The 104,325-nt window shown below is 36.4% G+C and overlaps 4 protein-coding genes and 1 non-coding gene across 19 annotated transcripts; 2 read left to right on the forward strand and 3 right to left on the reverse strand.

Annotated features, from left to right (window-relative positions):
• Positions 1-21,508: 21,508 nt before the first annotated feature.
• On the forward strand, positions 21,509-21,581 carry TRNAF-GAA (transfer RNA phenylalanine (anticodon GAA)). The gene has a single exon. It is a non-coding gene; the product is annotated as a tRNA-Phe (tRNA).
• A 777-nt stretch (positions 21,582-22,358) lies between these two features.
• Positions 22,359-29,899, reverse strand: LOC147482405 (serine/threonine protein phosphatase 2A 57 kDa regulatory subunit B' beta isoform-like). 2 transcript variants are annotated; one of them, XM_086576635.1, is made up of 3 exons: positions 28,262-29,545; positions 25,956-25,996; positions 22,359-22,889 (listed from the first exon to the last, which is right to left on the reverse strand). In XM_086576635.1, the coding sequence occupies exons 1-3, from the start codon at positions 29,405-29,407 to the stop codon at positions 22,844-22,846; spliced, it is 1,233 nt and encodes a 410-aa protein (XP_086432761.1). In that variant the 5' UTR covers positions 29,408-29,545; the 3' UTR covers positions 22,359-22,843. The 2 variants fall into 2 exon arrangements, with proteins under 2 accessions (XP_086432761.1, XP_086432760.1); XM_086576634.1 differs by lacking the exon at positions 25,956-25,996 and having other exon boundaries at positions 28,262-29,899.
• Positions 29,900-44,758: 14,859 nt separating this feature from the next.
• LOC147482406 (uncharacterized) lies at positions 44,759-66,053 on the reverse strand. The gene is made up of 8 exons (XM_086579308.1): positions 65,324-66,053; positions 64,759-64,921; positions 63,891-64,710; positions 63,696-63,779; positions 63,309-63,629; positions 62,786-63,200; positions 48,732-49,111; positions 44,759-45,043 (listed from the first exon to the last, which is right to left on the reverse strand). Exons 1-8 carry the CDS (start codon positions 66,051-66,053, stop codon positions 44,759-44,761), a joined length of 3,198 nt encoding a protein of 1,065 aa, XP_086435434.1.
• Positions 66,054-85,423: 19,370 nt separating this feature from the next.
• Positions 85,424-97,528, reverse strand: KTF1 (kow domain-containing transcription factor 1). 14 transcript variants are annotated; one of them, XM_086575584.1, is made up of 22 exons: positions 97,259-97,528; positions 95,251-95,510; positions 95,009-95,164; positions 94,749-94,907; positions 94,573-94,656; positions 92,849-92,916; positions 92,431-92,769; positions 92,293-92,341; positions 92,055-92,213; positions 91,765-91,911; positions 91,575-91,677; positions 91,316-91,474; positions 91,151-91,228; positions 90,455-90,518; positions 89,714-89,750; positions 89,542-89,599; positions 89,307-89,396; positions 89,022-89,129; positions 88,777-88,869; positions 88,480-88,572; positions 88,258-88,353; positions 85,424-88,088 (listed from the first exon to the last, which is right to left on the reverse strand). In XM_086575584.1, exons 1-22 carry the CDS (start codon positions 97,446-97,448, stop codon positions 85,672-85,674), a joined length of 5,007 nt encoding a protein of 1,668 aa, XP_086431710.1. In that variant the 5' UTR covers positions 97,449-97,528; the 3' UTR covers positions 85,424-85,671. The 14 variants fall into 14 exon arrangements, with proteins under 14 accessions (XP_086431710.1, XP_086431706.1, XP_086431711.1 ...); XM_086575580.1 differs by having other exon boundaries at positions 88,480-88,578; XM_086575585.1 differs by having other exon boundaries at positions 88,258-88,347; positions 88,777-88,875.
• A 3,749-nt stretch (positions 97,529-101,277) lies between these two features.
• On the forward strand, positions 101,278-103,475 carry LOC147482408 (uncharacterized). The gene is made up of 4 exons (XM_086579309.1): positions 101,278-101,319; positions 101,547-102,231; positions 102,320-102,829; positions 102,976-103,475. Exons 1-4 carry the CDS (start codon positions 101,278-101,280, stop codon positions 103,473-103,475), a joined length of 1,737 nt encoding a protein of 578 aa, XP_086435435.1.
• The last annotated feature ends 850 nt before the right edge of the window (positions 103,476-104,325 follow it).

A 104,325-nucleotide genomic window follows, 5' to 3' on the forward strand; every position in this document is an offset into this window, starting at 1 on the left:
AAGAGGGAGGACTTGGAATCTTGAACTTACAGCTATGGAACCAAGCATCATACTGTGGCCTAGTGTACAAGATTGTTTCAAGAGAAAATAGCTTGTGGGTAAAGTGGGTTTGGAATCATTGATAAGTGCCTAAAATTGTATATTTTATATATAATTTTATAGGCACTTTATAATATCATTTATGCTTAATGGCATATTTTTAACATAAACCATACATTTGCTTTATTCCATGGCATTATGCACATTTTTTTGGTCATAAAGGTTTATTTGCATATATGTGCATGTCTTTAGAAAAGTCTCATGCAAAATATGTTTTATTAATTTGGTTTAATATTTTTTTAGGAAATAAAGATGTTGGTCAAAGCCCAATCAAAGCCCGAGCCCATGAGCCAAAAAGGACCAGTTAAAGAATCAATAAGTGAAAGCTCATGGAATAAATTCTTCTATTAAGAATGAAAGGAAATGTTAGAGAATTGATAATTATGTAAGGAAATCAAGAAAGGATAATCACAACTACCACTATATATCCTTACCATTTTCACCCCATTAAATATCCCCATTTCCATTAATCATTTATTCTGTTGATTTTATCATATCAAATCATTCCTTAATACCTTATATTTTTGCCACCATATATATTCCCCCATACCCTCCATATTCTTGCCAATCACTCCATTCCTAATTCAAAACCATATCATTCCATTTTATCCTTTATTTGATTACCAATTTATATTTCATTCTCTCATCATGCCTTGAGAATATCTCTTCTATATTCCATTTCCAAAATTTCTTTATTTTATATTCTCTTCCCATATCACAAAGATTGTTTCCATTTCATGTGAAGATATTATGCACCAAGATATTCTTTGTAGAAGCTATAAATAGAGAGGAGAATTGGCATTGAAGACATCCAAACTTGAGAGAAAAATACAGCAAGCTAGTTCTTTAGTTAGTTCATTTTTGTTTTAAGGGAGAGAGTTTTGAGCGTGTATTAGTTTCTCTTGTTCTAGATCAACAATCAATACAATAATTCAAGTTTCAAGTGAAATAGTGGTATCTACTTCTTATCTTTTTATGTGTTCTAAACTCATAATGGGGTAAAATCTCTACCCTAATAGTGGAAGATGAATCCCCTATCATGAAGATGTAGGCTTATTTTCTTGTATTTCCAATTTTTATTCTTCAGTATAATCTTTAACGTATCCAATGATTTTCTTCATCTGAATTAATAATATTGATATGAAATGTGTACGAGTTCTATCATCATAATAATTGGGGTATTTCTCATTATTAGTTTCTTTCACCATTATTATTTTTATTGAAGCTTGTTCAATAACGTTTTAGTTGCCTATCCTTGATGACTTATACTATTTTAATTTGTTTGAGTTGATTTGTCATACTTAGATAGCTTCCTATAATGCTTGAAGAATTTGAGGATTTATTCTTTTAAAAAAAATGTGACTAGAGTCCATAAAATGCATTTATTGAAAATCATCCATTAAACTTGCAATTAGCGTTGGAGTTTATTTGATGAAATTTATAAAATAGAAAGAAGAATAAATGTTTGGAAATATATGAAATAGTCTATTCTTTAAAAATAGGGGTGAAGTCATTCACCATTAGGATTTCTCATTAATTGAATTCTTGAAAACCAGAAAAATTTAGTTTAATTAGTTGATAAAATAAAAGCAAATTTTCATTCTTAGATTAAATTAGGTTGATAAAATCAAAATCCAAAAATTATTTTAAATCTCACGTACCTAGTTAGTTATTGGTTTATTAATTCTCTTCACTCTAATTTCTCCATTTCAAGGTGTGGTTCGACTCTAACTTGCCACTATTCTTTTTAATTGTTGCAGGTTTGAAAATTATATTTATTGATTTGTAGGTTCTGAACGACAAGAATTTGTGTAAATCAAATGGCGCCGCTGCCGTCATGAAGTGTGGAGAAAAAGAGGTGAAAACGTTGATTTTCCAGGTGCAAATTAGGTAAAAAAAAAAAATAGGGAAGGAAAGCATAAGGATTTAAGCAAAGGAGGTACAATTTTTAAGCCCTCCTCGAATCCCCTGTCAGAGGAGTTCTCTGTGTGTTCAAATGCATATTGTGTGTTGGGTGTTTTAAATTTCGCAAGTCAATTTAAATTTCCAATTTGACTAAAGGCAGACCCAGCCTACAAGTGATCACCTAATTCTAACTTGTTTGAGTTTTGGACCTGGACTTCAAATTTGACCAAGATTGGAGCCAAATAATTAGATCGGTGTTCATAGGACCCCAACTAAAGGGTGGAGTGCTAGGAAAAGCCCACTGTTGACTGTATACATTTTTCAAGTTCTTGGAACACATGGTTTTACTTCAGTGACTACTGGTGCAACCGCCAGAGAATTTCAGTGGAATGCGGAAAGTTTAGTGAACTTAGAATACGCATAGCCCCACTGGAGTTGCCATTGACTACCTTGTGGATGTGAGCAGTTATTCATAGTGGTAAACCCCAGGCGACACCCCTGCTCTTGGTAGGAACACAAACTCCCTTGACAGAGATTCAAGTGTAGACCATTTAAGTCAAACTTTAGGATTTATTGCATTTTTCTTGACATTTGTATTGTGCATCTAAAAATTAAAAAAATAAATAAATAAATAAATTGTTTGCTAGGTGAATATTTAGGAAGTGTGTGTGCATCTAGGTTAGAATTTGCATTCGTTTATGCCCCGTTGGAAACGAGTTAACAAATGACTAACTCAATCTTGGACTCCATACGGTAAGTCTGAGCGAAATCCACCTTTTTCTCCCACAATCATAAGTTTCACTCCACCAGTTAGCCCAAGACTATTCACCATGGCTGCAAATAATCAACCAACTGAAAAGCAACTAAGGGACTACTTTGCCCCTATTGCTTCAAACCCACCCTCAAGCATCAATTACCCACCCGTGGAGGCGGCTCAATTTGAGATTAGACCACCCATCATTAATATGCTTGCTCAGTGCCAGTTTCATGGCTTGGATAATGAAGATCCATATGCCCATATAATCAACTTTCTCAACATTTGTGGTACTTTTAAAAATCAAAATTTGGATGAGAACAATGTGAAGTTGAAACTTTTTCCATTCTCCCTTTCGGACAAAGCCCTTTTGTGACTTAATTCTTCCCCAGACAAGCCCATTAGCACCTGGGATGAACTGTTGAAAAAGTTCATGGGACAATTTTATCCCATTTCGAAAACTAATGCGATGAGAGCAGCGAGCTGAGAACAAGCATTACTATGAGTGTTGGGACCGCTTTTACACTCTCCTTTTGAAGTGTCCCCACCATGGTTATGAAAAGTGGCAATTAGTCCAATTTTTCACTAAAGGATTTTTGCAAGATCAACACCAAATGATCCAATCCATGCACAAAGGCAAGCTCACTTACTTGACTAGATTAGAGGCATTCACATTCCTCCAAGACTTAGCTGAGGATTCACAACAGTGGGGTATTAGTACTAGTACCACCCTAATCTACGAGAGATAGTCTAGTGAACCTAGGAAAGGAGGTATGTACGAAGTGAAGAGAGATCCCGACGAACTCAAAACTGTGTTGGATAGTCTGAACAATTTGACTAAGCAGTTTGCTACTTTTGCCTTAACATCCAAATAAGGCCCAAAGTCAACAAGTGCCATCTGCTTCTAGTTCCATGATGAGTGTGCACAATAAACCAAACACTTTTCCGTGCACAATTGGTTTAGGTCCAGACCACACTGCCCATTCATGTCCTATCTTTGTTCAACAACCTGAGTCCACCATGGAACAAGTGTGTGCCTTTAATGATTTTAGGAGAACACCTCCAGGCGCTTTTAGTCCAACATACAACCAGGATTGGAGAAACCACCCTAACTTCTCTTGGAGACAGAATTTACCTCAAAACCAACAATTAGGTCCACCAAAAACCAGCAGATGAACCCAGCCCAGTACAACCCATCTTCTAGTTCCCAGTATGTTCCATCCCAACAACCACAAAGACAACTATGGGAAGAAGCTTTCCATAAGCTTGAACAACAAGTGAGCCAACAGTCTAACCATATTAGTCAACTCATTAACCTTGTAGCCGCTAGAGAGAAAGGAATGTTCCCAAGTCAACCACTAGCTAACCCAAAGGGGAACACCAAGGAAAATGCCTTTGAAGTTTCAAGTTCCCAAGACAATACTTTTCCTAGGGAGATGAAAGTAGTCACCACACTAAGATCAGGTAGACAAATTGACAATCAGGTTAAGATGCCAAGTGAGTCTACTACTCTAGCCCCACCTAGTCAAGAAACTGAGTCAACTGTAACCTTGAGTTCCAAGACTCCACAACAAAAGCCAGATGACTCCCAGACTAATCCAGATTCCCAGATTAGAACTCTCTTGCCAAAAGCCCCTTTCCCAGAGCATCTCACTCAAAATAAGAAGGATAAACAGTTTTCAGAGATTATGGAGGTTTTCAAAAATGTGAGCATTAATATTCCCTTTCTCAGCGCAATTCAGCAGATCCCATCCTACACAAAATTTGTGAAAAACTTGTGCACTATTAAGAGGAATACCCATGTCCCTAAGCAAGCCTTTCTTGCTACTCAAGCCACATCCTTAATACACCAGAAAACCATAGTTAAGCTTAAGGATCCTGGGAGCCCTACAGTCTCTTTCCACATTTGAGACAAGTTCAAGGGCAATGCTCTATTAGATCTTGGTGCTAGTGTCAACCTGTTATCTTATTCTGTTTATCAGGAGTTGGGCCTACAAGATTTAAAGACCACAAAAGTCACCTTACAACTAGCAGACCGATCTGTTAAAATTCAGCGTGGTATAGTTGAGGACATCTTAGTCAAAGTAGTTGACTTCTACTACCCTTTAGACTTCATAGTTTTGGACACTCATGAGTCAGTAGATAATAGAATTCCAATCATTTTAGGCCGACCATTTCTAGCCACAGCCAATGCCTTGTTAAACTGTAGAAATGGTGAGATGAAGATGTCCTTTGGGAATATGTCTGCAAATGTGAATGTTTTCCACCTTATGAAGAAACACAGTGATTATGAGGATATTGGTGAAGTTTTTCACCTCAATAGTTTGATCCCTACTCCATAAGTGGAAAACCCATTAGAAGACTGTTTAATTAATCCATTTTGCTTGTGACTTTGACATAGATAGATCCATTAGTACTGTGAATGAGTTAATAGACTCGGCACCTATCCTAGATACCGAGAACTGGAAAGCTAAGGTAGAACCACTCCACCCTCCTATTCCAAAAACAATTTCCAGTATTGATTCCAAGGTTGAGCCTAGTAGTGAGCCCAAGGTTGATTCTACTCCTTCACCAGCAAGCCTAGAACTTAAACCTTTGCCAGCTGAATTCAAATATGTTTTCTTAGGACCCAATGAGACATACCCTGTTATTGTTGCCTATGATCTATCAGATGAACAAGAGATCTTGTTAGTTGAAGTTTTGAAAAAGCATAAGTCTGCCATTGGTTGGTCCCTTAATGATATCAAAGGTATTAATCCTTTATTGGTTCAACATAAAATTCACTTGGAAGATAATGCTAAAACTTCTAAAGAACCCCAGAGGAGATTGAACCCACACATGAAAGAAGTGGTATGAGCTGAAGTTTTGAAGCTCCTAGATGCAGGTATCATCTACCCCATCTCAGATAGTCAGTGGGTTAGCCCTGTACAAGTTGTACCCAAGAAATCCGGGGTAACTATTGTCCCAAATGATGAAAATGAGTTAGTTCCGACCAGAGTTCAGACCAGATGGAGAATGTGCATAGATTTTAGGAAGCTTAATGCACAAAGAAGAAAAGATCATTTCCCTCTCCCGTTTATTGATCAGATGTTGGATAGATTAGCAGGCCATGCTTTCTATTGTTTCTTAAATTGTTTCTCTAGTTACTTTCATATTGTTATAGCCCCAGAAGACCAAGAAAAGACTATCTTTACCTGTCCTTTTGGTACGTTTGCTTATCGACGCATGCCTTTTGGGCTTTGTAATGCACATGCGACTTTTCAAAGGTATATGATTAGTATCTTTTCTGACATGGTAGAGAGGTTTTTAGAAGTTTTCATAGATGACTTCTCTGTCTTTGGTTCTTCTTTTGATAATTGCTTGAACCATCTGAGTCTTGTCTTAGAAAGATGTGAGGAGAAAAACTTAGTCCTCAATTGGGAGAAATGCCACTTCATGGTGAAGAAAGGCATTGTCTTAGGTCATGTTGTTTCTAGTGAGGGTATCCAAGTTGACAAGTCTAAAATTGATGTGATTTCTACTCTACCCATTCCTAAGTCTGTTAAAGATGTTAGATCTTTTTTAGGGCATGCGGGTTTTTATTGTCGGTTCATAAAGGACTTTAGTCAAATCGTTAGGCCTCTGAGTAACTTACTTGCTAAGGATGCTCCTTTTGATTTCACTGAGGCATGTATTAAAGCTTTTGACTATCTGAAAAATGCTTTGACCGCTGCACCCATTATTTGACCACCTAACTGGTCACTCCCTTTTGAGTTGATGTGTGACGCTTCTGATTACACAATTGGTGTAGTCTTAGGTCAAAAGGTTGATAAACTCCCTCACGTCATCTATTATGCTAGTAGAACTCTCAATGATACCCAACTTAACTACTCAACCACCGAGAAAGAGTTGTTGGCAATAGATTTTGCTTTTGATAAGTTTTGACACTATTTGATTGGTTCCAAAGTGATTGTTTACTCTGATCATGCAGCTTTAAGGCATCTTCTTTCTAAGAAGGATGCCAAACCACGATTGATCCAATGGATCTTGTTGCTGCAGGAGTTTGATCTTGAGATTCATGATAAAAAAGAAACTGAAAATGTAGTTGTCGATCATCTGTCTAGGCTAGTGACTGAGGCCATTGAAAACTGGCCTATTTCTAAAAGTTTTCCTGATGAGCACTTGATGGCAGTTGCTCAGATCCCATGGTATGCTGACATAGTGAACTTCCTTGTCACCACTCAATTACCCAATCATTGGAATAAGCACGATAGATCTAAGTTTTTGGCCACTGCCAAATATTTTGTTTGGGATGACCCCTACCTCTTTAAGTGTTGTCCAGACCAGATAGTACATAGATGCATTCCTGAGTGGGAACATAGAGCTATTCTCTCATTTTGTCATGACCATGCATGTGGTGGCCATTTTGGCTCCAAAAAGACCGCTGCAAAAGTATTGCAATGCGGATTTTATTGGCTTATATTGTTTCGTGATGCCCATACTTACTGTCAAGCTTGTAGTAAATGTCAACACCTAGGGCGTATGTCTCATAGAAACATGATGCCTCTTACCCCTATTCTGATTGTGGAAGTTTTTTATGTGTAGGGTATTGACTTTATGGGACTTTTTCCTAACTCCCATGACTTTGAGTACATTTTAGTAGCAGTTGACTATGTCTCAAAGTGGATTGAGGCCATTGTACGTAGGACAAATGATCATAGAGTTGTTGTTAATTTTCTAAGGGAACACATTTTTGCTAGATTTGGTACTCCCCGCACTATCATTAGTGATGAGGGAAAATACTTTTGCAATAAGGCTTTTGAAAGTTTAATGAAGAAATATGGGGTTACTCACAAGGCTGTCTTACCTTACCACCCCCAAACTAATGGCCAAGCCGAGGTCTCCAATAGGGAAATTAAGCAAATTCTTGAAAAGACGGTTCAACCAGATAAGAAAGATTGGAGTTTAAGACTCCCTGATTCACTTTGGGCCTACAAAACTGCTTTCAAAACACTTATTGGTATGTCACCTTATCGTCTAGTCTTTGCTAAGACTTGTCATTTGCCTGTAGAGTTAGAGTATAAAGCCGATTGGGCCGTAAAAAGCCTTAATTTTGACCTTGTTAAGGCTGGTGACCATAGAAAGTTGCAATTGAATGAGCTTGAGGAGCTTAGGAATGATGCATATGACCTCTCTAAAAAGTACAAAGCTAATATGAAGAGGGTGCACGATAACTAAATCATGAAGAAGGAATTTTTCGTTGGTCAAAAAGTTTTACTGTATAATTCCCGTTTTCATTTGTTCCCTGGGAAATTAAAAATTCGTTGGTCTGGTCCTTTTATAGTCACACATGTCACTCCTTATGGAGCAATCACAGTTGAGAATCCAAAAGATGGTAGTACTTTTAAAGTCAATGGTCAACGTTTGAAGCCATTTTTGGAGTTACGTTCCCCAGAAGTAAAGGAAGTACTTCTAGAAGATCCTGTCTATTAGGATTGATCATCTCTTTGATCACTGCTGCGTCGGGCTAACGACGTAAATCTTAGCACTTTTTGGGAGGCAACCCAAAGTATTGTACATATTCCAAACTCTAGGTTTGGGGGTGCACTTGTATATATAGTCGTTGTAGTATAGTTGCATTTCCTTGTGCTTTCATTCTTATTTTATTGGCAGGAAATGTGATTAGTAAATAAGCATCAAACAAGGTAAAATGTTTTAATTTCTCTCTTTCCAAGTTTACATTCATTTTATCCTTAACATCATTATTGTCATTTTGGTGGCTTAGTTTTCAACATTGGGGACAATGTTTCATTTAGGTTTGGGGGTGTTGAAATTTAAAATTTTCTCTTTGATGTTTATGATTTTTGTTAAAAAAAAAAATGGTGTTCTAGATTTCAACTATGGGATTCTTATGATAATAAAAGTTTGATACCCTTTCGATGACGAAATAGGTCTAGAAGTCTCAATTTGGCTACATACTTTGACTTGAGTCTTAGAAATCTGAGTTAATTATAGTGTAATAGACCTTGCATTAGTTTTTGAGTATCTTTGCATGAATCTTGCATTGCATTTTATGAGTAATGAACTTCTGGAATCCAAGAGTCAGATGAATTAACTAGACAAAACCTGTGAGTCTGAGCCAAAAGCCTGCATTATGTATGAATTTTCTCGAGTGATGACACCATGGATGAAGCTTTTCCGAGTAGAGAGATGCACACTTCTTCTTTCTAGATCACCACACGGACACCTAGCTAGAATTTAGGCATTCTTTGACCATTTGAGCCTAGTATATCCCACCTATATATATCATTTCCTTATAAGCCCTTTTGAAGCCTTGCTTTTTAAGCCTTTTTCTTGTGAACCAAACTCCTTAACCCATATCTTTTAACCATAATATAGCCTACCTAAGTTGTTACTTGAGAGTTAGGATGACTATGAAGAAAATAAAGAAAGTGTACTCAAAGTCAGTTGCTTCCTTAATAAAAAAAATTCAGAGTTTTAAGACCTTGCCACAAGTCAATTAAAAATCAAAATGGCAAGAAGATGTTCCCACCTTCAAAAACAAAACTTGGGCCTCCTTGAAAGTTACAATTTGAATTGAAAAAACACTAAAGTTTGAAATTTCTCTAAGTAGTTGCGAAGACCCTATTCTCTCAAGTAATAGCTTTTTGAAATATCCATTCCTTTTCTTGTGAACCCCTACCTAAACCCTATTACAACCCATTTAAGACCTCTAGCTTCCTAGGCTAAGTGCGGTGTGAAAGTAAGAAGATGATGTGATGATCGACCTCAGCTTCTTTGGTTAGTCATTGAGAGTGTAAGGATTGAGTGTGCCCTCGCACACTAGAGAGACCTTGATTTGGAGTGTAATAATATGAGTGATACGTGTCTATGACACAACCGGTGAGAACCCAAGTTATTGATTCTTTCTAAAGGATACCAGAAGTAAAGTTACTTGTACATAGCATTGCATCTTTTCATAGTGAATGGTTGGAACTCATGAGGATGTGTAGAAATAAATCGTTGACAGCAGAGATCATCAAAGTGTTCCTTTGTGCATCATTGAGCTATACATGGCAGGAAAGGAACAATCGAAGGTTTAAACACACCTCTTAGCCTTGGGAAAATGTGAATAACATATTGGTCAATGAAGTAACAATATATTTACAGGGACAACTCATCGAAGTACATGCAGAGATTCAAGATAGAGTCTTGGTGGACAGACTTGGTTTGGCAGTCAAATACAAGACGAAGCAAAGAATTCAGTGCATTTGGTCGAAACCAGAAAGAGGAGTTTTTAAATTGAACACTGATGGAGCAGTTTCAGAGATAAGATGGGGAACTGGAGGAGTGGTTAGAGATGCATATGGAGAAGTGATTTTTGGCTTCTCAGGATCCGGAGGTTTGAAATCAGTCCTTTTCCAGGAACTGATGGCGATCTTACAAGGATTAGAAGGCTGCCATGATGCACAGATTGACAAGGTCAAAGTAGCTTCAGACTCTCTGAGTGCTATATAGATTTTACAAAGAAAAGAGAGAGCACCTTGTTACTATAGGAACGTGGCAAATTCTATCCTTCTCCTAACTACTAGTTTCACTAGTGTAGACTTCTCTCATGTTTTTCAGGAAACAAATAGGGTAGTAGACCATCTAGCAGGCTTGGAATCTTGTAATTGATGTTTTTATTTTGTACCTCCTTTGAGTTCAGTGCTCTCATGTTATGTTGAGGAGGACAAAATAGGAAAAGTTTATTTTCATTCTTAATACAGGTTAGGGTCAGCTAAAACCCAAAAACTTTATTCAAAAAAAAAAGTTTAGCCTTATTCTTTGAAATGAAACTATAGAGACGCTAATTTATCAACTCTAGGATGTACTTGCATGATGTTGGGCAAGCAACAAACGATACCTAATTGGATTACCAATCCAATAACCCATTGACATAGATGTCAAACTCCATCCTCGAGATTTTTTCCTAATGGTAATCACCTATTTTTCTTTTTCCTAATATTGTTGGAGTATGTGAGAAAAAATTTGTAAGGCAATAAAAAAAGACAAAAAATTAAAAAAATTAAAAAAAAAATAATAATATATATATATATATACTAACCAACCTAGCTTCTAATTTTTTATGTACTATTAGTAAACACATTACTACATTAAGTATTACCTTTTGTTATCATTGCTTTTGCCACTGGGTTGTTATCCAACCGGATATGGGTGTGTCCAGATTGGCCTAATAATCTCATATTAAACTAAACTAGATTTTGAACCCGGGCATACGCCCGGGATCTATTAAATATTTTGTGTGCTGAAAAGGCTTTACAAAATGTCTCACACAAATTTTTAAATCAGAATATATTTTTATTGAAAATAAACCGAAATACGTTAATGAGCAGCGATTATAGTGCATAAGTACTTGGGAACTAAGGGATCAAATTGAGATAGCCTCTTCACTTTGTGGTTTAGGATATTAATCCATAATTTTCAAATAAAATTATCTTAAACTCGGTCTAGCTTGTATAATAGTTTTTTTAGATTTATGGTGATTTAGCGACAAATTTTCAAAATCAGAATATATTTTTATTGAAAATAAACCGAAATACGTTAATGAGCAGCGATTATGGTGCATAAGTACTTGGAAACTAAGGGATCAAATTGAGATAGTCTCTTCACTTTATGGTTTAGGATATTAATCCGTAATTTTCAAATAGAATTATCTTAAACTCGATCTAGCTTGTATGATAGTTTTCTTAGATTTATGGTGATTTAGCGGTAAATTTTCGAATCAGAATATATTTTTATTGAAAATAAACCGAAATACGTTAATGAGCAGCGATTATGGTGCATAAGTACTTTGAAACTAAGGGATCAAATTGAGATAGCCTCTTCACTTTGTGGTTTAGGATATTAATCCGTAATTTTCAAATTGAATTATCTTAAACTCGATCTAGCTTGTATAATAGTTTTATTAGATTTATGGTGATTTAACGGTAAATCATCACCGCTCGGCTTACGTACTAGATTGTTTCCATATCCTCAAAGAATACAGTACTCCCACTTGATAAGATGTATTACATGAACGTGTCCTACGAACGGGTGTCGTTATATTAAATTATTCTAAAAAATATTAACAACTATGCATAGCTATGAGATATGAAAATTATATTAATTACTCATTTAAATTTCTTGCACCACTCTCTATAAAAAGGAATCATCAAACCTTGATAAAACTCATCAACTTCTTTTTATTGTTAGGTTTAACAATAGAAGTTTGATTAAGTTTTGTGAGAATGCCAAATGTGGCGAAGATATATAATATTGAAGCTACTTGAATGGCAAGACATTCCCAATCACAATAAAAGAATTATGATAAACACTACTTAAAATGCAAAACTATATTTGTCGAGACATTTATTCTCCCTACATATAATACAAATATGTTTTAGGGTTATTAGTTTAATGCATTTGCATCAAGTTTCTGATTTTCCATTAATTATTCTTTAAGGTTAGTTTAATGTAATACGTTGCATCCAGTTTCCACTTTCTCATTAATTATTCTTTGAAGTTAGTTCAATGCAGTTGCATTAAATTTTCGATTTTCCGTTAATTATTATTTGAGGTTAGTTCAGTGCAATTGCATCCACTTTATGATTTCCCGTTAGTTATTCATTAAGGTTAATTCAGTACAGTTGCATCCAGTTTTCGATGTTTCGTTAATTAGTATTTGAGATTAGTTCATTGCATTTGCATCAAGGTTCCAATCTCCCGTTAATTAATCTTTGAGGTTAGTTCAATACATATGCACCCAGTTTTTGATTTACTGTTAATTGTTTTTCTAAGTTAGTTCGATAGTTTACAATTTCTATATGGTTTGCATAGATGTAGAGTCTATTTTTATAAACTCACTTTCGTTTTGGGTTCCTAATTACTCGTAATTACTCATGTGAGAAGGCTAAAAAAACGGACATATATGCTTTGAGGTCAGTGCGATGCAGTTACATCCGACTTCCGATTTCCAGTTAACTATTTTTTGAAGTTATTTCAATGCATTTGCATCCAATTTTTTATTTCCCGTTAGTTAATCTCTGATTTTAGTTTAATGCAATTGCATCCAGTTTTTGATTTTCCATTAATTATTCTTTGAGGTTAGTTCAATACAGTTGCATCCAATTTCCGATTTTATGCTAATTGTTATTTGAGTTAGTTCAATGCATTTGCATCAAGTTTTCGATTTCTCATTAACTATTTTTTGAGGTTAGTTCAATGCAGTTACATCAAATTTATAATTTCCTGTTAATTATTCATTTATGCTAGTTTAGTGTAGTTTCATCCATTTTTCAATGTTTCGTTAATTAGTCTTTGATATTAGTTCATTGCATTTGGATCCAGTTTCCGATTTCCCATTAATAACTCTTTAATGCTAGTTCAATACATCTGCATCTAGTTTCTGATTATTTATGTTTTGAGGTTAATTCGATGCAATTATATCCGGTTTCTGATTTCCCATTAATTATTCTTTGAGATTATTTCAATGCATTTGCATTTAGTTTCCGATTTCCCACCAATTATTCTATGAGGTTAGTTCAATGCAGTTGCATTCGGTTTTTGATTTTATGTTAATTATTTTTTGAGATTAGTTTAATGCATTTGCATCCAGTTTCCGATTGCCCATTAATTATTATATGAGGTTGTTTGATGTATTTGCATATCGTTTCCGATTTCCGGTTAAATATTTTTCAAGGATTTGCATCCAATTTCTAATTTTCCGTTAGTTATCATATGACGTTAATTTAATGCAATTGCATCTAGTTTCCGATTTCCAATTAATTACTTTTTGAGTTTAGTTTGTTGCATTTAAATAAAGTTCCCAATTTTCTGTTAATTACTCTTTGAGCTCAGTTATGTATTTGAATCCAGTTTTCGATTTTCTTTTAATTATCCAATGTGGTGTGTAATACCAACTTCTACTGATCCATCTGTAATGTCCATGCAAACATGACATAAAAAGTAAATTATGCTTGATGTACTATGTGGGATTATCGAAGATTATCCAGCTCCCAATTTCCCATTAATTATTCTTTAAATTATGCATGACTCACTATGTGGAATCTTCAAAGATTATTTACAAACGGGTGTTGTTATATTAATTATTCTGAAAAATATTTGCAAATATATAGAACTATTATATATTAATATTATATTGATCACTCAACCAAATTTCTTATAACGTGAAAGCCTCACTCTCCATTAAAATAAAGAACTCATCTTTGATCAAACTCTTCAACTTCATTTTGGTGTTTAATAAAAGAAGTTTGATTAAAGTTTTGTGAGATTGCCTAATAAGATGAAATTCATATATATTGAAGCTACTTGAATAGCAAGGAGTTCCTAATCATACAGAAAGAGATAAGATAAACATCATTTTAAATGCAAAACTATACTTATCGAGACATTCCCATAACATATAACCCAACTATGTTTTGAGATTAGTTCAATGCTTTTGCATCCAGTTTCTGATTTTCCGTTATTTATATTTTGCGGTTAGTTCAATGCAGTTGCATCCAATTTCCAATTCCCATTATTTATTTTTTTGAGATCAGTTCAATGTAGTTGCACCCAATTTCTGATTTCTCATTAATTATTTTTTTCGGTTAGTTCAATACATTTGCATCCAATTTTCAATTTTCTATTAATTGTTCTTTGAGGTCAGTTCAATGCATTTGCATCCAATTTCTGATTTCCTATTAATTATTCTGTAAGATTAGTTTAATGCATTTGCATCCAGTTTCTGATTTCTCATTTATTATTTGAGGTTTATTATTCTGTAAGATTAGTTTAATGCATTTGCATCCAGTTCCTGTTAATTATTTCTTGAGGTTAGTTCAATGCATTTGCATCCAGTTTATTTTTTTAGATTAGTTCAGTGCAGTTGCATCCGGTTTCCTATTTCCTATTAATTATTTTTTAAGATTAGTTCCACACATTTGCATCATGTTTCCAATTTATAATTAATTTTTCTTTGAGGTTAGTTTAATCCAGTTGCATCCAATTTCTGATTTCCCGTTAATTTAATCTTTGAGGGTTAACTCAATGCATTTGCATCTAGTTTCTAATTTTTCGACAATTATTTATTTATATTAGTTTGATGTATTTGCATCTAAGTTTTGATTTTCCGTTAATTATTCTTTGAGGTTAGTTTAATACAGTTATATCCATATTCCAATTTTCTATTAATTACTTTTTAATATTAGTTTAATGCTTGCATTTGCATCCAGTTTCCGATTTCCTGTTAAATATTATTTGAAGTTAGTTCGATGCATTTGCATCCAATTTTCGGTTCCCCATTAATTGTTTTTTGACGTTAGTTTCATTCAGTATTATATTTTTTTTTAAATATTTGTCATTATTGCTTTGCAGTTATTTTTTTTTTCATTTTCTATTATATATTTTGTGATGTTATTTTTTATATAATTGTTTTTAACTATGTTTTGAGGCTGTGTTAAGGATATATTCGAAATAAGTCGGTGTTTTATTATAGACACTAAAATTGTATGATTTGTAATAGGGAATTAGTTTCTACAAATCACCTATTTTTTAGCAATTTTTTTTATTTGATCAAATATATAATAATTGGAACACTGAAAGTGTTTGATTCGTAATAGGAAATTACCTTTTACAAATCACCTATTTTTTTGCAATTTTTTTTATTTGATCAAATATATAAGAATTAGAAATACACTCAAACTCTCCAAAGAGGTTCCATATACGTGGGATTATAGGCTATTAGAAAAGACTGTCTTTCATATTAGAGTGTCACATAGGAGAGAGAAAATCCTCTATTATAAGTGTTTGTTTTAGTATATAGACAAAGTTTTAGACCCGACCATATGGCCGAAATCATTTCTAAAATTCATATCCCCTAAATTTTTGTGAGGAATTCAATGACGGATAATTATTAGCATAAGTTTTTGGAATTGATTTAGCAATGTTTTCTTATTGGAGTCGTATAGACCCGGCAATATAGCCGGAATCATTTCTAAAATTCACATCTTCTAAATTTTTGTGAAGAATTCAATGACTGATAATTATTAGCATAAGTTTTTTGAGTTGATTTAGCAATGTTTTCTTATTAGAGTCGTAAAAAAATTTCTTGTCAGATGTTGATTGACTTATTAGAGTTGTGTTGTATTAGGAAACTTCTTAAAATTAAGAGTTCATGTTGTATTATGAAAATTCTTATGATTAATTAAGAGCGTCGACGTGGCATACCTATCTATATCTATATCTTAATATTAAAGCTCCCACAAGGGGTATTTTTCGAGCTCTATTAAAATTCCACGTCATCTCCTATTAAAATCGGAATTTCTCTCCTATTAAAACAGAAATTTCTCTCCTATTTGAAAAACGGGAATATTTTTTTACAACGGGAATTCCTCTCCTATTATAACGGGAATTCATCTCTTATTAAAACAAATTATAGCACTTCTGATTAAAGCGGGAATCATTCTCCTATTAAAATGGGAATTCCTCCCCTATTGAAAAGGAAAAATCTAGCATATCTAATTAAAACGAGAATTATTCTCCTATTAAAACATGATCTCTCTCCCAATTGAAAAAAAATGGGTTTTTAAAACTTAATTAAAACAATTTGTTAGAAAATTAAAAAAGATTAGCGACTAAAATGGTAGTTCCAATTTTCTAAAAAAAATCTAAATATTTTCAAAAGAGTCGGTGCGTATGCACGGGCCTACAGACTAGTCTTAATATTAAAGCTCTCACATGAAGTATTTTCGAGCTCTATTAAAATTCCACATCATCATCTTCTATTAAAACGGGAATTCCTCTCCTATTGATTTTTTTTAGGCACTTCTAATTAAAACATAAATCATTCTCCTATTAAAATGGAAATTCTTCATCTATTAGAAGAAAAAAAATTCTAGCACTTCTGATTAAAACATGAATCATTCTTTTATTAAAACGATACCTCTCCCCCAGTTAAAAAACAGGTTTTTAAAACTTAATTAAAATAATTTGTTGAGAAATTAAAACGAGTTAGCGACGAAAATATGTATCACGATTTGTTAGAAACTATATATATACTAGCTTGTATGCCCGTGCATACGCACCGGATCTTTTGAAAATATTTATATTTTAAAAAAAAAAATGGGACTACCATTATACTGTTTTAGTCGCTAACCTGTTTTAATTTTCTAACAAATTGCTTTAAATTAAGTTTTAAAAACCCGTTTTTTCAATTGGGAGAGAAATTTTGTTTTAATAAGAGAATGATTCCCGTTTTAATTAGATACGCTAGATTTCCGCTTAATTTTCAATAGGGGAGGAATTCTCATTTTAATAGGATAAGGATTCATGTTTTAATTAAAAGTGTTAGAAATAATAGAAAATAAATTCCCGTTTTTCAAATAAGAGAGAAATTCTCGTTTTAATAGGAGATGACGTGAAATTTTAATTAAGCTCGAAAATACCCCTCGTAGGAGCTTTATATATATATATATACAATTGTTGAGCATGTTTTTAAAAGAGCCGGTGCGTATGCGCGGGTCTACTTTCTAGTGTCTCAAGAAAGCACCACCTTAGGAAACTTCTTATGATTAATTAAGAGTGTACACGTGGCATACCTATGTCTCAAGAAAGTGCCACCTAAAAAAGAGATTGTCCACATAATAGAGAGAGGTGATAGTAGATTTAAGGTCTAAGTCCTTAGAGCATCTCTAGGTGGTGGTAGCATACTCTTCAAATTTGAAGAATGCGACCACAGAATCTGGTAGCAAATTTCGACCAACTCTAGGTGGTCGCAAATTCGTGGTCGCAAAATTCATTGTAGACCTACCCTGCATTACATTATAGTCTTGCGCCAATAATATCATCTGTCGCTACGACAAGACTAATGTCGCGTGCTATGTTTTATATAATGTCGCCCGACAGTCGGACTTTTGTCATTTTATAAATTTTTTTTCAACTCAGTCACTCTAGTTAATAGGAAAAAAATGAGTTCCAACGACGAATCCGTCTATAATAACCAAACACGATGGAGTGGTGGCGGTGAGGAAGAAGAAAACAGTGCATATGTTTGGGATAGTATTTCTGGTATCAAGGCTGCATACATTACACCGTTGACTACTGATTCAGGATTGTAGTTTTTGATAGATTATTTGTCACTTGATTCCGATGATGGTCAAGCACATGTTGATGAGTATGTAAGAGCTTTCTGTATGTATTTGATGGGTGTCTTCTTTTTTCCTTCTGGCCATTCCACGATTAACTTGGGATATCTAGCTAACTTTGAGCACTTGCATGAGTTGGGTATTGATTTTGGTGGAGCCATATAATCGTCATTTGTTATGTTGTTTAGATAGGGCTTCTCGACAGACTGGTGTTGTCAGTAGTCCCCAGATGGGAGGGTTTGTCATTCTCTTAGAGGTATGGTTTTATGAGTATTTCCGTGCTGCAAATCCTATCCTCACAGAGTATACCGATGAGAGGCCTAGGCTCAGGGCTTGGCACGGACCTTGTCGAGCTCGTCTGACCAGTGAGATCAGTCATAACATAACTTCTGTCCGAACCCAAATCGAGCTTAGCACACAGGCTTCTATTGTTTGGAGGCCTTGGAGGACATCTGTGCACATCATCAAATGATATGAGATATGCATTGTTCATTTCTCATAGGAGGATGGTATTCACTTGTGGGAGTGATATGGAGTGGTATTTAGGGGATAGATGTTACAGACAGCTCACACCATGCTTTGGTATCCCTCCTGATCCGCCTACCCATGTATCAGAGGCTAAAGACATGACCTTAGAGCAAGTCACCGAGAGTAACATGCATTGGACTTGGCTACAGGCTTCTGACCTAGTTACATTGCAGACTTATGAGCAGTACTACCGTTACTGGTTTAGGGTGTCTATTGGTCATTTGCTCCCAGCTGTAGGTCGTACAGGCAACATTCATACGGTTAGCAATTTGGGTGTCAGACGTGAATTCCAGATTGGCCAGCCGTCACAGCCGACGTTTCAGCCTGGACCTGTGCACACATTTGTTCCAGCGCCAGATCCCCCTCAGTCAGAGTGGCCTTGGGTTTTCAGTTTGAGCGATCCGAGTGGCCAGACAATTTACCAGCCCATTTCTTCTATTGATGCCACTCGCGTCGTACAGTTAGAGCCTAACCTTGGACATCTATCTCTAGTAATTATTTTTATTGGTTTTGTTTTATTATTTTGGTTTATTATGAAAATGTCATAAATTATTAATGAATAATTATTTCAGGATGACCTACGCATGAGATATGAGACAAACATTCGTGTAAATGATGGCTTGCGCTCCTCGGTATTCGCCTACAATGTTGAGAGAGAGAGACTTCTTTCCCAGGCTCATGTGGATTATGACGATTTGCAACGCCAGATTGATGAGTTCTGAGGCTCGATTGATCGCACACAAGGTGAGTTCATCACAAAGATGGACAGACGGAGAGTTCAAAGACAATGACAGTCGAGGAGGAGTTCACGGCAGAGAAGGCGTATGTAGGATAGTCGAGGAGGTTGTTGTATGACGATTATTATTATGTTGTGTAATTTAGAATTGTTCATTTGATCATTTTGATATATTGTGTGATTATTATTATGTTGTGTGATATGTTGTGTGGTTATTATTATGTTGTGTGATTTAGAATTTACTTCATTTGATTTAGCAAATGAATTACAATTTTATTAATAGAAACGACAACTAATACATGATTGCAAAACATAAAATAAAAATAAATAAATAAAAAATAACTATTACATATCACCCTTTTATTACATACTACTAGAGTTACTCTAATTATCTAATAAATAAATAAAAGATAACTAATACATGATTACAACAATCAATGTCGGTCACCCCTAATGCTCTATAGATGCTCGACAAGGTCGCTTTTAAGTCTATCATGCATAGTCTTTGATTGAACTCGTAGAGTCCCTTCAATGTAGTGTTCCCGAGTAGGTGGGATCTGTGGTTGCCCTTCTGGATCAAGAATGTACCTCCTCATTTCATAATTTTTATTCTTAGCTCCGATTACCATATTGTGCAATATGATACATGCTCTCATAACGGTACCCATTGTCTCCACATACCATAATTTGCAAGCTTTTGCCAAAATACCAAATTTAGCTTGCAAAACCCCAAAAGCTCTTTCAATATCTTTTCTTGCAGCTTCTTGCATCGTTGCGAACCACTTCGTCTTTAGAGCATTAGGGTTTGAAATTGTTTGTATAAATGCCGCGATAGTCGGGATAGATACCATCGACTAAATAATAACCCATATTATAGCTATCTGCTGATTTACATCAAAAGAAACGGTAGAGAAGTACCATTGATCACGTGCTCAAATACCGGTGAGTTGTCCAACACGTTGATGTCATTGTGTGACCACGCATCCCAAAGAAAGAATGTCATATCCACAGGTCTTCGGTTGCAAATGCACCTTCCGAGAATAACGATGGTTTTCCAGAACGACCACTGTAAGCACCTTGCCATCCAGTTGGACAATTATGTCATTCCCAATGCATACAATCAATGCTTCCCAACATACCCGGCCATCCACGTGTGGCAGAATGTGCAAGCAAGTGTTCTGTATCTGCAATATTTGGCCTTCGCAAGTAGACTTAACCGTACAATTTGATAATTGCATCACAGAAATGCCTCAAAGCCTGGTTTCCACTTTGCTCGGAAATGTATAATTGATCGTCAAGTTGATCAGACACCGTGCCATAACCAAGAATACGCAAAGCTGCAGCCACCTTGACCAGAGGATCTATACCAGGTTTACCAGCATTGTTAACTTTATGCTGAAAAAACTTAAAATGAGTCTGAATATCGTTGAAGATGTGAAGAAATAAAGATTTTTTCATACGAAAGCGCCGTTTGAAATCCTCTTTCGGAAAGACAGGACGATCGACGAAGTAGTTGTTCTTCAAGATTTCCAAAGTCAGAGCATATTTTCTATGTTTAATTTTTCGACCCTTCTTTGAACCACCATGTGGTGCCTTCGGAGCATGTACTTGTGCTTGTGCAAGTACAGCCAAAGTGTGTTTCATAAGGGGCATGGCGTTAACAAATTCTTCATCAAGACTATCTACCGAGTCTTCCGCTGGATGAGATGAAGAAGAAGACAACGATGAAGATGAAGACTGAAGCGGAAATATCTCATATACTTCATGATCCATTTTTTCGCAATGTGTGTGTTGTTTGTTAAGGATTGATGTGAAATGGTTGAGTTGTTTGATACAAATGTTTGAGTTGAGTGTGTGTAAAATGAAGAAGGAGATGAGTGTAGATATAGAAGGTAGAAATCCGGCCATTTTTTGTCCCTTTTTTGCCCGTTGGAGCACGCGACAGTAGGAGTGGCGCGCGCCAGTAGTAGTGGCGTGCGACAGTGGTAATGGCGCGGCTTTGTTGTGGTCAAAGTAAAAAAAGTGGCGCGATATTAGTACTGGCGCGCGACATTACTATTGTCACTCCGCATCCGCATCCAAATTGCCAAATTTGCGAACAAGAATGCGAACAAGTAGGTGATGCGACCACGAATGCGACCACCTAGAGTTGGAATTCCGGAAAATTTCGACGCATTTCTTCAAATTTGAAGAATGCGACCACGAATGCGTCCACCTAGAGATGCTCTTATCTTATAGATTTGTATTCAATTGGGCTTTTGGGGCCATTGACTACCCTATCAAAGCGTACAATAGCGCAAGTTGGGGCTATGTAATGCAATTGCGGGGATAGCTCAGTTGGGAGAGCGTCAGACTGAAGATCTGAAGGTCGCGTGTTCGATCCACGCTCACCGCATGTTTAATTTTCGTTAGTTTTGTGTTTTTTTAATCTGTCGAGAGGGAAGAGATGCTCCAAGTGGGCTCGAACTGTTTTTGCTATTTGGGCCGCAGATGGATATCTAAGCTTGACATATCGTGTAGTGATAACATTTTATCATTCGTCTAAAGATGCAAACATGCCCAATATGTTAGAATTAATCTCATGGCGCTCAGCCGCTCCCCTTCTTATCCTCTTCTAGAACTTTTCACTGGCTTCAGCTTTCAAGATTTCAAGTGTGCAAAGTTATTCGGGATTGAATTCATAAGCATATCTTAATATCTTAGTGTGGTTAACTTGACATGATGGATGACTTGGTCGATTTTGGCATCAAGATCTAGGATCATTTCATACTCTCAAACTCCCATATGTACTAGGGTTATGCCTCTTTTCATTTGTAGTTCTCTTCTTGCATGTGATTTCAATACTTTACATAATGTGAGGTTGCTTCCTGCACTATGAATTTACTTTAAATTTTTTGTTGCTGGGTCATGTTTTCAATCCCATTGTACGATATGGTTCGTTAAGAATGCTTGAGAACTTCAAAATCTACAAAGAGCCATGTATTCTCGTGCTTCTGACATTGAACAAATGTTTTAGATGGCTGGCGTGGTTCGAGCCTAAAACCTCTAGTATCATCAGCAAAAGGTTTTACCGGCTGTATTAAATAATCAGTAGGGCAAAAAGCTCCTTAATTCATACGATTCTCCTTGTAGTAAATAAAAAATGAAAACACAAACTTGAAAAAACAAAACAAACAAACAACAACACTCTTAAATCTTCAGCAAAATATCCACAACTTTTTGATACATTTCTAAATTACATTATCATCTATCTTCCATGATTTTTGACAGTACTGTTGAACTGAACAATAAATAACAGTAACCAAAATGAATATGTAAAATAACAGAATACATCCGTCTCCCAGGGAGGGTAATTTGCACAACCCCAAAATAATCAGTTGACCATGACCATATCCTCTATCACAGCCTTTGACGCTACGACCTCTTCTAATCTTTTCCACGTCAACTCCCTCTGTTGTTCTAAGCCTTTGGCTCTGGTCTCTTTCTCTAAATACTGTCTCTGGCACTCTTCAAACAATTCATTGTCCATTTCCAAGAACATCTTGCGCACATTGGAGGTCAACCCATGAACAGCCTGATTCCAGTGGCTCTGTATGTTCTTCTCAAGTGCTTCATAGATTATTGGGAAAATCACAGTTCGATTCTGGGCCATTAATGTCACAATGTGATCGTTATTCCACAAGAAAAGGGCACGTTCCGCGACCTGCGATTCAAACTACTCTGTCAAAGACTGCACACTTAATTTGGGTAAAACCTATTGTCCTTTTACGTATAACTAAGTAAAGAATAAAGACAGTTATCCACAATCCACCTAAATAAAAATAACTTTGCTAAAACTCTGCTAGATCAATACTATATAGCCATTAATTACAAGGGGTTCTTAAGACAATCAAAATATCGAGATAACTTTTCCTAATCCGTCTCAATAATATTCTGCATAAAATGACCTGAAGAAACTTTCTTTAAGCCGTTGTTGATAATTGATAAAAGAGAAAGGGGCAGGTCCAGCAAAAGAAAAAACACATTGGTTGAGAAAGGCTCCACAGCAGTTGGAGGATTTTAATGAGAAACTAATCAGCATTTCCTCAAAAAAGAATGTAATTACTGATGCCGATAAAGTTATCATAAATTACATGAGTGGTAAATTCGTAGTAGTAGAATATTGACAGTGCTGATGATTATTATATAATTAAAGTATTAAACAAATTTCTCCCCAAACTTATATCAGTACACGCAGTATGGGGTGGGGGGAAGATTCTACTAGTCACAATTAAGACTCAAAATAAAAAGTAACTTCGACTAATAAAATATCGAAAACTAAGCAAAAAAAAGATCACTCTATACCTGCATTTTCTCCAGATAGTTGTGCTTCAGACAATGTTATATATTATGCTTTAAGAACGCTAGGATGTTGAATTCTTCATAAAAATCTCAGTTTAAAGTCAACATCATGAGGGCAACTCTTACAAAATTTGTGTACTTCAATAGTGGCAGAAAAGTTTAGATCAAGTGGCAACATCCCTGAGGATGAATTTGACAGACCCCTTAAATCTGTTTTCCCATGACAAAGGGACTCGAACATGAGACCTTGACCCCAACCTCCAAAAGCTGGACCAGTAGTCCACTAGACGCCTTCACTTACACTTTTCCCTAGTGGACTTTTGCTAAATTTGCTATTAATACACAGTAAAATGGCTGACTATTTATATTAGTCTTCCAACGGAAGAGAAGAAGATCTGACCTCTGGCATAAGTAAGACAATCCCAAAATCACGTCCTAGACCCTAGTCAACAAACTTCTAACCAAATTTGCATCACTTTTAAGGTAAATTTGGTAGTACACAAAGTTTTATTCCCCACTGGAAATATTACTGCAGGAACCACCTTTTGAGGAGATATAAAAGACCCATTCTTTTTTTTAATAAGAACCTTCTCAGCTTGTCCACTAAAGAGAGCACAAAATTTTATTTTGTGTTATAATCTCATCAGAAGTCTCCTGCGCCATCCCAGTATGTTGACATTCCCAAAAACTTAGCATTTTGAAGTAGTGTAATTGGGAAAACTTTCCCAAGAAATCCCCTGATTCCTGAAATATTCAGGTGGGGAAGCTTTGGTGTCAATAAAAAACAGCCTTGGTTTTATACCAAGTACAGCCCAAGTATAAAAATCATTACAAAACAGCTTTCTCCCTCAACAACACATGATTGCGAATACCTTCCTAGTTTCCATATTGTATAAGAGATGAAGATCTCAAATCCTGTTATGTCACAACAAAAATTCCAGGAGAAGAATTTTTAAATACACACTTAACCATAGTTAAAACTTAAAACCAGGGAGGAAATACTAAACTACTAAACATTAACAACTAGAATGTAATCCTAGCACATAGTTGATCCAATACTCATTTGACTTTTATACTGAAAGAGTACATCACAAATTAGGTAAAAGATAATGTTTGAAAAGTGACAACATAAGCCATCCAGTTTCAGAAAAACTCTAGGACATAAAGTGTTATCAATTATCAAATGATTTACATCCCAATCCTGAACATCAGAATTCAAAATATCAGATCCTCCTTACAGTAAAAGAATCATTCAAACCGATTTGAGACGAGAATAGAAGTTTCGAAGTATTAGGAAATCTGTTTACAAGAGCATATGCAAAGACATTCTCTTGGTACGTGAACTTATATTGCACTATTGGTATTTAAACTTAAACTTTCTCCGCGAAAAGAAAAACACTGCCTAATTTATGAATGGACGGGATTGAGGACATATCTAAAAGACTCGTAATTTCACTCATGTGGAGAGCCACACGATTTTCCAAATCGAATGATTAAAAGCCAACAATGTGGCAAGACAAAAAAACATGTCTTCGTTGCTTTCTCCTCTGGCTAAAAGCCAATAACAACAACACAGTGGTTTGGAACTCACACCTTCGCCCTCTTGCCTTCTTTCTCTCATTTTCCTTTCTTCTTCCCCCTCCTAAAGTCCAAATTCCAAAGTTCACTAGAATCAGATATATCAACACCCAATTTCACAAAATCCAGATGAGTGGAGTGGAAGTCCATTCAATTGAATTAGTGTAAATTTCTCATGTAATTAATTTGTGCTCCTCCATTGGGTTATATAGGTTCTCTTTAGCGTTTTGGGCATAATTCGTCCACAATCATGGCTGAAGATGATGATCTAATATATGTCATTTAGAGTCGTCAGGAGTGATTACAATGTGAAAACATTTCTCAAGTTTCTCTCTTGTGCTCTCACAAACAAATATTTTGGTTCCCTGCTCTCATGGTGCCCATGCTAAATTGCTAATTACAACCCAAATAAACATTCGATTCCACTTAAGCAACGTCCCGCTCAAGAGTTCCATGAACTTGAGCATTGCTAAAAACAGTTAACCTTTCACGAACCCCGGCATTGCTGAAAGCTTGACTTAATGTTGACAATAAACATATGGTGAAAGGAAAAGTTGAATTGAGGTAGGTACGCCGGTGTAAGGAAATGACAGAGAGAGAGAGAGGTGCATTTATTGTTGTTAGATTGGCCCTTTGCCGAATGACATGTTTTTGTCTTGCCGTCTTGCCACATTACTGGCTTTTAATTGTTAAATTTGGAGAATGATGTGGTTCTCCACTAGTAAATTATGAGTCTTTCATATATGTCCCCAGATCCCGTCCTATTATTAAAATAAATGAAAAGGGGGGCACAAGATAAGAAAGATCATGAACACACTTGTTTCTATTTTCTGGTAATCATCACGCATACCTGAGTACACACACCCTTCCCACCAACCCGAGCCACACAACCTAGAAAACATAAAATGAAGTAGAAAAATTCTCACAGAGAAAAACAATAAGAGAACCAACAAGTAAAATCCTGTTCATTGTTGAATGCTAAAACTCACTACAACAAGAACAAGCAAAAGGGTAGATGGGGCGATTTACTGAATCAATACGTCAAGAGTAAATACATCAACTCATTATGAAAGAAAAATTAAAGGTAAAATAGGGTTAACAGAAACCGAATCTATTTCAGGTGTTCACCTCAATTTTTTAAAGATACTAAATACTTATAAGGGGCCCCTACTTATAATCAATGTTCTAAAAAATGCTAGGAGGTAGTCGGGTAGTGGGTGAGCGCCTAGACGGACTAGGCAGTTTTTTTTCTAATAAATATATTATAATATGTAGTCGTGCACACACTATACTACAAGAAGTGAAGAAATCAAACGTTTACCATAATTCAAAAAATAAACACAAACAAAAATATTTATTACAAAAAGGCGTAACAGTTGAAGAAGAAGGCATGTTATCTGCTCGAGTTAAATAGGGAGACCAAATAGCGACTTGATATAAAAACACATTCTCTTTCCTATAGTGGCATATAATTTACATTGGGATCTAGTCTTTCAAACTCATTCAAATCTTAAGCCTTCACGGGCCTTCTATTTTCGACATTTAATTATTTTTTGAAAAAAAAATTGAGCCGATTAGTTTGCCCAGCCCAACTATCGGCCAGCCTAGACTGCCTAGGGACCGATTAGTCTTCCTAGCCCGCCTAGACCACTTTTTGAACCGACTTAGGCCTAGCGCCTAGAGACTGCCTAGGCGACACCTAGACCAATTTTTAGAACACTGCTTATAATTAAAGGGATGGAACGTATAAACAACAGCTTTTGTACAAAGGTTATACAAACGGTCCTCTTGTGAACTTAAAAGATGACTCAACTGCTGACTATTGGTGGATGTGGTCTCCTGCCCATTGAGGTCGTCCTCACAAAAAGTCAACTGATATTGATATTTTTAATTTTGTCAAAAGTAAACCAAAATTGAACACTCTGACCGTCAGATAATTTTAAAAGTTGACAGCAATTTTGAACAAGGTTAGAAATGTTTGATTGAGCTGATTATGGTAATGATGATATCCACGGTGGAGAGATCATCTATGCCAAACATCATCTCGTGATTCATCGTGTAAGTGCCCTTAGTATATAGATCCCATCCCAAAATTAAAGCACTAAGAGAATAAAAGATGTGTGTAGCAACTCCCAATGTAACTCCAACCCCCTATCACCATTCCAACCCTCATTTAAGGAGCAATTCCAAGGATGAGAGTCGAAGACAATCATCTCAGAGTAAAGGATCCAAAGGAGAGGAAAATATTTTAGAAAGTTGCTAGAAAATCCACCGACACCCCCACTCCTTTTTAATGATGCAATGGATACAAAGGGGAGGAGGAGGAATCAATTGCACAGAAGTATAAAAACCTTCTTGGTAGCTAAAGAATGAGGACAATATACATAAGATAAATACAAGTCTGAATTTCATTTGAGGATTCCTCGTATGTCTAAGGGAAGAGCCCATGGAAATAAAAGTCAAAAATAGGCTAAAGTTCATCAAAGGGGTCCTTCCAACAAGGTGGAGCTAACTATTTTTCTGAAAATAATATCTGACTGAGTATCAAATAAAATGTTAAAAAGTGGTGTACCTCCACAAATTAATAGAAATAAGTCAAATAACTAACCTATTATAGCATATTGTCATATAGTACCCCGAGAATTCCTTTCCCAGAAAAAAATACTCATTTGTGAATATGTACAGAGTGGCAGCCACAGCCAAGGGGGTGTCTCAGATTCTCACTTAGACGAAAGTAATTGGGAGTAAACTCAGAGCCTAATTCCTATTGCATCATATATTAGGCCGGGATTTCAGTTGAGAATTTATTGGGTTGTTATTTTTGCATGCAACTAGTGCAACTAAACAGTTTAGAATATGAACCATATTGATTGCGGAGAAAGCAGAGAAGATGGAGTTAGATGTATCAATGCTTCAAACGAGGAAAGGTGAATGAATATATATATTCCGTAACCAAGAGAATGAAGCCTCCACAGCATGTCATACACTAAAAAAGTTAGTACCTTAAAAACGATTATTCATTCATGTCAAATGTTGATAATTTAATGAAAAGCCTAATGTATTCACAACAAGGATGATAATGCATGATTCATGTAGTAGGAAGTAAGAAATTAAAAAGTGCAAAGAAACTTATGAGAATATAAATTGATTCCCAACCTGGAAATGAGAGCTTGTGAGGCATCGACCTATCTGTCTGAAAAGGGGAACCATACATCTTTGGAATTCTGCAGATTGTGTTGACTCCAGCACTTCCTCTAACTCCCCAAGAAAGAGAACTTCCTTCTGACAGTTGGTAACTGGCCAGTACTTCAATAACCCCCTTATAACAGTATCTGCGAGCTTGTAATCTTTTTCGACAAACTGAGTAATGCAGTACGACAGCTGCTGATGGTAGAATGCTACAGACTTAGGCTTATGAAGTGGAATAAGAGCGCGAACAAGAAACAACTTATGTTCCTCTTTCATTGGCAGGGCAAATCCGTTGATTATGCTTCCAAGAATCTCCAACAACTCACCTATTCCACTATGCCTCTCAGTCTCAAATATGAAACGGTAGAAGATATTATTGATACCTCTTCTTATAAATGGGCGGTGCACCATGAACTTCCCATATATACGATGAAGGACAGTCTTCAAATACTCCCGTTCACGAGGATCCTCAGAATCAAACAGATCAAGTAGCTTCATAACGAAAGAATGATCAATATATCGCTTTGCAATCTTTGTGTCAGTGTCTGTCGAAACAATGTATCTCAATAGCAATTCATAGACAATTTGCAAATGCGGCCAGGAGGGTTCAAGATACGAATCGTCTTCCTCAGGATCACCACTTTCCATCCCAGTATTCTCGTGTGAAGCCGGAGGCAGACACCGAAAGATATTAACTGAAACCATTCGTATTAGTTCTTCTTGAACAACCTCTGTAATTTTCCCCGAACCAGATTGTATAAAATCCACAATCTCAAGCAACATCTGACGCTTAATCTCCTTCTCTCTAGCTGATTTGACCGTATCCGTAAAATCAAACAGTATACTACATATCCTTAGCTTACGAAGAAACAAGTTCTGTCGATCCGAAATAGCCACATCTCTAAACAAAGGAAGTGTCTCAACAACAACAACACTCGATACTGAAGCCCGATCAACCCCATTCGCCGTAACCACCCCACCTCCTCCACTCTGTTGCTGAGTATCATGATTTACACTAACATTCGAAGAAGAAGTCGAATTGGATACACCATCACTACTAGTATCCGATTTCGAAAACTTCTTTTGCCCACGCTTTATAATCTTATTAAACATCTCCCCCCACCACTTGAAAACCCTAGAAACTTAACTAAGATCCAATTAACTATAAAAGTAGCACTAATCTATTAGAATAAACTTTGGCTTCTGTTTAATTTCAGTATAAATGTAAAGTTACAGTAAAAGTGGGAAAAAAGATACCTTTTTTGAGTGTTGTTAAGAAATCTGGTTATTGGGAGACCAAATTAGTAATAGCATGAGTAAAAATGAGTGAGACTTTGGGTTGGAGAGTGAAAGAGAGAGAGAAAAGAGGAGGATCCAGTGGGAGTTGAGAAATAAAGTAAGTAAAAGATAACTACAAAGGGAAACTCGAACTTGGTCCAACTGTTTCTGTTTTAACACTTGTGTAATAAGTAAATAAAATTGGTCGTGTTAAAAGGATAACCTATTTTGAGATCAACAGTTGAAAAAGCTCCATTGAAATAGAAGAGACACCAAAACCAAAAACAAAAACTACACCATTATGGAAGCACTATTTAGAATTGACATGTTACTTATCTTAATATTATTATTAATATTGGTCAGATTGGCGAGTCATTAGGCTATCCAACTCGTACCATTTGTCTCACTCGTTAGTATTTGGAACTTCTGTGGAAGAGTGTTCGCTGAAATTCTTCTTGAAAAAATTTGCTTTCCTCGTCCACTTATGATTGCGGCTGTACTTCTCTTAACTTGTGCTGCCCATTTGCTCATCGCCTTCCCCAAACCTGCCTCGCTCTATGTTGCTTCAATCATAGTTGCCTTTTGTTTGGGAGCACAACTGACGTTGCTCTACACTGTTTTCGGCCTCAAATACTTTGCCACATTGTTCAACTGCGGGCAAATGGCGAGTTCCCTTGGGTCCTATGTGTTCAATGTGATAGTGTCTGGGAGGCAATGAAGCAACTCGCTCAGAAAGGTATCAGCAGGGATTCAGTGAAGGAATTGACTTGCATTGGACCTCAATGTTATAGATTGCCTTTTATTATACTCGCAGCAGCAGAGCATTCTTGGAGCCTTGTTTACTCTTATATTGGCGATGAGGACTCAAGAATTTTACAAAGGGGATTGATTGTATGAACAATGATATTTGGTTATGAACAATAATTGTTCATACTTCAACATGAACTATGAATAATCACAGGTCGTATGAAACTTCAACATAAGTTGTGCATAATCATTGTTCATGCCTCAACATGAGCTATGAACAATCACTGTTCATATATTAACATTGTTCATACCTCAAACATGAGCTATAAACAATCAATGTTCGTATAATTATTCATACATATTCGGGGTATGAACAATCATTGTTCATATCTCAACATGAGCTATAAACAATCATTGTTCATATGCACAATCACTGTTCATATCTTAACATAATGTAAGATTAGTAATAACACCTATTGGATTATGAACAATCATTGTCCATACATATTTAGGGTTGTTCATACATCAACATAGCGTATGAGGTATATTCACGTATTTGGGTATGAACAATCACCAAATTTCTCTGCTTTGTAAACTTAACACAGAGGCGTGAAACTGGTATTTAAAAAAATAAATAAAAATTTCTATGTTTTATATCTATAATAACACGGTGGGGTAAATCTGGTATTTTAAAAAAAATAAAAAGCCTGGGCCAACTTATTTTGTCCTTGAGAGTTACTAAAATTGAAATCATGGGTTCGTAGGTTATTTAATGTTGGAATTTGTCTTTGTGAATTACTAAAAAAACGGTGCCATCTAGAGTTGTTTTTTCCCGATATTGGTTCTCTTGACTCTTTTCTTGCTATTTTTTTAGGGTTATTTAGTGTGAAAATTTGGTCATTAATGACAATCAACTAACGGTAGGAAGGACCAAACGCTAATAAACGGTAGGTAGGAAAAAAGATATATTTTTTTAGTGTTGTTAAGAAATTTGGTTATTGGGAGACCAAATTAGTGAAACGAGTAATTAGTAGTTGGAGAGATCATGTTTAGAAATGGATTTGTGGATTGGGTAAGATTGATTTGTGGAGATTTGGTAATGATTGGAGTAAAAAAGAGAAGACTGGAGAGTGAAAGAGAGAGAAGACTAGAAGTTTTGAATTTTGTGTTATTGGTTGTTTACCACTTTGTTCGTTTTCAAGAATATGGCTTAAAGAATAGTCACAAATCAAATATAGAAATTCAAAAATTATTTTAGACAAAAATAAGCAAATTACAGAATATGGCTAAAAGAATAGTCACAAATCAAAATAAGCAAATTACAAAAATTTAGGGTGATCTTGGAAACACCCATAAAAACACTCCCATACCCCAACTTTAAAATAAATAAATAAAATTATTTTAGACACATTTATATTCCTACATTATCTTTTTTTTTATTAGGCATACCCATGACAAAACAATTCATTTATTAGAATATATTAAGGACCCAATACTAAGTTTTTCACTTGTAACTATATGTTCTTTTTCTTCTATAAAAAAAAATGATCTTGATTTCTTCTCCAATAACTTCTTCTTTAACAATATTTTTCTCACTAATAAACATGCAAGCATCCATGCCACCTTTGATTTGAATCAATCATACCAAAGTAATGGGGATGAATACCAACCTAATGAGGATGGAAAAAAAATCAAAATCAAATTTTGACGAATGGGGAAAGAAGAAGATTGTCAGAAAAAAAAAATGCATGCGTTTTTTTTTTTATTGAAAATACTCCAAATTAATTTGGGGGAGATTATTGGATTGAGGTAGCTGTTGGGGTATGACAAAAACTTTAGTTAGTTATTGGGTATGGGAGTGTTTTTATGGGTGTGTCTAAGATCACCTAATTTTTAATTGAAATGAAACAGGCATTAGCAAAATACAGAACATGTTAACTCAAACAGGGCATAAGCAAAAATGCAAAATACAGAACATGTCCACTCACACATGGTATAAGCAAAATACAATCAGTGATGGTACTCCTGGTCTTTGAGAAGTTGAGGAAAAGTATCAAAAAATTTCCCACAACATCTGTAACTCCCAACATGCATGTAGGCCTCAACAATCTTTTCATTCATAATTTCCACCAAATATGGCCCTAAAAACACCCTAATGACATCCTCAGAAATCTCTGTTGTTCCAAAGATATGAACTGCCAGGACGCGGGCCTTTGATAAGTGTAGTTCTTTCTTGTCATCCCAGCGCATATTCATCCAATCATTCCACATGCCTTAACGCTGCTCATATGTGGTTATTGTTTCTGGTTCTCCCATCATATAGTATATAAGAAAGAGGATATATATTGATAATCCACTACAACATAAAGGGTTTTTAGCAGTGCACCCAGCCTTTTGCAATGCCATAAAATTGTTGCTACATGTCACCTATTGCAACACCTTTTGGGGCTGCTAAAAGTATGTCGTGCTATCAGGTTTAAAATACATGGATTTATCTGTTGCAACGCCTCTCACGTGGCAAATGGTTGTAATTATATTTTTGAAAAAAAGAAAAATAAATTATTTTAGAAGGGCTTTATCATTTACAATGTTGTTGTCGCGGCTAAAATTAAATTGATCATTTGTAGCACCGCTTTCGTTGCAACAAGTTTTTATATGAATGGCAATTTTTTTTAGTATAGTTTTGTTGCAACCATAGTGGTGTTGATAATGGATTCCTATGGGTGGGCCAATTTTTTATTCTTGGCGTTCGAACACAAAACTAAAAATAAAAAATTGTACTCTAACCTAAATGAGTAAATGACTACCGAGTTACCAAAAAAAACAAAGAAATGACTCTCTCTCTCTCTCTCTCTCTCTCTCTCTCTCTCTCTCTCTCTCTCTCTCTCTCTCTCTCTCTCTCTCTCTCTCTCTCTCTCTCTCTCTCTCTCTCTCAATGACCCATTTTTTATTTTGGATTGGAAAAGTTAGTTTTGCTTTTGGGTTAATCCTCCACGGCCGGCCAAGCTTCGATTTTTCTGGTTGGTTATCTTTGGGCTAATCATCTTATCTAATTTTAGAGGTTGGTTTGAAGCTGAAATTACTACTAGATGAAAAACTTTGAAGCTTTAATTTTTCAAGTTGGGTATTCTTTTCTTTAGTATTCTTATACATCTTTACTTTCAGGTTACTTTAATTTGTTTAAATTGTTTAGTTTAGTTTTTTTAATCATCCTTTGATTTCTTTCTTAATTGCATTGACCATATGCAACAAGGCCTTAAACCATTAGGAATTCTCTAGTGGACGAGCTTAAGCCTCATGAGAGTTTTCCAAAGAAGGTACTCACAAACTTTTTCTATCTAGTACAAAGGGTCTTGTCTCCTTATTTATTCTCAGAAATTTATACATCTCATTAGCGGGGAATAATTAAGGACAAATTCCTTTGAACTTAGGATAACATATATACAGTAATTTAATCATCTAAAGATAAATGCACAAACATGAGCAGTGAAATACAAAAGTAGAGTCGTTTCCAAAACTTTTGGAAAGCGTCCTTAAGGTGGGTTCTCACAAGGATGTGTTAAAACACAAACTCTCTGATAGATTCACTCAAGTTTTGTTCTCTCAAATGCAACGGACATTTATATTCCTCACATACACGAATGACATCCAAAGGAAACCGGGGTCGATTGATCACAATTACCACTTACTATCATCACACCAACATATTCCTAATCGAGCTAGAGGTCTTTTATTATGAATTACGGGGCTAGGGTGATGGTTTAGAAAGAAAAATGTAAGGGAAAAACAAAATCTGATAAGTTGAGAAATTGGGTCTTCGTGATACTTGTAACTAGAGAAACCCCATTTTGTTCTTTATTTCCGAATTGTGATTCATTCTTTAGCCTTTTAGCTTTGTGACTCCATATGATTGTGATTTTTGGGAGTTCTAACTTTGTTTTTGTTTCTTTTTACTTTTGTTTTTGATATCTATTCATTTTGATTTTGAACTTTTAGGAGATTCGATATTTTAGTCCTTTGATTTTTTTGGGAGTTTTGGTTTTTTATGGGTCTTTATTTTCTTTTCTTTCTTTTTGAAGCAACTAACTTATCTATTTTTGTACAAGGTCTTCTTTTCTCTTTTCCTAATACTCATCCAATTCTTAACTCGTTAGCTGGGTAAGCTTTTTATTGTGTGTTGTAACGGGTGAGGGATTGATGACGAAGAATAAAAATACTTTTAGAAATTTTTGAAGGCTCAAAAAGGGGTAACTAGAGGAAAAAATATATTTTTGGGGTTTTAACGTTTATTTGACTATATCGATCTAAAAATGGCCTAAATTCTCTCATAGGACATGGCATGGTGATCAAGCAAGTGGACGTGTGGTCTTTCTATCCGGACATCCTTTGTGTCATCACTCAATAATCATTTAGATGAGGTTTTTGGCTAGATTCTCACAGGATATGGAATTTAATTGTTCTAACCTTGGTCTTGGAAACTCACTGCTATATACAATCAAATGTTTATGCATGTCATTCATGAAAAGATATAGAAACTATTGTACATATATTAGTCTAAGTTCGAAGAACAAATCCTTACTCTATTGCTATAATGAGACTTCTAGACTATTTATTCAACATAGAAAAATGAAACAAAACTTTTAGTACTAAACATAAAAATATTTTGGTCTTTTCGGAAAAAAAAATTGAGAAAGAAATAAATATACTAATATAAAAAATGTCTGGTTTTTGCAAAATGTTATTATACCACCCCCAAATAGAAATATGTTTTGTCCTCAAAGTATTAAGAGATAAGGAAAGATATTACCATAGAAACATAAGCAAAAATGGTAGTACACCTGTACTCTGTTCTTCGTAATGAAAATATATCACCCCCAAACAAGTTTGGAGCATGGATTGTTGATATAGAACGAGAAATACATAGATTATTATAACTAGTAAGTTACATAATTATTCTACTATGAAATTTTTGGTTTTTTGTATTTATTTTTTAAATCATGTATAATGCAGAAAATTGAAAATTTTGGCATGATGTATATGTATTATCTTTTATTCATATACCAAATTCCGCATAAGAAAATCTAACATGCATACATGATTATTATTACACTAAAAAGTGTGAAATGTAAAGTATATAAACAACTATCTATACAGACATATATGAAATATGAGTGTGTTTTATAGTAATTGTTTTTCTCAATCAAAATGTATCTCTAACCATATAGAAGTTTTGACAAGAGAATAAAATCATACATTTATCCAGTATCATTTTAGTTACTCTGAGACGTAAGATTTTCATTTTTTATATCCTCAAGTTTTTGAATAACTATTTAGAGATATTATAAAGATAACTAGTACAAAATATGTGATTTCTAAAGCTAAGTTTGAAAACAAACCATAACAGGTGATCTTAGGAAACTTTCATTTCGGCTCTTTATTAAACCCAATCTAGTCAGACTGTGGCTTCAGTTATGTGTGTTGGGGGATTTACTGCGCTAGACGTCAAATGTCTCGTATGAATAGCACAGTGATATGAGCGACCCTTCGTAACACATAACTGATCCTCAAACCGCTCTTAGAAGAATGGAGATTGCGTACTTCTTAGGGTTGGTCTATGTGGAATCCATTGCCTGTGTTTTTGTTTTGTAGAAAATCACATCCCTATTGTTGTATAGAGAATCTTCTATTATGAGAACGGGGAAAAACTATTGTGAAAAAGAAATGTAAAATAAAGAAAAAGAAAATTGTATACTCGCTCTATAGGATCACACTTACTCAAACGACGAGTAAAAAGTGTTTTACAAAGAATATGCGAGATATACGTGGACAAAAGTTCCGGCACTTACGACCACACTCCAAGAGGAGATCCCGATTATCTTAAGGATGCACTCCCAAGGAATGCATCGAGAAAACATAATATGGATCTTTTATAGTCAGATATTCAAGACTATATGTGGGTTCATTTTAAGTCAGATTTCCCAAGACTATGCACAAGATGGATGATGATATGTTGTTAACTATATACTAATAGTCTAAACAATTAGGGATCAATATAGAAAAACATATGAAAGCGTATACCCCCAAACAGAATAAAATGATGTAGTTGGAGTGTAAGATACAAAATGATAAGAGAAAACTTATATAATCCATCATGGAATGTATGTAATAACCCGTCATGTTTGAATTGTCCAAGAAAGTATGAGTGTGGTAGAAGTTGTCCTTCATGAAGCTCAGATAATGGGGAATAGGACATACTAGGTTTCTCAACTAATGAAATGATGAACTATTGTGTTTCTATATTGGGAAAAGTCTCTTTACTGGGAGGATTGAAAAAATTATAAAGTATTTCGGAGGCAATTGGTTCAAGTGCAAAATTCAAGTTTCTTTGAAATAAAGGAGAGACGGATAAGTTGGTGATGTTAGATGGGTGAATGGCAAGAGGTGTTAACTTGGGAGAATGGTGGTTGGGTGGTGGCTTATCACATACTCTCAGGAACTCAGAAGACTCTTCATTTAGCTTGGGCGTATCCACAGAATAGTGGTTCATTTCATAAATTATATTGTAAGGATGTCACAAATCTATTCCATTGTTATGTCTTGAAAGGCCAAAGTAAATTGAGATTCTCGTTCCCCATAGATTTTATATCTTCTTTTTCGGGCACTTGATTTTATTTTTCCTCTCTTCCTATATCTTCATAAATTTTCTCAATGTCATTGTCCAAGTGTGTCGAGTCCAACACATGTGCTAGAATTTCTTCTGCCGGAGTTTTCTCATGCATATAGTCATCATCATAAGATCTGGAATTTGCACTATAGTCAGGTGGAGGGTGATGGTGTTTTAATTGGTCATTAATATCAAGATGGGCTATAGCAATTGGTTTTGTTATAGTAACACCTTGTTCATCTTGTTTGATGGCCTGGGTTCTGGACTGGTGAGAAGAATATTAGTCTCAGATGTGGCCTCTTTTAAACTAGATTGGAGGAAACACAAGGTAGTTGCTAATTGCTGAGTTAGTATTGTTTGTTTTGTCATTTCCTAATAAAGTTGGTCTGTGATAGATGGTGGAGTGGGATATGAATTTGATATGGATAGTGATAAAAATGGTAGTGGACTTTGGTTGAAACTGTATTTTAACTGACCATATGGATACATGAATGGTTGTTAACTATTTGTGGTAGAATTTCATAAATTGTTTGCATGATTAGAAAACTCTTGAGTGTATTGGGTACTCGGGAAGTTTGATAGTTGAGGTTCGTAATCGTAAGGATTTCCCGTAGTAGACTCGAATTCAGTATATGATGAACAATGAGATAACCAGTGATAAGGACTAATGCAAAAAGAACAAGGTTTGGGGATTGCATTGTAATTCCATGACGGTTGCGATACATATTAATAAGTCATGGATGCTCAAACATTGATGATGCACAAACAACAGAAATTCATTTTTTGGAGTTTTGAAAATGTTTGTTTGGTCTATATATTATTATGCCCTGTTCAAACGAACAGTTGGACGCGGAACTAGGTGGGATCTACTACACGGCTCAGAAGAGTAAAATTATCACTTCACCAAGTGGTGTGCTACCAAGAAACTCACTCACGGTGAATATGGGGGAGGGGAGTGAGGAAGGTAGTTGGTCCACCGGAATCAGGTAATTAATTACTATAAATCATCGTGGCTATATTTTTGTCATTTTCTAGAGAAGCGAGACTACTTTAGGCTCTAGTTGATTAATTGATTTTAATTTGTTTGTTCGTCTGGGCCTCAAGTAACAAGCAACGTCCGGTTATCTACATTGGGTAATGACCTCCCAATGGTTGTTACTTGGCTCGGGTTTAGCCTTATACGTGAATTGAAAATACAGTGCAAAAATTTAACTCAAACAATCATGTAAGCATGCTCAAAACATTCAAGGTATCCTCTTACTTCGAGGATGTTTAGAGCTTACCTCTCAAGTCGTGCTTACACGATGCTTGAGGTGGAGGCGACGTTAGTTGGCGCGTGATCTGAGAATCAAGCCCAACCGTTTGAGTGTTACCTATTTTAGGTTACAAAAAACCTACGTAAACAAATGCCTACAGTCCATGTTTTTAATAATTATACAACTTTGTCTTCAAGGGCCCAAAACATCAAAGTAAGAATAATACTAATATACTAATTAACTAAAGAAATTTGTGATTAGAGTATTGATTACCAAGTTGATTCAAAGTGCGAGAGTGTATGATACACGACTCGCCTCCCACACTCGAACCTCCCAAGACAATGAAAACTCTAATTCTTGGTAAGTTGCACAACTTCAACTAAGTGATCAACTCATCCTAATATAACATAACTAATATTAACTATTTTTTTTTTATATTTTCATTTTGTATATATATCAAAACAAGGTTTACTAGATACATAATTAGCTCCCAAATGTATGTTTTATTACCTTTATATTACTGCATTACAGTCCTTCTTACACAATTCATAGTTTTTATTGCCTTTTTCAGGTTACAGAGCATTTTATACCACTTATCATAAAAGCTGCATTTTAGCGCCAAAAGGAGTTTTATTAACTCTTATTATGAAGACTCAAAGCTACTATGAAAAAGTACTGAAAAAGTCAAAGTCAAAAATCAAAGGACTCAAAACCAGATAACTGAAAGTCACGCCCTTAACTTAGAAGACTAGAGATAGATGGTCTTGCTGCAAAAGAAGACTTGCTCAAAAACTTATCTTGCTCAAAAACTTATCCTGCTCAAGAAGATATGAAAAAGCAAAAGCAAAAGCATAAAGTAACATAGTGAGGTGTCTTGATTATAGAGAGAGAGGGCAAATCAGTTTTTGGCAAAAGGTGTAGTACAAATGCCAAAAAGTATGAGGAGAGAAGGCACCTAGACTTATTCTAGTGTCATGTAAGAGTAGATTAGCATTTATTTTTCAAGACATTTACATTCAAGTCTTGTTCTTTACTTTTTGTTCTTCAATTCAATCTTTTCATTTCAAGTTTGTGATTAAGGTTATAATTAAAAATAGTGTGATGCATAGTGGAATTATGATATCGGGAACAGTAAATAATTATGGTGGAAAAACAGTAGATAAAACTCATCAAAATCATGTGATAAAGAGGAGAGTAGTCGTGTTCGCCAAACTCTAATTCGTACACTACTTGGATGCGAATCTATATTGCAATTATGTTTCACTAATAAGAGTCAAAACAGTAGATATGATGTGAAAATAGTAAATTTAGAGAATAAATAAAGGTATTAGAAGGGGTTTAATCAGCCATGCGATTCGATTAACTATTAGTTAGTATCAAATCGCTTGTATTGATCCCTAGTGAAGACCAAGTCCTCTCGGATTGAGGTTTCATTAGCATAAGAGAATAGCTCCACCACAGATCTCTTTGGTGGTGGCTCTATACTCTAGTTCTCCATTATAAGCTCTATCTCTAGTTACTCATAATAAAGAACTTGAAGTTCTTATTTGCAAAACAATAAATATTAATCATTAATCATTCTCACATGGCTTCATAAACCTCCTCTAATGGAGGTTTAGCCTAGTGTCATAGGAATCATGCTAATTAAATAATAATAATAAGACATAATGTAAAGAACAATTATTGAAATTAAACTAAAGCTTTTATTTGATGGGAAATAATGGTGGCTACAATTACTAAAACTAATTATAAACTAAAGAAAACATAAACATAAATTAAACTAAGGGTTTGCTAAAAGAGGTAAGGAAGGAAATGTAGTGTTTAGCCTTAACCCTCTTTATATAGGAGAGGGTTAGGGTTACATTTTCGTGCATGGGCCAAAAAGGGGGATTTTGGGCCTCTAAAGTGAGCCCAAAGTCCATCAGGTTAAGTCTAAAAGGGTCACAGCTACTAAAAATTACTTCCGTACCCTTTTCATTAACTTTTATAGCTCTTATTGGGACAATACTAGGTCCATTAGAAAGCTGATTCCGAGACAGTCGTTTTGATATAAAGTAGACCCAATTCCGAGGCCCAAGTCCAAAGATACGGCCTGTTGAAGTTCTATTGGCTTTTCTGTCCTTTTTCTACTCAGAATGACTTTGACTTCCCAGCTTTGACTAGGCTTGGAAATAGCTTTTCTCTATGATTCTTGGGCTTTAAATGTAGAACTTCCTTGACAATCATCTTGACTCGTTTTTCATGCAAAAGTGGTGTTTTTAGTTACCTAATCAACTTTAAATCCTGAAATGCACAAAAACACATAAATAGTGTTAACTCTTATTTATTATAAACATAATTGGCCTAAATAGGGTACTATTAAGGGGTTTAAACTACACTTGTGAGTGCTTATCACATCACCCCCAAACAGCATTTTGCTTGTCCTCAAGCAAAGATGAGAAATAAAAATAGATAAATGACTAAAAGTGTGGTTTAACTAATCTCGTTTCGCGAAGTGTGATTGCATTAACCATATGCAATAAGGCCTTAAACCACTAGGAATTCCCTAGTGGACGAGTTATAGTCTCGTGAGAGTTTTCCAAAGAAGGTACTCACAAACTTCATTTATACTATAACGACTAAGAGATAAAAATAAAATTTCCTAATTAATCTCATATATCTATGCATCTCTATAACAATATAATATGAACAATGCTTTTGAAACCTAAGTTAATACACGCATAATAATCAAATAATCTAAAAATATGCATGCATGCTATGAACTATGTTATGAAATGCAATGGCAGGTCCGTTTCTGAAACTTTTGGAATAGTGTCCTTAAGTAGGTCCTCACAATTTGTCAAGATAAAAATACTCTGATTTTTCCACTCAAGTTAGCTCACTCCAGTGTGCAGTGGGCACGCTTCCTCACAATCTCAATAACGTCCAAATGAGTCGAGGTCGATCAATCACATCTACCACTTACTATCACACTAAATTAATCCTAATTGAGCTAGAGGTCTTTATTAGGTGATACGGGGCAGAGGTGATGGTTTAAGAAGAAATGAAATGGATATTCAAATAAACAAGTTTGAGATAATAAGGTCTTCAATTACATGTAACTAGAGAAAATCGTGTTCTTACTTTGCTTCTACACTTACTTAGTTTCCATCCTTAGCCTTCTTATTTTGGCCTTTTTTACTCTTTTTATTCTATTTTTGGAGTTTCTGTTTTTTTTCTATTTTTATTTTTATTTTTATTTTCTTTGGATGGAAACTTCTTTTCTTTTTCTTTTCTGAAGCAACTAACTAATTTTGGTTTTCCACAGGTCTTTCTCTTTATTCTCTGTACTCATCCTATTCTCAGACTCATTCAAAGATGGGTAAGCTTTATTTTTATTTTTATTGGTTTAAAAGATGGGTAAAATATTTGTGGTTGAGAAAAGACTAATTGAAAGGCTCAGAGGGGCGACTAGCTTAGGATATGGGTATGAATTATAGGTATGAATTACTTATAGGTATGAATTTTTAGCTATATCGATCCAAAGATGGCTTAAATTCTCGCTTAGGATATGGTATGGTAATCAAGCAAGTGGATGTGTGATTTCTCTACTCATATTATATGTCTCCTTTGTGTCATCACTCATATACTCACTCATATGAGGCTTTTAGGCTAGAAACTCACAGGATATGTAAAATTTAGTTTAACCTAGATCCCAGAAAAATAATGCCAAATATACTCATACATGCTCATGCAAGATATTAATAAAAAGATGCAATGACTATTACTTACATATTAACCTAAGCTTCTAAAAACTACGCTTAATTCTATTGCTACTTGAGATTTCTAGACTAATATCATCATAGAAAATTAAATAATACTATTATCATAAGTGCATAGTATAAACTATTTTTATGCTTTTTCTATTTTTATACGACAAATAATACGTAATATACAACATAATATATGTTTAAACATTTACAGCGTGTTTCTATACCACCCCTAAATAGAATCATACTTTGTCCCCAAAATATGGAATGAAAATAAATGATAGAAAGTACCATAGAAACGTGCTTGTAAATGGTAACACCTGAAAAAGAATGTTAAACGATACAAATATAAAGAATTAAAATGCAGACGCAACTCCTATATGACTATATGAGCTCCATCCATTATGGATATAAAAGGAAATAAAATTCACTCTAACAGGAAATTATAAATATTACCATATATCGTTGTTTCTAATCATGCATTTTCCTCCGTTTGCTCCTCACTTGTGAAATGAGGCTCCTTTAAGTCTTGCATATCTATGACTACTTTCCAAGCCTTCATTCTACCCTAGCCAACCTATTTAGTGCAATTTGGTCGGACGAGGTGTATGGGGCTACTAGGTGAGGTTGTAGGCGCCAGCCAGGCCAAACCATAGCACGTAAAGATCTGACTATAGCATTGTTCATGCTCATTGTATCAACCTTAACCTAATCAGTGAAACGTGTACATAATTCAGGGAAAAAGAATCGCATTATGCGACAAACCATAACAGGAATAAGAAGGTACTCATGCCGCATTGTATGGGCTCGTGCTAAACTAGACATTATGGTCTTGGGAATATCAAAGTGCATACATCCCTTAACTAAAGCAAGGAAGACGTTACATGTAGCGTTATTCACAGTTGAAAAACGCCATTCCCCTAATATATTGAGTATAATGAAAAACATAGTAGAGCCTATGTTAAGGGACAAGCTTTTAAGGGCTACGTTATGTTGGCCTTGGTCTTCTAAATGGAAAACGCCCGCCCCATAAGTCTCGTGGAAGTAGGCATAGTTATAATAGAAGGCATTATCCGACATGTAATCCCATATGTCTTGGCCAAGAGGTATAGAAAGTCCTAGCGCCAATGCTAACAAAAATTTGCTTAAATCCATTATTTCATTGTTTATGGTGACAAAGAACACTTGTTCTCTATCTTGGTTATTATAAAATTTACAATTATCATAGAAATAAGCAGTAAGTTGATGTGAATAAGTATCACATGGATATACCAACAGAGGGTGCCAACCTAATTGGTTAATCATGTCGTCGAAATAAAAGCCATTAGTGTCACCATCAAGCAAATCATAAAAAGATTGTCTGGTATAATTTTTGGAGTAGACATAACAACCGAGTAATGAATTGAAATACTGGAAGTTAGAAAAGTGGAACCTGGAAATTCGAGCATGGAAGCTTGTGGTGAAGGCGCACGCGCGCTCGGAATAACCCTTGGATTGGCGCGGTGCTCGATCAATAATGTTGATACCAATTTAATACGAGCGCGGTGCGCGCTAAGTTTGGTCTTGTATGAGGCGCGTGCGCGCTTTGAGATGCAACGTTGTGTTTAGGGTTTTCAATTATGAAACTACATGCTTAGAGATTGATTTTATAGTGTTTGGTTGCTAAGTCTAAGGCCGGATTATTGTTGCTAAAATAAAAGATGTGAAAAAAACATATTTTTAGAATAGTTTCCTACACAAGAATTCTATTTTAGTTTTTGGAATTTCTATATATGATTAGCCTCTGAAATTTTCTGAAATTTTGATATTTCACGAAATTTAAGATTCCTAATTACATTATGGATCCCAATTATATGAAACAAAGCCCATGGGTTGCATATAATGGGTTTCTCTACTATATTAGCTTCTGAAATTCCACAAAACTTTGAAAGTCTTTGAAATATCAGGTACCTAATTACATTGTGGTCCCAATTAATTAAACAAAGCCTAAGGGTTGTTTATATTTTTGGCCCAAAACTTATATAAATGTGATTTAAGGCATGCAATTTCATACGTTCACATATATTAAAATATACCACCCCCAAACAATTTGAGAGGGGGGGTTCATGATATCGATCAATTAAATTACCTAAAACATGTTGAATATCAACAAAAAAACTATATGGTATATATATATATATATATATATCTCTGTGTGTGTGTGTGTGTGTGTGTGTGTGTGTGATTAATCATGTATTAAATTTATCAATGCGTGCATAGATAAATAATCACATAAACAAATAAATACTAACTACTTAACAAAAAATGAAATTGACCAATAATTAAACTAAATTACTGAAACAAATACGGAATTTAAATAATTATTACAAAACAAAAATAAATTCTAATCAAATTCATCACAACAATTCAAAAATAAAGAAGATATTCATGGGAAGAAGATGGTCCAGAACTATCAACAGGACGACGATGACGACGCTCACGTTGAGAGTTAGAAGAAGAATGTGAACCTCCTGACTAGGGCAAATGTCTCAAGACTCGGCCTGAAAAGCTGCCTACGCCTCTTCCATATTCTCTATAATGTTAAACATGTCAGCATGGTTGTCGGCTATGGTTCGAATGTTATGCTCTAAGCTGCGTTGATCACATTGAATGGAACCCTGACACTTCTGTATAGTCTCATAGAGCGTAGAAAGGGTTCACTGATGATCGTAAATCGTACGCATCCCGCTATGGAGTAGTGAAAAACATGCAAAATCAGAAGAAGCACGGTTCATTGTGTTCTCAGCAAAACAAAACAAACTGGATATTCATCTTCATCCTCATCCTGATCTATCCCATCAACTCCCTCTTCAGGCAATGTCCAACTCATTTGGACACACTCAGTATACGCCTTTGCGTTTGAGTGAAACTTAAGATGAGTCCTAGGTGACTCATGCACGCAACCCCAAGATAACATAATCTTAGTAATTAAAACAGGGAGGGGTGCAGTAGTAAGGCCTACAGCCATAAGCTCATCACACAGAAAATCAATGAGGCAAAAAGCATACCTCCTGTTCTACAAAACCCAAAGAACGTGCAAGAAAGACAAGCTAATGTCACTCGGCTTCGAAATGCTACAGACATTCTTTCCTAGCCACTGCATCACAGCCAGCTGGTTAATCCTCAGCGACTGCTGCCTGGCACAGTGAGAACGATCATTGTATCGACCTTCAAGCAGCGTCTCTAGCATCAACTAATGCACTCCAGTAAACTGGGATCTCTGTAAGGTCAGGGTGACCTGTTTTGTTGGTATCCCAGTGATGGTAGCATGCAAATCATGAGTCACATCCTAGTGAACTCCGTCCAAATCCACAAACATTCTCCCTGAAGGAAGTATCCACTTATTCCTATAAAACTTCAACACCAAATCCTCATGGTAGTACTCCTCAGTAGAGTACCACATTCTATCCTACCCTCTAGCACGCATCTCCGTACCATAGAATGGCTGGAATATCTCCGCGTTAAATGTGAATTCCGGTAAGATTTTTACTAGTCGGGCCATTTTATGGATGAAATTTGAATATGGGTAAGGGTTTAAATAGGGGATGATTAGGGGAAGGTGCTGTAAAAATTTGGAGAAAGTCTGTTTCGATGGAGGCGCGGGGTGCGCATGGATTCAGTTTTGAGTAGGCGTGATGCATGCTGGGATCAATTTAGATTTGTTTGAATTTTGTTTGAGAAGATGAAGTGAATGGGACGGTGTTAGATCTTAAATGGGATGGTCAGTGGGGTGTAAATATTGTGGGTTGGGTGGAAAAATGAATTTTGGCCCAAGCCCAAATCTTTTCTAAAATACCGATCATATCCTACTGCCTCGTAAACTTAAAACTAAGATACCTGATTCATTAGCGGTCCGATTTTTGTGAATGAGCTATGAAAATTATCAGCATGAAGAATGCTATCTAATGATCTAGGAAAAACTCAAATCTAACCGTGGGTGACATATGAAATGGTGGAAGAACGCCTCGAAATGCATAAATGACATAAGTTATGAGGGCGAAGGAAATCTAGGAGACTAGATTGTGTCACACGAATCTATATGACTTAAAGCAGCACAAACAAGGATAGGAAGTTGAGAGAAAAAGGTGGGGTAATTACCCACCCCCAAACAAAATTTTAGAATAGAATGAAAAAAATTTGTTGTGGTGAAAAAGAAGGTCTTTTAAAGTCAGATACCCTAGACTTTCTAATCTATCTAATATTTATGTGTTTTATATTTCTAATTTTTATGAAAATGATTTTTGAAAAATACAAGAATAAAGCAAGTAAAAATGTAAATCACTCCATAGAGAAAGACTACTCAAAAGAAACGAGAAAAGTGCAAGAAAGGAATGCGTGAATTACATGAATGTGGACTAAGGATCCGTCACTTACAACCACACACTCCGAAAAAAGGATCCGATTGCCTTAATGGAGCACTTCCAAAATATAGACTATGGATAGGAAGCACACCAAACATAGAGGGTCAGTCCTCATAAATAGGGTCTTGTAGAAGGGTTTCTTCTACAGCAGGTGAACGTAATTCGTAGAAATATTTTAAGCGTTGGCCATTTACTTGAAAGGTACTGTTGTCTTTGGGATTTACCAAAGTAATTACCCCTTAAGGAGTGACATCAGTAACTAGAAAAGGTCCGGACCAACGTGTTTTTAATTTTCCAGGAAAAATATACAAATGTGAGTTATATAGCAAAACTTTTTGACCAAGGTCAAATTTTTTATGCAAAATATGTTTATCATGAATACGTTTCATGTTAGCTTTATAATCCTTCGCTAAATCATAAGAATCGATACAGATTTCTTCAAGCTCATTTAATTGTAATTTGTGCTTGACACTAGTGGCGTTAATAATGAAATTTAAACTTTTAATAGCCCACAGGACACGATATTCCAACTCAACAAGCAAGTGATAAGGTTTACCAAAAACTAAGCTGTGGGGGGACATACCAATAGATGTTTTAAAAACCGTTCGATATGCCCATAAACCATCTGTTAGGCGTCTAGACCAGTCTTTCCTATTAGGATTAACTGTCGTTTCTAAAATCTTGTTATTTTCTCTATTAGACACCTCTACTTGACCACTAGTTTGAGGATGATATGGAGTCGCCACCTTATGGGTAACTCCATATTTCTTGACTAAAGCTTCAATAACTCTATTACAAAAATGTTTTCTTCCATCGCTAATGATGGCCTTAGGTACGCCAAAACGTGAGAAGATATACTCCTTCATAAACAATACTATAGTTTTATGATCATTATTACAACAAGCCATGGCTGTCAATCTATTTAAAAACATAGTCTACAGCTGCAAGAATATAAATGAAACCATGCAAAATAGAAAACGGGCCCATAAAATCTATACCCCAGACATCAAAAATCTCCACTATAAGAATGTGATTTAGGGGCATCATATTACGTTGAGTAATACGCCCAAGTTATTGACATATAATACACACTTTACAGTGTGCATGGGCATCTTGAAACAGGGTCGGCCAATAAAAACAGCATTGAAGAACTTTGGAGGCAGTTTTCTTTCCACTAAAATGACCCCCGCATGATTGTTCATGGCAGAATGATAAGACTTCATTATGCTCCCACTGGGGAATACAACGTCGTATTATCTGATCCGCACAATAGTTAAAAAGGTAGGGTTCATCCCAGTAGTAAAACTTAACTTTTGCTAAAAATCTCTTGCGTTTATTCCTAGTCCATATGTTAGGAATGATCTCAAACACTAAAAAATTAACAATGTCTGCATACCAAGGTGCAGAAAAAATTGAATAAAGATGCTCATCCGGAAAAAAGTCAGATATCGATTCAGAATCACTGTCATCCTTATTAGCTAACCTAGATAAGTTATCTATAACTACATTTTCAGCTCCTTTTTTATCCTTAATTTCTAAGTTAAATTCAGTTAGGAGAAGAATCCAACGGATCAGTTTCTGCTTAGCATCCTTCTTCGCAAGAAGGTACCTAAACGCGGCATGGTCTGTATAGACGATGGTCGTGGAACCAACTAAGTAGAGACGGAACTTATCTAAGGCATAGACAATGGCGAAAAATTCCTTTTCAGTAGTAGTGCAATTACGTTGAGCATCATTTAAGGTTTTACTAGCATAAAAGATAACAGTAGACTTATTATCTAATTTATGTTCTAGCACAACACCAACAGCATAATCACTAGCATCACACATAAGTTCAAAAGGTTTTGACCGGTTAGTGGTGAGCCAGGTGGTTGTATGATAGGTGTAGAGGTTAAGGCAGCTTTCAAAGTTTCAAAAGCCTATTTGCAGTCATGATTAAAATAAAAAAATAACATCTTTTAAAAGCAATTGTGTTAAAGGCTTAGCTATTTTTGAAAAATCTTTTATGAAACGTCTGTAGAAACCTGCATGACCTAGAAAGGCCATAATCTTATGGACAGTCTGTGGTATAGGCAGAGATGTTATCTTATCTATTTTTGCTTCATCTACTTCTATTCCATTTTTAGAAATAATATGACCTAAAAGTATATGGCTTGTTGTGCGTTCAAGCATTTGGTCGACAAAGGGTAAAGGAAAGTGATTCTTACATGTCATAGCGTTAAGCTTTCTATAATCGATGCAAATCCACCAGGTTATAGGAATTCGGGTGGAAACTAACTCTCCATCGGCATTACGAATGAATGTAACACCTGATTTCTTAGGGACTACATGAACTGGGCTCACCCATTCACTATCTGAAATGGGGTATAAAATTCTAGCATCGAGTAATCTCAAAACTTTCGCTCTAACTACCTTTTTCATGGTAGGGTTCAAATGACGTTGTGGCTCACGAGAGGTTTTCGCATTATCCTCCAAATGTATGCGATGTTTGCATACGCAAGGGTCAATACCCTTAATATCGTCTAAAAACCAACCAATCGCAGAACGATGTTCACGAATAACCCTAATCAAATCTACCTCTTCAGTAGCAGATAACTGAGATGATATAATAATTGGATGAGTGCCATCCATATCAAGATGAATGTACTTTAACTCAGCGGGAAAAGGTTTAAGCTCAGGAGTGGGAGGAGTGGGAATGAGGAAATCAGGAGGGTTTTCCTCCTCTAAAATGTAGATTTGTTCATAAATGAGTTCTTCAAACTCAGGAGTTATATCGTGGATAGGAGTAGATTCTAAGAGGGCATGTACTTCTTGGATGTAAGAATCCTCAGTACTGCCAAAAGAAAGAAATTGGTGCATCTGATTATCTGGAAAAGTTTTGTTAAAATAATCTTGAGCGAGGTAATTAATGAGGGAATTGTTAAAATAATCTGGTGTCTGTTGCATCATTTTAAAAACATTTACCTCAACAGCAAGATTTCCAAAGTAAATAGACATCGAACCATCCCGGCAATTAATGAGGACATTGGCAGTTGTCAAAAAAGGACGCCCTAAGATGATAGGAACAGAGTCATGGGAAACTTCTGTGTCTAGAATGACAAAATCGGCTGGATAATAAAAGTCTTGTACTTTAACAAGAATATTTTCAACTATGCGCTTAAGATACTTAATCGAACGATCGGCTAACTGCAAAGTCATTTTAGTCAGTTTTAGATTGTGTATACTTAATTATTTATAAAGGTAATACGGGAGTAAGTTAACACTCACCCCTAGATCTAGAAGAGCAGTTGTGGTGAAAGTATCGCCTAAGGTACATTGTACAGTGGAACGACCAGGGTCCTGTACTTAACGATTCCATTGTGCTCAGATAAAGAGGGAAACTATTCTGTTAAGAATGTTTCTTTAGGTATGTTTGTTTTCCTCTTTGTGGTGCACAAATCTTTAAGAAACTTAGCGTGTGTTGGAAGACGTTTTATAGCTTCGAGGAAAGGTATGTTTATAGTTAAATTTTTGAAAATTTTCCTAATCTCGTCAAAATTATCATCCTTCTTTAGCATAGCTAGTCTCTGGGGAAATGGTGGTTTTTCTTTATATTTAGCATAAGGGTCAATATAAGTATCGCCCTTTTCTTTAACTTTTGTTAGTTTTCCCTTAGGTTAAGGTTTAACTGGTACTTCTACTGTGGTAGGATCTTCAATTTCAACTATGGTATCTAGTAAGTTTTCTTTATCTTGTTGTAGGGAATCCTCAGGCATTATTACTTTGTTGTCAACCACTTTCCTTGAACGGAGAGTAGTTACAGCCCTTAGTTCTCCTTGTATTATATTTTTATTACTAAAACTACCATTTAATTCAAAGGCTGTGTTTGTTGATTTTGGATTAGGTACAAGTTGACCTGGAAACACGCCTTTTTGTTGTGGTTTTTTTAGGCTAATTGTTGGATGGCTAGTAATATATGTTGTTGAGCTTGCATGTATGCATGGAATCTATCATTTTGGGAAGGTTGAGTTGTCACGGGTTGTGTAACAAGAACTATCTCACGTTAATTATTAACGGGTGGATTTTGATAGTTGTTATTTACCGAGACTAAACTTCTATTATTATTATTATTATAATTACCTTGCCATTGTCCTTACCTTGGTTGATATTGATTGTAGTTATTGGTGGGCCTAACGTTTTGATTATTAAAACCTGGAGGTGCTGCTTGTTGGTGATTATTACACCAACTAAAATTAGGATTTTGTCTCCAAGGTGCGTTAAGTATATATTTAAAAGCACAGACATCTTCTGGCTATGATTGTGGTTATTCATAAGCAAGAGGACAATAATGATTGGAATGCTTAAGACTATGACAGAAATTACAGCGAAGAGAGTTTATATTCATGACGGGAGTTGGTTTCTCTTCTTGTTTTTTAACAGAAAGGGCTTCTACCTTATGAGTGAGGGATTCAATTAACGTTTTAAGTTTAGGATCTTGTTTAATCTCAAACATACTGGTTGCCTTAGCTGTAGAAGAAGTAATGGAGCGGTAGTAATCGTTACCTCCCCAGTTGTTACTTTTCTTGGATTTATTATCTAGAAAGTTATAAGCATATGTGGCTCCTTTACCTAAGAAATTACCTCCATTCATGATATCTAAAGTCTCTTTATGATGTTGGGATAGGCCTTTAAAGAAGGCACGAACTAGTGTATCTTTACCAAGATTATGATGTGGACATTCTACTAGAAGATCAGTGAAACGATTCCAAGCCTAAGAAAAGGATTCTTAAGGATTTTGGCAAAAGAAATGAATATTTTGTAGCATCTCATCAGTCTCCTATGGCGGGTAAAATTGTTCCATAAATAATTATACTAGTTTTTCCCATGTGTCAACAGAGTTCATCTTTTGTGTTGTTAGCCAAGCAGACGTTTTGTCAGCTAGGGTGAAAGAGAACACCCTAAGCTCTATTTGTTCAGGTCTTACGTTAGGATGATGAAATATAGTAAGAACTTGTTGTATCCTACGTAAGTGTTGAAAAGGCTTCTCATGGTCTAATCCATGGAAAACAGATATCAGATTAAATATATTGTGGGGTATTCTAAAATCTCCTATAGTATCTGCAAGAATTATGCACGACTCAGGTTCATCGTTTAAAGCCTTATAGAAATTAGAGAGGGGTCTCTCTGCTATTTCTTCATCCATTGCTACAAATGTAGTGTTGTTGGGTGTAGGTGATGTGTGTGTGGTGATTGGTGAATTTCTAGATAGGCGATTATTTTTGCGTTTACGATAAACAAATATAGCAGGTTTATGCATACCAGATCTTAATCTTATGCAAGTTTTAAGTCTAATAGGCAAATCCTAACGAGCATGCAAAAATAGCCTGATTATTAGTAGAATTATAATCCTCTGACAGTAAGTCGAGGATGTATAGAGGTGTTATCTGGAGCGTTCTTGCTACCCGTATAAATAGCTTCTTCCACAGCCTTGAAGTACATCTACGTTACTTGAACAATTATACGAGTACTGGTCCTGGTACACAATGTGGATTGTGAAGTCCTGTAAAAAGTTTAACCTTATTAGTTTTAAAAATTTTAAGAATTAGGAAAAAGCTTTTTACTATGGATTTCGTGTTGGGCCTGGATATCAGGCCTGAGAAAATGGGCTTTTGGTAGTGGGTGGGCTTTCTCATTAATTAATTTTTTTGTATTTTTAATCAAACCAAGGGCCAGGTCACTTAGGAATTTGAGGGAGGTTGTTCGTGCGTACATGTTCCTTAATTAGATAACCCCGAATTCTTTCAGTTTGCTAGACACCGTTTAGAATGAAGAAAAATCATTTTTAAAATTTAGTAATTTTTAGCATACGAGTATTGTACTGTACTCTTGAGATAAGATTGCAATTAATATTAAAAAAATTATTTAAACTAATTAACCTAGAGGACGTCGCGGCCGCTTAGAATCTAGTTATATTATATTATGAGTCGCGCTTTGATATGTGGAAGGCGGGTCGCGCTCAGTGAAGGCAAATTTAGGGCGCGCGAGCTCGTGACTCTCTTACAGTAGCAGAAAAATTCAAAAAAAGTATGAACATTGTTTTAGTGGTGTTTTGTGAATAGTTGTTTCGACCCCCACCTACGTGGCAAACGTCTATTAGTAGGGGTCTCTATTTTATTCGTTTAATCGACAGGGCTAAAAACAAATTTGCAATACCATGGATCAATGTATATGCCCATTAACTCATGTGTCTAAGGCTAAACTTTAGCCACATGGCTTGCCACTAATGTATATTAATTTATGTCCAGATTCGTTTCTTATCAAAGAGATAATTATCAGTTGAGAGTTATATTCAATTACAATTAGTTAAGCTACAAGAATACTTGAGCTACAAAGAGTCTCTACTCTACCTATATAAATACCAAACTATTTTGTATACAGAACTACATTCTTGATACTTGATCTCATCGATAATTTGGGTACGTAGGCAACCGCAAGGTACAGTCTCATCATTCTCCCAATCACCATCACTTTTCTAACTACTTTTCTACGTTCTTCATTTTTTTCATCACCACTTAGTATTTTAATCATATTTGGTCGAAACATTAGTGAAAATAGTATTTTTTAATCTAAACATGCGTAATGTAAACGAACTAGATGGCAAGCGGCACCATTGATAATGATTTATTAAAAATGGTGTGATGCATAGTAGAATTATGATGTCCTGAACAATAAATTATGGTGGAAAAACAGTAGATAAAACTCATCAAAATCATGTGATAAAGAGGAGAGTAGTCATATTCACCAAACTCTAATTCGTACACTACTTGGATGTGAATCTAGATTGCAATTATGCTTCACTAATAATAAGAGTCAAAACAGTAGATATGATGTGAAAACATTAAATTTAGAGAATAAATAAAAGTATTATAAGGGGTTTAATCCGCCATGCGATTCGATTAACTATTAGCTAGTATCGAATCGCTTGTATTGATCCTTAGTGAAGACCAAGTCCTCTCGGGTCGAGGTTTTACTAGCATAAGAGAATAGCTCCACCACAAATCTCTTTGGTGATGGCTTTATACTCTAGTTCTCCATTATGAACTCTATCTCTAGTTACTCATAATGAAGAACTTGAAATTCTTATTTGCAAAACAATAAATATTAATGATTACTCATCCTCACATGGCTTCATAAACTTCCTCTAATAGAGGTTTAGCCTAGTGTCATAGGAATCATGCTAATTAAACAATAATAATAAGACATAATGTAAAGAATAATTATTGAAATTAAACTAAAGCATTTATTTGATGGGAAATAATGGTGGCTACAATTGCTAAACCTAATTATAAACTAAAGAAAACATAAACCTAAATTAAACTTAAGGTTTGCTAAAAGAGGTAAGGAAGGATATGTAGTGTTTAGCCTTAACCCTCTTTATATAGGAGAGAGTTAGGGTTACATTTTCGTACATGGGCCAAAAAGGGGGACTTTGAGCCTCTAAAGTGAGCCCAAAGTCCATTAGGTTAAGTCTAAAATGGCCACAGCTACTGGAAATTACTTACGTGCTCTTTCTTATTGTTTTATTTCTTTTCAATCAATTTTTTATTTACTTGTTCTTACTTCAATCAAACTTGTTATTTACTTGTTCTTATTTCAATCTTTCTTTCATCTTGTTGTTCTTATTTCAAGTTTGTTTCAATGTTTTCAAGTTATTTTAATACCAACAATCAAAGCTTTCAAGTTTTCATTAGCTTAGAACTATTATAATCCATACAAAAGTCTACCTTTCTTCTTCACATTTCCCTCACTCAAACTCTAAACAATTTAGGATGAACCTCACTTCTAAAAACAAACTCTTTTGCATGGTGAGGTATTTATGTTCATGACAGGATGAGGAGTTTGGTCTTTTTGTTTGGTTGTGAGAGCATCTATCTTTCTTGTGAGGGTTTCGATTAAAGTTTTGATTTCTAGATCAGATTTCACCTCAAAAAAGTCACTAGCCTTACATGTACTGGGTTGGGCTATTGAAGTTGTGTATGGGTAAGTATTTCAAAGATTATTTGATTGAGGTTCACCATAAATTGTTTAGAACTTGGATTGAATGGGAGTTGTGAAAGAGAAAAGGTAGTACTCTTAGCTTTAGGACTTGTTTTTGTTGACTAACTTGTATTGAAAGAAAACTCAAAGGAAACAAATTGATTAATTAAATAAAACTTGAAATGAACTTGTTTGATTGAATGATTGAAACATAAACTTGAAAGAAATAACTTTGATTGAATAATTGAAACATAAACTTGAAATAAAAGGATTGAATTGAAGAACAAAAACTAAAACAACTTGAATGTAAATGACTTGAAAAATAAATCATACACTACTCCTACATAACACTAGAATAAGTCTAGGTGTATTCTCTCCTCCTACTTTTTGGCTCTTATACCCCTACTTTTACAAAAGTCTGATTTGCCCTCTCCCTCTACAATCAAGACAACTCACCATGATTGTTTTATGCTTTTCCTTTTGTTTTTCCTTTTGTTTTTGCATATATTATTAATTAAGCTAGGTTTTGAGCAAATCTTCTTTTGTATCAAGGCCATCCATTTCTAGTCTTCTGAGTTAAGGACGTGGCTTTCAGTTCTCTGGTTTTGAGTCTTTGGCCTTTGACTTTGACTTTTTTAGCACTGTTTCATAGCAACTTCGAGTCTTCATAGAAAGCGTAAATAAGGCTCCTTTTGGTGCTAAGATGCAGCTTTTATGATAAGTAGTCTGAAATGCTCTGTAACCTGAAAAAGACAATAAAAGCTATGAGTTTTCTATTCATTATGTGTAAGAAAGGTTGTAATGCAGTAATGTAAGGGTAATAAAATGCACATTTGGGAGCTGATCAGCTGTTCTGGAATTGTTTATATCGCCTCAATGGGTACTTTTTTCAGCTTGGTTTTCAAGAAAGGTTAAAGCTTCGGTTGCACCTCTATCCAAAAAATTACCATTACTCATGATGTCGAAGGTTACTTTGTGTTCTTTGAGAAGACCTTTGAAGAAACATTGAACAAGAGTCGATTTTTCTAGTTTATCGTGAGGACATGAATGGAATAGGTCCAGGGAATCTATCTCATGCTTCGGAAAATGTCTCACTCAGACTCTATTTGAAGAACTGTATCTTACTTCTTATCTCTTCTGTTTTCTTCAGTGGAAATTGCATCTTCATGAAGGAGAACACAACCTTTTCCCATGTATCAAAGGAATCGAGCTTCTGAGAAAGAAGTCATGCGCGACTCTTACCAGCTAGAGTATAAGAAAACACTCGTAACTTCACTTGATCATCGGTGATTCCCGGATGGTGGAAAGTATTACATACTTTATGTATCTGGCGTAGATGTTCGTACGGTAACTCGTGTTCAAACCCGTGAAAGATGGGTAGAAAATTGAACATGTTTGGTGGAATGCAAAAATTGCTCGTGAGCAATGTGAGTCGTATACAAGATGGAGGTTCATCTTGCAACGGTATGTAGAAGTTAGAGAAAGGCTATTCAGCTTGCACTACCTTGTCTGCCATCTTATGAGATGGAGGACTAGAAATAGGAGATTGTCTAGGACGACATGCTCTCCTACGTGAGTAAGTTTTATTCTAGCTAAACCTACTTGTAGTGCCTGAACGCAATATCATGCACTTTTAGCAAGATAGCAAAACTATCTTAACATGCGCAAACTATGCAGTGTATGCTCAATCAATCGAAATTCATTTTTGCAAGTTTGGAGTTTTGAAAATCTTTGCTGGGTCTATAACTGTTATTCCCTGTTCAAAGGAACAATTGGGTGCGAGACTAGGATGGATCTATTACACGGCTCAGAAGAGTAAGAAATCACTTCACCAAGTGGTGTGCTATCAAGAATCTCACTCATGATAAATTTGGGGGAGGGGAGTGAGGAAGGTAGTTGGTCCACTGGAATCTGGTAAATGATTACTCTAAATCCTTATGGCCATATTTTTGTCCTTTTCTAGAGGAGCGTGACTACTTTAGGCTCTAGTTGATTGATTTTAATTTAATTATTTGGTCTAGTGCTTCAAGAATCAAGCAACGTCCATTATCTACATCGGCGAATGACTTCCCAATGGTTGTTATGTGGCTCGAATTCAGCCTTATGCGGGAATTAAAATTGCAGTGCGAAAATTAAAATTCAAACAATCATGTAAACATGCTTGAACACACAAGGCCAGGTATCCTCTTACATGGGCTTCGAGGAGGTTTAGAAATTGCCTCTTACTCCGTGCTTACACGTTGCTTGAGGAGAAGGCGACGTTGGTTGGTGCGTGATCTAAGAATCAGGCCCAACCATTTAAGCATTCCTTCTTTTAGGTTACAAAAAAAACCTACTTAAAAAGCCCACAATCCGAGTTTTTAATAATTAAACAAATTTGCCTTCAAGGGCTTGATAAGAAGCCAAAACTGTAGCATTAACCCCTTAATAGTATGACATTTAAGCCAATTACGTTTACAATAAATAAGAGTTAGTATTGTTTACGTGTTTTTGTGTATTTCAGGTCTTGGAATCAATTATGTGAAGAAATACGTCACTTTTGCAAGAGAAAAGAGTCAAATTGCTTGCTAGAGAAGTTATATGGTTAAAGCCCAAGTTTCAAAGATAAAAAACCTTTTAAAGCTTAGTCAAAGCTGGAAAGTCAAAGTCAACTCAGGCAGAAAAAGAACATAAAAGTTAAACGAACTTCAGCAAGTCGTATATTTAGACTCATACCTCAGAATTGGGCCTGTTATATGTCAAAACGACAGGCTCGGAAAGAGATTTCTAATGGTCTAGGCCTTGGCCCAATCATAGTAGCAAAAGTGGACAAAAAGGGTATTGCAGTAAATTCCAGTATATAAACCTTTTTTGGACTTAACTAATTAGGTTTTGGGCTTGATATAGTGGCCCAAAACACAGCTCCAAAGCCCATGCACAAAATTGTAAACCTAATCCTCTCTTATATAAAGAGAATGAATGATAAACTCTTCTTACCTTCTCTCCTACCTCTTCCCGATAGTTTAGAATAATTTAGGGTTTATGTTCTTAGCCTAAAATTCCATTAAAACACTTCAAGTTCTTAATTTAATACAAGTATTCTTTTCATTATGTCTTCTTCTTATTATTTATTCCATGATAGTCTAATGAAACATAGCTAAATCTCTATTAGAGGGGGTTTGAATGAAGCTTTGATGAGGACTTGATTTGTTAGTATAGAATTGTTGGTTAAAACTACAAGTTTAGGTTTTTTCTTGCCTTAGAAATAAGAAAAGTTTAATCTAAACTAGAGAATTGTAAGTTTTGTCATGAGAATGGAAAACAAACTTTCTCTCATGCTAATTATTATACGACTAGAGATACCATAAGTAATTAGGGATCATTAAAGGTATAATATTTATGTTTGAACCTTATGTTTGAACGTAAAGATTAGGGTTTTGCAACAAACTCTATGCTAGCATGTTAAGAAATCATTAAAGTATATTTCAATCTCTCTCTAACTTTCTCTATATCTCTTTATTCATCATAACATATTATATTATTTAGTTAAGTTAGAATAAATTTGAATCCGTAGTATAATCATAGTATAATTCTTCTCTCAACGTATTACTCTCTCACCTTGTTTCTTTATGATTTAAATAATTCAGTTTCATTGAGTCTTGATAGTTTAAGAGTATATTCGAACCTTTACTAGATCTCTATTACTTGATAGTAGAGACAGAGACAGAGAGACAGAGTAAAGTATTGATTTAATCACGTGTTTGTTATATTAGGTATTAGTGTTCACACTTTGATATTGTGTCTATAAAATTCATGGTTATCAAATGGCGTCCCTACCGGGGATCGAACCCGAGTCACCCGCGTGACAGGTGGCAATACTCACCAAAATATAAAAGTAAACTAACACTAATACTAAGACTAATAGATTAACTATAGTTAATCATAATTAGAGTGTTGATTATCAAGTTGATTCAAAGTGTGCGAGCATATGATTCACGACTCACCTCGCACACTTGAACTTCCCAAGGCAATGAAAACTCTAATCATTGTTAAGTTGCACAACTTCAACCAAGTGCTCAACTCATGTTAATCTACATAACTAACATAAACTCATTTTTTTTATATTTTTTGTTTTTCTTCTTCTTCTTTTTTCTTATCTTTATCTATCACAACAAAGTTCACTAATTTATACTACTCTATTACAAAATCCAGATCTTAGTTACAACCACACAACAAAATTGATCGATCTGTGAAAAAACGGTAACTGAGTGCCCCCGAGGTGCTCAGGCGGTCTTGGCGACGGACAAAGACGATCGCCCCACCGAAATTAAATTGAATTGAGTCGGCTTCCGGCAAGAGCTTCAAATTCCTCTCCAGCAGTTAAACCTCTAACCTGGATTTGAAATAAAACATATCAGTATTGAAAAATAACGAAGTAAATTAACGAAAAATTTAAAGAACAAGAAATGAAAGGGATAGAATGGTGCTTCCCTCCTTAGAGCTCAACCAGGAATCCATGTTCTTTCAATCCATGACGGCGGTGTCATTTGAAGTTGTTGTTTTTGTGGTAAGTTCAAAGAGATTGATGAGGTTCACCATAGATTGTTTGGAAAATGGATTGGTGGGAGTTGTGAAGGAGAAAAGGTAGTATTCTTAGCTTTAGGACTTGTTTTTAATGACTCAAACTTTGTATTGAATGAATAACTTGAAAAGACACATTTTGATTGATGGAAGAAAAACTTGAGTGAAGATTGAAACATAAACTTTAAATAAACAACTTTTATTGAATGATTGAAACATAAACATAAAAAGAAAAAGATTGAATTGAAGAACAAAAAGTAAAATCAAAACTTGATTGTAAATGACTTGAAAAATAAATCCTACTCTACTCCTATATGACACTAGAATAAATTTAGGTGCATTCTCTCATCCTACTTTTAGGTTCTTATACCCCTACTTTTACAAAAGTCTGATTTGCCTTCTCCATCTATAATCAAGACACCTCACCATGTTGTTTTATGTTTTTTCCTTTTTATTTTTTCTTTTCTTTCTTTTCTTTTATACCCCTACTTTTATTTTCTTTCTTTTCTTTTCAAAGCAACTAACTGATATGTTTTTGTACAAGGTCTTCTCTTCTCTTTTTCTAATATCAATCCAATTGAAAGAAAAGAAATAAAGAAAAAAAAACGTGTCACTGTTGCTGGAGGTGGGCGGGCGGTCGCGGTTAGTCAACACGCAGTCGCCCATCCGGTTCTAGTGAAAAGGTCCTGATTTCCGTCAGCAGCTCCAGATCCTCTCCAGTTGTTCAACAACATACCTGGATTTGAAACAAAATAGATCAGTAATGAAAATAAACGAAATAAAATGACGAAAATGAAATGAAATAAAACAAGAAATGAAGGAGGTAGAATGTTGCTTCCCTCCTTAGAGCTCAACCATGAATCTAATCTCCTCCAATCCATGATGGTGGCGCCATTTGTTGATGTAGAAAGTGGGAGTTTGAGGTTCATCATAGAATGTTGGAGATGGATTAATGGGAGTTTAATGAAGGGGGAAAGGTAGTGATTCTTTAAAGTTCATAACTTGGTTTGTTTGTAAAAAGGAAATGACTTGTATTGAAATAATGATTGAATGAAACTAATGAAATGAAACTTAGTTTTGAATGAAAAGCATTGAGTAGAACAACTTGAATTGAAAACTTGTATGAAAACTTGAATGAAAACTTGTATTGAATAACTTGAATTGAAAACTTATATTGAAGAACAAAAGGAAATAAAGCAATAAAAACTTGAAAGTAAAGGACTTGAAATAAAAATCTACACTATTCCTACATGACCATAGATTAAGTCTATGTGCTCTCTCTTGTCTCACTTTTTGGTTTATATATTACACATTTTCCAAGTTACAAATTTTCCCTTCACCTTTGAATTTAAGCTACCTCATGAGTTTGTTTTATGTTTTCTCTAGATGAGTTTATGACTATTTAGTACCACATACTTTCATTTTTTTCCTAAATGGTACCCGTACTTTTTTTCTCATCTATTAGTACCACGTACTCTCAATTTGTTTTAATTTAGTACCTCAGTCTCTTTTCTGCTCAATCCATCTAATTTTGCTAACGACGAGCTCACGTGAATAGTCAATTTGAATAGTCAATCCGTTAGTGAAATTAGACGAATTGAGACAGAAAAGAGACTGAGGTACTAAATTGAAACAAATTGAGAGTTCGTGGTACTAAATAGTCATAAACTCTTCTCTAGATGCAAGACACCTCATGAGTTGCTTTTTCTTTTATGGTTTATGTTTTTTACTTTTGGTTTTGGTTTTCTTCTTGAGCAAGCTTTGGTTATGTAAGGCTACTTCTGAGTCAAGGCCATAAGCTTCAGTCTTTTGGGTTTGGGTCCTTGACCGCTGGCCGTTGATTTTGATTTTAACTTTGACTTTGAATTTTCGGCGTTTTCTCCTACAAGCTAGAGTCTTCATAATAAGTGTTAATAGAGCTCATTTTGGCGCTAAAATACATCTTTTATGATAAGTAGTCTGAAAATGTTTGTAACATGCAAATGGGAGTAAAAGCTATGAGTTGTTTGTTTATAAAGCATAAGAAGGACATATTTGCAGCATTGTACATGTAATAAAACGAACATTTGGGGTCTGATCAAAACCCCAAACCTATGGTATTATCACTCAGAGGTTTTACTAACTTTGCTAGTTGGCACCTGTAAATAATTTGAAATATAGTGTAGCAAGACTTGAACCCATGCCTTATGTTTGGCACTTCATCATTAATCCACCAAGCCTCCAACTATTTATCTTTTTTTTTAACTTTTAAACTTAACATAGGTAATTAGCATTTGGTTCCAACTTTTTTTTGTTTATTCGTTTATGGTCCCACTTCATCAGTTGACTCACAAGTTGACACAAAATAAATGTGAGATAGACCAACCCCAAATTGACCGAGTCAACTGACGACAGTGGAGCCAAAAACAAGATAAATGAAAAAGTTGGGGTCAAAAGTTGAATACGCCTAAGTCAGTGGGACCATAAAAGCAATTCCAATTGGAGTGTTATATGGGTTACTAAAGGCTATATAGCAATCAAAACAGAAAATGGTCGTTCCAATGGGGCTTATAGATGGGTTCTAATTTGGTTTTTGTGATAAACCTAGATAAATATGTGGCCTTGTCTGGCAGTTGCCAAAATAAGTTCAAGGAGATGGACGACACAATTTTTACCGTCCATTAACATATGCTAACCCGTCTAAAAGACACTCATTAAAACTGTTTGACAAGCTAAATTTGCCTTGGGAACTATAAGTTTTTGATGAAATTAGTAATTTTAGATGTAGCAAATTTGGTTAAATAGAGTTGGAGGTTAATTAATTATAAAGTTAAGTGATTAGCAGTATGAGTTGTTATTTGGAAACCAAGTTGATATTGGCAATGCAAGTAATATTAAAATTGGGTTGGTATTAGAAATTTCTAATTAGTAGCTTAATATGAATTAATTAGTAATTGGAGAAGCTATATATATGTGTGAGTGCCTAGACTTTAGCTTAAGAAGAAGTGAAAGAATAATAAGAGAGGTGCATTGTAGAAAAAAAATGCATCGATATGAAGTGGTAAGTTCTTTTGTTTATGAAGTTTAATATAAGTGGTTGAATTGATATAATAAAGTTTATTTAGTTCAAATTTGTCTTCTACGTGTATTATTCAATTGTGTGTTATTTGAATCAAAGTATTTGATTCTACATATGGTATCAGAGCTTTAGGGTTTAAAGATTCGATATGGAATATGATATATAGATGGTTCCAAAGTGAGAAGAGATCATGAATTTTGGGCATTGGAGTTTTCAGATGGAGATTTTGTTTAAGTATTTGAATGTATGGGAAGTTGTTGATCAAGGAATTAAAAAACTTGAAGATTAAGCAATATTGAGCACAAAAGAAAAAGATATATTAGAAGAAAACAAAAGAAGAGATAGTTTAGCATTACATTGTATTCATAAAGGAGTAGGTGATTCAAATTATAAGAAAATTATTTTCGCTCAAACTTCAAAAGATGAATGGGAGATTTTTGCATGATTGTTTTGATGATAATGATAAATACACAAAGGTAGACAAACCAAAAATACGATGTTCCAAGTGCGCAAAATTTGGTCATCGCAGATAATATGAGTGCAAATAAAAACAATTCAGTGTTTTTTTTTTTTTTTAGAAGAAGCTAGGGGTTAAGGATACCCCAACCTTTATTCATAGATCAGCTAACTCTTGGGTACACAGTTCCTTCTTTATCCTCCCTTACAATGGAATCTAGAATTGAGTCTAGGGGAGGTATAAAGTACACCACATCCATATCCGGATAGTCATAGACTTTAGACAAGTAATCGGCTGCCCTATTACCTTCTCTAAAAATATGAACTATTCTGACAGACACAAACAAACTACTAAAAGTAAGGCTCTTAAGCTCAGCTACTAGATTATTGCAATGCCACGGTGCTTTCTCCTTCCCGTTTGTTATGTTTACAGCTCTAAGAGAATCAGATGCAACTTTGATGTACCTCGCGCTGATCTCAATAGCAACCTTTAGACCAGCAACTATGGCTTGTAGCTCCTGGTATAAGACTGAGATATGTCTCGATCTGCCATAATAAGCCACCTGCACTTGACAGTCTTCATCTCTTATCAATCCACCATATCTCGCGATATTGTCCTTCACCGACCCATCTGAGTTAAGCAGCAGCTCGCCAACTTCTGGTCTTACCCAACTACACCACCTGGTTTCCTTCTGTTGGTATTTTGGGGAGATACCCAACCTCTGTAAAAGAATTCTCAGCTGGATATTATCGGTCAATTCTATCAAGCATTTGGCCAAGTATTCATAGTGTGTTTTAGATTATCGATGACCTCTTTTGTTGTCCTTGACCCATCCCTTTTGCCTTCGCCTGTTCCTTTCACACCAAATGGCATGCACCGCAGCACAAATCAGGGCCCTAGCCACTTCTGAGAACATAGAGTTGCATCTACACAGCCACAATAGGTAGTTCCATTCTTCTCGTGACCCCAGGACTGTCTTTGGTAAGCCCATACTTTCCTTCACTTCCTCCCAAATTGCCTTCGAGAACTGGCAGTCGAAGAAGAGATGTGACGTACTCTCCCCATGAGAGTTGCATAAGATGCAGACCGACTGAGATAGGAGCTTCTTCTGGTTCAACCTGTTTTGGGTAGGTAAGCATCCAACGAAAGCCTGCCAAGTTGTAAAGGAATGTTGTGGCACCGACAACTTCCCCCACACCAATTTGAACCATTTTACCTTCAATTTGATGTTCTTGATAACGGCATAAGCAGACTTGACACTGAATTCCCCTGTACTGCTCGGTCCCCATATAACAGTGTCCTTGTTTAAGAAGGAGTTAATTTACGTTCCCATGATTAGATCATTAACTTCCCCATCAGGTAGCCCTTGTATCACATGGTTCCAATGATTGTCTTCTATAATGACACTCACCTTTGCATTCTCTGGAATGATCTCTCCTAGATTGGCTCGACCAGTGACCATTTGGATTAGAGGAACAGAGTGGCACCAAAGGTCATGCCAAAAGCTTGTACTCTCCCCATTTACGATAAAATATTTTACAAACTTCATAGCTAGTTGTCTATGCTTCAGAATGCCTCTCCACACCCATGATGAATCTGTCGGAACCTTCATAGTCCAGAAGTTCCTCCCTCTTATTTGTTGGTCCCATGTCCAGTTGACCCATAAAGAGTCTCCTTTCTGTGCAATCTTCAACACTAACCCACATATGGCAACTTTATTCCATGTGAGAGGATCTAGAATCCCCAATCCACCCTGTTCTTTCTCTAGCCTTAGAGTCGCATGACTAGCATGATGCATGGTCCTCTTCATGTTTGGCCCAGCCCATAGAAATCTATTACAAATCTTCCCAACTCTTTCAAGGACCGTCTTTGGTAGCACAAAGGTTTGTGCCCAATAAGTTTGAAAAGATGAAAGGACAGATTGCACAAGTTGTAGCCTTCCTGCTCTGGATAAGGATTTGTTCTTCCAGTTGGAGATGCGCGCAATGATCTTTTCAATCAGGGGGAGACAGTCCTTTATGCCCAGCCCTACAGAGGTTAGAGGCAACCCCAAGTATGAAACTGGGGGAGAGATAAGTGTGATGCCTAGGATGTCTGCCAACTCTTTACTTTCTTCAAACGACATACTGCCAGTCATCATAGTTGTATTTGTATAATTAAGGTTCCGCCCAGTAGCCTGAGAGAAAACTGAGAGAATATCCTTGACTGCATGAATAGATGTCGGCTCACCTCTACAAAACAAGAGTACGTCATCAGCAAAGCACAGGTGGAAAAGTTACCTCTGTTTGCACTTTGAGTGGGGGAGAAATGCTTTAGAACTCATTCCTTGGTTTAGGAGACTGCTCAGAACCTCCATGACTAAAACAAAGAGGTATAGGGAGATGGGATCGCCCTGGCGCAAACCTCTTTTGCCATCAAAATAACTTTCTGGGGTGCCATTCACTAAAATGGAATAAGAGGGAGAGGTGAAGCACATCTTTATCCATGTTATGAAGGCTTGTGGGAACTTAAATCTGTAAAGAATCCGCTCCAGAGCACTCTAGTTAACTAAATCATAGGCCTTCTTTATATCTAGTTTTATGGTACATCTCGGAGACCCTCGCTTCCTTTTGTATCCTCCCAAAAGCTCATGGGCAAGGAGGATGTTCTCTTGTATAGCTCTCCCCGGAACAAATGCAGATTGGTTACATGAAATCAAAGAGGAAATACATACTTTCAGCCTATTTGTTAGAATCTTAGTAACACACTTGTAAATGATATTACAACACGCAATCAGTCGAAATTCATCTACGCTAGCAGGGGAAATGCATTTAGGTATTAAACATATTAATGTGGCATTTGTACCTTTCTGTATGCAGTTATGTTCAAAAATATGCTTAATAGCTTTTGAGAAATCCTCGCCCACTAGGTTCCAGCACTTTTTGAAAAAGAGCGCATTGAATCCGTCTGGTCCTGGAGCTTTGTTATCATCCATCTCAAACAATGCTTGTCTTATTTCTTCTCCTATAATCTGGGCCGTGAGTTGCACCCCCATTTCCTGATCAACTTCATTCAAAACTAACTTGTTCAAGAACTGTGATGTACAAGTTGTTGTAGACGAGACTCCCAAGATCCTTGTGTAGTATTCCACAAATGCACTCGCCGTATCTGCCTGCCCTTCTTTTTTGTTGCCTTCCATATCCTCTATAGCCCACAACCACCTTCGACTCTTATTTTCCTTCAGCACATTGAAGAAATATTTATTGCATCTCTCCCCGTACTTCATCCAGTCAATATTTGTTTTGTGCTTCATATCCATTTCCTCCATTCTAATCAACTGAATCAACCTATCTTTGATAGAAAGCTCAAGCGCACCAGCCACCTGATCGAGAGGATTGGTCTTGAGCTGTTCTTGTATCTCATTTAACTTAAGCTTCGTTGCTTTGACTTCCTTTTGTAGGTTTGAGCAGTTCACTCTAGCCCATTGCTTTATAGAACTCTTTAAGTGCTTGAGCTTTTTAAACATGGAAGGAGGGCTCCCTTGTGTAGGCATAGTCCAACTTTCCAATAAAGTTGCCTGAAACTCAGAGTGCATACTCTAAAAGTTGCAAAAGCGAAAAGGTGGTCGAGGTCTAACCACGTGAGACAAGGTAAGCATAATGGGACTGTGATCTGAGTATGCTCCATTTGTCAAGAACTCTACACTAGATATGTTCATCTGGTTAACACAATATATAGTAATGAAGCATCGGTCTAACTTGAACCATTTTCTAGTAGCTCCATCTCCATTATTTGTCCAAGTGAAAAAACATCATGTAGCTTGGTGGTCATACATTCTAGAATCATTCAAGCATCTGGCAAAAGGTATTGTTTCCCTTGGGTGAACTGGGTCCCTTCCTATTCTCTCTGAGGACAGCAAAACATTGTTGAAATCCCCCATCACGCAGCTTGGAGTCGTAAGGTTATAGTGCAAGGCACTTATTTCCTCCCATAGACATAATCTCTTTGCCCGAGCATTGCTAGCATAAACCACAGTAAACTTAAACTGTCTAGCTTGTTGGAGCATGGTCACAGTACAATGGATCATCTGAGAACTCTCCACTTGCTTAACTACCTCCAAAACATCAGGATCCCAGGCTAACCATATTCTCCCTGAAGGGTCACTAGAATAATTATTCATATGCTCCCAGTTTGGACAGCAAAAACTCATAATCAACTCATACTTATCTCATCTAATCTTAGTTTCCAATAAACCCAAACAACTTAACTTCTTATCTCTTCTAAAGCTATTTAGTTCCTTAGCTTTGCTTAAGTCATTCATACCCCTTATATTCCATATACATACCTTCACCATTATTTAAGACTTAGAAGTTTAGTGACCCTTGTTCTTTTTCCCCAACCCTCTTGGCTTGCCCACTTTCTTCTTACCCCCTTTGTTATTCTGAGTCTGCCCTTGTACACTAGGTTCCACCTCCAATCGACCCGCTTGTTTGTTTCTTTTTTGTTGAGTTTTTTATCTTGTTTCCACTGCAAGGGTTACATTTGATCTTGTTACCATAGGGGCAGAACTACTATCCCCGAAGAGTTCCTCCTTTAGTTCTGATAAATCATCCTCGAGCTCCTCCCCTTCCTCTACCAGCTGGGCGTACATGTTATGCTGTAATGCAAAATTTACCTCCTCTTCGTTTGTTTGCGGAACTTCATGAGGGGGTGTATTTGCTACAAACTCCAGACTTGGGTGCTCTCCTATTCCTTCTGAGCCCGAAAAAGTACACGTCACTCTGCCAGGAGACAGTAGTTAGATTTGGCTCATATCCTCTTGCTCTCGCTCAACATCTGTAGCACTGTTCCTGGGTTCTACCCTCACCCTCTGAATGAATGGAACAATTTCCATTCATGTCGCCATTTCTTCTCTCTGTGGGTTTATGGCATTCTCAACCCCCATAGTCTCACATACATTTTCCTCCTCAAAGGTATGTTATGCTGTTCCAGAGCCCCCTGTTAGTTGAGTAGTTTCCACATTCGTTTCTCTCTGTGGCTCTGTCCTCCTCTCCTGTGCTGGACGCCTTGGTGCCTAAACTCTTATGGATCTTCCAGTGCATTTATCAGCTACATGCCTGAACTTATTACATTTTGTGCATGAGATCGGCTTCCATGGATACTCCAGAGGGATTCCCACCTCTCGGTTCCCAGCTTTCACGTTGATTACGTCTTTGTATTCATAATTTACCGGAAACTCAATACAAAATCTAGCAAACGACAGCCTTTTCCTTTTTGCAGTGGCATCATCCATGAGACAATCCTTCAAATGTCCACATCGGTACATCCATAAGTTTCACCCATACATGCAGGAACATACGCTACTTTGTTCTTGTAACTATCCACCTCTACTGTCCAGGGCTTAACCACAAATACTCTCCCCGCAATGAATATAGGACCTTCGTCTAGAATCTTCTGACGGTCATCTGAACATGTAAAGCTCATGTAGAAAAGGTCTTTATCGGTGGTGATGTCAAAAGATCCCTTCAGCTTCCATTTCTTCTATAAATGTTCCTTTACAACTGGAAAGGAGAGTCTTTTATCAAAGAAGTATCCTACTAAGTTTTCATCCCACTCCTTGATACCTTGTTCTAGTAACTCAGGCGGAAACTGGGCTACTCCATCGACCATAACAGGGGTAAAGGATTTAAAAGCAACTGTAGACTCAGCAGCTCCAGCCCTTCCAAACAGCGCACTCCACGAATTATTTCGAAACTCCCCATGATATGAATTTGTTTGCTGAGGAGGGGGGGGGGATTACTTGTTGACGCCATAGAGATCTTGTTTCCTTTTCAGAACTCACCCTGTTGTTCAGAGGAGGATTTTACCCGAAAGGAATGTTGTTAGAGGATTAAACTTGTCTTGAGCGAACTCGCACTGTAGCTCAGTGGAGGGTTTTACCAACTAAAGACAGCTTAACCGAAAAACTAACCCAATCTCACACTCTCAGACAGAGAAGAATTTCACCGAGAAAAGACCAAAAACCAACAACAACGCAAACAATAAAGCTATCTCACTCCAAAGCAAACGATAAAGAGGAGAAAATCTTGTTTTTCCTTCGTGAGCTCAAATTGGTAGCAATGGAGTTTTGCCCGATCTCACACTCTCAGACAATGTAGAAATCATCGAGAAAAGACCAAACACCAACAACGACGCAAACGATAATGCTATCTCACTCCAAAGCAAACGATAATGAGCAGAAAATCTTGTTTTTCCTTCGCGAGCTCAAACTAGTAGCAATGGAGTTTTGCCTAAAAAGGGAGAGAACTAAAAGTCGAGAGGATAAAATATGTTCACCAAACTCAATTTTGCTAAAAGCGGTAAAACTGGAGCACTAGATCACCAGGTTAGGTTAAGATATATCACTCCCTTTCACCCATATTTCGGTCCCCATTAGCTAACCCATATATTTTGTACTTAGTTAACCCATTGTTATAAATGTCAAAGATTTGGTCATTGTAGAGAATTTTCTTTCATCAATTACAAAAAAAATAGTGTAGATGAAAATCAAGAAATTGTCATTGAGAAAGAAGAAGAAGAAAGCGGAAGAGAAGAAAATGTTGAAATAGTACATGAAGAATAAAGTATGGTCGTAGATATATGGTGGAGAAAATCCATAAAGATGAGAAAATTGAGACAATTGAGACAATTATAATTGGAGAGGGATATGCCCACTCCCAGTTTCGCCCACTCTAAGCCCACTCCAAATCTCATCCACTAAAAATCGCAAGATCATCTCGAAATATAATGGTCTAGTTTTAAAAAAAAAAAAAAAAAAAAAAAAAAAAATTCGTCTCGCCAAACCCTTCGTCTTGCCCAACACCAGCAAAAACGAAATGAAATTTATACAAAACAAAAACAAATCTCTAGTCTCACCCACTCAAAATTTTATCAAACCAAATTTTCATTTCTCTACAAATCGAAACTAAATTCTCATACCAAATTCTCTCCCTGGACCTGAGTGAGATATCTTCTGCATTGCTCAAATAGATTTCAAGTTGTTTCAGGCAAGTAAAAAAAAATCGTTTTTTTCTGCATAGCTTGCATTACTATAGTTTTTGTAGTTTTTTGTTTTTTTTGTTCTTGTGTTTATCCCAATTATTCTTGTGGCCTGTTTCATTATGTATTGAAGTTTGTGGTTATTCAAAGTGATTGTCTAGTTATCATTTCTTACTCCTCAAGTAGGCAACGTACTTAGAAGGTTGAACTCTCGTGATCTTCTAGGTTCGAATAAAGTGTGATCCTTGGTTTGGTGTTTCTTGTTTTAATTTGTTATGTGCTTCGCAGAAGAATATCCCAATTTCAGTCTTTGTACAATTCTTGAATTAGAATGATAGGGTTCATCTTAGTATCTTACTACTAACTTTTATACCATTTCTCCCTCTCAGGACACCACTGCGTGAAACCTTAGGCAGTAACATCTAGCCTATAATCGTTCGTAGTAATAAATGAAGTACCGTCTCATTTTACTCTAATACAATTCACATATAATCTATGTTTATACCGACATAATATTAAGTATTTTGCCAAGGAGTGGTTGATGGAATCTAATCAAGTGGGTGGGAACATAAGTCGCCTCCTATACTGTCGACTCCTGTATATTTAGCACAATTTCCTGGTTTATAAGGATTGTTTAGGTTGTTAAAGGGAGCCAACTTTTGAGTTTCTAATCTCTGCTATTTGCTGGACTTGTCAATTTAAAACCATTGGCAGTGCCATGACAGGGTAACAGGGAAGGGAAGAAGTAAAGTGACCCTCCTTAAGCCTTTCTCCTTTCTTCTTCATCCGACCTCTTTCGTTGTTTTATTTTCGTCTTAAAGGAAAGCGAATGTACAAGAGTAGCTTCCAACCCCTGCTCATAAATATTTAGAAATGTAACCCTGATACCTTTTTAATTTAGAAGTTTCATTCTGTCATAGGTATTAAAGATGACCCAGTAGTAGAATGTCAAAGTTTCACTGGTCTGCCTTTAATTGTAGGAAACCTTCAAAATGTTATTTTTGTATGAAACCACTTAATTCTTACCAAAAGCATAGTAAAGGTGTTGTGGGGCATCTCAGCCACGAATGTAGGCTTATAAAATGTACTTTAGCGTAAAGCAGCTGAGAGGTTCAAATCCAACTCCTCTAGTTAAGTATGATATTAGTCACTCCAAGTACATCTATAAGTCTGGTACAAAATGTTGCACTAAAATCCGAGAGGCGCAGCTTTTGTTACTACTATCACCTGGTTTTGCAGGATAGTATGTTAATAGTTTCAGTCTAACTAAAGCATGTTCCACCATGTTTCTTTAGTACGATGACATAAGGTGAAAGTGAACAAGAAAATTGTTATACGTGGCACTTGATTTCGATGTATCCAGAAACCCTATATTTCAAACAAGGTTAGGGTTATGCACTTGTGCCCAATTTTGTTGAATATGAACATGCATTTTTTTATCCATTCAGTAGGTTAGTAGTTGCTAGATTTCTTGTTGTCGCAAATTGATTGTATTTTATCATATTCACTGTATCATTGTATTAATTGTAACAATGTTTTGGAGTGGAAAGAAGAAATATTTCTAAGTTATTTTGATTTGGAGTGGTTATGTTTGTATTTTGAGTGGTTATGTTTATTTGTTCTTCGTTTTTGTTGGGTTGCTAGAGACAGACGAAGGGTTTTTTGTTTTTTCTTTTATTTCGTTCTTTTTTTTTTTGTTTTAATTTCGGCCATGAGATCTTGAGATCATCTCACGAGTTGAGTGGATGAGATTGGGAGTGGGTGTATCCCTCCCCGTCTAGGTATTAGGTGTGAAATTTGCTTGTTTTGTATTTTTTGTGTTATTTTTTGTTTTGATTTAGTATGAAGGTATTAAAAACAATTATAAAGTTACACTGAGGTACTTGATATCCATGCATGTTATGGAAACTTAGAAAAGAACTGTTAAATTCATACAAAGAAAGAATTGTTGTCATTTTCCAAAGACGACAACTATTTTAAATTACCTTGTTACCAATACTTGTTTATTACTATTTTTCGTAGTAATAATGGCTCCTCGATCAAAGAATGTAGTGAAAATCATCTACACAAGTGCTAAGAAATTACTTAGTGGTGGCAGTAGTAGTTTGGGTCGGCTAACCCGCCTAAGAAAAAAAAAGGAAGGGCCACGTCGGCATCCGCCCGTAGAGGGGATCGAGAAGCCACTGATCCGAGTAATGTAGTAGGTGTAGGTGATTTAAAGGTAGTATAAAAAAATAAAAGAAGAAAGAAATAAGGGCTCCTATTGTAGATGAGGACGTAGATTTAGATTTAGATGAGGATATAGATGAGGATGAGGATGTCGATGTCGATGTAGTTCTTCCTGAGAATTTAGATGGTGGTGATAGTGAAGAGGAGGATATTGATGGTGATGAGGAAGGGGAAGGGGAAGAGGAGGATGCTGATGGTGATGAGGAAAAGGAAGGGGAAGGGGAAGAGGAGGATGGTGAAGAGTCTGGTGATAACGATGAGGAGGGGGACAAAAAGGATGACGATCTGGAGGAGGTTGACGACGATTTGGAGGAGGATGACAATGAGGAAGAGGATGATGATGAGGAGGAGGAAGCGGTGGAGGAAATAATGGAGGCACCGGTGGTACGTCTTGTTCAAACTTTTGTGATAAAATTGAAAAAAGACAAGGAGTACCAACTAGGCACATATGGTGGTGGCCCAACTAGAGTGTTAGGACGTGTCAAGGACCAGCTGTTGTATGACTATGATGTGCACGTTGCTCGCGAAGTTTGGGAGGGGCAGGTAATATTAATATTAATTAGTACTTTAATTTTATTTTTTTTACAAAATTAAATTTTCTCCTCATTGACTCTTTGTTGTCTTTATTGTTTTAGGAGAGCGGAGTTTTGAAGTGTGGTTAGCACCTAACCAAGTTCAATCAATTGAATCTGGAGTTAGAATTTAAAAACTCTCCTAGATTTGAAAACGAGCTCAGAAGGACAGGTTGGTATGATCTCGTGATGGGAGTATACGAGCATCAGGATTCAGTGTTGGTCTCTGCATTTGTGGAGAGGTGGCATCCGGAGACCAACACATTTCATATGCCATTTTGGGAGATGACTATCACTTTGGATGATGTCTCCCAACTCCTAAGAGTCTTGATAAAAGGAAGATTCGTGCAAGGGAACATTGATATAAAGTTGGAACATACTCAGAATATTCTTAACCGCGCTCTTAATATATCGTTGGGAGCAATTAAGGAAGAGTTGGAAGCCAGCCACTTCATATCAAAAGTAAGGTTATAATTCCTAAAGCATCACATGGCTGGGAAGGTGCATGATAGTGCGATTAAAGTAAAAGGGGGCATGAAACAACCATCGACTTTGGTTGAGGTACAGCGTGCTGTCAGAGGTTATTTGTTATTCTTTTTTGGATGTACTCTCTTCCCCGACAAGTCTGGGACTGCAGTGCCTGTTTGTTACTTAAGGTTGCTGTTGAAGTTTAGCGAGATCAAAGACTATGCGTGGGGTGCAGCAATACTTGCATACTTGTACCGTGGTATTGGGGCTGCCATAGGTGGTAAAGTCAAAGGCATTTCAGGCTATTTCACTCTCCTATAGGTAAAATATTTAGTTTTTTCGTTTATATGTTAACCCTTTATCTTATTAGTATTTTAATTGTGTGTGTATTTTCTCATCTATGCATGGACCTACGAGTACTTCCCGTGCTTCAGGCCAATCCCAAACCTGGAGTATGAGTTGGCCCAGCCTCAATGTCGTAGGCACTCAATTGCTGCTCCGCACTATGTTAACACAAAACATGCATTGCAGTGTCTTCAAAAATTTCTTGATGAGACAACTTGTTTGATGGTAAGTATATGGGCTTGTTTAATATTTTATTGATTAATTGATGGTTGGAGTATTTGATTACTGATTTATTCAACTTCTCATATGACAGGTTGAATGGTGGCCCTATAATAGTACAATGTTAGAGCTTTACACCCGGTGGATGATATTGTTTATTTTGAAGGCTTTATATGTTTTTTTGGTGTCGTGGAGCTTTATGCTATTTGGAGTGCAGCTTATACCCGCCAATCCTCCACAGCCAAATGTCGCGACGAGAACTACCAATGGACGTGGGTACGAGGTCAAATGGAATCTTGCTTCGGCATATTGGACCACATGGGAGAATCACGTGATCCAACCCCAAAATCGAGGACCCTCGGCAAGTTATCCATGGGAGTGTGAGTTTGGTTACATGGAATGGTATGAAATTAATACTCACATTCAAATGATAAATCCTCAGCTTCCTATTCATTTCTCCCTGCAGACATTTTCTAGTTCCCTAGGAACTCAACTGGTGAGTTTTGTGCTTTTAGAATTGTAGTTCCGCTCTTTTAAAACTGTAAATGCTAAATTAGGTTTGTATTTCTTTTTACAAAGCAACATTCTCGACGAAACTACTTTCATGTTTGAGAAAGGTCTGCAATTGGGTGGGCCTGAGATTCCCTATGAAGGAAAGAGATCGTTCCACGAAGCGGAAAATTTGACCCGGTGCAAGTTTATTGGTGGGCGTTACCGTCGTGATCGTGTCTAAAGTTGGAGCTTTGAAGTTGGATTAGGGTTTTGTATATAGATTAGGGTTTGGTTGGAATTTGAAGTTTGAATTTATATGTTTGAAGTTATTTTATATGAATTTCAAATTTGAAGTGATGTATACGAATTTGAATATGAAAATATGCGTTTGAATTTGAAGTTGAATTTTAATATGAATTTGAACTTGAATTTGAGTTTGAGTTGGAATATGGTCTGATGTATATGAATATGATTTGATTTTGAACGTGAATTTGAGTTTAAATTTGAATATGATTGTATGTATATGAAGTTGAAGTTGAAGTTATGTGCATATATGAATTTGGTTTGGATATGAAATGAACTAAATCAAATAGTAAATTTGCATTGATTTTGGGCCAAACGACCCACCCAGGTCGTACATAACCATAGAAAATGATCCCCACATATCGTTTACAGACGAAACTAGCCTTAACGACCTCCTCAGATCGCTGGTCTATAGAGCCAAATGATTTGATGGGGTCGTTTAGGTCATACTTGAAGCGGTCTGAAGAGGTCGTTTAGAATGACTCCAAACGGTCTGCCAAGATCGTTTAGAGTGATTCTGAGCGGTCTGACAAGATCATTTAGAGTGAAATTCAAATTCAATGTCAAATTCGAATTCAACGTCAAATTCAAATTCAAATGTCAAATTCGAATTCAACGTCAAATTCGAATTCAAATGTCAAATTCCAATTCAACGTCAAATTCATATTCAAATGTCAAATTCGAATTCAACGTCAAATTCAAATTCAAATTCAACGTCAAATTCAAATTCAAATGTCAAATTCAAATTCAACATTAAATTCAAATTCAACGTCAAATTCAAATTCAAATTCAAATGTCAAATTCAAATTCAACGTCAAATCCATATTCAAATTCAAATTCAACGTCAAATATCGGTCAAATTCAACGTCAAATTCAAATTCAAATGTCAACGTCAAATTTAAATTCAAATGTCAAATTCAAATTCAACGTCAAATTCATATTCAACGTCAAATTCATAACAAAACCCTAATCTATATACAAAACCCTAATCCCTAATCCCTAATCCCTAACCAAACCCAATTCCTCATATACAAAACCATGAAGCCAATGCCCACACCAATTGAATTTCCTATAGAACTTAGAGATCAAAACATGCATTAATCAACATTATATAACATTACATAACAAAATACGTACAAGCACTAATTACAAAACACATCAGAAGATGTCTTACTTACATGAACAAATAGCATTAGACATCTCTTACATGAACAGACAAAATAGAGATCTCTTACATCAACAAACAACATAATTTACATACATCAAACACCTAATTAAGGGTAATTAAACCAAAACCATCCAGCCAATTCCCACACCAATCAACAAACTCACAATTTAGAACAACACAATTTTGGCAGTAAAAATGTTTTTCTTCATTGAATCATTTTCCTTCTTCAATTCTTCAATACTCTTTAAAAGTTTTTTTTCCCTTCTCCGCATACGACTAATATTTCCCTGATATCTGTCATTAAGTATCTCCAATGTTTCATTGCGACGTTGAAAATCACTCAATGTATTAGTGCAACTCGGCATATTAGTGAAGCGCAGCTTGTCAAGATGGGATCAATATTCATGTGAGATGTGGCTACACTGACCTAGATTGACAGAGGAATCAGACATAACTTTGTTAAAGAGGAATTGATAAAGGAATTAACAAAGGAATTAACAGAGGAACCAATTGAAAGAAGTTAATTCTTAGGGTTAGGGTAAGTTCTAAGTTCTGTCTTGGTTCTAAGTAGTTGGGTTTCTTTTTTCGAACTGTGTTCAAAAAAGGTTTAGAGTGAGAAATACAAATCGAAATCCAATTACAAATATCTGAAACTTTGCTCCAAACGACCCAGTGAGGTCACATAGAAGTATAAAAAACGATCTCTTCAAACCGCTCATTAGCCCTCTACATGACCCCATAAGATCGTTTAGGTATATATCCCAGCGATCTGCAGAGGTCATTAAGGCCAGTTTCGTCTGTAAACGATATTTTAGCATCGTTTTGGATGCTTTTGTGCGACCTAGGTGGGTCGTCTGGACCAAAATCTAATCAAATTTTTTATTTGATTTTAGTTCATTTCATAATCAAACCAAATTCATATACGCACATATCCAACCAAATTAAAACTCAAATTCATTTGATATCCAACGAAACCCTAATCAAACTTCAAACCAAGATCATTTCATATCCAAACCAAGTTCACGCCATATCCAACCAAATTCAAATTAAAATTCACCTTCAAATTTCATATTCAAATTCAAAGTGAAATTCAAATGCACATTTTCATATTCATATACAAACGCACATAACATGAAATTCAAACGCATATAACCAAAATCCAAATTCATATACATAACTTCCCAGCTTCATACATAAATGATTCAAACACAAATGATTCTAACTTCAAATTTTAAATTTAAATTCTTCACCATCTCTATCTTCGTTGTCTTCATCACTATCTCTATCTTCGTCGTCGTCATCATCTCTATGATCGTCCACATCCTCAATCTCCTCATCAATAACTGTCAAGTAAGAAAGTGATGACAAATGTCAATTTTATAGTGAACTCCAAACAAGAAAATTTAGTAAACTAGGAATGAATGAAAACTACGGAAATCACTTTACTTACTTATCCCCTTCTTCCTATTTGGATTTTGTGGACAATTGAGTTTGTCGTGATTAACACCAACCTGGTTACAACTAGTACATCGCCTGCCTGTCTTCCCTTTGGTAGCTTTTGTAATGCCTTTCTCCAAGCCTCCTTTGATTCTAGTACTACTTTTGTAAACCTTCACTTCCTTTTTCCTTCCTTTAGTTTGTGAGATGTTGGGATTCATAAATAATACTTGAGAGGCATCAATTGCAGGTTATGAGTTTTCATTGATAGTGCATGAATCGACAACTGAAATCTTGGATCCGTTGTTGGTATTCTTTATTTTCTTGAGCTCCAGTGATAGTGCTTGTAATCTTTTCAACATCAATTGGTAAGTCTCATCTGCTTTAGCCGCTTCATAGACTAATTGATTGGCAACCATCTGAAGTTGGGTAGTTCTCAGTACCTCAAAACTCTCATGGCCACTTACTAGTCCACCGTTATACTCAACTCTATATTTGTTAGCCCCATTCATCCATCTCTTTAGAATAAAGTGATCGGGTATCTCTATATCACGACACTGAAAAACCTTTACAAGGTGTCCACAGGGTATCCCTAGGAACTCGAAAAGTTTGCATTCACAGTTACCTTCTTTTGTGGCTGAGTTGAACTTCACCTTCCACTCCGCTGATCACCTACCACTCGAGACTTATAAGTGTAGGTCGTGTAGCCATCACTACCCTTTTCATCATCATCCAAGACATACTCAGCTTGAGCTTTCTCACATTCTTTCTTGAACCTATCATACACATTCCTCATATACACTTTTGATGCACTCTTCAAGAGAAATGCATTACTATCGACGATGCGATCCGAGTGTTTTGTAGTATAATCTTATCTTTTTTCTCTTTGAACAATTATATTCAAACACCTATCATTCTTTAACACAAACTCTCTAAGAGTTGTAGTTGAATGGAAAAAATTCTTGTAAAAAGAATTCATGCCTTCGGAACGCCCGGTAGTATTAGTGCTAGCATAGAAAGTATCCAAGTGATAAACCGGTCCCATTTTTCTCGAATCTCATATAGTCCTATGAGCCATTCATTTTCCACCAACTCATATGCAGACATCAATTCTTTCTACTTCGTTTCGAAAGCAATAGGAATATAAGTTTCCTAAATACACATTTTGATAGCTTTTTTGAAAGATGACCTCTTGAAATAAACATGTGGAAGTTTTTCAGGGAATTTCTTCAAAATGTGCCATAGGCAAAATCTATGTCGTGTATTTGGGAAAACCTTCGCAACAGCCACCATCATAGCTCTGTCTTAATCTGTGATGATTGAAAATGGGGAATGCCCGCCCATGGCTGCAAGCCAAGTCTGAAAAACCCAATCAAAAGATTCTTCTGTCTCATCCAATAGGAGTGCACAACCAAACTGGATTGACTACATGTGGTAGTTTACTCTAGTAAACGGCGCAAATGACATTTCATATACGTTCTTGCGATATGTGGTGTCAAAGAAAAGAACCTCACCAAAATACTGAAACTGCATACGTGAATGACCATCTACCAAGAAAAAATTAATTGCCCGTGCTTCGCTATCCACCTGTATTACGTAGAAGAAATTAGGATCTTCTATACTCTTCTTCTTAAAAAAAAAATAATTAGCACTGCGGTAGCATCACCTTTTGACAGGTTTCTTATACTCCTTCGACGGACCTAAGTGGTTCCAACAATCTCTGTCAAAAAAACCATTTTGTGGTCCGTCAAGTATATCAGCAACTTTATTCACAGGTATGCCTTCATCACGGAACGAATCAATCAACATCTTAGCTGCAACAGGCAAATTTTTGCAAACAGGCATGCACATCCTTTTCGCCGGACTAACAAGGTTGTTATTGTGCGCACCAACATACTTCACCACTTTCCATAATACACTGACTTGTTTTGTCGCTCTCATTATTGCTAAACACCCGCATTTCACCGTATTCGTGTTTCTCCTCTTGTTTATTACTTCTTTCTCGAACCCTACTTCTTTCTCAGACCCCTCATCTGTTCTTTTTTTCACTCGTTCTATGTAAGTCCCAAAATGATCGCAGTCATTTGACAAGTACTCACTTCGTTTGAATGTGGAATTCTTTTTTGGGTACTTCGAGTAACGGCACTAAATCCCAATGCTTTTCTGTAGTCTATATAAAACTATTTCGCATTTTCCAGACTTGTAAAATTCATCCCAAAATACGAAATCTTGTCGCTATCAACTATGTCTATGTCATCTCGAGTTGAACGAGAAGACGAAGCGGCTTCATTTTCATTTTCCTCAGATACTCCAGTATGATAAAAGATGTCGTCAATTGATTCTACATAAAACACAATAGATAATCAGTTGAAATCTACAGAAATTTTAAAAACAAAAAAAAAAAAATTATCTTTGAGGATTTTAATCTAGTTTGAAATCAACATCAAATAATTTTGAAATATAACTTGGCAATATAAGTAGGATGCAAACAACTCTGTCTGTTCAATATAAGTATGCAAAAATCAATGTTTGCTCACCTGAATCATTCAATGTTGCCATCGATTCCATCTCTCTTTCTGGTTGGCGGGAAGCTAGACAGAGTTTAAAGGTTTGCTGGAGAAGAGAATTAGTAAGAATTGGTGTGCTGGTTTAGTGGAGAGAGTTAATTCTTAGTTTTTAGTTAAAGGTTTGATGAATACAATAAGGGTTGGCGGGGTGCTCTTTTTGTTTTAATTTTGTTTTGTTTTAATTTTTTGTTTTGTTTTATTACAGACCCTTAGATCTTGAGATGATCTCGCGAGGTGAGTGGCCACGATCTTGAGATGATCTCGTGAGGTGATGGGGTCACCTAAGGATAATGTCTACGGCATGGCTGGGTCGCTTGGCTGATACCTAAACGATCTGATGGGGTCGTTTAGGTCTAAAGCCAAGCAGTTTGCGTGGGTCATCAAGGGCAAATATCTCTGGAAACAATTTCTTCATACCGTTTTGAGCACTTCTATGCGACCTGACTGGGTCGTTTGGACCAAAAACTTGCAAAAAAAATTTTTTATTTTCTTCATTTCATATCCAAACACCGGATCAAATTCACATAACTACTTCATATACATAACTTCAAATTCATATTCATATACATCAAACCATATTCAAATTCACGTTCAAATTCATATTCATATACATCAATCCATATTCAAATTCAAACTCAAACTCATGTTCAAACTAATGTTCAAATTCATATTCAAATTCATATACATAACTTCAAATTTGAAATTCATACAAAATAACTTCAAACATATAAATTTCAACTTCAAACTTCAAATTCCAAGTTCAAACCCTAATCCATAACCAAATCCTAATCCGTAACAACAAAACCCTAATCTATGTACAAAACCCTAATCCAACTTCAAAGCTCCAACTTTAGACACGATCACGACGGTAACTCCCACCAATAATGCTCACCAGCTATTTCTTTCAGGGGTGCACATAGAGGAGTCATGTTGACTAAGAAAGGAAAAACAAGAGATTGGCCGATGCATATGACAGTGTCTCCCCTTAGTCTACAAACTCTCTCCAATCTCTTCGTGCTTGGATCGTAACAAAGTAACTCCCCAAGGCTACCAGCAAAAAGCATATATGAAGTTGGATGGAATGCAAAGACTGAAAACCACGACACATTAAACCATCACACCCATAAAAAAAATTAAGGATCCTGGTGGATTTGAACCACCATCACCTGGGATATGTGAAGGTGCACTCCAACTCCCAAGGGCTCTCCCATTTGAGCTAAAGATCCATTATGTGTTTTCTAACTTAACTAGTTTAGGGCTATATCGTGAAACCTTTAAATAGAGTTGTTAGCGGTGAACTTATACCCCTTCCATGACACCAACTGACTTCAAATCAAGTTATACAAGTTATCATTTTGTCCTTCCCAAGGTCTTATGAAATCTTGTTCTTCAAAAGCCAAAACCAAGACACAAACTGCCAGCCGCTGAAATGAAGATTTATTGAGATTAAATAATTAAACAAACAAATGTCTTAACTCTTACTTTAAACTAATATTGTTCAACCATCTTATACAAGTATCTTTCTACCTTATAATAGGGAATCAAAGAAAACTTACACCTTGATTGTGATTTTCTTCGACAGGTTTGAATTCAAATTCATCGATGCCTCCAGTTCTTCGAGCCATTTTACTACCAATAAGCCCCGCTCCAACGGCTGACTTGCAAAATTCAAGATTTAAGTCATAAGAAGGAAACAATGCTATAAAAAAAACTTGTCAAACATTAGATCATTTGCTTCTAAACAAACAAAGAAAGTTTGGATGAAAAGCATACTATTTTGGATGAAAGTTTCAATGCTATGTGCTGGGGAATATACTACCAAAGTTGTTTGCAAGCACTGGACTTGAGTATTAGATGAGTCAGAGTCCAAAACAGTTCCCATTTTCTCCTGACTGATATTTGGTGCACAATGACCGTCCAACCCTTCTAATGGACTTGAGAACTTATCACTCATATTTTGAATTATGTCTTTTTACATCTGAAGAGAAGATTTATCATCCGCACCATATACAACACAAATAATTTGCATTCACCATGTCCAGATGACTTAACTTGATTTCACACAAATATAACACTAGGTGCATCCTAAGAATACCCAAGTGAAAATCAATAAGAAGTGACATCTTAGTAATCCAATGTCAAATACCGTTACTAAGTCATGAGCCATATATATTCATTGTTTAGTAGGATTTATCACATATCTACTTAATAGTTTCTACACAAATATATGCAATATACAAGCACAACCAAAGAGTTGTTGACTTGTTTCTCTTTTATCTTTCATATCAGAACAAATTAGGAATGACAGTGCTGATATTATTATAAAAAACTAGATCAAACTCTAGAATAATAACTAATGGACAAAATAAAGTCAAGCAAATACAAACTAAACAAAAAACTAACCTCTGTGCATGGTCCTATTCTACTCTACTAAGCATTCAGGTATGTGCATTTTTCTTCAAGGGCAAAAAGAAGACCTTTGTGGAAAATGGAAACAGAGAGGATGAAGAAAGGGTTTGAACTTTGATACAGATTGGCATAACCTAGATACAGATTGGCAACCAATCATATACTTTATACTCATCTCGTTTTTGCTGTGGTTGCTAGAGACAAAGGGTTTGCTGGGGAGTGGGCTAGAGACAAAGGGTTTGCTGGGGAGTGGGCTAGAGACGAAGGGTTTTTTTCTCTATTTTTGTTATTTCGTTATTTAGTTTTAGTTTTGTTTTAATTTGGTCCCTTAGATCTTGAGATGAAGTGGGCGAGATTGGGAGGGTCACTTTACTTATTCCCTTCCCTGTTACCCTGTCCTGACACTGTCAATGGTTTTAAATTGACAAGTCCAGCAAATAGCAGAGATTAGAAACTCAAAATTTGGCGCCCTTTAACAACCTAAACAGCCTTATAAACCAGGTAATTGTGTTAAATATACAGGAGTCGACAGTATAGGAGGCGACTTGTGTTCCCACCCACTTGATTAGATTCCATCAACCACTCCTTGGCAAAATACTTAATATTATGTCGGTAGAAACATAGATTATATGTGAATTGTATTAGAGTAAAATGAAACGGTACTTCAGTTATTACTACGAACGGTTAAAGGCTAGATGTTACTGCCTAAGGTTTCACGCAGTGGTGTCTTGAGAGGGAGAAGTGGTATAAAAGTTAGTAGTAAGATACTAAGATGAACCCTATCATTCTAATTCAAGAAGGGGTTAGTTAGACTTACCCAATTGCAAGAAGAAATCTGACCGTTGGATCTTGCACAATTGGGGGGGGGGGGGGTTAACACTAACTGCAACTATTAATAGGGAGGTAAGTCTAACTAACCCATTCAAGAAGTGTACAAAGACTGAAATTGGGATATTCTTCTGCGAAGCACATAACAAATAAAAACAAGAAACACCAAACCAAGGATCACACTTTATTTGAACCTAGAAGATCACGAGAGTTCAACCTTCTAAGTACGTTGCCTACTTGAGGAGAAAATGATAACTAGACAATCACTTGAATAACCACAAACTTCAATACATAATGAAACAGGCCACAAGAACAATTGGGATAAACACAAGAACAAAAACTACAAAAAAAAAAAAAAAAACAACAAAATCTATAGTAATGCAGGCTATGCAGAAAAAAAAACAAAATTTTTTTACTTGCCTGAAACAGCTTGAACTCTATTTGAGCAATGCAGAAGATATCTCACGCAGGTCCAGGGAGAGAATTTCATTTGAAAATTTGGGGAGAGAAGTTGGTCTAAGAATTTAGTTTCGATTTGTAGAGAAATGAAAATTTGGTTTGATAAAATTTTGAGTGGGCGAGACTAGAGATTTGTTTTTGTTTTCTATAAATTTCGTTTTCGTTTTTGCTAGTATTGGGCGAGACGAAAGGTTTGGAGGGACTAAGGTTTTTTTTCTGTTTACTTCAGTTTTCTTTTGTTTTAAACTGGACCATTAGATTTCGAGATGATCTCGCGATTTTTAGTGGATGAGATTTGGAGTGGGCTGGAGTGGGCAAAACTGAGAGTGGGCGTAACCCTCTCCATTATAATTAGTTTCAAACATGTGCATAAGGAAAAATACAAGCAAAGGAGGAAAATGAATGATTTGAAATCAAAAGCAGTAGAAAAACTACACAAGCAACATTGTTATAAGCTTTGAAAGGGGAAAACTATTTAAGAATCAAATTGGTACAAAAAGTTCATAAACAAAATAGAAAGAGACACAAAATTGAAAAGGGGGAGAGTTATATGAAAGTTTTAATGGTGCTAAGAGTACGCAAACAAGATCATAAAAGGTCCAAGCCAAACTTGAGAAGATACAAGAAGGGCTCGATATTTCGTGAGAAGAGTAAGAGTGTAAAAGGGGAGAACTCATCAAGATCTAGATTGGTTCCAAGTGTTCGTAAGAAAAATTAAAAACGGTACAAGCCAAAATTAAAGCAATATAAGTCTACACCAGGACAATACAAGAAGGTTGTAATATTTCATGGGAGGAGTAAACACACGGAAGTCAAGTGTAAGTACAATGTTAATGTTGTAATGAAATTTCATCAACTAGGATGTCAAGCAGTAGATATAATCATGGAGCCGCTGAAAGTCGAAGAATTTATCAAGCTGAAGACGTTCTTAGGAATAACCGCGTCCCAAAATCTCAATTTAAGGGAGGCTGTTGGAATTACAAAATTGAGATTTAGTACTTATTGCTATATCTCAAATTAAGGGAGGTTGTTGGAATTAATAATTTTAGATCTAGCAAATTTGGTTAAATAGAGTTGGAGGTTAGTTAATTAGAAAGTGATGTAATTAGCAAGTATGAATTGCTATTAGGAAACCAAGTTGATATGGGCAATACAAGTAAGATTAGAATTGGATTGGTATTAGAAGTTTCTAATTAGTAGCTTAGTAGGAATTAGTAATTTGAGAAGTTATATATATATATATATATATATGTGTGTGTGTGTAAGTGTCTAGATTTTAGTTTAAGAAGAAGTGAGAATAATAAGTGAGGTGCATTATAGAAAAAGAGATGCATCGATATGAAGCGGTAAATTCTTTTGTTGGTTTAATATAAGTGGTTGAATTGATATAATAAAATTTATTTAGTTCAAGTGTATCTTCTACACGTATTATTCAATTGTGTGTTATTTGAATCAAAATATTATATTCTACAATTTTTTCATTTCTGATGTGGTGTCACGTCATATTTGGCTGTCCCCATTTTGCTCTAAGCAAGTTCGCAAAGCTTGTGAGAATTTGCCAAAATTCAGATTGGGAATTTTTCAAATAACAGCTTGTGAGAAGAATGGTGGCCCACAAGTTTGCAAAGCTTCTTTATGAGTAATTTTAACATGCGAGATTTTGTGAGGGTCATATACTTTTGTGCCATTCGAGTCAGCATAGACTTGTTAGTTACGGGGTGATCATTTTACCAGTGCATCCACCGCTATACTTGTTTCTCTGTAGATATAAACAAGGTGATGTCCTCTGCTAAGCCAAGAATCTACCAAAAGTACCAAGAAATGAAATGTTTAGTCTGATAACACACGATGAGCCTTCCGTACTGACTATTAATTAATGAGTCTTTGGTACTGAATATTAGTAGAATACCCATTTCATAGCACTATGAAAGTTGTGCGACTTGGTGCAGCTATCCCCACAATAAAAGCACTTCGAAAGACTTGAGAAATGCAACAGGAATCAAGTTGAGTCCTTTGGAATGAGATTATTTGGGACAACGTCCGTTTGATTCAAGACTGGATGGGTTCTTGGAATTAGATGGTAAATTGAACGCGTACAGAACTACATATACGTTGAGCTTGACAAAAGTGCAATTGAGGGTTAAGGTAAATTTCCATGCCTACTGGGAGTGGGGAACTTTTTTTTTCATACTACATGAGATCCTAAACTGAAAATTGAATTTCCCTTTAAATCTAATAGCCCTCAAGTATCCAAGATTGACCACAGTAAGCGAGTCCTCAACAGTGTAAACGTCAGATGTATGAAGTATGAACTCCATCTGTATCAGAACCTCAGTATCCTTATTGCAGAATATAGGAAGAAATCCATAACTTCAAACACAGTTCTGTAAGGTTAGAGCATCATCTAAGAAAATATCAATATCCTTTAGAGTTCCATCAAAAGAGCATATTTAGCAATTTAAGGTTCTCAACTTCTAAACAGAGCATCACCAGTTCCATCAAAAGCGTGCCCTAAACAACGTTGTGATAAACCAGTGTCGAAGACGACCGTTAAATACATGTCCAACTTCACCAATATCAACAAAACATCAAATAATTGAGAAGGATATTTACACCCATTAGCATGTCATTAGCGCCTTATCTACCCACTAGCATGCCATTACAGCCTTCTTTAGAACATCACCAACCTCCTTTTCCATTGGATCCATCCTTCTCCATCCCCCAAGAGCTTGCTGCTGCTATTCCCCATGCATCTGCTTGACGTTCGGCACCACTAGCTTCTTCTTTTGCACCTGAGGATTTGCTCCAACCAGCCAACTGAGTTACACTAGCGGCATTAGATCGGCCCCAGCTTTCAGCTTGTTTGCCAGCTCGACCATCAGCAGTATCTTTACTAGCATCCTGGCTACTCCAACCCAAGGCTTGGTTACTGGTTCCACCCGTTTCCTTGGTTGAACTAGATTCTTTGTTCCAACTATTCCATTGCCCGTTACCAGAACCACCTTGGTTCCAACTATCAGCACCTTTGCTGCTTTTCCAATCACAAGAATCATCATTTCCTTTGCTCCAGCCAAAGGACTGATTTTCTCCGTTAGTCTTTTCCCCGTTCCAGCCACCTGATTGATCCCTTCTTCCACGGCCTCTATTATTTCCAAAGCCCCCTCTAGGTGAGCCAGAGGACCTTCCCCTGCCAAAGCCCCGGTTAGAAAAGTCTTCACCACCACCACGTCCCCAGCCAGAAGATCTTCCTCCTCGCCAATTGTTTCCATCGTCTCTATTCCCAAACTCCCTCTTCTTCCAGTCATTTGATTGATAGCCACTTCCATCTCCTTTATTTGCTCCTTTGTCCCAACCGGCTGATTGACCACCCCTAGAAGCATTTCCACTGCTCCAACCAGTTGCAATATCAGTATCAGAACCTTTTCCAGTTTTCCACCCCGTGTTTGCTCCTTTGTTCCAGCCATCTGATTGGCCTCCACAGGAAGCATTTCCACTGCTCCAACCAGTTGCAACATCAGTATCAGAACCTTCTCCAGTTTTCCACCCAGTGTTTGATCCTTTGTTCCAGCCATCTGATTGACCTCCACCAGAAGCATTTCCACTGCTCCAACCAGTTGCAACATCAGTATCAGAACCTTTTCTGGTTTTCCACCCAGTGTTTGATCCTTTGTTCCAGCCATCTGACTGACCTCCACCAGAAGCGTTTCCACTGCTCCAACCAGTTGCAAGATCAGCATCTGAACCTTTTCCTGTTTTCCACACGTCTTCCTGGTTCTTGCTCCCACTTGCTTCAGGCACTGCCTGATTCCAATCCGAGGGACGGCCTCCCCTTGAATCTTTAGGAGCATTCCAACTGCTTGCACCAGCATCAGTACCTCCACTTTTCCAACTGCTGGCTTTGCCGTCCCCATCAGACGGCATCTCTCCACTTGCCTTGTTTTCCCCACTCTTCCAATCTTGGCCTTTGCTGCCACCAACTTCGTTCATACTTGAAGTGGCACTCCATCCAGAGGATTGATTTCTGCCAACAGTATTGGATGTGTTCCAAGTACTTCCTCCTCCATTATTCAGGTTCGAAAACTTACTTCCAGTATCCTGGTCAACACAACTTTTCCAGTTAGATCCACCCGCATCAAAAGATTTTGCACCATCCCTGTTTCCTCCCCTCCCTTCACCAAAACCAAATTTTGGTTTGTTCCAACCTTCGTCTTGGTTTTTATTTGCTCCAGGATCTTGAGAAGAATTTCCCCAGCTAGATTGATTCTCATTGTTCCAACCAGAGGATCGCCCCCTTCCAAAGGATCTTCCTCTACCAGATTGATCTCTATTACCTCTAAATCCACCCCTACCTCTTCTCCCACCTGAACCCCTGCCCCCATCAAAATCTCTTGGTCTGTTCCAACCATCCTGTTGGTTATCCCTGGATCCTTGTTCAGTACCCATACCTTTCTGGCTATTCCAACCATCTCCGGTAGTAGTAGTGGTACCTTTGCTCCAAGGAGTTGCCTCATCAACAGTAAACGCCTTAGGTTTGCTCCAAGGATTATCCTGACTACCGTGTGTTGCTTCTGACTGGGTCCAACTACCAGCTGAATTACCCCAACCCTTGCCCATGTCTCCTTTCACAGAACTTTCAACAGCTTTGCCCCAGGTGTCTTCATGACTTGACTTTCCGGCGCCTTGGGCCATGGCTCCCCAATCTTTACCCTCATTTTCAAATTGACTTTTACATTTTTCTGAGGAATCAACTATCGCGGTTCCCCAGCTGCCAGTTGCTTTCTCAGAAGTTGCTTTGCTTCCCCAGTTGTCTATGCCTTTCTCAGAAGTTCCTTTACTTCCCCAGCTGTCTTGTACCCCTGCTTGACTAGCCCACTCACTTCCATTGTTTTCAGATACAGTTTTCCCTTTGTTCAAGTAGTCAGCAGTTTTCCTCGTATTATCATTACAATCCTGTTTATTTTTGAAACTATTGTCCTCAGATTGTGAGTTACCCCATGATGAATGCTGTCCAACACCAAATCCAGTTCCATTTCCCCAGCTGTCTGTAGCTTTCTTAGAAGATCCTTTGCTCCCCCATGGGTCATCTCCTTCTGTACCTGGGAACAGAAAAAAGAATCGTTAACTCGTGTAGAAAACACCAAGGTAAAATTACCATGCTAGCTATGACATCCTCCAGCCCCCTGGATAATATATGCATAAATATAGAAAATACGAAATTAAACAAAACAAAAAAAACAACCAGGATTATTTGCCGCTTCAAAATACCTTTATGGGGATCTCCACCAAAGCTTGCTGCATTGCCCCAGCTGTCCGTTGTTTTCTCAGAAGTTGCTTTGCTGCCCCAAGGTTCATCTCCTTTTCCTTGTAAGAATAATCAATACAGCAACTCATTCAGAAGATGTGAAAGAAGTATAAAAATCTTAATCTGCCAGACCAATCCCTCTAGTTACGAGAATATATGTACATATATTTGCCACTTCAACACACCTTTGGGAGGATCTCCACCAAAATTTGCTGCATTGCCCCAGCTGTCCGTGGATTTTTTAGAAACCTCTTTGCTACCCCACAGGTCATCCCCTTCTTTACCTTGTAACAAGCAAAGGAATTAGCAGCTTGCACAGAAGATTTGAAAGTATGGCAAAAATCCTAACGTGACGGACCAATTTGTTTAGTTAAAATGACATCATTTTTGGTCAAAACAGAAAAAAAAAATCCAATATCAAATATCAAAAATTAAAATTAAACTAAAAAAAATCATCTAATTTGTTTGCCACTTTGACAGACCTTTGTCAGGATCTCCACCAAAGCTTGCTGCATTGCCCCAGCTGTTTGTGGCTTTTTTAGAAGCTTCTTTGCTACCCCACGGGTCATCTCCTTCTTTACCTTGTAACAATAAAGGAATCAATGACTTGTACTGAATATGCAAAAAACTGTAGCGTGACAGACCAAACCATTTAAATGACATAATTTTTAACCAAAAACATATGGAAACGTCTAACGATTGGAAAATAATTTGCACTTCAGCAGACCTTTATCTGGATCTCCACCAAAGCTTGCAGCATCACCCCAGCTGTTTGTAGCATTTTTAGAAGCTTCTTTGCTACCCCAAGGGTCATCTCCTTCTTTACCATGAATTACTAAAAAGAGTCAGTAACTTAAATTGGATGTCAGAAAAGAGTATACCAGTCATAACGTAGCCGATGAATCCCTGTCATCACTATTCATGCCACAGTTCAATTTTTTTATTTTTTGCTTTTGGCCCAAAAAATAAAATAGTGGAAAACAAACAAAAAAAAATAGTCACTTCACCAAACCTTTTCCAACGTCTCCTCCAAAGCCTGCTGTGTTGCCCCAGCTGTCAGTTGCTTTCTTAGAAGTTGCTTTGCTCCCCCAAGGGTCAAGTCCTTTAGATAGAAATAGTAAATGAATCAGCTACTTGCATGGGAGATGTTAAGAATATTTGCGGTGTCTAACATGCTATATCAATTGCTGACTCAATAACTATCTTGCTAATACAAAACAGTTTAGTCGCAATAAATTGCACCATACCTTTTTCGGGATCATCAGTAACTAGGGAATCAAAAGGATTCTTTATAGAGGTATCCACCTGAGATTGTTCCATGTAAATAGGATATTAGATAATAATAATAATAGGATTAGAAAAAAAAATCCATCACACTTGAGGATATATAAACCAAACAAGAGAAACAAATAAACAAACCAAAAATTCAGGGGCAGTGAAATCAGGCCAAGAGTTCCTGCAAACAAATCATTTTATTATCAGAGATGGGCAGAGATATATCAGCCTTTCATGTTAGAAAGTAAAGATGATTGAATAACCGTCATGTATCATACTATCGTCAGTTAATAAATAGAAACTTCATGCATTTTTCAATATTCAATTGCAGAGAAGAAAATGCCTCAAGATTGGAGAACTCTCAATCCACCAGTTTTATTTACACAATGAGTTAGGGCCTCTTCCATTCTCCAAAAACTATGAACAGAAAAAACACTACGTGAAGGTTCAAGTTAACTGCCACTAGAGGACAGTGAAAATAAACCAGAGAGAAAAACTTAGTCATAGGGATCTCTACATCTCATCTCTTGTAGATGTAACTTGGAAAGGATGGGACAGTCCTAATTAATATTCCATTACAAGCTGTTACCATACAAACTAGTTTCTTCTATGTTGACCTCATAATTACAACCAAAAACCCAAAACTTGAGGGCAGTGAATTGATTACCCTCGAACCATACTCGGTCCCTGCTCAAAAATCCACAAAATCCAAAATGCATGTTTTTCACAATAAAAACAGAGTTTAAAAGGCAATTTCTGTTAGAATATAATCATATATTGCTATAGGATACAGCTGCAATATATGATTATATTCTAACAATTTCTAGTTAAAGGTGCTAAAAATGCCTGTAGATGAGTAGAGCATCTGGAACCACAAATGTATACCTTCCAGTAGTCAGTGAAGCAGACCCCCCCCATCCATTGCTTTCTGTTGGTGCTCCTGACGCCTCTATCAAAATTTCAGAATGAGTTGATACCAAAATTTCAGAATCAAGGAAATCAATTATATGAACGAAAAGACAAACAGATAACAAGAAATATTACACATGCAAATGAGTTGATATAATGGAACTGACAACGGATTTTGGATCAAGCCCAAAACAGACCTGTAGAACCCCCTGCACAACCTGTGCACATACATATACAGTGCAGAGATTCCCTCAATGATTTATAAACATGGGCTTTTACTTTTTTTTCTTATCCAATTATAAGATGGATTATATGAGATCTAGATTTCAGTATGATTTTTCAGACTGGATATAGATCTCCGTTTCGTAAATCTGGATTGTCAATTTGGTCATCAAAACTTCAATCAGATTTGTTGCCAGACATAGGCAGTTGCAAAGACATAGATATAATAAAAACTAATGACTTGCCACATACAACCTAAAGACAAACTGCATGGAAGATGCAAAAGAAAATTTGATTGATATTAATTCAAACTGTCAAACAGCTTACGCATAACAGTATCAATGAACGGTATGAGTAAGTTTGGTGTTTGTATAAATGTCAATACATGACATTCAGACATTTATACATGCACGTGTTAATGCCATCAATCAAGTCATAAAAGGTACATACCTCCCTGTGTTCCAAATCCATCATTTCGTGTCATGAAATTGGATTTCATACCAACTTCAGAAAGATGCTCGCATTTAACTGCAGAAGTTCAGTAGCATGTAAAATAGATTTCAAATTGAGCCTTATCTCGCATCCAACAAAACAGCATTTCGGATTCCAACCAACCTGACAAGACCTTTGTCTGAGAATCAACCTTAACGGTGATGTCAGAACGATAAATAGCAACAACACGGCAAAGATGGCCCTTTAGAGGACCAACTCGGATTCTCAGTGTTTGGCCAACGGAAAATGCTCCATCCCTATCCCCGTTGCGACGACTGTTGACTACATTCAAGAACTAAATTAATAGGGATACAAAATTACATCCCTTAGAATCAAACACCAGCAGAAACAATGTGCATTACACATCCATCTAAATACATACAATCACGTGTGTTCTCCTTTTCTTCCCATGGCTTCTTAAATAACTCAGGTGACTTGGGGGATCCAGTGGAATCTTCCAACCCCGGAGCACCGAATACATCGCCCTGAAGGAATAAAAAAGAGATAAGAAAGTGAGGAAGTATCCCAAACTCCAGTTCCCAAGGAGAAAATACTCGAGCTTCAATACATACAATGGTTTCATGGTGTACCTCTTTAGAATTACTGATATTCTCACACATCTGAGACTTGGCACAGAAATAACCACCATTTTCCAGTTGGCTTTCATCATAGATAAAGGTTGTAGATTTGCAGATATGCTTTACAATCCCTTCCTTTCCCTGCAAAGCAAGAAAAATAACTATTAAGGTTTTATTCATCATTACCTTCTTTCAGTTTACTAAGTTTTTGCATTTAATAAAAGTCCTATCAAAAACAAAGTTAGTAATTATTAAAAAGTAGATAAGATGGAGTAGAGACTCACCGTAAATGGACCTTCCAAAACCCTGACAGTGTCATTTAGAGATATTGTTTTCATCTGCCGGTCCATAGTGGAAAACTTTTTATCAGAGCTACTATTCCTTATCTCATGGAGCTCAACATTCAACACTTCTGCTCCTTCCACTTCGTCATATTTTAGAATCTACAAACAATACATATAAGAACAAGCAATGTGAAAAGAAAACTGAGAAAGAGTGAACAGAAACACCATATGCTACTACCTGGAAGCCATCACTCTCTACCCTTATGATAACACCAAAATCTTTTGGGCTGCAAAGCAAGAAACAGCGTGATCTATAAAATTGAAAATAACACAATAATTGCAAAGACAACAAAAACAAGTGGCAATACTATCTTACCCAAAGAAGACAAGATCGTGCAATTGAAATTGATCCCCTTTTTTTGAACCTGATGTACCTTCTGAGCCTTTGGTCGCTCCATTACTACACTCAGACAAACGCTTTTTCCGTTGCTCACCATAAAGGTGTGACAACCATTCTGCGTCATCAGATGCGTCTTTCTTATAAGGTTTAAACTTCAGGAGCTCATCAGTTGATGGCACTACATCCACATAGCTTATTGACTCCATAGATACTTTCTTATACAGATAGCCATCTTTGAACTTTAAACCATCGATAGTCTGACAAATCTGCCCAGTTTGACGGTCACGCTTTAACTGTATATAACGGGCAAACTCCCTGATATATGAAGCAGAAAGAAAGATATGAAAAATACATCAAGTGGAGTTCGTGTAGCTGCAATAAAGGAAGTACATACTCAAGATCCTTAGAGCTGATAACTCTGGCTGTTGGGACTGCTGTTTGTTTCACAGTACCTCCACCAGCCTACATACAAAAAGAAACTGTCACTCGTATCCACAACATAAAATGATAGGTCCACTTATAAATTCGTGATAATGCAATTTTTTTTTGGGATAAGTTGATTGCTACTTTTCGTTATTATTTCTCGGACAGAGAAGTAGAGCATAAGTAACAGTATTCATCAAAGGCAACATGCTGAAGATTAAACATCATTATGTCATGTCTCAGTCAAATATGTTCTTTGAAGATAACAGAAATTCAAGAACGATACCTGGGAATATTACAAAACTAAGTTTACGAGTATAGGGAAAGCCTCAATGATAAATTTTATCTAAGCAGTCAGGATAAGCTCGATGACCCCTTGCTCCTCGCACCTGAAAGCACCTAGGCGCACCCTCGGTGCCTGTGCCCTAACTGCATATATTTATGTCAGTGATGTCTAACATAATAAAGGTGGTGACAGCTGATTATTCACTAAGTTCACATAATCTACTTTGCTGATAGTTGATACCTTATATTTAAGGGGAGGGGGGGGGAGGAGCTCAGACACATAGATTCACGGCTCTCAAGTTGGCAACCACGCCAGTGTGAAGTACACCCTACCCCTCCTAAGTTCAAGACTTTCTCTCCAGATCAAAAGGAGAAAACCTTGCGCCCACACATTCAGACTTTCACGTAATGATTGCTTGAAGAACAGTTTGTTTAATTGTTAAAAAAAAAACCCCCAAGGAGATATAACCTTAAATTAAAGAAGGATCCTCAATTCGGCAGGTACTATAAGAAATGGCCACCTTCAATTTCACGATCCAACAAGAAGTCTGTTTCTTTCATTTAAACTCAAACCTAGATTTCTTAAAGATTACTGATCTTTTTCTTTGGAAGGTTTCCCCTCGTGTTTTTCCTTTGATGTCTCGTCTGTGACGCGTGAGATAGATATGCTGGAGAAGGGTAGGTGTGTGTGTGTATGGAACAGAGAGATGGAAGGGGAGGAAAGGTGTGGTGGTGGGTTGCTGAAGGGCACTTCTATCCAATACTAATAGGTTAATGACTTATTCGATTCAATATGGAAAAAATATAATAATAATAAATTAAAAAATGGCCGCATTTACCAGCACCAAGACTAAAAATAACAATGAATAACTTAACATGGATGAAATACTGAAAGACCAAAACAGAAAGAGTGATTTTAGCCCCATCAGATTGGCCCATTGTTTTGTAAGAATGGCTCTGTTTCAACAGAATATAGCAGCCGCTTATATCAGCATAGATTGGCCCATTGTTTTGTAAGATTGGCTCTGTTTCCAAACCATGGAGGCAATAAGATGCATGCAACAACATGAAATTCAATGTTCACAGTTTCAACTGAGGATCTTTATAATCGTTGACCAAATAAGGAAAACAGCATGGACAACAAAATAATAACAATTATAGCACTTATAACAATTATTATAAATTAGCAATAATAATAAGGACGAAGCAGTGTGAACTGTAAAGTACAATGATAAACATAAGAAAATGTATATGATAAACCATCATACAAGATAACAAGACAAAAATATTGAGAAACAATATACATTTAGATGAAATATCCTCCATTGAAAGCGTATTATTTTGAAATAGCGGATGCCACATCCAAGAAAACAAAAATTAAAGAAGAAAGAAATAACATTACATCATTACCAGTTTTTTGGCCAGAGCTTGTAAATCAATTCTGGGGACAACCTTTACAGTCGCTCTCTTCTTTGCATGATCAAAAGTAACAACCTACGGACATAGTCAAACAGAAAGGATTAGAACTTTAGAAGTTAAAACATGCTCGAAGTACCCTACTCTGAACCAAGGAGCGTTTGTGGTACCTGTGCCAAGTCCCCTCTATATTGGCCGTTCTTCACGCGAACCCATGTTCCTGGAGATACTTCAATCGATGTCTTTCGGATAGAGAATAAATGTGCAAATTCATTCTTAGGGACTGGTGATATCCTACTTGTATATAAAGTAGTAAGACCTTTACATGCCTGGAGCAAATAATGTACTAGATGAGTCTCAAATAATATTTATACTGGTATTAGGACATTAGCAATACTAGCAATAAAAACAACTATAGCAATAACTCTACCTCCAGAACATCAACCTCCTTTTCAGCTTCAATATAAATGTAGCCCTTTACATGGTCAGGGGAAAATGCAGAAGCTATTTGCAGCTTTTGTCCAAGAGACTTCCTGTCAACAAACTTCTGGATAAGGCACAATGCCGAACGGCGCTCTCGTCCAACCTACAGCAATAAAGTTTTGAAGGAAATTAGAGATAACATGTACCGCCCTCCGATACATGGAGCCTTTAGATAGAAATATATAGTACCGTGCACTTGACCCTCCAAATAGTTGTATTATCCAGAGCCTGCATAAAAGAACCCTCGTCACCAGATCCTTTATTCTCGTGTTTATCATCAGCATATACAACATGTTGGGAACCAGGCTTGTAACGTTCTTCCAATAGTAGTTCTAGCTCACCATCACTTAACTCCTCTTCTTTTGGCAAAAATGGAAGATTATGGGTTCTTCCAAACCCACTCTTGCCTTTCTGTCCTGCATCAACTTTGTCAACAGAACCTGCGCTCACTAAGAAACAGCAACAAATTGCACCAATAAGACAAATACACAAGCAACATGTTGCACCTATTGGACAGTTACATAAGCAATAGACAGAAAATTATTAATTATTAGTTATTAAAAATTATATATAAACAAAACATAGGAAACTTTGATAGTAGTCTCAATAAATTGGTAATTCAAAATGGTTTTCTCGTCACCAATACTGCCAAATCCTCAAAGTGATTTAAATGAGAACAACTATTGGGTTCAAATATCGAGAACTGTTCAAAGATCCTAACAAGTTCCTTCTTGGCAAAATTGTAACTTTGATAAATGAGTTTTTTACTGCCAACTTTTGCTTTGTCCCATGAAATCTCAGTAGCAACTCACAAACCTCATCTGACATCCACTTTTCCTTTTTTTTCTATCCAGAGCATAGTAACACTTTCGCGCCCAAATCACAACAAATATAGAACAAAAATGTTTTTCTTAATAATTCTAGCAATTCCAAAGCCAAAATTACTCCATGTTGATTTCATCTCAAGTTTACGTTCGCCCTGAACTTACGCACATGTTTGCCAAATATGACCTTTTTATTTCTAATCAGTGAAGTTAAAGTTCTTTACATCATAAGAAAATTTGGCAGAACCTACAAATACAAGAAAACAGAAGAAGAAACATAAAACCACATGCTAACAACCACATTTCCACATACAGCCACAAAAGATGAAGTTGGGGATCAAAAATTATGGATCCAGATTTTTAGGAAGGATACGTTAAAAATACCACTCCATGCATCCTTTGCATATTGTCATCTTATTCCCTCTCTTTTTCTTATTTCCACTTCACATGTTTTGTACTTGTACATATGGGAATATTGACTTAAGATGTGCTAGTGATCTTGACCATTGAGTTTTATATTGAGTGTGATGTTAACTATCCATCTAGTTTCTTACTATCTGATTGTTTCCCTGAATGTACAAGTGATCCCATTCTTACGTCAAAGCCATCCTTTTTTTTTCTATTGCTAAATATGGATATCTGCTATATTAAAATCAAGAAAAAAAACAAAAACAGTAAACGAGGAAATTGTGTAGGACGAAACATCACATACTACAAGAACAAGAAACATAAAAAGAAACTAAAACAGTACAACACAGTGGAGCACACTAACTAGCAGCCATCAAAGAATCCCATCGGAACACAAAGCAGTCAAACAGGGTATTATCCCAAATCTTCAACCAAAGGAATACAAATCCTTTGATTGAGATAATAACCACCTCCACTGATAAGGATATATCATGATGCCAAATCTATCCCTTTTATGAAGCCACAAACTAGGTATGGCTACAAATTTCAGCGTCTCAATGTCCTCGTACATACTTAGGGAACTATATGTCCTCTTAAAACCACATTTTTTAATCCATACGATATATATAAACAAACAGTAACATTCTCTGTTCATAACACTTAACAAAAACCATACACCATGAACTCTCAATACAAGTACCCACAACATAACCACATTACAGTATTACACTATTCAACAATCATACAGAGAGAACAAACACACAAAATGCAACATTTCTTCTAACCAACAAACCCACACCCCAAAATAAAGTCTTAAAAAACCCTAACTGCATATCACACTAATAACTTAAAACAACACACATTTAACAACATGCATTCAATTTATCACAAAACCCACTACCTAAAACCCTAGTTTCCGTACAAAGCCAAATTTAACAAAAAATAATGGATTTTTTTTATGTCACCTTGAGCCCTGTCATCATCGTCACTTTCACTTTCACTTTCTTCTTCCACATCATCAACTTCCGCAGCGACATCGAAAAACTGAAGGACTCCTGGATTCTTTCTCTTACGTTCATTACTACTACCAGACTTGTCCCCATTTTCTGATTTTCTCTTTTTTGTTCCCGCTATTTCTTTTCCCTTCAACGCCATTTTTTTTTTTTTTTTAAATGAAGTTTTTTGAGAAGGTGAAAGGAGAGAAAAACAGGATGGAGCTGAGCGTGAAGTGGGGTGTGGGACCGAAATTTTTGTCTGGTTTTGTACAGAGAGAGGACTAAATGGTCATTTTGATGGACACTTGGCAGGTTTTTTGTGAGTAGGTGGACCGTGGACTGTGTTGATGAAAGTGGGACAGGATTTTGTGATGAGTGGTTTTGAGCCGTTGGATTTTGTAAGTGGATCGGAAGAGACCATGATGAACAAATAGAATATCTATATAATAAAACAGTTTGGTTTTTTATGCTGGTATATCGAGCGGTCGGGTTGGGACGATCCTACGGTGATGAATCAATTTCTTTTAAGAGTCCTGCTTGATATAAATCTTATCTAAGTTGATTCCAATTACGGGTGAAAGTAGTCCTGCTTGATATAAATCTTATCTAAGTTGATTCCAATTAGAACTTGATATTAATCCACATAGATATATATATTATGATATTATCTACATAAATCCAATTAGACTTTGCATACATATATAATAAATGTCAAGAAAAACATACTCGTGGAAGTTCTCTGGAGACGAAGCAATCACATATCAACATGCACTTATGAGTCCTTCATGCTGACAGTCTTGCCCTTCCTTATAGCTTAGAAGGTATAAAAAAGTGTCTTATAATGTTCTGATATGGTTATGCTCTATATTGCGCCTCATTATTATTAGTAATCGTGATACAGTTAAATAAAATCTGTATATTCCTGCCTAGGTTAGGTAAAGTTGAATTCAATGTCTGATAATCCACCTCCCTTCTCCCGCACACACAAAGCCACTATGAGTTTTTTTCAGAGGAATCCTCTTCTTTTTTCCTTCAAGATCTTTGCTCATGGACGAGAAAAATACTTAGGGTGCCATCATAACTAATTTACAAATCTAAAAGGATAGTCAATTTCGATATGATATCCTTGTACAAGCTTGTATAAGAGAATTACAGCCACGTCACGTTGCACTAATCATTTGCGCCTAAAGTATGGGAATAGAATAGAACATGTTGAATAGTTTAAGAAAAACCGTGAATTACTGCCTTCCATCATTTGAGTCACTCTACAATGGAGTATGGAACTCAATCTTCGCTTATGGTTCTCATTCACGGGCTTCCTCAAACAAACGAGATGTACTTGATGCCCCGCTTCAAACTAGATGGACTTTCTTCCCAAATATACGTTAGATCGGACCATAAGTTTAAATTGTCACCTTTCAAATAAAGATCAGATTCAGTAATAGCCAAACCAGGGCTAAGATCGACTCCCAGCTTTGCAAAATGAAGAAACAAATGGAACCGAAGTCCGGCTCGAACTGTGGTGCCGCCGGTGTGGCCCCTAATGAAAGAGAGGTTGCATGTGACTGAATTGTATAAGTATTTCTGTAAGCTACATATGAACGTTGAACTTCAGAGTGCCTGAATCTGGTATTATTTTGCTATGCACAAAGTATAGTACATGCATGTAGCTTTGGTAGAAGTTCCAGTGGATCTGAACTCTTTATATTTTAATTATACAAAGTTTTACATGACTCCGAACCTCCCTTAATAGTTGTTCCTGATCATAGTTGTATACCACTTTCATTTATTTGCTGCACTTTTCTTATCAATGTTTGATTATCAGCCATGGATAAGGCACCACCTGCAAGTGCATTTGATGTTTCTGTTGTCGACGCACCACCTAAATCTACCAATGAACCTACTGCATCTACTCAGGTATTTGAAGTTCCTTTTTCATAGTTTGGTTATGTTTGATTCTTACATGATTTCAAACTTTTAAATTTTGTAACAAAGAAAACTCTTTTGTTAATTTGACAACGTTCTCATTTAATTTTGTATGCCGCTTTTCATGTACCTTGCATCATGCAGCAAAGAGAATTGGATTATATAAATCGAGTACGTGAGCATAAACAACGGATTATTGACCATGTGCTTGTTACCCTTGCTAAAGTATGTAACATATATACGTTCATTATATGCGGTGGTTGTTTACTGCCTTCTGATGGTTATGTTTTATCAAATATAAAATGCAGGTTTTGGAAAAACAAGGAAATGAATGCCATCAAGTCCAATCACCTCCTGTGCAAAATGAGGTTGTAGTTACTCCTCCACAATCCACTCTTAATGTTAGTCCGACCAATGCTTTTACACCCTCTCAAATTTCTCGCCAAGTTGGCCCAACGCAATAGAAGAGAAAAAAAAGAGCTCATAAGTGGTAGAAGCAACAAGTTTAACAAGAAGGAACTTAGAAGCAGGCCTTCAAAATATACCAGTGTCCATGTCTTCCCATATGTAAGTTTCATTTATTTGTGTGTTTTCTATAACATTATTTTTAGTCAAAAATATTTCCGTTCCTAGCCCATTATGAATTTTTTTTCCTACATGTTAGTGACACCCAAAATGAAATGGAAGTGGATGATCTTAGTATTAGTCCGACCAATGCTTATACACCTTCTCATACTTCTCGACGCAAGTTGGCCCAACGCAATAGAAGAGAAAAATAGCGCATAAGTGGTAGAATGAACAAGCGAACTAGAATGAACTTAGAAGCAGACCTTCATAATATTCTAGTATCAATGTCTTCGTATATGTAAGTTGAATTTCATTGTGTTTTCTATAACATTGTTTTCAGTAAAAAAAAAAATCATTCCTAACTCATTAGGATTTTTTTTCCTACATGTTAGTGACACCCAAAGCGAAATGGATGTGGATGATTATTTTCAGCCTCTTATAGCTGGTGTCAATATGACAGAACCTGCTAATATGCACAACAATGTCCGCCATTATCTGGGAAAGATGGATGTGGAATGCTCCTCTTGTAAAGCTCTGCACTGGAAAGATGAAAGGCTAGCAAATACATCAGTCAAAAGACCTTTTTTTGGGATGTGTTGCAAACAAGGAAAAGTCAGTCTTTCTCTACTTAGTCCATTGCCTCCTGCGATTCAAGATCTATATGATGGTAGTGACGCCAAAGCCAGGTCATTTAGACAACATCTTCGTCAGTATAACTTGGCTAATGCATTTACCAGTCTCGGTTGTCAACCGGATGACCGAATATTCAGCGGTAGCGGTCCTATTCCATTCACCGTTCATGGTGAATTACGCCATCAAATTGGATCATTACTACCAGAACCTGAGAAAGATCCGATTTATGCTCAACTATATGTTTATGACCCAGCCAGTGCCCTTGATGTGCGTCATCGCCGAAATCCAGAATTGAGACGTGATGTTTTAGATATCATTCAGAGTACACTGTCAGATTGTAATAGATTTGTTGAAAAATTTCGTCAAGCATATGATATATTGAGTGCTCACACAGCTGAGGAAAATGACGTGGCAGCTTATCTCCATTATAATACATCTACTGACCGACGACGATACAATCTTCCTTCAGCAAATGAAATTGCAGTTGTTATACCTAGGGATAGAACTGAAATTAGAAGCACAAGGGATATCATTCTTCATTATAGATCAGGCAATGCACTGAAGCGGATTGATGAATGTAATCCCGCTTATCTACCCCTGCATTATCCTTTGTTTTCCCCTCGAGGTGAGCTTGGATGGTCAACCGAAATGAAGCTTTATGATGTCAATGACAACGATTCGAGGCGATTGACTCAGATGGTGTTCTATGCATATCGTTTGTTTGAACGTCATACTGAATATTCAAAGAATACTCGTGGTGGAAAATTATTTCGGAGTTTTTGTGTGATGCTTGGGCTTCTACTGAGCAAAATCGGCTATACTATCATTATACCCACCAAAAGGATCTTCGTGCTGAAGTATACATGAGTTTGACAGATTTAGCTGAGGGTACGGATCCTGATCAGGTTGGTCAGCGGTTTATTTTGCCATCATCATTCATTGGAAGTCCAAGGTACATGTATGAGATCTTTCAAGACTTCGATGGCTATAACATCGTTACAATAAGCATCCGGATATATTCCTTCACGATGGCTAATCCTAATCCTCACCGGCGGAAGTGCAAGAAGCCCTTTTGGAGAACCAAAATGCGTTTGATCGACCTGATGTTCTTGCCCGTGTTTTCGAACTGAAGAGAAGAGTTTTAATGAAATTTATCAAGAAGAAAAATGTGTTTGGCCGTGAAGTAGCTCATGTGTACACCATTGAATTTCAGAAGCGTGGCCTCCCGCACATGCATGCACTCTTTTTCCTCAAGCATGAAGATAAAAGTCGTACCGCAGCCCAAATTGATCGAATTATATTTGTAGAATTTCCCGACCCAGATAAGGATCCCTTGCTCTTTGATACAATAAAGAGTTGTATGATCCATGGACCGTGTGGTGTTAAAAATATGAACTCACCGTGTATGGAAAATGGCAAGTGCACAAAGCATTTTCCACATGAGTTTACAGACGCGACAACCATACAAAAAGACGGTTATCCACTTTATATGCGCCGCAACACGGGACATGTCTATATGGTGAAAGACAAAGAGGTTGACAATAGGAATGTTGTCCCATATAATCCACAATTGGTGAGGATGTTTAATTGTCACATTAATGTCGAAGTGTGTGCGGGATTGCAATGTGTTAAGTACATCCACAAGTACATCTACAAGGGCAATGACAGAACAATAATGGTGTTGGACGGCGGAAATGAGATTAAACAGTACATTGATGCCAGATATATTGGACCACCAGAAGCAGCTTGGCGGCTATTTGGGTTTTTCTTACATGAAGAGTTTCCAACTGTTGTAAGATTATCTCTTCACTTGCCAGGTATTTAACACTTGATTAAACAATGTTCATCAATATACTATTAAGTTATACTGGAATGCCATACTGTTAAGTTATGATTTGTTGTCAGGTATGCATCATGTTGTGTTCAACCCTAAGGAACCGATGGAGAATATTCTTGAGAGGGTGAAACGACAAAAGTCGAGTCTCACTTCATTCTTCGACTGTTGTGCTTCAAATCCAGATGCTCGGGCCTATACTTACCAAGAATTCCCCGAGCACTTTGTTTGGCACAAAACAGAAAAGGTATGGACTAAAAGAAGCAGTGGTTTTGCTATTGGCAGGATGTATTTTGCCAAGCCCAACGAGGGAGAGAGGTTTTACTTGCGTCTACTATTGACCATCGTAAAGGGCCCAACATCATTTGAGGATCTTCGCAAATTTGAAGGTATTCCTCATCCAACATTCAAGGCTGCGTGTGTTGCACATGGACTTCTTGAAGATGATGGAAAGTGGATATATTGTTTAGAAGAAGCGGCGATAATGAATACTGGATATCAACTAAGGAGATTGTTCGGCATTATTCTGTTGGAATGCAATCTAGTGCAACCACATCTGTTGTGGGATAGATTCTCAATAAGTATATGTGACGACCTAGCGCACAAATTACGAACTATCTTCAACATTCCTAATCCATCAAAAGAGCAGGTGACAGATATTATATTAATGCCTCCTTCATGTAGCCTATATTATATTATTAATACATAATTTTCCTGCATGTGACAGATTACGGGTTGCATCTATTGGAGCAGTTCCTCATGGAATCTAAAAACAAAACTCTAGAAGACTTTCCCCCGATGCCCCGACCACTCAAAAAATGGAACAAAAGGATTGGAAATAGACTAATTTGGGAGCAACGCCAACTCCAGTTTGATTTACAAGATGAACAAATCAACTGTAACATTGATTGTCTTAACAATGAGCAACGCCATACGTTTGATACCGTGGTTGATTCAGTCATGCAAAATGCAGGGGGAATTTTCTTCTTAAATGGAGCTGCAGGTACAGGAAAGACATTTGTGTATAATACAATTGCAGCTAAATGTCGTCATCTAGGACATATTGTGATTGCAGTTGCCTCATCTGGTATTGCGTCGCTTTTATTAGATGGTGGTAGGATAGCTCATTCAACTTTTTCTATTCCTTTTGATGTGTTAGAGAACTCTATGTGCGGCTTCAAAAGGATTAAACTCCAAAGCGAGGTTTGTTTAAAGAAACAAAACTGATAATTTGGGATGAAGTCTCGATGCAGCATAGGTTTTGTATTGAAGCAGTCGACCGTTCACTCCGGGATATTTGTAACAATGAAAGACCATTTGGTGGAATCACTGTTGTTCTAGGCGGTGACTTCCGACAAATTCTGCCAGTTGTACCACAAGGTGAACGTGAGGATATTGTAGGTGCATCACTGAGAAGGTCTTTGCTCTGGAAACACATCAATGTTTTATCTTTGGTGCAAAATATGAGATTAGACAGTGACTTGCCAGAGAATGTGTTGTTCTCCAATTTCTTGATGGAGGTATTACTTAATTTCTTGAAAAAAATAATATTTTTTGCTGACCATTTTAAATTATACACAATCACTCATCTCATATGCTCTTGAAATTTTCAGGTTGGAATGAAACCAGAAGAAAGTGTTCAATTGCCGCTAGAGATTCAAAATTGTAGCAATCTTCATGACTTGCTAAATAATGTATATCCCGATCTAGTGAGCAGTATGAAGCTGACCCAAATTATTTGACCGAGCGGACTATCCTTTCAGCACGCAACGATGACGTTAGCACTATAAATGCTACGGCACTAGATATGTTTCCTGGGGAAGAAATTGTTTGCTTAGGTGCTGACAAGTTAGGCGTTGCCAGTGTTGTTGATAGTGGAAACGCAAATAGCTATCCGACAGAGTACTTGAACTCACTCGATCCTTCTGGGTTGCCTCCATTCAAGCTTACTCTCAAGAAGGGATGCCCAGTAATGTTGCTGAGAAATATAGCGCAAACAGATGGACTTTGTAACGGCATGCGCCTGATGATTGTGTGCACAAAGCCACATGTGGTGCAAGTTCTAATCTTAACTGGA

This window comes from Coptis chinensis, chromosome 8 (genome assembly GCF_015680905.1).
Source record: "Coptis chinensis isolate HL-2020 chromosome 8, ASM1568090v1, whole genome shotgun sequence".
NCBI lineage: Eukaryota > Viridiplantae > Streptophyta > Magnoliopsida > Ranunculales > Ranunculaceae > Coptis > Coptis chinensis.

What these genes read in the sequence shown, in the direction of transcription:
- LOC147482405 (XM_086576634.1), bottom strand. Translation starts at nt 29,407, where the DNA reads ATGTTTAATAAGATTATAAAGCGTGGGCAAAAGAAGTTTTCGAAATCG. An exon ending in TCACAAGCTCTCATTTCCAG is followed by an intron (nt 22,890 to 28,261) that starts GTTGGGAATCAA and finishes TTTGAATCGCAG; the next exon opens with GTCGCGGAACGTGCCCTTTT.
- LOC147482406 (XM_086579308.1), bottom strand. Translation starts at nt 66,053, where the DNA reads ATGCACTCTGAGTTTCAGGCAACTTTATTGGAAAGTTGGACTATGCCT. An exon ending in CACTCAAAGTGCAAACAGAG is followed by an intron (nt 64,711 to 64,758) that starts GTAACTTTTCCA and finishes CTTGTTTTGTAG; the next exon opens with AGGTGAGCCGACATCTATTC. An exon ending in TCAAGAACATCAAATTGAAG is followed by an intron (nt 63,630 to 63,695) that starts GTAAAATGGTTC and finishes ACAACTTGGCAG; the next exon opens with GCTTTCGTTGGATGCTTACC.
- KTF1 (XM_086575579.1), bottom strand. Translation starts at nt 97,448, where the DNA reads ATGGCGTTGAAGGGAAAAGAAATAGCGGGAACAAAAAAGAGAAAATCA. An exon ending in TTTGGAGGGTCAAGTGCACG is followed by an intron (nt 95,165 to 95,250) that starts GTACTATATATT and finishes TTATTGCTGTAG; the next exon opens with GTTGGACGAGAGCGCCGTTC. An exon ending in ATCAGCTCTAAGGATCTTGA is followed by an intron (nt 92,770 to 92,848) that starts GTATGTACTTCC and finishes TTCATATATCAG; the next exon opens with GGAGTTTGCCCGTTATATAC.
- LOC147482408 (XM_086579309.1), top strand. Translation starts at nt 101,278, where the DNA reads ATGAGTTTGACAGATTTAGCTGAGGGTACGGATCCTGATCAG. An exon ending in AGGGTACGGATCCTGATCAG is followed by an intron (nt 101,320 to 101,546) that starts GTTGGTCAGCGG and finishes TTCGAACTGAAG; the next exon opens with AGAAGAGTTTTAATGAAATT. An exon ending in GTGGGATAGATTCTCAATAA is followed by an intron (nt 102,830 to 102,975) that starts GTATATGTGACG and finishes TGCATGTGACAG; the next exon opens with ATTACGGGTTGCATCTATTG.